The 143711-nt window shown below is 41.0% G+C and overlaps 8 protein-coding genes and 1 long non-coding RNA gene across 10 annotated transcripts; 4 read left to right on the top strand and 5 right to left on the bottom strand.

Annotated features, from left to right (window-relative positions):
- Positions 1 to 11979: 11979 nt before the first annotated feature.
- txnl4a (thioredoxin-like 4A) lies at positions 11980 to 17575 on the bottom strand. The gene is made up of 4 exons (XM_078268072.1): positions 17442 to 17575; positions 17000 to 17179; positions 14037 to 14140; positions 11980 to 12498 (listed from the first exon to the last, which is right to left on the bottom strand). The coding sequence occupies exons 2-4, from the start codon at positions 17150 to 17152 to the stop codon at positions 12327 to 12329; spliced, it is 429 nt and encodes a 142-aa protein (XP_078124198.1). The 5' UTR covers positions 17153 to 17179; positions 17442 to 17575; the 3' UTR covers positions 11980 to 12326.
- Positions 17576 to 19153: 1578 nt separating this feature from the next.
- On the bottom strand, positions 19154 to 32863 carry LOC144528500 (E3 ubiquitin-protein ligase ZNRF2-like). 2 transcript variants are annotated; one of them, XM_078267113.1, is made up of 4 exons: positions 32090 to 32859; positions 30602 to 30697; positions 21431 to 21536; positions 19154 to 20111 (listed from the first exon to the last, which is right to left on the bottom strand). In XM_078267113.1, exons 1-4 carry the CDS (start codon positions 32415 to 32417, stop codon positions 20054 to 20056), a joined length of 588 nt encoding a protein of 195 aa, XP_078123239.1. In that variant the 5' UTR covers positions 32418 to 32859; the 3' UTR covers positions 19154 to 20053. The 2 variants fall into 2 exon arrangements, with proteins under 2 accessions (XP_078123239.1, XP_078123240.1); XM_078267114.1 differs by lacking the exon at positions 30602 to 30697 and having other exon boundaries at positions 32090 to 32863.
- Positions 32864 to 33695: 832 nt separating this feature from the next.
- On the bottom strand, positions 33696 to 42196 carry mturn (maturin, neural progenitor differentiation regulator homolog (Xenopus)). The gene is made up of 3 exons (XM_078268132.1): positions 41741 to 42196; positions 36924 to 37046; positions 33696 to 35362 (listed from the first exon to the last, which is right to left on the bottom strand). The coding sequence occupies exons 1-3, from the start codon at positions 41897 to 41899 to the stop codon at positions 35255 to 35257; spliced, it is 390 nt and encodes a 129-aa protein (XP_078124258.1). The 5' UTR covers positions 41900 to 42196; the 3' UTR covers positions 33696 to 35254.
- A 2152-nt stretch (positions 42197 to 44348) lies between these two features.
- On the top strand, positions 44349 to 59649 carry LOC144529061 (SH3 domain-binding protein 5-like). Its single transcript, XM_078267998.1, has 9 exons — positions 44349 to 44684; positions 45546 to 45608; positions 48000 to 48128; positions 54926 to 55090; positions 55287 to 55417; positions 55710 to 55752; positions 56986 to 57202; positions 57382 to 57759; positions 58425 to 59649. Exons 1-9 carry the CDS (start codon positions 44598 to 44600, stop codon positions 58598 to 58600), a joined length of 1389 nt encoding a protein of 462 aa, XP_078124124.1. The 5' UTR covers positions 44349 to 44597; the 3' UTR covers positions 58601 to 59649.
- A 4030-nt stretch (positions 59650 to 63679) lies between these two features.
- Positions 63680 to 70993, top strand: LOC144529090 (digestive cysteine proteinase 1). The gene is made up of 11 exons (XM_078268037.1): positions 63680 to 63842; positions 64700 to 64759; positions 64851 to 64943; positions 65717 to 65889; positions 66475 to 66736; positions 66825 to 67020; positions 67769 to 67962; positions 68049 to 68140; positions 69502 to 69663; positions 70255 to 70444; positions 70538 to 70993. The coding sequence occupies exons 1-11, from the start codon at positions 63800 to 63802 to the stop codon at positions 70723 to 70725; spliced, it is 1653 nt and encodes a 550-aa protein (XP_078124163.1). The 5' UTR covers positions 63680 to 63799; the 3' UTR covers positions 70726 to 70993.
- A 306-nt stretch (positions 70994 to 71299) lies between these two features.
- LOC144529400 (uncharacterized) lies at positions 71300 to 72258 on the top strand. The gene is made up of 2 exons (XR_013502987.1): positions 71300 to 71619; positions 71711 to 72258. It is a non-coding gene; the product is annotated as an uncharacterized LOC144529400 (long non-coding RNA).
- A 1572-nt stretch (positions 72259 to 73830) lies between these two features.
- Positions 73831 to 78789, bottom strand: LOC144529107 (solute carrier family 22 member 6-B). Its single transcript, XM_078268057.1, has 10 exons — positions 78409 to 78789; positions 77592 to 77695; positions 76918 to 77072; positions 76391 to 76559; positions 76093 to 76207; positions 75293 to 75399; positions 74834 to 75045; positions 74592 to 74700; positions 74272 to 74484; positions 73831 to 74113 (listed from the first exon to the last, which is right to left on the bottom strand). Exons 1-10 carry the CDS (start codon positions 78745 to 78747, stop codon positions 74011 to 74013), a joined length of 1626 nt encoding a protein of 541 aa, XP_078124183.1. The 5' UTR covers positions 78748 to 78789; the 3' UTR covers positions 73831 to 74010.
- Positions 78790 to 83876: 5087 nt separating this feature from the next.
- trak1b (trafficking protein, kinesin binding 1b) lies at positions 83877 to 98595 on the top strand. Its single transcript, XM_078267532.1, has 18 exons — positions 83877 to 84045; positions 85313 to 85507; positions 88322 to 88398; positions 88726 to 88842; positions 89536 to 89636; positions 91506 to 91611; positions 91706 to 91784; positions 91907 to 92037; positions 92142 to 92216; positions 92328 to 92465; positions 92557 to 92633; positions 92727 to 92975; positions 93149 to 93432; positions 95154 to 95272; positions 95889 to 96096; positions 96212 to 96317; positions 97013 to 97138; positions 97451 to 98595. Exons 3-18 carry the CDS (start codon positions 88348 to 88350, stop codon positions 98043 to 98045), a joined length of 2562 nt encoding a protein of 853 aa, XP_078123658.1. The 5' UTR covers positions 83877 to 84045; positions 85313 to 85507; positions 88322 to 88347; the 3' UTR covers positions 98046 to 98595.
- Positions 98596 to 104712: 6117 nt separating this feature from the next.
- LOC144528986 (cholecystokinin-like) lies at positions 104713 to 107606 on the bottom strand. Its single transcript, XM_078267894.1, has 3 exons — positions 107486 to 107606; positions 107217 to 107372; positions 104713 to 104849 (listed from the first exon to the last, which is right to left on the bottom strand). Exons 1-3 carry the CDS (start codon positions 107604 to 107606, stop codon positions 104713 to 104715), a joined length of 414 nt encoding a protein of 137 aa, XP_078124020.1.
- Between the last annotated feature and the right edge of the window lie 36105 nt (positions 107607 to 143711).

Here is a 143711-nt window from a genome sequence, read left to right on the forward strand (position 1 = left end):
ACATGGTGCTGCAGTGGTTGACACCCTCCTGTTAGCTGGCAACTGAGCGCCACAAAGATGAAACGGACACCAAAGATAAGGAAGGGAAAGGCAGAATAGGAAAAACAGTGATCACTTCATTTTGTAGTGCAATAAAAGGTTTTTAGCTTTATATTTAACAATGAAGAGTTTCCCTACGTGGATGTCAGATAAGGCCGAGGAATGGAAGAGAACCAACGTCACACATTTTTTCATGAGTCACTGAAGCTCATTGAGTGGTAGTTTATTATAAAGCTGTTTGCACCGATCTGTTCAGTGATTAGGTCCTGAGGATATGTCCTGAAATTTGAGGCTTTGGCAGCACATAAATGGAGGCATCTGTTGGTGTTGGTGCACAGCAGTTTACAGTAAATGTGATGGCCTGAGCCATTCTCTCCTTTTGAAAATGACTCCGACATAGGCTGAGATCATTTATTTACTCACTGCATCCGTATCTGGAAGGCTTTCAAACAATTAAATACTCCAATTTTACAGTTGTAACAAGCAGGGCCACCCCATAATGACTCAAATATGCACAGGACCAGATGTTTTCTTTGAAACAAGAGACAGGGCAGTGAGCTTTACCTGTTGTCTGTGAATAAACATCATCTTTGATGTGAGGCTTTGTATTGAACCCTCCTGACTAACTGAACTCTGGCTAACAGATAAATTGTTTACATCTCACCACACTGTGAAATTCAATTCTGTATGCTGTTAATGGTAGACTCACACCAGTGTCTTTCTGTGTGTGTGTGTGTGTGTGTGTGTGTGTGTGTGTGTGTGTGTGTGTGTGTGTGTGTGTGTGTGTGTGTGTGTGTGTGTGTGTGTGCGCCAGACTGAACAGCAGATACTGCAGACCCCAGCTGAGACACATGATCATCACCTGCTCTGAAAGACAGCGGCTTTGCACTGAAGGAGACCAACATGAATACATGACTCGTTTCCAAGGATACTGTGGGAGGATGGTGAGTAAGTCAATTTGCATAAGCTTCTAGGGAAAGTTTGCCTCCAGAGAACCCTACTGTATACAGTCCCTCAGTACATAAATATGAATTAATGATTGCTAAGCCGCTCATTAACTTGGTTAATTGAACAGAAGTCTCTGTTTCATGCTCTTTATCTGATAATATGTTAAATTATCCTTTAACATTGTATCATCTGTGAAATTGAAAGCATTTTCAGTTTGATTGTCCATACTGATTATACGGTGCAAAAGATGACAAGCTGTCTTCTCGAGACCCAACCTGCAATATGTGAATGTGCAAAACAGAAATGGAGGTCTTTTTTGGGCTGAAATATTAATACCTGAGCATTATTGCCAACCAGCACCTTGGATTATTTATATAGTGTCTATTATTTTTTAGGTCAGTTGTCCCATCCTGCTTGCCGTTGCATGAATGGCAGAGACTGCCTGTGGTGTGTGAGCCAGTCCTCAGATGAATTTATTCTTTATAAAGGCAGGCTTTATATTAATTATGAGGAGAATGAAAGTGCACCAGTGAGAGAACAACAAAGCTGGGGACATTTATTTCAGGAGAATTCTATACAAAAATCTCATATTTTAGCACGAAAGGAAATGTGTGGAAAAAGCTCAACAAAAAAATCATAGGTTGGTCTTAAATTAAGATGACTTGATTATTTGTGTAATCACTTTTAAGGAATATTAAAATTGCAACAGGAGATAATTTGATGAAACAGGCTTTCTTTAAGTAGGTTTGTATTAAAGTGAGACTGTATCAATCACTGTGGACACAAGTGACAATTGAGAAAAATGGTAAATGCCAAAAGATAGTCTAATAGTAGCACAAGAAAAAACAGAATCATCAGTGAACTCACTCAGTATTGTCAGCAATACCTACCTACATTTAGCTAACATTAGCCACCATAAGCTACTGGTCATACCAGACCAATGCTACGTTTACACGTGGCCGGCTATTTTCATAAACGGACATTTCAACCTCTCCGTTTTCAAAAATAAAATCGTGCACAGCTGTCAGTTTTCAGAAAAGTGTTCGTTTACACATACCCGTGTATATATGACGTCAATGCCGTCAAGAGCAGGCCAAACCTGTAGGTGGCAGTGTAACGAGAAGCTCAAGCCCACGTTAGCCAATCAGAATCCCGAAAATAGCAACAACAGCAACGAATCGCAATGAATCACTTCCTCTCGCTTCTCTTCCTCACTTCCTCGGCTGTCTAAACCTCCGTTTGTCTCAGTTTACATGCAAACGTGCAAACAAAATTTTCCAAAATCTCCAATCTGGCCGGAGGTTTGTAGAAAGACTCATTTTCAGAGGCGAATTCTCCGTTTTCTAGTAAACGAAGGGCAAAAACAAAGGGAAATGTCTCAGTTTGTCAAAATAATGACGTGTAGACAGGGTCCAAGAAAAGTTGCATCCGCCAAACCCTTAGTGTTTTGAATTGTGGAAGGATGTGTTTTATTGCTTATAATTACTGTTTTTCATTTGTAAGAAACACAGTTTCACTTTAACTGATTTGATATTCATTCTTCCCGTCTAAAGGAACAAATGTAAAAACCAGCAGTCATAGTCCATCATGGTGACCTTTGACATCCACAGTCAAGCTGTCCAAACCAAAAGAATTCTAGCCACATTGTTGACATACTCCCATAAATCATGACATTTAACAGAAATCTCAGGGTTTACTGCGTTATGCTTATTCCATTAAAGGGGAACTCTTTTACACATCAAAGTCTGCTTGCAGGTCTTGGGAAGTACTGCTGCATATGTGGAAACAGTTGTAGACTGCCTTTTATGGTTTCGGAGGGAGCTGTGTGAAGTCTTGAATTATATTGCCTCTTATGATGTCACTTGAGTCAGCATCGTTTGGGGCTGAAGACTGCAAGTTTGAAAATGAAAATAATCTGGGAGTGACTTACCAGATCTCTGTAGCCCACTCCTCATCTCTGTTTTAGGCTGCCGGCTCCAGGCTACATTAGCCGCTACTAGCATTACACACCAGAATCTCCAACCAAAGGGTCGGCGGTCGAGTTGCATTGTGGGTAGGGTAGGTGCCAGGTTTTGACAAGGAAGATGAATGTGTGGAATAAAAGAGACGACATTAACACTAACCCTAACCCTTTTTTTTTTTTCAAACTGTCCATTGTGAGTTTAACTATGTTATAGAAGTACTCTTGTTATAGAAGTACCTTTTAAAAAAGATAATCAGGGTGAACATGTTCAACAATTTTAAATAAGTTATTATTTTGCATGACTAGGTTCACAGTGTCAAATGTTGTCTTATTCCTCTCATAAAAGGACGGAACATCTGAAGCCTGGACCAGTCACATTGCACCACAGACATCCGTACTGTAGCCCACACTCTCCCTCCATGACTCTCACCAGCTAAATGTTAGTCTTCCATATCGATGAGTATGTGGGCAGCGGGAGAGCTGGCATCAAGCAGTCATTACTCACAGTGTCAGAATCAAGAAAATTAGAGCTTTGTAAATGTATATTATCAGTGTGGACCGACTTTTGCTTTTGACATGGAAGGTAAATGTTGCTGGGAAGTGCTCTGTCACTTAGTAACTAACATTACTATACATACATACTGTGCATACCATACAACCATCCCCACTCACAGATACATTCACCTGCCTCTCCAATCTCCAGCCTCTTCCCCCTCCACTCCACCTCTTCCTCTCCTATGCCTATTTCTGTCGTCTTATTTGGAGTCATTGACAGAAGTGTGGTAGCTCAACACCCCCTCCCACACACACACACACACACACACACACACACACACACACACACAAACACAAACACAAACACACACACACACACACACACACACACACACACACACACACACACACACACACACACACACACACACACACACACATACATACACACCCGTCCATCCACTCTCCTCCATCCTCCTCCCATTTTACCCTGCCGTTACAGTCGCTGTGGTCTCCCTGCCCCTGCAACACCCCTGCTGAGCTCACGCGGTTAGTACAGTCTGCCTGTGCTCTCTCCTTATAAGGGCAAAATACATTGACAGAGGCAGAGATAGGGGGGCTGTACCAGCACAGGCAGGCAGGTAGGGGGACAGTAGCTCTAACAGGAGGAGAGAGAAATGATGCCAGAGGAGCAGAGATTAGGAAAAAGTGAACAGGGAGAAGGAGAGATGAAGATGGCCAGGGAGAGAGGGCGATGGGGATTGTGTCATAAAAAATTGGGTTCAACTAAAGCTTGGGGGCTTATGAAAGAAAATAGCCACTGAGGAGGCCAGTAGCACATTTAGTGGCATTGATTTTCAGATTTCAAGATCTAGTTTTTCTCCGTGAATTTCATTTAATTTCATGGTAGAACACCCTACCAAGAAACACAAAACCCACTAAAACCAAAGTTAATCAGATTAGAAACGGCTGATATTTAGTCTGAATATGAAATATTTGTAAATTTCTAAATGTTATTTTTGGAAAGACAAAAACAGTGAAACAGCATTAAGACAAATATAACAAAACCTTCTTCCAAAACCCCTAATTATCATATTTCCGACTGCGTGTACCATGTCTCCAAAGCTGATCAAAGTGCCAAGCACTTTAAGTAGCCTGGCTAATGCAGACCACAAATCAAAAAAATAAGCCATTCATAAAATGAACAATTAAGTGAATGTATGCATCAATTATGGTAAATGTTAGGTTTGGTACCCTAAACCTAACATTGTAATATAAAACACTCATGCAAAGGAGGCTTTGGCTCCAGAACGTATTGCTCATTGCTTGTGATATAACTCTAAAATGCAGAAAAGTTTCCTCCCAGTGGAAGACATTTGTCATCCCCAAAGGTGATGTCAGCAAGTGTCAGAATCTGACACAGTAAAATGTATTGGCTTGTTGGCTGGATCAGAATCACAATCAGAAAAGCGTTTATTGCCACAGTAAGTTACACTTATGTGGAATTTGCCTTTTGCTCAGAAACTCCATCTTTATCAATACTGACAGTAGCATCAGTATTGATAACAATGACTGCTGTCAGCATCATCATTATTTAATCATCATGTTCTTCCACGTCATGATAAAGTATTGATCAGTTATACAAAATGTAATCAAACAAAAAGCTTTAAAATAAGAAGAGGAAAATGATCCATCCTGCCTTGTATCAATGCTTCAGGCTGGTGTAATGGTGTGAGGGGTATTTTCTTGACACACGTTGGGCCCCTTTGTTCTAACTGAGCATAATTTAATGTCACGGCCTACCTGAGTATTGTTGCTGATGTCTAAATCGTTATGACAAAAGTGTACCATCTTCTGGCTACTTCCAGCAGGATAACGCGCCATGTCACAAAGCTCAAATCATCTCAAACTGGTTGTATAGAGCACATTTGGGATGTGGTGGAACGGGAGATTTGCATTATGGATGTGCAGCTGACAAATCTGCAGAACTGCAATGATGCTATCATGTCAGTATGGACCAAAATGTGTAAGGAATGTTTTCCAGCAGCTTGTTGAATCTATGCCAGGAAGAATTAAGGCAGTTCTGAAGGAAAAAGGGGGTCAGTACCAGCAAGGTGTGGTGGCTGGCGAGTGTACAGTATATGCAGTTCATTATATGTCAAAAGATGAACACATGAACTTGAATGTGCATGATCAGCTTCAAATATAAAGTTCAGTGTGGTGTGTGACAGAGAGTGCGGGAGGGTAAGGAGTCTTAGTTTCTTGTGCAAGTCACAGGGAACAGATAAAATTAAGTTTTTCCCCTGTCAAGCTTGTGTGTGTTTGCGTGTGTGTGCCGGTCCTGTTGGTTCAGCTGGAGCATTTCTCAGCGTCACACCTCTTGTGTAGCAGGAGGCCTGGTCTGCCTGCGAGGACTGGGCAGGTGCTAATTGGTCTTATAGCTTCTGAATGGAGGTGCCTGCCATGAATGGAGGTGAATGTGTCGAGTGGGGGGGGGGGGGGGGGGGCGGATGGTCCTCATGTAATCCATGTGTGTTTGTTCAGTGTGTGTGTGTGTGTGTGTGTGTGTGTGTGGTACATAAGCGTCAGCAGTGCCACAGACTGCATAAACACACCTCCTCTCTGTGCGCTGGTATCTGTCTCCGTTAAGGTAAATAGACCCCTCATTTTGTCGCAGATGGAGGGATGACACCCCTTTGGGAATGATGCGGGAAGAGAGATGCAAATCCATTTAGTCACAGGTCCCTAAGTGGAGTAAAAGGCAGAAGCAAGGAGGGGAAGAGAAGGGAATTAAACCAACATAACACCCGGCTGCTAAGTGTGTCAGCATCTATGAAAGGAAGCAGGCAGGGGGTCGTTAATGGCGTAGGGTTTGTGTGTGTTTGTTTCGGCATATATATATATATATATATATATATATATATATATATATATATATATATATATCAGTATGAAACATCTGCTCTAGTTGATCTTTACCAACCTGTAGGCAATATTTTATTTACTCTGAGTAATTCCCCCACGGGGATAAAACTCAAACCCACCCTAAAGCCTAGCAACTGAGCAGATCTTAGAAGAAAATAGATCAGATGAATAAATAGGATCTTGAAGGAGTTTGGAGTTTTCTTACCATCTTTCCTCTCAGACTATATAACAGTGAACTATCTCCTCACATCTCTCCATCATGTTTCTCAACTGGCATTCCCTTTGAAGGAATTAGGGAATGAAAACTGATGAGAGAGAGAGATGAGTCTTGATAACTATCTCTGTTGTGTTATAAAAAGAGACTGTAATATAACCCAAGAGGAGAGATGGAGTTGTTGGGATGAGTAAACTGAAGGACATACAAGAACAAGGGCACAGATTTACAATGTTGGGGGAGGGGGGGGTTGCTGACAGGATAGACCAGCATTTGAGCACAAAGGGCTCTTTTAATTGGCAGTAGTTAATATTAATGGTACATCATGTATGCTGATTTTTCTAAACTTCAGAAGAAAACACATTTACTTGCCTCAGCTCCCTAGCATGGTTCTCACCAGCAACAAATAGCTAGAACTTGTTTTCAGTATTATACATCATTGGAGAGAGAAAAAAGACTCACTAGCAACAACATAACCATCCTCATACCCAGAATGCATCACTTTTCAAGCAACAGGCCATTGAGGCCCTACAGAGACTGTCCTCGATCTATACCAAGTAACAGTATTTTGGGTAGCATTGTTATTATTGACGGAGACTGAGAAGATTTCTGTAGCTATTATATTTTGTACCCATTTCAAGTGTGTGCACAATATATCATATTTTATTTTAAAATTTATATTATGGTTTTTGTTTTCCAATACCAAGTGAAAGTGCCGCACACAGTTTTGGCTCCTTGTCGTGGCATAATGTGAAAGAACATGTAGGCTAGACTGCTGGTCCCTTGTCTTTACTGTAAGTATTTTTTATGTAGTGGGCAATTGAAATAAAGTACCTGTGTGTAATGTATTTGTAGGTCTCTTTTAAAAGCATATTTATTCTCCTTATTTACTTTACCTTTGTCCCTACTAAAATGCCCAGCAAGTGTTTCATTTGGTACTATTTCAATTTTTAGACATATGTAGACATACAGTATGCAATCTGTGACAAGGGGTCCTCAGGCCAAAAAGGCAACATTGACTTACGCATGGTGATGATTCAGGCTGACTTTAAGACTGACTTTCAGAAGCTATTGGCTCAAAATGAGATGATGCACTGTTGGATGAGTCACAGTGACCACATAGTCACTGGGTAAAGAAAAGGGGTTAACACATTGTTTGTGTATATGTGTGTGTGTCTGTATCAGTGCCAATAGGAGAAGCTGTGGAGGGGGGGGACTTGGGGTGTCCCAGAAATGGTCAATTGCCCCTCACCCTTCCCCCCACGTTGGGCACCCACATGGACAGTGACAGACTAGAAAAAGGGGAAGGAAAGAAAGCCAGAGAGAGACGATGGAGGGATGCCAGCATGTCTTCCCCCTGGCACCCGGATGATCCTCATGGCCTGTCTGTTGCACCCTCTTTGTGCAGATCCATTTAAACACTATCAGTTGAAAACAGATCCTGGATTACCAGAGCTTTAGGGGTGAGGGTGCATATTCCCTATATAGTCTATAGAAAAAAACTCCACTTTCCCTCTTTACACACAGACACACTGCACTGCACTGCACTGCACTGTACTGTACATCCCGCCATGACTCCATATGCGTCTAGACCGGAGTTTCCCAGTAACCCTTACACATCCAGATCTTTCCTTTCCCCTGAGGCTGAGTTGATTAACAGTAATAGGGAACAACAATGCATGATAATGTGAATTATAATGGACCGATGGAGGTGGCCTTTGGTCCCACGCTCCACATGAGGCCAATGGCACAGTAATAATGCACATAGACCCTGCAGGGACGGGCCAGACAAAGACAAAAGCACGCCAGACTGTAGGTTAATGTAAGTGGAAAGGACATGGGAGGCCTGGAGGGGGTGTCTATAGGTCCTCAACATGGTCTACACACAGAAAGATGAGAAAATTAGTTTATTTTGAACTCTAAATACACTCATGCCTGCCAGTGTACACACATTAGGACAATGAGGTCATTCTGTAGCTTCAGCTTTCATATTGTTATGCTTAAGAAATGAATGGCACTCAACCTAAAAACCCAACATTTTTCTGGTTCCTGAAAAACTGATATTTTAGAGATTATGTGGTTTTTACTCCAGAGCAGCCAAGTGTGGTCAGAGTGTTTTGTTTTTGCAGCAGCCACAGCAGTTATTAGCCTCCTCTCTCCTCCCTCACCTCCTTTTGGCGGCCAGCTGTTGTTCCGTCATCCCCATCTTCCCCTCCATCCCTCTCTCTCTGGCCAGAGCTCTGGGGCAAGTTAGAACCAGACAGTGATCAGTTGGGAGTTGGGTGATGGGGGGAGGGGGCGTTTCAACACCACAGACATACATTATAGTGAATTGTCCAGTAGGACCAAGAGAACACACACAATGACTCTGAGATTGGAGGTCTTAACCCATTTGACTCCCAACTTGTCTAACTCAGGAGAGGTGAAGGGGTCAGGCTATTTACTCTGGAGAGGATCCCTCTCTGTCTTTGGTCCAAACACACACACACACACACTCAGTGAAATAGACTGAGAGAGACAGAATTTGTTCCCTTTCACCTCATCTATCACTCATCAAATTGTACTCTGTCTCCCAGGCAGTGTGTGGTGTCTGGTTATAAGGAGCTGTAAGAGAAGGAGCTGACAGCTAACCGATATTAATGAGACTCATCTACTGTTAATTTCTCTCACACTCTCAAACTCCTTCACCCTCCACTTTCTTGTTCCTATTTTCTTTGCGATGTTACAGTTATTACTCTCAGTATTTCTATAATTCTCTCATTGATGGATAACTGCTACGAACTGTGAAGTATCGAGGCCTGCATTAATTGCCCTGCTTTTTTAAAATCTTACACAGGACTGTTTTACACAGAATTCTTTTTTTAAATTTTTTTTAGTGTGAGTAAATACTGTGGCTAGAGAAAGTCCTCATGACTTGGCACCGTTTCTTATGAAACCACGTGGTTGTTCAGGCAGGCATTAATAGCTTGAATTTATGAGAACAACAAATCATCTTGAAGTCTCTAAAAAACTAACATATACAGTATAAATTAAAACCCAGTTTCTATATGGTGAAGATATAGCACGTGTCCCAAAAATTGCAATGTTGCTCTAAGATCCCGAGTCAGGAAAACTCCCGTAGTGGATGTCCACTGTTCATCACAGACACTTCCCACCTTGGCCAAAACATATGTGAATTCCTCTGGCACTGTGCGCCAAAGCAAGCAGACAAAAGGAGTGTTTCTTCCCACAAGACATCACATGTGAAGGTCTCCCTACAGTGTCTGCACAACACCCAGCAGTAACTATTGTTGTTGCTATGTGTATATATGGGCCTTTATATACTGTGCTGTACATAATAATCCTTTAGTTCTCAAATACTCTACCATCTTCACTCAACACAGCCTGTTTGCCCGTATTGTGCAATAGTTGTACATATATCTATATTCTATATAATCTATATTTAATGTCCCACTTTAAATGCATACACTATTTATTCTAATGTTCTTTCTACTACTATTCATCCTCGTAGTTCTAGTACACACAGTGACCAACAGAGAGCAGACCAACCAGAACACAACATTATATAACATCACCTGTACATACCCCATCGTCTCTATTTGGCTTGTTTCTTTCTTTCTGTTAACAGTTTGTTTCTATGACTTTAACTAATTGCTTATGTTGACCTTTTTATTTTTATTCTATTGTAGGCTACATACAGTGCATTTGTTTTAAATCCTTCTCTAGGGTTTTTGGCTCACACAAACTGTGTACATGCTGCTCATTGATATTGCATAGGGTTGGGTGTAATGGTAAAAATTTGGATCTATGATTTTATTGACTATTTATTGTATTTTGAACTTATATTTGTATTAATTGCATTAGTAGTACTAGTGTTGTGTCTACCTTCCCAGAAAATGCAGATGGAAACTTGCTAGAAGCTAAATCTGATACATTGTTTTTCTTTAATGTCTTTGTACACCGTCCCTGACAAACAAATTCACTTAACTAAAATAATCTAATCAGTGGGGAATAACCAATCTGAATCTTTAGTATTACAGAAATGTAATCAGCGACTGCCAAATATCTCTGGCACCACCTGATGGAGATTTTAGGGAAATGCCCTCTCTGGCTTTAAGCATTGACATTATCATGTTTTCACCACCAAATAAAACTGTCTACAGCTGGGTGCTTTTACTTTTTCAAGCCTTGGATTTCTTTCCAGATGAACATGGATTACAATCTATGTAAATAAAATGGAATTATTCTTATGTAATTAAATCACTAAATATTGCCTACTAACTTTCCTTGGTTACTTTCAGTCAGTACAACGTTTAAAAAAAAACATAGGGCAGGACAAAAAACAGCTTTATCATTGTTATTGGTAGATGAAATTTGTGATGTACTAATGCTGCGTTCCAGACACAATTTTCAGCCCGTAAATTACGAATTCAAGTCACGACTCACGACTTGGTAGCATTCCAGGCAAAGACAACAAACCCTTCTAGCTAGCGTTACCGTACAGATCCACTTTGGCAACACGACTGAAGCGTGGTGTCGCGTAATTATACATCCATGGTTGATGCTCCACGCCCTTGACCGGCAGCTGATTGGGCGAACGCGTCACGTGGGTCTGGCTACTCCCGAATTTCAAAACGACAGTATGGTGGCTTGTTCGGAATACGATCTAGTATTTTACGAAAATAGTTCACCGGGACATGTTTCTGAAAACATTTTAAGCGTGAAATAGGCCATACAGTTGCTGAATCTGTTTTCATTTCAGATTGACAAAGATTTTCGTCTACTTCTATTGGATAGCCGCATCACGTTCAACGGATTCATTTGCATAAAGATGGGCATCAGCCAGCTTTTTGGATGCACTGCATTTTTTCTAATGTAGTAGTACACAATTGTATGTGTATTGTTTAGATGACAATGTGCGGAATTACTTTACGTTGCCTATTTATGTCTATTTCTCACCGTTAATCACCGGCGTCTGTACAGCATCAACAGGGGTCGCAATTGTTGTTAATGTGTGTGTGACGTCAAAAACTGTACTGCTCAGTGGGTAGAGCTGGCGCACATTTACTGAGAGGTTTATGCCTCAACGCAGAGGTCCAGGGTTCAAATCCGACTTGTGACGATTTCCTGCATGTCTTCCCCCTTTCTCACCTAGCTGCCTTATCAAATAAAGGCGGAAAAGCCTTTATTTCACAGCGTGTCGCAACTTTTTACCATTCTGAGCAACCATGCTGTGTAAAGCCTCTGACACACTAACCCGAAGGCCGACCGTTGGCAGAAAAGAACAGACTCGAGTCACTGACCTCGCCAGACTGTCCGAACGGCCGATTATCAGGTTGGTGTGTCACTGCCTTAAGTGACATTAACAGATCGGAAAAGACCTACAGCAATACACTTTCAAATGTAAATATCCATCCATGTTTATTACAACATTCAAATATGAGGACTTGACTATGAGGTCTGGTTTCTTAAGCGCCGGTTTTTCAATTGACTTAAAAAAAAAGAAATTGTTATAATACACATTGTTGAAGAAACTGAAAAACACGTCAATCTGCGAACAAAAAACACAAATGGCACAATGCAACACAGGCATTACCACTGGTAAGAATATTGTCCTGTTTCACAAAAAAATGTTGAAAAAGATCTTCCTTGACTTGTGTAACTTGTAGTCCGTGTGTCACTAAATATCAGGGGAAAAAACAACCCCTCAAAAAAAGTTAGATTAAAAAAAATCAATAAAAATCAATATCTGTATTTTGTAGAATAATCCTTTGGGGACACCACCAGACCTCTTCCCTTTCTTGCTCCACGGTACACTGTTTCAACAATGTCAATCATCTCCTGCTTGTCCTCCATTGTCCAGTTTATCTTGTTGTTGTTGCCGGTGCCCAAATCAATCATGATGTGCTTGTTCCTGAAAAAAACACCAATAATAATATGAAGTTCTGGAGTCGCACAGTAGTTCCCCAACGACAGACAGGAAGGCTTTATATGAGAAGGTCCTCATACAGCAACCATTTAAAGTGCTCATATTATGCTTTTTGGCTTTTCCCCCTTTCCTTTATTGTGTCATATATCTTTTTTGTGCACGTTATAGGTTTACAAAGTGAAAAAGCACAAAGTCCACCCCAAAGGGACTTACCATCTCCAACAGAAAACACTGTTCACTAACTGCTCCTAACAGCTCTATTGTAGTCCAGCCTTTACTTCTGTGACAAATGTGCGTCACTTTGTAACACGTTATAATGCTCACCTAGCTGCTAGCATGGCACTCCCTCATACTCTGCTTCTAACTGGGTAGTAAGGCTTTGACTTTTGCCCAAAAATCATATTCGAAGTTTGTTTGTTTATTAATATTCAAATATTTATTAATAATATTTTGACCATTAAATGCTTTCAGTAAGGCTTATATTGGTATCAAACTTCGTATATGTTCTGTCCACCAGAGGGCAGTGTATCAGTCAGTAGGCGTGTAATGATGTTTTCAGAAGAAAAACACACTGCCACAACAATTTTTTTATTAAGTCAGATCCTGGATTAAATACAAACAGTATGCTTTCAACAGGAAGGTCGGATATTTCACCGTAGCCTATGTAAGTGGTCTGATGTTTATACTTTTGCGCTGGTGTGTGCGTCGAGCCGCGTGTGTGTGGGTGTGTGTGTGTGTGTGTGTGTGTGTGTGTGTGTGTGTGTGTGTGTTAGAGTGAGAGAGTGACGGTGATTACCGGTATTCACACGGTAGTCACAGTGAGAGAAACAAAGTGTCTCCCCTGTTCTTTCTGACCACGGTGAAATCTGGAGCAGGAGAAGTTAACCCTCTCCTTGATTTCATGTTGTTAATGGAGAAGGAGAACCAGGAAATGAGTCGGGGAGGAAATGTAACGCTACCACGCTACGGCCGAGCGAGAGTTACATTTTGAAATGCGTGAAAAAGCCTCGGAATCTGAATTGAAAACAACGTTTACAAGCAAACACATTTACAAAAAAATAATGCCCATAACAGGTTTGAAATTCGAATATTAAGGGCTGTCTAATATTCGTTCGAATATCAATAATTTTTTTAATATTCGAATTATATTCGAATATCGTAGTTCGGAGTCAAAGGCCTACTGAGTAGTAGTCCTTACCTAGGTACTGCTCATGAGTGACTACCAACAAAGCTGGAACAGAAGTGAGAGGCCTCACTCTGTAGCTAAAACAGAGAGCTCAACACACAGGGTGAAAAGAGGAGCTGCAGCAATGTGCAGTACAACAAAAATGTTTTTTTTTTTTTTTAAATTAAACCACGTAAACCTATAAATACATATGTATACATTGTATTTCGATATAACCTCTAAATACAATTATGAACCTGAAAATGAGCTTAATATGAGCACTTTAAATCACATCATAATAATCATAATTCATAGCATTTCCATTGATATTTTGAAATCCAGACATTAAGCGCCTTACCTGAAAAAGAACATGACGGTGCAGGGGTCGTACAACTCGTACATCTTGTTGAAGTCAGGCACTTCTGTGATGTCCACCAGGTAAATGACTGCAAAATTCTTCACCTGTCAGGCATTAAGAGGGAGAATATTAATGCAACAGTAATCAATCAAGGTATCATGATGAACAGCAAATCATGTAGCATTACAGGCAGAACAACGCAACAGGGATTGGTTGGTTTTTGGAATCAACAAAACAGTTGTTTTGGCCGATTGATATTTCTTTCTTTTTTTCACCTGCTTTGCCAGTTCACACTACCATGTATTGGGTTATTTGCATGACTAGTACACTGGTTACCTGATAACATTTAAAGTTCTATGTAAGATATTAACTATTAACATACCAAGGTTTTCCCTGCTCTATGGCGTTTTAAGCGCCCAACGTCGACTTCAAGGCAGCGCTGCGACCGTTGACTTCAAGGCACCTAACCATTGCCTAATCCTAGTGCCTCCCAGGCAGCGCTGCCTGGAAGGCGACGTTGGGGGCTTAAAACACCAAACACCGTTTTCCCTACCATTATAAGTCTTAGATGCAGCACCTGTCCCGTTTCTGTCAGCACCGAAGCTGAATGAATGTGAAACGCGGCAAAAAAAGTGCCAAAAACGTGGGGAAACGCACCAGAAAAAGCATCAAACTAACTAAAAGACTTTTCTCAGATCTAAAGATTGTAGTTGGATTTCTTTAGCAAGCTTTGTCTTTAAGCTTTTTGAGTGTTATATAATCTGCTCTAGCTTTCCCAACGTTTTAGAAACAGGTATGGTGTCCTTTGCATTACCTGCAAACCCTCACCATTTAAGTGTGCTGGTATGGAAAGTGGGCATGCTCAAATAAGCTTCAAATAGAGTATAACTTACATCTTTTAGAATGTATTACAATGCTTCAGCTTTTTAACTGCCTTAATAGCTTTGCGCAGCATGTCCTGAAAATTGTCTACAAACTGCTGACTGAGAGTAAGATGACCCCAACATAACATACTGTAATGGGAATCTTAGTTGTAAAATCAGCAATAAACTGCCAAGAGCAATGAACAGCGTGATGAAAAAAAGTGATGAATCTTCACATCCCTTTAGGAAACAGTATAAATCTATACTAGAAAACATCTTCAGCATTGTAGAAAAGGACCCTCACATGATTTTCTGTTACCTGTAAAATCAATAGGATTTTCAGCTGAGGTCAAGTCAAACTATAAACTGTAATTGCTCATTTTGTTTTACCTGGCTAAGCATTGTTTTTAAGTTTATTAATACTGCCGATATGTAGTGTTATCATGAATTTTAATATCATAATTTGTAAGTAGGGTTGGGTACCGAAACGCGGTGCCAATAGGGCACCGGTTCCGACGTAAACGGTAGTAACGAGACCGAACGAAAATAAGAACAAAAATTTCAGTTCTTCATATCGGAGCCCGACTTTTTTTTTTTTCAGAAGCATCGCTGCACGGGACGCTACGTTACCATTAGCTAGTAGCTGGATTAAACACAATGGTTAAAATGCTGACAGCTTACGTTAAGCGGTGTAAAGTGTGACTGTAGAGGATTCCAACACCGGGACGTCTGCGGGCAGCTGCCGTTGTTGGAAAAACAACACAGACGGTGCGTTCACTTGAAACTCACCAGCCTTGTGGTGCATTCAAAGTTATTGTAAAATACCCTTTCCCCATCTGGTGCTTGTTTTTGTCATTTACCAGCAATTTACTGGTGAAATAAGTCATTGTTATAAGTTACTGTTATTACATTATTAATCAATCATTTAATTTTGACCATATGGCCTTAGCAATAAACATTCTTTAATGTCGCCAACTGTCGTTTTGTGCTCCTTTTTTATATTATATACATTATAAATATATTCTATATATTTCGGTTCAGGCACCGGCACCGTTTTAAAAGTATCGTTTTAGCACCGGTATCGGAAAAAACCCAAACGATACCCAACCCTATTTGTAAGTGTAGAATATACTGTCATTTGCACACAAAAAAACTATAAATTTAGCATTTAATGCAACTGACGGCAATTAGTCGCTGTAGCAACATTTCACCCAGCTAACAAAGTACTATCAAGGATATTTATAACGTAAAGCTCCCTATGGAGTTTAATTGTGTAGGTGGACTAAACATAACGTAACTTTTATGAATACTACAGCCTGTGATCATCATATATTTATTTTCCATCCCCAGCTGGTAACTGTTATTCTGATATTTTTAGGCCTTTATATTTTGGCATATCATGTGACTAGGCCTGTAACAATTATTTTTTTTATTGTCTTAATATAAACAATATTTGTTTAAGTAATCGCCATTTCTTTGTTTATCCACAATAATTGCTAACATTAGCTAAGGTGCTAAGGGGTATGTCTGTTGATGGTAATAGTCAATTTTATGTTCATTTAAGAAAAATATACAATGTATTATGATTAAAAAAAAGAGGTGTGGTTCACTTTATAGGCTGTGTACTTGTGTTATTACACCATTTGGGTCACATAATAGGGATATAACCAAAAGATGTATCCTGGGGTTCATTTGAAACTTTATTTGTTTGAAAAATAAAATTATATCGTGAATCGCAATAATTTCCAAGACAATTAATTGTACAGCAAAATTTGGAATTGTTACAGATCTACATTTGACAGTAAATATGTGTAGTGTATACAACTGAATACATTTGACTGAAATATAAGGTTTAAGTCTGAATTTGAAACATCTTTATTGGCTACTGTTGCTGTTCACGTGCGACTTTATGCTTTGCCCCTAAAGACAAGTCTGTACTGTACTGCTGTCTCATTTGGCCAAATCCAATGCTATCTCTATGGAAAGCTATAATATATCTGTTACAGCGGACCAGCCGGTGATAGCAGCCAGGGGGTAGCTTATAATGCTATTGTTACAACACACACGGTTTATCTAGGCTGGATCAGCCACTAATCAAACCTTTTCAGCGATGCTGTAGAGAACTTCGTCCATTTTCATACACGTTGGGTCCCAGTCGTGTCCAAAGCGGATCACGAGGACTCGGTCCTCCTCAGACAGAATGGCTTGGTCAACCTGCCAGCCATTATGGAGATGTGGTAGCATGTACGACATCTTGATCCTAAACTGTCGATTCCCAAGCTGAAAAACAACACAATTTGACTTTAGCTTCACACAACTTGGGAGGCAATGAGAGCAACGTTAAGTTGACATCCAGCAAAATCAGAATTTCGCTCGTAGTTTTCAGTAACGTTAACGTTAGCTAGGTATGTTTAGCTAGTTATCCTGCTGACAACAGACAACGTTAGCTAGTTAAGGAGCCAAAGAAAAGTCTGGAAGAGGAAATAATTAAACTTAGTTACGATTAAAAAAAAAATAAAAAAAATCGTGCGGAAACACTTACCTTAAAATAAAAAGGATTACGTATTAAAACGTAGCGTGTTAACTCTAATATAAGGCAGAAGAACCCCGTTAACTGATGCTGCTGTGTACCTTTTCGTAAATGTTACGTTTTGTACACACGTCATCAAACGAGCGACACTGTGGACACGACGTAGTTACGTCACGCGTATGTATACCTAATTTTGCAGCACTGTAAAAAAAGACTGTAACAAAAATAAGGTATTGGATTTTAATTTGTGTTTTTGTAAATAATAAGAAATGTATTAATACAGTTGATATGCTAGTTTTATTTAGAAAAATATAATGGTATTGTCTTGCCTACCTTCAGTTAAGTTTTATTTATTTGTTCATTAAAAAAACCTATATATATTTATTACCGTTGTTTGTATTTATTTAATTCTTGCTATGTTACTGTAATACATGTATCTTGTGTCCTGATAAGATAAGAATATATCGCCTTATTGAGAGCAAAGACATGGCTGTCGTTATATTTAATGAGTATAATGCTGAATTGTTTTATATTTGATGTGTTTGTCGCAAGTTGTATGTATGAATTTACCTATAAAGTTAATGCAAAAATACAAGTTGTGTTTTTGTTGTAGTTAACACATTTCAAAATACAAAATTGCATTTCTGATAAAACATATAAGTATGGGACACTTCAAACACGTAATAAATGAGAAGTCAGTCATACAAATAATATTAGATATAACTGAGAAGATTTAGATTAATATGATTTGATTACTAACTTCCAAAAAAAAAAGAAACATTGTCAGTTTGCATGCAGGCATTTATGATTTTATCCCAAATTAGAAATGTTTTAGATGCTTTAACTCACTCAATATACATTCTTTAAAGAGGTTAAGAAGCAAACCAAAAACCTCTGATTGCACGATCAAGACATACTTGAACGTACAACATACAAAAACAAGACACTTGAAATAGCCTACATTGGCATAAAGACAGACTTGTTTGTTTTTGACTAATGTAAGGTGAATTTCTAAGTTTCCAACATTCCTCCAGTCAATACAATGGCCTTAAAACAAATAAAAAGAGAACTCTCATTTAAACCTCTCTAACCTGTGTGGTTCCAATCTGGATAGAACATGCAATAAGTATATATGATAAAAGTACTTTAAGATGATAATAGTTGTCCTTCAAAATGCTACCTTTTCTTGGAGACAGACTTTCTCATTTGCTGTTATGAAAAATATCTTCTGTGGCACTCACATGACTTTATTAGCAAATATATTCAAAGAAATACAGAGGCGTTATCTCTGCAACACCTTAGGTAAATTAATTAAAAGCTGGCATTTCGGCAGACTGCTCATTTTACAACTAACAGAAACAACACTTGATCCACTTTAACCATGTCCCTGCATGCCCAGTTGAGTCATTACTCCTCTTCACTGCCATCTCTCGGCTGATAGAACAGTAATCAGCTGTCTTGTTTATGATACTAATAGTGGACATTCTTTAATAGAAAATACCATTCCTTTGTACTTTTTTGGGGAAATTTCTCAACTGCAAACGGTCTGTGTAAATTATACTTCCATGGTATAAAAAAAAAGTCTATTTTTAAAACATTTTTTGTTGTTGTTACCTCATTTCACTTCTTCATCTTCCTCTCGTCTGCGGCCACCATATGGTAAAATATCCTCGTTGGGGATGACTTATTTCCATTACATATAAATCAGTATATAAATTACACTCTTACATTAAAATATTTAATAGTTTGTATGCCGTACAGAGACATAAAGACAAAACATGTATTGTTGTGCAATTCATTACAGTTCAAATAGAACGTACAATAACCAAAGGTTCAAAGGTTACAGGAAAACATTCCAGTCTATGACATAGCAGCACATTATGGCACTCCTTAAAGTATGAATCATTATTAGATATGTTTTAGCCTGTCTTTAATTCCACCACTAAACTACACAATCACATTACTGAGGTTCTCAATGGACAAGTGATTGACACAGTATGACTACTTCACATTAGACTATTTGGTCTAGGACACATGATTGTTTAACACAAAAACAATTCCGCCAATTTCACAATAAAATTAAGATCTATTTCCTAACTACCATCAACACTGTAATCATCCCTTAAAGCTGAAAAAAGGCATTTTTAATTCCGAGTGGCTGTTTTTCACATAGCACAACATAGGCCTTCAGCCTTCTGATAAAATCTGAACAATCTCTCAACCTCAATCTCTGCTGAAAAGAGATGGAACTCTCCCACCATGTTGGTTATACAAGTCATGTGCCATAAAACCACACCCTGTTCAGCAAAACAGTTCAGTTCAGATCCCAGGTTGCATGAACCCACTTTAGGCCAGCAGGTGGCATAAGGAACATTCACATATTTTCTGGAGACAAACTGACTCCACCAGTGGTTCTTTGAACATCCCACGACGTCTGGAGAAACATATCTAAAGTACATCTCTATTCCATGATGCAATATGAAAAAAATCCTGTGCACATTAATGTCTTAACAATCCCTGAGGAGCGCTGATGCTCGGCTGGAACAGACAGTGTTGGGATGCGGTCAGGGCACACAGTCGACCACAGTGACGTGCAGTAGACTGAAACTGTACTCCTGCAGCTCCTAGTCGGAGGGATGCTCTGGACACGAGCGATTCACCTCAAACCACTCGTCTATACACCTGAAACAAGAAGAGGAGGAAAACAGGGAGGTTTAAAAATAAGCTGAATTACATTTAACTCCAAATATTTACAATAACAATCTCCTTTTATTTTATAAATGGCCAAAAGATGGCATCTTTTCAAAAAGATGATCATCTTTATCTAATTACCTGGATGGAAATGTGTGTGTGTGTGTGTGTGTGTGTGTGTGTGTGTGTGTGTGTGTGTGTGTTTTTACAGGGTGTTTCATTCACCAACTGATCTAATATTGTGGTCCTGTAATTGGATAAATGATCAAGCATCTATGTGTACATATGGAGCTTCTTGTTCATACACATGATGAAGGTCTTTTAAAACAAAATGTTGAACATTTTGGGAAATGCACTTACAGTATTTGCTTTTTTTTTGCTGAGAGTTAGATGCAAAGATTGATACCACTCTCATATGAGTCTATAGGGCTACCACGAGCGGCAGGTTAGTTTAGCTTACCATAAAGACTGGAAACAGGGAAAAACAGCTAGCCTGGCTCCCTCCAAAGGTAACAAATGTGCCTACCAGCACCTCTAAAGCTCATTAACTAACATGTTGTATCTTGGTTTTTTTTGTTACATTTGGACAGAGCTAGCCGTTTCCTTCCTTGTTTTTAGTCTTTACATGAGCTAAACTTCTCTAATCTTCTCATGTGACTCTCAGCAAAACAGAGAATGTCCATACTTCCCTTAATTGTCAAAACTATTCCTTCATTACTTTGAATAAATAAAGCAATACATATGCTTTATTAGTCAGTTAACACAAGTCAATTTTTACAAATCCAAATTCAAACAAGGCAGTTAAAATGTATCTCTTCGTATCCCTCCTAGATACCACACACATGCATTTTTTATCAGAGGGTCAGCCATAGTAAGTTGCTGCGCCCCTGGAGCAGTTTGGGGGTTCGCTCCAGCTACCAGTCCACACTCCATACTTGGTCCGTACGGGGACTTGAACCGGCCCTTTAGTTCCCAAGCCAAGTAAGTCCCCATGGACTGAGCTACTGCCACCCCAAACTATTAGTAAGCAAGACAGTATGTACAGCATGTATACTTTTTACACTTTTATTCAAGTTGTTCAGGCTCTTACGACACATGTCCGATACCACTCTCATGTTTGTATGCTAAAAATTAAGGTTACCTCTGGAAGTCGGGACTATTTACACTTGGTGCATTTTATGCATTTATCAAACCATTTCCAACCACAATCTATTCATGTGTGTGTGTGTGTGTGTGTGTGTGTGTGTGTGTGTGTGTGTGTGTGTGTGTGTGTGTGTGTGTGTGTGTGTTTGTTTGTGTGTGTTAGTTACCCTTTATGGTAGATACAGAGGCAGGGCAGCCTGGCAATTGTGTCTCCTTGCTCCAGCTCGTCTAAACAGATGGCACATTCCCCAGAGTCTCTGGACAGGATGTCCTCTGAGAAAGACAATACGGACAGAGACTAACTGAGAAAAGTGCTCTGCCTCGCACACCAAACCATGTATCAGATGTTAAGTTCAATCACTGAATCCTGCACAACCATCTGTTTAACTTTAGTACCAGAATGCCTGTTGTTGTCTGTGCCCAGATGAGAACTGGTATCCCTCTACAGTAGTGGATAAATACGCAAACTCCAGTGGGAATCGGTTGTGTTATGTAGAACTTAGTTTCACTTTTTATTATCCTTTTCTTTCTGTAGTTTGATGGTTTGTTATAATAACAGGTATGATGACTTCTTCTTTTGTCTCACATGTTAACGTGCGTATTTAGCTATGACAGGATGTAGTGTCAATACCTGAGGCGAAGGAGTAACTAGGACTGTCTGTTGTTTCTCATGCGCTCATGTCAAAATGAATCCTGCAGGAGAAAGACTGCACTTATGAAAATATTTGCATGGGTTAGGTGAAATATTAAGTGATGATTGTACAGGTTTTACACATCTGTAGCCTGTGATAAGCTAGGACACACTGTGCACTGTCTATGAGCAGCATGTACTGTATATTTATCAGTGACATGCATGCTGCTGCGGGTGTGTGCCAGCTGAAAAACTGTGTGCGCATGTCTCTGCACACTTAAAGATGAGCAATCTAATTTTGTTTGTGTACATGCAACACTGTCAAGCCTGGGATGTCTCTACTTGCAGAAAGTGTGTGTGTTTGCATTTCCTGTGTGTGCACATGTAGGTGTGTGCACTACACAGTTAGTCTGCATGCATATACTGTAGGTGGCTGTGTAAATGTGCAGCTGCATCTCTGCATGCTACACTGTATAACATCTAGTACAGGTGCATTTCTGTGGATAATGAGTTCTTGAAAAAAATATCTATGAATCTTTTATTACAAGACGTTGTGCATTAATACATGATCATCCTCATGATCTAGTTGTAAAAAACAATAGGGTATACAATTGTGACTGAGGAAGGGTAGACAGAGGCAGTGGTGGAATGTAAATAAGTACATTTCTGTACTGTCTTTAAGCACCATTTTGAGCTAGGCTTACTTGTACTTGATTACCTCTACTCTAGGCTACCTTATACTTCTACTCCTTTACATTTATAAAAGGTGCATACCGTACCTTTGACTCCGTCACATTTATTTGAGAGCTATAGTTACCAGTTACCTTGCAAAATTACATAAAAGAAACCTGTGATGATCTTATAAAATATGATTATTGATTAAACTACCCAACAATAAGAGTAGTTCCATGTCAACCATTTACACCATTAAAATGCAGCTTACAAAGTAATGCATTAGAGCACGTCTCGAACTCAAGGCCCGCGGGCCAAATCCGGCCCCTTGCAAATGTTGATCCAGCCCGCCAAGTCGTGAGCCAAACCAAAAACGTTTTTTTCAAACTGCAATTAAGCAACACTCAAAGAAGAATTTGGTAGATTTGCCGACTTTGAGACTTAGAAATTCCCACAGAATCAGAGAGTTTGCATATTCAGGCTGTCGGATGCTACAGGATGCTGGGAGTCAGCTGTGTGGTCGTTATGGTCAGCTCTCTCTCCGCCCTGCTTTGGATGTCTTTTTCCTGTGTGTCTGTGTTTGTTTGTGTTTTGTCTGTGTTTTTCCGTTTGGAGTGCTGGAGGCGTGGTCTGGTGGAAAGTAGGTCAAGGGGCGTGGCTGCTTCAACCATCACCTGCCGATCTTCACAGCTGCAGCTAATCATCCAAATTCAACCCAGCAGTATTTAAACCCGGGCTGATCATCCCCTCCGCGCTAGTTTGTTAACGACAACCCATGTGTTCTTGCTCAGACCTGCTGCTTTCTCCTCTGTGCCTGCATGCTCCCAGCCTCAGTCTCCACTTTGGGGAAAACCTCCAGTGTACTCATCTCTGCCTGTCTCCCTCGTGTCCCGAAACCACCTGGACACTTCCCCGTTGGCTCGCCTCTATCTCAGACCAGCCAGGAGTTTTCCCCGCCCTGACACAATCCACTGTGTAACTCTGAGTACACGTTGTTTAATTAAACCTTTTAAAACTGCTCTATATTGTCTGTGTGATATCTCTGCATTCTGGGTCAGAACTAGCTCCTAACAGAACGAACTGGCCATGGACCCTGCAGAGATTTCACACGTAACAGACGAAGATGGCATCTTTCGTGCCATTAAAAATCAAGGAGCTTTGTTAGGGCAGCACGACCAGTTAATTCACAAATTACTCGAGACCAATCGGCAATTGTTCAATCAAGTGACTCAGCTGTCTGCTCAAATTGCTACTCTGTCTCTTCCCAGTGCACCTAGTGTTTCACCTCACCCCACTCCTCCCTCTGTCTGCTTCCTCAGCCATGGACTCCGCTTCATTCACCCGGGAACCCCCAGCGACACCACCGGAGCCATTCTCTGGAGAACTGAACAAATGCAGAGGTTTCCTGCTCCAATGTGGACTCATTTTTCAACAGAAGCTGTTGGCGTTTGCCTCGGAATCATCTAAGGTACATTACGCACTGGGGTTACTCAGGGGAAAGGCACTAGTGTGGGCAGAAGCTATGTGCTCTAATCAACACCTCACCAGTTTAACCTTTTCTGATTTTTCCCCGCACGGTTGAGAACCGTTTTTGATCACCCAGATTATGTCGGAAACGCCTCCAAGAGACTGTTGGACCTCAGACAGGGTACTGAGAGTGTGGCTGAGTACTCAATTGAGTTTTGGACATTAGCAGCTGATTCCAAATGGAATGATGAGGCACTACAGGGAGTTTTTGTGCACGGTTTGAACCCTTCAGTTAAAGATGAGCTTGCTCTTCGCGATGAACCCAGTAACCTGCACAGTCTTGTTTCTCTAGCCATTAAGATCGACAACAGGCTCCGGGAGAGGAGCGGACACACACACATGTTCCGGTTCGGGCGTCCAAGGCATCAAAGTCCTGTTCCTCATCTCCCCGTCGAGAGCTCTCTGCAGCACCGGTCCCCACTACGAGGGATGAGGAGGAACGCATGCAATTGGGTTGGGCTCGGTTACCCCCAGCTGAACGCTTGGGACGCCGAAAGGCAGGTGAGTGCCTGTACTGTGGAAACCCCTCCCATTACCTCGCTAGTTATCCTGTACGCCCAAAAGAAGAGGCTCGTTAGTGAGAGTGGGTACACTAGCGAGCCCAGTTCCTGAAGTTGAACCCACATCCCCTCGTTTATCTCTCCCTGCAACTCTCCAATTTGGTTCACTACCACTGTCACCCCTTATTGATTCGGGGCAGAGGATAATTTCATTGACTCTAATCTGGTTAAGCAGGCTAACATTCCCCTCGAATCACTCCCATCCCCTATCAATGTGGCGACCATTGACAGTCAGTTACTGGCAAAGGTAACTCAGCAAACAGTCCCAGTAACTCTCGTTCTTTCCGGTAACCACCGAGAGGAGATTATCTTCAAGGTTGTGGCAGCATCGTTCTCTCCTCTCATTCTCGGTTTTCCCTGGCACAGGTTACACAATCCTCAAATAGACTGGCAACACAAGACTATAAACAGTTGGAGCAGTTTCTGTCATGCCACATGTCTCGGTTCAGCTATTCCTCCCAAAATTGTAACACCGACTGCATCTGCGAAACTGCTTGATTTGTCATTGGTCCCCAAAAAATATCTGGATTTAGCAAGGAAAAGGCTTTATCTTTGCCACCTCACAGACCCTATGATTGTGCTATTGAGTTGTTTCCAGGAGCCCCCTTGCCTTCAAGCCGCCTCAACAACCTGTCCAGGCCTGAAAGAGAGGCGATCGAGAAATATATCGGTGATTCACTGGCTGCAGGTATTATTCGCCCATCAACGTCTCCTGTGGGGGCGGGTTTCTTCTTTGTGGACAAGGACAAGACACTATGCCCCTGTATTAATTTTCGCGGATTGAACAATATTACATTGAAAAATAAATACCCATTGCCACTCAAACTCTGCTTTTGAACCCCTTGAGGGTGCCACGATTTTCTCAAAACTGGACCTGCGCAATGCCTACCACCTCGTCAGGATTCGGCAAGGGGATGAGGGGAAAACGGCCTCTAATACACCGCTTGGACACTTTGAATACCTGGTAACGCCGTTTGGACTTACAAATGCACCAGCAGTATTCCAAACGATGGTGCATGATGTTTTGAGAGACATGTTAAATCGGTTTGTGTTCGTCTACCAGGACGACGTTTAGATTTTTTTTCTAAGTCCCTTCAGGAAGATGTCTCCCATGTCCGTCTAGTCCTTAAACCCCTCTTGGAGAACAAGCTTTTTGAAAAAAGTGGAAAAATGTGAATTCCATCGTGAGTCAGTTCCTTTCCTGGGGTTCATCATAGAGAAGGGACAGGTTTCTGCAGATCCTGAAAAAATTAAAGCAGTAACTGAATGGCCCATACCTCAGACTCGCAAACAGTTGCAACGTTTCCTGGGTTTTGCTAATTTTTACAGGAGATTTATCCAGGGTTTTAATGGGGTAGTAGCTCCCCTCACCAAGCTCACTTCCCCTAAAGTCCCATTTGTGTGGTCTCCTGAAGCAGACCAAGCCATCAGTACCCTGCAAGAACTGTTTTCCACCTCCCCAGTGCTCATTCACCCAGACACATCATTGCCTTTTTATTGTGGAAGTGGATGCGTCAGATTCAGGTGTTGGAACTGTTCTCTCACAACGCTCCCCCACGGACCAAAAGCTCCATCCTTGTGCCTTTTTCTCCAAAAAATTATCACCAGCAGAGAGACACTACGATGTGGGGAACCGGGAGTTGCTGGTCGTGAAACTGGCATTGGAGGAATGGAGACATTGGCTGGACGGGGCGGAGCAGCCTTTTGTGGTTTGGACCGACCACAAAAACCTGGCCTTTATTCAGTCATCTAAAAGACTAAACTCCCGCCAAGCCAGATGGTCCATCTTCTTCAGCAGGTTTAACTTTACTCTTACTTACCGTCCTGGCTCTCGCAATGTAAAACCTGATGCTTTGTCCCGCCAGTTCTCGGTCTCTGAAGAGTCCAGTGAGCCTGAATCCATTCTGCCATCTACCTGCGTCGTGGCCACAGTCCGTTGGGAAATCGAATCCCTCGTCAAGTCGGCCCAAGAATCGGACCCTGGACCAGCAGATGGACCACCTGGCCGGCTCATGTCCCTGTCTGTGCGGTCTGAAGTGCTGCAGTGGGTCCATTCTTCCCGTTTCGCCTGTCATCCAGGGATGCAACGTACCCTAACGTTGCTCAAAAGACATTTTTACGTGGCAGCATGTACCACCTGTGCCCGAGGAAAATCCTCCCACCAGTCTCCCTCGGGTTTACTGCAGCCTCTGCCGGTTCCAAGTCGTCCCTGGTCCCACATAGCCCTGGACTTTGTCTCCGGTCTCCCTGTGTCTGAAGGTAATGATACAATACTCACCATTGTGGACATATTTTCTGAATCTGCTCACTATGTAGCATTACCGACTGCCAGTGAGGCAGCGGACCTCTTAGTCTTACATGTATTCCGTCCCCATGGAATACCTGTAGACATTGTTTCTGACAGAGGCCCACAGTTCATTTCTCAAGTCTGGAAATATTTTTGTTCTGCTCTTGGTGTGACTGCCAGACTGAGAGAGCCAACCAGGACCTGGAAGCGTCTCTTCGCTGCGTGGCGGCTCAGCATCCATCTTCTTGGGCGAAACACCTTCCCTGGATCGAGTATGCCCATAATTCCCTGACCACCTCTGCCACCGGCCTATCCCCCTTCGAGGCGTCGCTGGGGTATCAACCTCCTCTGTTTCCTGATCAAGAAAAAGAGTTGGATGTCCCCTCAGTTCAGGAGAACTTGCGTCGCTGTCATCAGGTTTGGCGCGACGCCCGTGAGGCGTTGCTCAGGACTGCGGAGCAGAACAAGAGTTCGGCAGATCGGCGCAGGATCCCAGCTCCCCAGTACCAACCTGGACAACAGGTGTGGCTTTCCTCCACGAACATTCCCCTGCGGATCGAATCACACAAGTTGGCACCTCGGTTTCTGGGTCCATTCATTATTGATTTGATTATCAATCCCTTTGCTGTGCGGCTAAAGTTGCCGCAGACTATGAGGTGTCATCCCACCTTCCATGTGTCGCAACTGAAACCTGTCTCGTCCAGTCCTGTGCCCGCCTGTGGATCCTCCACCTCCTGTACGCATGATTGACGACCACCCAGCCTACACTGTCCAAAGGCTTTTGGATGTTCGGCGGCGGGGTAGGGGGCTCCAGTATCTTGTCAACTGGGAGGGTTATGGACCAGAGGAACGTTCTTGGATCCCCAGGAGTTTTATTTTGGATCCGCAACTAGTGACAGACTTCCATTGAGCTCACCCTGACAAGCCGAGGCATTCACTGTGACCGGTTCCAGGGGTACTTTCGGCTCAACAGGGAGCAATTTGACAGTCTGCTGACGAGAGTCGGGCCTACGATTTCCCGGATGCGAACAACATTCCGAAAGCCCATTTCTACAACGGAGCGTCTGGCTATTTGTCTCTCCCTGACGTGTGGCTCCAGACAAGACAGTATGGAAAAGTACTTCCAAGTCTGCCCCTGCACCACTTTTGTCTCCTCTCCTTTATGTACCTGTCCCTTAGGTTCTTCCACCTTTTCTTACTCTTCCTCTAAATAGATGAAGACGTGTGGATTATTTTCATTTCTAAATAAAATGTTGCATTTCAACACTGTCATTGCATGTTTATATACTTAAGTAAGAGGTCTGCAGTCATTGGAGTTGGGTATAATAAAGCTAAGATATGAGCCTACATTCATACATGCATCATTCATTCTCTGGAAAACACTGTTTAATGCATATGTGCAATTAATTCCTCCAAAACTGGAGCTTACATATTTGGAAATGGGTAGTTATTCTGTGTAAAGGCCATATACCTACCTATATGTGAACTTCAATGAAAATGAACATGACTTGTGTCAATCAGTCCAAACATATTTTACATCATATAAACATACAAATACAATATTATTGTGTAATAACAGAGTGTAAATTGTAATTTCCCCATTGGGGCTCAAAGAGTATAAATTATAATTTTTTTTTTTTATAAAAAAATACAAATATCCTACAAATACCTGTATGGAGCTGTATAATCAACTTGGTATTTGGTTTTCGCAGCTCACAACAGTAGGCTACAGTTCTTCTCAGTTACTTTGGCGCATTTCTCAGATCAGAGATGACAATGTGTAACTTTGTCACATAGGGAATAGTGCTCCCTTTCATGTGCATTGTTCATTAGACTATACTTACAGAGTGAACTGTTAAATATGGACAGCAACACAAAGCAGTTTCACTATCTTGGTATAAACAATGGCGGAAGGACTTGTCAGTTTGATTCATAAATACTTGCTTTGGACACATTCATTGGTACTTGCTTTGGACACAAACAAAAGATTTCCAGCAAGATACACGATTTTTCAGGTCAGTCACTATGCGGTGCAGTTTACACCAATTGTTTTAAGAAATGCACTCACTGTTGCGCAAATGCAATTATGATTTGACAAATGCACCAAAGTAAAAAATGTAACAGGATTCTATTTCAGTGGAGACATATATGTTGATTTCACATAGCTAAAACAAACCTGAATGATTTTAATTAAGAGGCTAGTAATAATCTACACAGCTGGCATGCCTATTATGGTGAAATATGCTTCCACAGCATAGTTTTGCGTCCGAGGTCTCTGTACGACCTCGAACTTGTGCCGTAGCCTATACAGCTCTGGGAGATCGCTGACGGCCAAAATCAACCTCTCGTCCATGTTCCGTTTGTGGATCCACGTGTATTCTGTGTTTTTGTTGTTTTTTTCAGACACTTGAATGCATGCCACGGTCAAAGTTGAACCATGTTGAACTTTGACCGCGGCACGCGCAAGAGCGGCCAGCCGCAAAATGCCGCTTGCGCTGCGCTTTGCTCAGCGCAGCGGCAGACCAGTTCTTGCGCGCGCAAGCCATTGACAATAATGGTTTTCATAGCGCAGCGCAGCCGTTTGCGCGTACAATGTGAATGGCCCTTCAGTCTCCACTTTGGGAAAACCTCCAGTGTACTCATCTCTGCCTGTCTCCCTCGTGTCCCAAAACCACCTGGACTCTTTCCCGTCGGCTCGCCTCTATCTCAGACCAGCCAGGAGTTTTCCCTGTCCTGACACAATCCACTGTGTAACTCTGAGTACACGTTGTTTAATTAAACCTTTTAAAACTGCTCTACATTGTCTGTGTGATATCTCTGCGTTGTGGGTCAGAACTAGCTCCTAACAGTGGTAGCTTGCTTTTAAAAAAGGTAATCATTGTTTTGCTTTTTTGCTGACTTCTTTAGGGCTTTATGTCGACCAAACTGTAAGTGAGAAGACTATATGAGACATGCAATAAAGTCACAAATATTTAATTTTTCCCTTAAATAAAAGCATGTCAATAAACTATACATGTCTGGCCCTTGATGTGATTCTCATTCCCCAGTGTGGCCCTCAGTGAAGTTGAGTTTGACACCCCTGCATTAGAGGTAATATTCAAGTATGATAATATATTGAATGTTACATTGGTTTCCAAAATGGGGGTCAGGACCCTCCAAGGGGTCCTCAGATAAATATGAGGAGTCACGGAATGTTTACATGGATATAAAAAATTAAAAAAAAAGATTACATGTTACACAACATTCTGTTCACTTTTTGCTATTTGTCAATGTTCTTTGCTGGTTTCATGTCAGATAATGGCTGCTTTTACCTTTTCAGGGCTTTGTAAAGCTTTCAAATGAAACAATCTATAAAAATCCATTATTCTGCATAAGGAATACTTGTATGCATGACTTGTACTTGTAATGGGATATTTTCACATTGTGGTACTGTGAGTTTGATTTGAGTAAAGGATCTGAATGCTGGCCATTTTTAGTCTGGTCCCAGCCCTTTGATGCACATCATGTCATTGTTCAGTTCTTTTGCATGCCTATTTTAAACAGAAATTAATAATTAAAACTGAAGAATTACAGATGGTAGCTGTGGCCAAAAACTAATACCAAATCCTTTGACTTTAAGAATCACCCATGGCCTCTTGCACCTTTACTTTTAGTTTCTTACTGTTGTAGGTGAGGCGTGTTTTGCTGAAACACATGAGCAGGTGCTTCTCTATTTCATCTGATGCCATAAACTTGGAGCAAACAGGACAGTGGAAGCCTGTGGAGGAAAACACAAAGACGACAAGAACATAAGGACCCAGATGTGCCAACGTCCCTCTCATAACTTATTTATTGACATTTATTTCATTTTTTAATGTACACAACAGAGGGCGTGGGACAGTTTGCATGAGCTTGATCTTAAACAGACCTGCATGACATAACACCTCCATGCACTTGCTTAGCTCAAATCATTCAATCACATGATAAGCAGAGGTTATCGATGTGGTGATTAATGATTAGACTTCCTCATCAGGGAAATTACCATTGCCGGTAATTAGGAGGGGAGACAAAACTTCAGATGTAGTTTTATTGACCACGTTATGAAAGATACAAAAATTGAAGCATTTACAAAAACTCCAACAACAATAAGGATTCAGGAAACACTGTCAAATGTTAAATGTTTTGTTAAGAAGCATTTGTTTTGCAGTGACATGGCTGTTAGAGCGCCATAAAGGTCCTGTTACAGTATATGAGTGTCTTGTTTTGTTGGGACCTGGAAAAACCCACCAGTTGAGAAACAGCTAGACTTGCAGATTCAGGAAGTATAAATATTTGTGTGTGTGTGTGTGTGTGTGTGTGTGTGTGTGTGTGTGTGTGTGTGCGTGCGTGCGTGCGTGCGTGCGTGCGTGCGTGTGTGTCAGGCAATGTGTAACCAGCAGGAAGCTCATTTTTTTATCTGCTGACCTACATAATGCACTCTTCCCTCTCAGCCGGAGTGAAAAACTGGCCTGTTCTACAAGACAGAGGAGGGGCAAAGGAAGAGAGACGTACTGCAGTACAGTACAGCTGTGCCACCTGTGGCACTGGCTGCAATATAAGTGCAGAAGTGTTAAACAAAGGGCTCAGACATCAGACTGCTATTACCATATGCCCGGTATCATATGTCAAATGGAAAAAGCGACTTTGACAGCAACTGTAATGGATATAGCTTATTATATATTGTAGGAGTATCATAAACATATCCTACATGAACTAACATGTTGACTCTAAACTCATACGGAGTGCCACAGTATTAGAACCGGAAAAAGTAGTTATGCCAAATGAGATGGAAAAAATGGTCCTTGGGTAAGATAAGAACAATAGCCTATAGTGTACAAAAATAACAAACACACTATTTATAGACACACACTAAAGATAGACGTTACTTGAATCTATCTTTTGTAATAAAATATTTAAAAAAAAAATAGATTCAAGTAAAAATAATGCTCCATGATGTATCTGCTCACTACAGTGTAACACAGACAATGTGTACTTCAGGAACAATCCGGAGATTAAAAAGTATCATTCGCACTGACCGATAACACATTCCTGTTATGTGACTGCCCTCTTTACAGAAGTTTTATGAAGTAACTGTTATGAATGTGTAGTAACCCATGCCTTACAATCTTACCTCCCAGCAGGCGAGGGGACAGGTGAGCCGGTAGGGATCCTATAAGCAACCTGTGGCCCTCAGGAGGCCGCTCGCTCTCCTCGTCACCATCCGTGCCATCGAGGCTCTGATTGAGTCCGTGCGACCCTGACCTGCCACCGGCCGGGATACTGCGCCCGGAGCTGGTTGGCCCTCCACCTGTGTAACGGATCCGGGGTCCATCTGGTCCATTTGTGTACCTAAACCCCGCAATCCTTTCTCCTCCGCTGGAGTTACCAGATGGGAGATCAGAGCTGGAATAAGCCCGAGTTCTGCCATCAAATACTGGGCTGCTCTGTTTGGCCCCCATGCTGTCTCGGGCTTCCCTCCTCAGCTTTTCTGTGCGCTTTAAAGTTTTTAGCCACGACACATGGTTACAGTGAAATCTGAAGAACTGACAGCAACAAAGGAAATCAAGCCAAGCACGTGAACAACAACAAAGGCGAGGCGATCCAACATCTTAAAGTTTCATGGTGCGCCCTGTGCGTAAATTGCGCATTCGCTGACGCATAATTTAATTTCCAAATGGTTGTTTTTTCTTTTTCTTGGCAGAGCCCTTCCCTTTTTTTCAACAATGGAAAAATTAAAAGGATAAAATCGCTTCAGATAAATGTCTTCAGTTGCTCCACTTCAGACGAGGACATGAGTGCAAGTGTTGACCCACTGCTCGTCTGGTTCAAGTTTGTTTTTGTGCTCAACTGTGGCCGTCTGGAAAGAAAAATAAAAGCAGGGATTGCCCTCCTCCCCCCCTGTGAGACAGCTCCGTCAAGCTACCCAACGTTCACCAGAATAACATAAATCGCCTTCAAAGTAAAAGCGGTAAACACATGGAAAAAATATGACAAACTGTGAAAGTTACTGTTATATCGGCCTAGAATGAAATCCCCTGTCTAATAAAATTCTAGGCCTATATTATACTGTGGTTTGTTCTAGAGAAGCCTTTATCTTGCCATTGCTGTTTCCATCCTGCCTTTGCAGGATCGTCTGCATCCACTGCAGTGGTGTAAAGTAATGAATTGATTGAAGTACGTGTATGTAAGTATGATTTAAAGGAACTTTTACCCTACTTGAGTATTTCCATTTCATGCTACCTTACTTCTACTCCACTACAATTCACAGGGGGGTTATTTTTTTTTTTTCTCCACTACATTTCATTTGGACTACACGGACTTCTGCCATTATTGGAGATGGTGTGTAAATTACGTTTGTGTATATTTGTATATGTATGTGATGTGTGTCTTTTAAAGACATACTGTAAACTGTAGGTACAAATCATCCAAAGACATAATGTTTGATCGTTCAGTAATTTGCTTTTAGTCAATCAGAAAAAGATACGACTGAAAATCACTTCGATACACACATTTTGTTCTTTTATTCTGAAGGCCAAATCATAGCTTCCTGTCTGCTGTTCCCTCCGGCCAATGCCTCCAGCTTCAGGCGCGTCAGGTGGCGCGTGACGTCAACCAGCGGGCTGTTGGCACAGCAGCAGGTCACCAGTCCACTGTGTGTGTGTGATATGAAAAGCCCTCCATGTTTGGCGCTTTGTGTTCCATTAACTTCAGACCATTAAGGGAAAAAAGGAGGAACGCTCTGTTCACACGGTTTATTGAACAATTTCACACACATTGGAGGACAAACAGAAGATACACTGCATGAGAAACATTCAAATACTGTAGGCAATAAAATGACAAACATTTACAAGCCAAAGTAAACAGGCTAAGGACCACTGAAACAGTCTTGCATGTGGATCGAGTGGTTGAAGGCGGCGGAGGCCTGAAGCATTGCAGTGCACTGGATGTGACATACAACAACACAATGTGAGATTTAGATTAGAGATAACAGGGCAGGCGAAGGGTGGCTGTCAACAAATATTCTCTCTCCCCTGTGATATCACTCGGGGATTTGAGTGTGCGCTAAATTATGGTTAAGAAAAACCTCAAAAGGAGCCGATAAGTTCAAACAACACACGCAAAAGAGGTTTTGGCTAGATTTAGAAAGGTCTCTCATCAGATTTTGCTGAGAAAGGAGGGCAAACCGTGAACCAGGAAGACTACAGGACAGGAGAACTAGAGGGTGTCGTGTGACAATGCAATACCCAAACCAGGAATGGCTTAAGCTGCAACATGGGCCTTTGTTGTGATGGTCATGTAATAGTAACATTGATTAAAAACGTCCTCATTAAGTGACTTTAAACTCTTTGAGGTGTACTGCCTTAGAAACATTAAGAGACACACCTCAAGAAATGATCCATGCTACTGTAAAGCTGCACACTGTGATTTCCACATGAGGTGCAAAATGCTTTTGTCTGTAACCTATACGACTATTGTAACCGTGTGTGCAAAACTGGATAGTTTAAGAGCTGCCCTATCTGAATCTACATCACAGCTATACATCCCTCGGTTCCCTCCTTGTTTCCCTTCATGCAGTGGAAAACTTAACCGCTTTTCCTCTCTTTATCTGCGTCACTCCAGCTGCCTCACAAAGCCACAAACCGTCAGTTTTTACCCATTCGTCTTTCAACTAGCTCTTGTTTGTCCTCTGTGTCAACAGACAGGCAGAGAAAGTAGGTTATCTGTCACATTCATCTCCAAAGCCACGGGGGAAATGTGTGTATTGCAGTAACATCTGACTGTATTTCTGCATAACAAAGCCAGCTGAGGCCGATGTAATATTGCTGTGCTGTGGAACTTTAACTAACCGGATGGTGAATGATTATGATACTTGCATTGTACTTGGCTACTACTCACGTAGCCCCAATGTGTGTGTGTGTGTGTGTGTGTGTGTGTGTGTGTGTGTGTGTGTGTGTGTGTGTGTGTGTGTGTGTGTGTGTGTGTGTGTGTGTGTGTGTGTGTGTGTGTGTGTGTGTGTGTGTGTGTGTGTGTGTGTGTGTGTGTGTGTGTGCGTGTGTGTGTGTTTGGTTGGGGGGATCATCACAGTGCAACAGAGTGCACTCTTTGGAAAGCAAAGCCACTGAGACATTCAAAAACATGGTGGTGCATTTTTAGCAAGTTGGCCGTAAGAATGCGTGTGTGTGTGTGTGTGTGTGTGTTTAGATAAGAGTGTGTTGTTAAGTGTTTGGGCTGATGAGTTGAGGCCCAGAGCTTCTCAGCAGCTCTGCCCCAGCTGCAGGCCTCGTCTTGGGGCTCATCACTGCTGGCTGACCCCCATCTGCTGGTGGTCGGGCCCTGGTTCCCCCTCCATGTCAGCGTGGTAATGCTCAAAACTGTCGTCTTCTATGTCTGGCAGACCCAGCAGCTAACAGGGGTAGAAGGAGAAAGTTGGGTTACTGTTTATAACTAAAATATGATTTGTCAGTTTTATACATAGACTGTTATATTGTATATGTTATAATATTAATGGACAAAGCATCCGGTTTCAGCGAAGTGCTGCAAATGCTAAATGCAAAGTTCCTTAAACCTGCATTCTATCTGAATTCCAGCAGGGGGAGACAGGTGTGGTTGCAAAAGGAGGTCGGTTTCTGTAGAAGTCTGAGAAAGTGACCCATTTCTCACTTGATTTATTACCTCAGTAAACATTTTCATAATGAGTTTATGGTCTCAATCGCTAGTTTTAAGTTTTCTGCAACACAGAATGATGTTTATGTTTTGAATTATGGTCTTGTTGATTTGGTATTAAAATCGGCGATAAAGCAGGGGGTGTTTTAGGGCGTGGCTATGATGTGATTGCCAGTGAAAGTGTGTAACGTACCGTAGAGTGTAAGCAGCTCCCCCATCACTCTTCCCTCTCGTCTAAAATCGTCACTTCCGCAACCAGGATGGCTGCGCCCGTAACGGCAAACTCAACGACGGATAGCAGATCTCCACAAACCAATGGGTGACGTCACACATGAGCTGTCCATTAATATACAGTCTATGGTTTTATAACTGAGCTCTTCCAGACATTTAAATGAAAAACAAACTTTTCTTTTTAATAAAAATTATAAATATGAAGTGGTGATCTAATAAAAGGGGCGATGATGATATTTATGGATATTTTTACTTTCCATCGATAATATTGGATCGTGATTGATATGTCGATCCAGATCGATGTATCGTTACAGCCCTAGTAAATGCAGTGAAGAGAAGTTTGTGGGCGGGCAGCAGCTGTGTTCTGGAAGCTGACATGGATAACAGACTGTGACACTGAGAAACTGACGCCATATTTTGCAACCCATAGGTTTTGGAAAAACTAAAATGAAGCTCAAAGTGGAAGGCTGTGCAGTGTAGCTCCGGCCGTCGCCATCTTGTGCCTGACGTGGACTTATTCAAATATGGGTAAAGAGGTGGAGCGTGGATGGCGCTGAGGCGGGCTAAATGAAGCCTACAGTCTATGCTCGTCACCTGTCACTCAAAGCGGTACAACTTTAATTATGCAGAACTTAAAGCCTGAATATAATCAAAACGGATAAGTTATAACCCCGCCTACTCTATTTTTTTTTTTTTAAAGATCTTAAAGTATTGTTGTTTTTATTGTTATTTTTTCCTATTTACCAAAAAAGCTTGAGGAAGAACGTGTTAAAGCAATGTAAATCAGCTTAAATTGTTGTTTCATGAATATAGACAACAATTTCTAAGAATTTTCAAAAAACCTTGAATCATGTTGTCCTGCTCCTGTTGTTTGTTTTACACAACCTTAAAATGTCAGAATTCTGGGTGGAGTTTAACATGTTTTGTCCCTACCAAAGGGAACTGACTGTATCAGGGCTGTAATAGACCCAGACTCTGCGAACAGAGGTCACTGTGCTGCGGTTGATGCAGTGTGTTAAAAAGAAAACAGTGTCTCTAGAAAGCTGAGCGTCATTATTTTGTTTCCTTACAGGCCTGAAGGATGTGAAGACCTTCTCCAGCACCTCCAGCAGAGTCTTCTTCCCGCAGGAGGAGATGTAGTCCTGGGCCAACTGAAGGAAGGGAAGGCAGTCCTCACTCTCACTCCACACGTGCTACAGACAGATAAAAGGATGAGCAAATATTAACGTAAGTAGGCATCATTTTAAGCCTGTCATAAAGAAAACGACATGACTACGGTAAAACAATGTGTAGACACCTAACGCCATTGAAAAAAACAAACTTAAAGCTTCATTTTCTAGATTAAACTTTATTCCTCCATATGAAGCTCAGCGCAAATTCTTTCAGGAAGACTTCTAATAACTTCAATCACCGCCCTCTCTTACTAAACCTATTCAGCTGTTTGGAGACGTTCACTTTTCAGTAAACCAACCAGAATTGGCCACGAAATTCATGATCCAATCACAGCATGACTTCCCTGTTTTAAATCTGTTTCTCTCTCTGCTGCTGTCAGCTGTCATTTCAGGCAAAGCGTGCAACCCTCCTCCTCCCCATCCACCTCCAGTCACAATCACACGCGACACCCTGGGTCTTCCTCCAGCAGAACGCTCCGTCGACTCCCTTCGGTTTGGTCTTCGGGCTCCTTCGCCGCTGCCACCAGTGTCTACACTTTCCATCGGGGGAATAGGTCTTGGCTTCTCTACCCCTTTAAAAAAATATTTTATAACAATGGAGTCTAATCTCCAAAGACTCTGTACATTTCATATTATGCATATGTGCAATAACTCTTTGCATATCTGCAACGAAGTCTCTTCTGATTGAAATATAATTAATTGTATGCCAGATGATGTAATCCTGTCACACTTCCTCCACCAGCGTAGCCTCACGTGGGCTGTAGTGACATACAACTTGCAGGAATTAACCAGTAAATAAGTAAAGCTGGGTCAGGGGCAATGCAGCACAGAAAAAAAAACTAGAACAAAGCAATTAAACCAGATAAAGAGACATTTGGTCAAGGACATGCAGCAGACAGAAGTAGGAATAACACAAACAGTGGTGACACTTTACAGTCAGATTCACAGTCCTTAATATTTACCAAGGAAAGTGTAAGACAATAACTAACAATGAAATGCTGGACAAATTGTTCCTGAATAAATCTGAATTAGTGATTATATAGTAGATAACGATACATTCTTGAGATCAGAGTGTTACATATAATGTGTTAATGAATAAGTGTCAAATCATAAGCTCCTATGTATTTACATCCTGAACACGTTCTTTACGATGAATGATTATGAATATGATTATTATTGGTTATTCAGGAATTGGTATCAGGTATTGAGGTCTCTGTGGGCCTTGTTGTAAAGTGTAACCTCAACAATAAGACAACTGCTACTGTTGTCACGCTCAGTAAATGAACATCCATAAACGTATACTACACAGTGCTGTTTCTCTAAAACCTGGGTTTAAACTCTACCTATCTGTTGGGTCAGAAATATTAGTGTGCTAAAGCCCAATAAAACAGTAATAAGTAACAGTAAATTATAATTCCTGGATATCAAAGGTAAGAGTCCGAGTCAGATTAAAATCAACTTCCTCATCAGTGCAAGTTGTCTGCTACATCAGTACTCTGAATTGTTATAAACATCACTGCTTGAGATAGGGCATCGGAGCAATTCCTCTCACTTACTTTTAGTGTTGTTTAATTGGAGTCTAAAGGCCATACCGTTATGGATGATGTATTAGGTAATGCTATTAGGGGTGTCTGGCCAAGTGTGTAAAACAAAATGCAGGTGTTCTTACTGTAGTGTGGCGTCTACAGGCTTTGTAGTAAAAGTTTGGGTTACCTATCATTTAAGAGCATGCTATCCGATTTTATAATTTTAGGAAATCATTATTGGGATTTCAGTTTACATGAAGGTCGGAAATATTTTCAGACACTAGTTGAGGGAGTTATATTCCTAACAGTGATCAGGTTTTTATGCCACACATTTGGTGTTAATTCATGGATTGTTATTCATAGGCAAAGATTATTTAAGGGTTAAACCTCTTAAAATTGACCACAAAACCATTGATACCATCCTTTTAATTTACCCCTTAAAAGGGTCTTATGTGTTCAATGTGAATGTGTTCATGCCAAACATGGGGCTAATTAATGGATAAATTCATGTTTGTAATAGTAATTTTAATATATGCATGATTTAAGAGGTTTTTAATTTGGTGAAAGAAATATTTAGGCCCTCTTCAAAATAGCTTCATATATTACAATCTATATATTTATTAGAGATGTTCCGATACCAGTATCGGTATCGGCTCCGATACTGCCTAAAACGCTGGTATTGGTATCGGGAAGTACTGGAGTTTATACACCGATCCGATACCACGTAAGAAAGCCCTAAAGAAAATCTATGTTAAAGTAGTTTATTTATGTTCTTTTTCCGTTATAACTGACTGTCAAACTGGATAATAAAAGAAAGTTCTGGGGCGTTCATTGTTCATGTTTCACAAAGAGTTTAACCTGAGGCAGACCGACAACAAAGAAATAATATCACATCCATACAGGGATAGTAGTATACAGCTGTTAAAACATAATAACATATATGACACACTGGTATCGGATGGGTACTCGGTATCGGCCGATACGCAAGTTCAGGGTATCAGAATCGGCATCGGGAAGCAAAAAATGGTATCGGACCATCTCTAATATTTATCCATTAAAAACACCTTAATGTCATCATTATTAGTGGATGAGTTAATGGAATGTTAAGGTAAAAAAACGTATGGCTTTGGTCTACTTGTGTGGTAGGGACACACCTTCATGTAACAGTTTTAGGAGTCACGTGAGAGTCATGTGAATCCACCTGGGGAAATAGTTTTCACAGTGTTGTAGACGGGGCTACTATTGAGCCCTCCAGCTCACCCTGCTTAGGGACAGTTGTTCCAGTTTGACACTGATGGATGAATGAATTGAATGAATTTTTCAGCAGCTAAACACTGTCTCACCTGACATGGATGACTACTTAAAAAACTACTAAGCTACTTGCCCTGAGGAAAATTACAGAGCTGGAAACAGTGATGTGCAGCTGTGCTGTTAGTGTATTATGGTGGAATTGATCTCACAGCGCCCTCCAGTGAAAGGTTAGGGTAATGATACAAAGTTTTGAGGGAAAACTAAAGATAAACAGTGGGTGTGAGTGTGTGTATGTGTGTGTGTGTGTGTGTGTGTGAGAGAGAGAGAGAGAGAGAGAGACAGCATGTGAGACGCCCTGCTGATAGCTGTATTGATCGAGCGAGAGTAACCACATCTCAAGCAAAAGGAGACAGAGAGTTATTCTAGCTGATTTGAGAGTGCATAGCAGACAGCTAACTATGAAAGTGTGTGTGTGTGTGTGTGTGTGTGTGTGTGCAGCACTTAACTGGCGTTTTTGGCGTCAAAAGCAGGAGAAAAACTGAGGGTTATGAGGGAGATAAAGTGATTTTTTTTTTATTGTGCAGCAGCTGGATTTCTATTGATCTATTTTCCACCAGCAGCCATGGAAAGCCCCTGCCTAAGCAACCCTGCTCTGCTGTCTGTGGGACAGACCAAAGTCATAACACAGGCACGGTCGGCGTGACATAATGTGTTATTGACTGAACAGACGCCCTGGCTCCTGGGTCATCTCCATCTGCTCCCTGCCTTGTTAGCCCCTGTCACTGAGCAGGAGGAGGGAGCAGGGCGGGTCTGGCCTCAGGAGCTTTCAGGGCTCACAACACCAGCACTGCACTACACTGGCATAGCGTAGCATATAGGCTAGTCTGTATGATTAGAGTAGGGCTGTAGCTATACCATTGAAGACACTGAGCTCATATTCTCCATATTGTTTCTGGAGTTTGGGAGATTTTAACAACTTCAGGAGTTTATGTTCAACATTTACAGACAAATTACACATGGTGTTTCTTTAAGGCTGACTTTGATACTGCTTAGGCCTTTTTAAATGTGGCTGTTTAAGTGGAAACAAATGAATAGACTAAATAAAGTCAAAAAGGGATTTGGTATTTCTCACCATTGCAGTGTGGGGAATTCTTAGAAACATCACCTACACCCTAATGTCTGCAAATAAATGAACATAACTTTTTAACTGAACAGTTAAAGTAATACGTTTAAAAGCATCAAATATTTACATTTGTGTCTAGGCCAAACATTTTTTTTTATAACTTTGGTTTCACTGGGATAAATTTGACTCTATAATTTGGCCTAATTCCTTCAAAATAAAGATATAAAAATGCGTCCCTTGTTAAATATTTACTATGTCTGCAGAACTACAACTTCTCAATCAAATAAGTCAGTTCACTAATATGGAGAGAAATATCTCCACATTAGCAGGAAGCATTGTCCTTCATTGCTATTTACAAATAATGTAGGTGTAATGAAAATTACATTTTAATATAGAAGCAGAATATGCTACTTACATTTCTCCAGACACATCCATTTCTTAGTTTTAAAAGAGGCCCTTTTGTGTTCCAAATGCAACATGATGGTCTGCAGGGCTTTTATTTTGAAAGTGGAAGGCCTCGTGTTTTTTTCTAACCTGGCTAGCTGTGGGTTGGAGGGTTATCGCAGTTTATTATGATGGATGAATAAACACCATCGACAGACGGGTGGAAGGGTGTGGGATGTGCACCCAAATTGAAATGACATCATCCCCTCCATTCTACGCCCAAAGACCCCCCCGCCCCCTCCTATATGTCCATCAGGCGGAAAACCGGGACCAACCGTGACAACCCCACCTCCAACCCACCCTCGACACACCTACAAGAACACGCACGCACAGAGTGAGGGAGCTGAAGGCCCTGCAGAAGCTCTACTTACGAATGTGTCGGTGCCGCTGGGACACAGTACGTAGAAGGAGACGCCGGGCTCTGCGTAGAAGTCCAGCCGCCTCTCGTCGTCCTCCTCGGCGAATATGAGGTCGAACGGGTTACCGGAACACCACTTCTCCGCCGCCTCCACCAGATGCTTGAACTCCATCCTCTGTTCTCCGCTCTGCGGTGTCCCTGCTGGCTCCGGAGCTTGGTCTCGGTCTCTCTGGCCGTCACGGCGATGATGCTCAAGACAAAAATAACAGCTGATCGGACAGCAGCATCAGCAGCCTCCTCTACCGCATCTCCTCTAGTGCACCGCCTGCATGGCCCGGGAATAGAGATAACACTGATGGTGCATAGAGCCTACCTACCGGGTCTGGTGCTCATCCGTTCTCAAAGCCCCATTCCTCTCTTCCTCCCCACGTTATGAAATCAGCCCGTCGGTCGCATACATGCATACGCAGGAGGACGCTGGGAAAAACGCGATGACGAACAGTGAAGCCGGGCAGCCGTCCATATCTGAGGCGCTGTAGGCCTACTCCCAACTGTCTCACTGTAGGCAACATGACTGTATCATTTATAACCTGCTGACATCATGCAGGAGGCAAGTCAACTGAATCCTTTTAGGATTTTAGGTGATGCATTATAGAAGCTACTATAGAGTATAGGAATATTGCATAAAGGATAGCCTCCAATAGCTGGTAGGCTATATTGAGAAAAGACTAAATGTCATCAAGTAATAAATCAGGCCTAAAAACCATTACTGCCATAATATAGATTTATATACGACTAATTCACTGAAGGACCAGTTCACCAATATCACAAGCATACAAGCTTATTTTATATTGTAGGCCTACATAATCATTATCATCACTGGGCAGTGTTGGTTTTAATTGCTAAGGTCTGAAATTCAAGTCAGTTGGCAATATTTATTATAGATTTTACAAAAAAAAGAATCTAAGAAAATTGCACAAGATCCACTTAGCCTACTGAAAAGACCAGAGTCAACTATATCCACTGATAAAGACCACAACATGAAGGTGTGGCTGAAAGGTCTGGAAAACTTCTACTAAATGGACCTTGTGTTGCTTTTTGTCAAACTACTATTTCCAAAGTCAATAATGAACTCTCAAGCTCAGATAATAGAAACATATATAATAATACTACTACTAATAATAATAATGATGATAATGATAATAATAATTATAATAAACATGTACTATTTCCATAACAGTAATAATCATGTAATATTTTAATCAAAAACCTGAATTTTAAAACATTTCTATAATCATGGCTTCACCTAGGGGTTCTGAAAAACTCCTTTAATAATGTCCAGTCGATGCCATATTACTGGGAACCAGTGGTCTCCATAAACACCACAATGTTTACAGGAATGCAGTGTGCTGCCAGTATCACGCCTCCAGGCTGACCCTCCCCGCTCCCAAGAGTCCTCACCGCCAGAGGGCGGTTGATACCAACTCACCATCCCATGCTGGAGCTGCGTCAAGCTCGTAACAAGTAGCTTCATAAAGACCGGAAAATATGAGCGTGTGTCCCGTCAAAATAAAAGCGTAATTTGGGGGAAATAGGTATATGTGGGCAATACATCTGTCATATAAGCTAGCCTGTGTTAAGCACATTAAAGTTGCAGACCATTATCTAAATGACAAGTCTTATATTACCAGTACACAGAAAAAATGTCTATAGGCATATTCTAAATTAGGATTAGGCCTAATTGAGAAAGTCTCAAAATATGCATTAAAAAAAAAATCTATGAATCAAAATGACAGTATGTGAACATATTTGTTACTGCAGTGGTCAATTAAATGACTGGTGAGGCCCTAAACTATGGGTTGAAACAATATAGACATACACATTGTGTAGGTTTTGTGTATGAGGCCAAATTTACAGTATAGTATATACTATACTGTAGTAGCTAACATCATGCAATTGAGGGCTTGTAACTGTAAGGTCTCAAGTTTGATTCCTGAATGGACATGATAATCTAGGGAAACTCTCTCCACCCTCAAAACCACAGCTGAGGTTCCTCCATCGTAGAGCTGGGCGATAAGGAGAATATCAAATATGACAATACTTTTGACCCAATACATTGATGTCTATATTGCGGCGATATTGTAGGGTTGACTATTGGTGCTTCCACAAACTATTACCACAATGAGAGTTTAGATAAATAATTACCAATAATGTGGATACAATGACTAAATAGGTAAAGGCACATAATAGAACAGCTAGCAAGTCTGGTAAGTTAAAAAATGACATCACTTTACTGTACTGCAGCCTTTGAAACCAGGAAAAGACAACACGTGCATATCACAATTTTACGATATCCAAAATGTAAGACAAAGTCTAGCCTCATATATTGATGTCTGATATAATACCGATATTTCCCAGCCCTACGCCAAGTGGGACTGCCAGTATGTTTTCTGAAATTTCTTATTTGATAAGGTTGTTTAACATACTCATCATGCCCACTTTTTGACAAAATAGTCTGCTTCTACACTAAATTGGCTTTTATTTTGAAAGTTCAAACCAGAAGTAGTCATATTGATCATGATCGTTAGTTTAATACTTTCTTTTCCACAGTGGCTCTGCTGCCTATCCCTGAGGTTATGATCCTACAGTGTGTGTGGGATCTCCCAGCGGTCAGACGCGCTCCTCTGCAGACAGCGGAGTCCCTTTGGTCCTTTAAACTCACTGGAACCGAAGCATGGAGCATGCAATGTGCTCTGTGTAAAGGTTAGGGAGGGCGGATCACTGCTGGATACCCCTGCTGTCCAGCACCCCGGGGTCGCGCTTTGTTTGCAGTGAAGACCCACATTTTCAGATTTCCACATATTCTGAAAATGGATCCTTTACGAAATGGGAATAATTGTGAGGAGGACTCCCAGTGTGCTGAGGTGGAAGAAGAACAAGTGGATCCAAGAATCCAGGTGAGTATTTTTTTTTTTTTTTAAATTGGATCCAGATGTTGCCACCAGTGAAAGTGACATTGAGATGAAAATGGGAAGCCCAGTTAAAAGTAGTCAGGTTGTGTGTAATCGCCTATTACATTCAGTGGAATTTACACAGCCAGTAAAAGCCAGGAAAATGTGAAATATTACTACTTTATCATAATAATACTATATTACAGCAACTACAGTTCCACTTATAGGCTAAATAATATAATATAATAATTCATTGTTAACTGAATTTGTCAATTGTTCTTTCTACTCATGCAATATGAAATAGATTTGAGAATATATGTCCCTTTAATGCTTTCTCAACACACACACACACACACACACACACACACACACACACACACACACACACACACACACACACACATGTGCGTCTCACTATCTTTGTGGGGACCCGTCATTGACATAATGCATTCCCTAGCCCCTTACCCTAACCTTAACCATCACAACTAAATGCCTAACCTTAACCCTTACCCTCACCATAACCATAACCTAATTCTAACCCTAATCCTAAAACCAAATCTTAACCCTTAAACAGCCCTTCAAAGTTGTGGGGTCCAGCATTTTGGCCGCACAAAGCTGTCTGGACCCCACAAGTATACTGGACTCCCGGTTTTTGACCCCACGAATGTAGTTAAACAAGAACACACACACACACACACACACACACACACACACACACACACACACACACACACACACACACACACACACACACTGGGAAGGGCTGCATGCTCAGTAATTTGGTAAAGAGAAGTCACACAGTTTACACTCACAATCTGTTCTCTTTGTGCCTTTTCTCTCCGTGCATGCTATGCTTTATGGAAACAGGGAGAACTGGAGAAGTTGAATCAGTCTACAGATGACATTAACCGCTGGGAGAGTGAGCTGGAGGTAAGACGAAACACCAACTTGCAACACAATTATCATCAGTGCCTCTCCCTGCTGGGGTAAACACTTAGTTATGGCTGAGCTGCGCTGCAAAAACAGGCATCTCAAGAAGCCATTAAGTCTAAAGTTAAGGCCCCAATCCTGCCGGTGCTGTGAAATAACTCATCTCATTTCCAGTTCCGTTTCGTGTGTTTTCAGGAATTTGCCTAGCAAAATGGCCATTGAATAGAAACAGTTTACACTGACTGTGTTGCAAAGATGGAAATTGTCTAAATGCGGGAGCTGCTTCTGAGGGAAATGTGGAAAAACGGAAGCAGCAGCTGTCACTCCTTAATAACACTGCACTGTACTCTGAACTCTGAAGTCTTAGTGCAACAAGAGGTGTAACTGTGATAAGAATGTTAAATATAATATTTGAATGGCACAGTTGGAGCAATCTAAATCCCAAGTGCTCTCCTCATTTCCTTTAAAAACATACCAAACACTTAAAGAGGAAAGAGGCTGTAAAATTCAGCAAGAAACAGCAGAAATATGGATTGTAGTTGGTTTTTTTTCTCTCTAACAGCGCTCACTTGGATTTAAACATTTACTAGAAAGGTTAGTGTTCAGCAAAAGTAAAAACATTCCAGAGGCAGATATGTTTTTTCTTTTCCTTAAAGTAGGCCCCTTCTGTTTCTCATTAGATTAGATCAGACCTTCACTCACGTCCAGATGCCACAAACTAGTGCTGGAATAAAGTTGATAACAGACAGTGGCAGGGGACAGGATTTTGTATATGCACATCTAAGCGATGGAACCATTGTTACATATTGCCTAATTCATGCTTCCATCTAAATACTGGGTAATTATTATACAGTAGATCCTGGTCATGTTTACCCATCTGGTGTAAAAGGATTTAACTGCTGTTTGCTGTTTTTTGGAAAAAGCTAACTTTTTTGCAATATTTTGAAGCAACAGTTGTGCCACTGATATAAATACTGCATATACACAGACATAAGCAAACAGAAAAAGAAAGAAGGCGATTCATCGTGAGGTAGAGTGAAAGTCGGGAGCTGAAGAATGTGAAAAGTGTCGCTGGCAGGCTGCAGAGTCTGGGGTTGATTAAGGACCATGTACAGTAGATTCAGGAAAAGCTGAGACAATGAGGTTAAAGGGTTCTCATACTCTGCCAACAGAAAGGTAAATCTTTTATGGCAGCGATAGAAGATTGTGTGTGTTAGAGATGAATAGTGTGTGCTATCACTTACAATATATGACCAGTTAGCGTACACATTTTACTTCCCACATGCACGCCGTGTCACTATTTCATGGCAGGAGCAGGAAGTCAGGAGACGTAATAATGTGACGGGAAGTGTGCTTCCTGTAGGGCCCTCTCCCTTTTCCCTCTTTTACCCTCTCTTGTTCTCGTCCGTCAGTTTTACGAACAGGATGCAGGTGCTGTTGCCTTTCAGACTCTCCCCTCTGTAAAGTACAACACATGCAGGAACACATACCTGTACACACACTCAGTAACTTGGATTAGGTGATTACAGACCTGATTGCACGCGCACGCACACACACACACACACACACACACACACACACACACACACACACACACACACACACACACACACACACACACATCATTACACATTTCAACATGATTTCACCACCATAGAGTGTATTATGTTTACTCAACAACACTGAGGAGCAAAAACTATACTTGAGATACAGGTAGGACTGGGCCATACCACAATATATATCGTCAAAACGATATGAAAATGTCTATCGTATAGATTTTTATATATCATTTATAACACAATGTTGAAAAACTGAGCAATATTTACATCATCTGGAGGATGCTTTACGTTCTGATCCTTGCACATTATGTTCATTTTGCACAAACGTTCTTAAGAAAATGAGCAAATACACAAATACACCAAATTTTATTTATATAGCACATTTTACAACACTCAAAGACACGAGTTTTAAAAAGAAATCCATACACTTAAAATACACATATGTGCTATTTATTTTATTTATTGAATTACCAGAAAACATGTTATATCGTGGTATATATCTTTATCGAGATGTAAAATGACCTATATTGGGACAGAAGATATTGGAATATTCGCCCAGCTGTGTACATCACTGCATGTGCTTGTATATGGGTAATGGTTTAGTGATGACTTGAATTAGAAGAGCTGCTTTGGAGGCGCCAAGCCAAACTGATCAGGGCCAGCAGGACAGCATAAGCAATCAAGGCAAGCCAACTTATGGCTAAAGCTTACAACATTAAAAACAAGAAAATAAACAGAGTTGTACCGAGTAAATCACCAAAACTGATTTCCCAGTTTTTCACCTCCAGTCAACAGTTTTGAAATGCATATCTGTGTGTGTATCTGTGTGTAGGACTGCCGTCAGCGGTTTCGTGCTGTGCTGGTGGAAGCAACGGTGAAGCTGGACGAGCAGGTGAAGAGGATCGGACGAGCTGTGGACGACTCCAAACCTTACTGGGAAGCCCGCAAAGTAGCAAGACAGGTACACACACACACACGCACACACGCACACACACACACACACACACACACACACACACACACACACACACGCACGCACACACGCACGCACGCACGCACGCACACACAGCTGGAGAGCTAGAGTGACTGAGGTCAGCAAACAGTAAGTATGAGAGCAGGCTTACTGAGGATTAGCAATGAGAACATTAAAGAGCTCAGAGTATAACTACTTAAAGAGAGCACAGTCACGTGATGCCTATTTTTAAACTCAGTCACACCTCTGTATCCAAAATTACTGTCACATGCACGCACACACACAGGCACACACACACACACACACACACACACACACAAGAGGGAAGAGGAATATCTGAGCTCCACTGAAACTGCTAGTCTTGCCATATTTTTCATAATCTGTGTTTTCATGCTTGCTGCACTGTTGCAGCTAGATGCAAATATAGGGTGACGTTCCCAATGGTTAGGGAACTAAAAATAGATGGATAGATTCTTTATTGTTTTGGTGTGCCTATTTACTGTGTGCAATGTGTGTTTATGTTCTTTTTTTCTGATTTTAGCTACCTGCTCTAGTCTGTACAGCACTTTGGTCAACATGGGTTGTTTTAAAATGTTGCTCTATAAAAACATTTGACTTGACTTGACTCCTTTACTAAGGAAATTAGTTGTGACTGTCTCTACAAGGCCTCACATAAATACATTGTAAACCAACAATTATTGTATAAATTGGATAAACTGTGCCGTTCCCTCTTCAGTGGGTCATGTCCGCATGTCCTTTACTGTGGAATTGTTCCAGCCTCTTGAGGCTTTGATCTGATTGGGTACCACCAGACATTTAGAGTCCAGCGCACCCCTCGTCTCAGCCAGTAAGAAAGAAGCTTATGAGTCATTCATCAGAAGGCTGACATTTGTGTGTCAGAGCTGAGCTGCCAAACTGAAATAGACTGTGTATGTATGTGAGTGTGTGTGTCCTTGCTTAACTTTGTTGCAACATGACAAACTACCTGCCACTAGCATCAGCTTCTGAGAGTAACACATGAGAGTCAGGATTACTGGGAGGTTTTGGATTTTGATGCGTTCACGTGAAAGAATCCAAAGCCTTTTTCTAGCTTTGGGTATGTGTGTGTGTGTGTGTTTGTATGTGTGTGTGTGTGTGTGTGTGTGTGTGTGTGTGTGTGTGTGTGTGTGTGTGTGTGTGTGTGTGTGCGTGCGTGCGTACGTGCATGCGTGTGTGATTAAGGGTGTTGAAAAGAGCAAAGCCGATGAAGCCCCCAGGTTCAACCAGCGTATTGTCTGGTCATGATTTATGGATGCATATTTAATATTTAATACTTAACCTATTTTAAAGGGATTCAAATGCTTACCCTAACACACACACACACACACACACACACACACACACACACACACACACACTACCTACCCCCACCCATAAGCCAGTCTCAGCCCTCAGTCCCCCATGTTTATCCTTCTACATTCCAACAAACTGGGGGGTGGTGTATAGGAATTTGCCTGTACTGTCATATCTTTTGTCCTTTTTACCCAGCATTCTCTTCTGCACCACTGCCTGTCTGTCTGGCTGTCTGTCTCCTGAATCCCTACCTCCCTCCATGTTTTAGTCACCTCTCTCCACCTCTTTCCACTCATTCTCTCACCTCCAGAAAACTGTAAATGAGGTGGCTTTTTAGAGTCAAAGGCATCAGACAGGATGACAGCATCTCACATGTGAAATAAAAATGATTCACACTGACACACTCACATAGTCAGTGTTTGGTCAGCTTAGCTACTGACAACACTATCAGTAAACACCAACCCTGCATGAGAAGGGAAGGTTGCTGCTCCTCTGTCCAGGAAGTCCTGTAAAGGACGGGCACTTTTGTGTGATTTTTCATCTCCAACTTGACAAAAAACATTGATGAGTAGTGTTAAAGTCTCAGTTCTTTCTCTGTTCCTCACATATGCTTTCTCCTCATTAAATATCTATCATAGTCCTTCTGTTTCCCCTGCACCCCCTCTCTTCTCTAAGCCTGGGAAATGGGTCATGATAGAGGACAAGGAGGAGGGATTCAACTTTGCCAGTCAAACTAACAGATAACGGGCAGAGAGCAACTGTTATCTTCCCACCCCCTTACTCCTATCTCTTCACCTTGGGTAGGCTGTCCAACCACTGCAACACTTAAGATATAACAACAATTCGGACACAAAAGATGCCAGCTTTTGGATTTTCTACAATTAGTTTGAGACAATGCAGATCTGTGCTTGCTCACGTCACTGTTGAAGCCTTTTATCATCAACATGGCTGACATTGGCAGGGGGTCATGTCACAGAGGTTAATGTAACAGAAAGCCAGGGAAGGCCGTGAGAAAAAAACGTTGGGAGAAATACGCTGAACTGTTGGGGTTTGTTATGTTAAAGCAGTTTAATGTGAAATGTGTCGCTCGTAGTGACATGCACACAACGAACTGCAGTTCCCCTCAACTCAACATTTTAGCACTATTAAGCTCAATGTTTTGGTTTTACAACCCACACATTTACTGTATTAGTTTATTCTTACCACTCTCATTGTTTCCAGATGCAGCAAATAGCTATTTCAAAAGCTCTGATGAACCCAGTAGCCTTTTCTGTATGTTAACTTTTCAGGTAGACAAAGTTAAGAGCGAGCATGTGAACATAGTAGGTAAAAAGACATTTCTCTCAGGATTTGGTGGAGACCAAAGCCGAGCTTAAAGGAGAGTGAATATTGGGCTTACATCCCACATTATGAAGGTATTTGCAAGCTCAACAGAGCGGTTTCTCCAAAAGAAATGTTATATTATTAGTCTGAATACATTCTATAATGTACCTTTAAATTAAGAATACTATTGTCCACAGCATCTATCTTTCTGCTTATCACCCTTTTACTGACACTTAGCACACTCATTATGTACCTGTCTGATTTGTTGCGTGATGCTGTGCATGCTCTCCTTTACTCTCTGGTCTGGAGCCTTGTGGTAGGGCCTCATCTTAAATAGAATTATTAGAATCAGAATTAAGTAACTTATATATACAGTATACTGAACACAACTGAACACTATTGCAGCCAGTTGGTCACCTTACTTCCTGCTTTGCTCCCGTCATATCTACTACGGCCACTAGAGGGGGTCACCACTAAAAACATAAATATAGGTCGTGATTGCTGCTTGAACAAACAACCTCTGAGAGCGTTTCTTGGAGGACAGTCTCTTTAATATTAATCATCTCTCTTTCTGTGTTGAGGGTCACGTGACACAAATTGTAGTTACCTGTGATGTAATTCTGTATATGTTAGGCGTTTAACACTTTAAATACTTTCCAACGAACAGCCTACAGACTAAAACAAATTTAATGTGATGACAAGTAATTGTTTAAAAAACAGTAATTTGCAAAAGTAACAGTTGAAATCACCGTTGAAAATTCTCAAGTTGAAATCGTTGTTGGAAATGCACAAGCGACCACATTCATTCATCACAAACACTCCTGTGTTGAATACCTCAGGTAGGGTTTGAACCTGTGTCTCCTAGTTGTCCGTTGGTGTCCTTCCCCACTGGACCATCTCCAGGGATGATCAACATAAAGAAACTACTTCATGTCCGTCAATCTGCAGACAAACTTAGTCTTTTCCTTCTGTTGCCTCCGATCTAACCCTAATATAATGTATTACATGTATCTATTGATAAAATAACCTGAAATCTACTCCACAGATGGGAAGCGACTCCGTGATGTTGAACCTTAATTGAAATATTGAGCTTTTTGTTTTTCAGTGACCTGATAGCTGAGCTGGAGGAGAAATGCTCCACAATCTGAAGTTTGTGAGTTCAAAGCCTGTTTGTGTTTTTTCTGTTTCACAAAGGAAAGGCGTTTAGCCTGTGCCTGAATTCATTAAAAAAAAAAAACTCAGAGGAGGAAATCAGTCTTCTTTTAGGACGATATATTTCAATTAAGGTTCAACATCACAGAGTCGCTTCACATCTGTGGAGTAGGTTTTCAGGTTATTTTATCAATAGATACATGGGGTATATTAGGGTCAGATCGGGGGCAACAGTTGCTTGTGCTACAGTCAATGTAGCACAAGCAACTTGTTGTATATATATATATATATATATATATATGATTGTCTGATATAACTGACCGCATTGCATTGTGGCATATAAATGCCCTCGTAGAGTCCTGTCTTGCATACTGTAATATTCTACAGGTAATAAGACCAATATAATAACAAATTAAAATGAAGAAATAAAAACCAGGGAATAAATGTTGATTAAAGCAACAATTATACTTTAATAAATATCAAAAACAATAAAGCAATACAGCTTATCTGCTGCAGTCCCGACTGAAAAAATACATGGTGCAATATAAATTCATGCTGAGCGTCACGAAAAAAAACAGCTTTAAGATATTGTTGATTTTATAATTAAAAACATAAAAAATAGAGTCAACTACAACCCATTTCAGGGCACATTTCACATTAGAGTTCTTCTCTTTAGCACCTCCAGTGGACATTTGTTTCTCAAACCTATACATACTGTACACTACGTACATCGCAGGAGACCAGGTTAAAAATATCAGGATCAAAATCCTCTGAGCCGTTTTATCTGAGTTATGAGTTACTTCCTGTTTGGAGAGTTTATAAAGGGTTTTTACTCTTCGTCCTAAAAGAAGACTGATTTCCTCTTCTGAGTTTTTTTTTATGAGTTCTACTCACGCTAAACTCCTTTCCTTTGTGAAACAGAACAAACACAAATGGTGCAAGTGGGATTTGTACTCACAACCTTCAGATTGTGGAGCAGTTCTCCTCCAGCTCAGCTATCAGGTCTCTGAAAAAAAAAAGAGCTCAATATTTCAATTAAGGTTCAACATCACGGAGTCGCTTCCCATCTGTGGAGTAGATTTCAGGTTATTTTATCAATAGATACATGTAATACATTATATTAGGGTTAGATCGGAGGCAACAGAAGGAAAAGACTAAGTTTGTCTGCAGATTGACGGACATGAAGTAGTTTCTTTATGTTGATCATCCCTGGAGGTGGTCTAGTGGGGAAGGACACTGACGGACAACTAGAAAACTGAGGGTCCATTTCTGCCTTTATTTGATAGGAAAGCTGAGATATGAAAGGGGAGAGAGAGGGGGGAAGACATGCAGGAAAACCGTCACAGGTCGGACTCGAACCCTGGACCTTCTGCGTCGAGGAATAAACCTCTGCATATGTGCGCCCAATCTACCAACTGACCAACAATAAATATATATATATATATTAATATTAATATATATTAATATTTAATGAGTGATATGTGAACCCATTTGGATTTCAAACCATTTGTGTTTGAAACAGTGAAATGGTCTATAGTTTCAACATGAATATATGGCTTTATTTCATAGTTAGAAATGGCCATTTAGCTGCAACACTGGCATACAATAATCCATTCAAAATGCAAAAGGATAGAAACACAACCTAGACCAGCAATGTTTGTTTACATTGTAGTATACACTCAATGCAGACAGACAATACAGTTCAAACAGGACAAGGGGCATACTGACAGACTTACAGTACAGGGCAACAACCGATTACCCTTCAGTTTTAAAGGGAAATGTGTCCCTTTAAACTGTTGCAATGAACAAAATGTACTCTAACTCCCCATAAAGCTGTTAAAGGATCAGAGGGAACGTATCAGTGGGGCAGCCTGTTGTTGCAACATTTTGGATGTCCCTGATGGAAGTAAAATGATATGCCAGATAGCTTGGAGCAGAATTGTTCACAGATGTGCTTGCTGTAACTGTTTAGCCTACAATAAACCATTTTAGTTTCTTAAACTGAAAATGGGTAGGAGGTAGGTTTGTTTCTTCTGTTTGTGATTAATGTTCGATATGTAGAGGTAATCAATATGTACAGCATATACGGAATGTATGTAAATGTATCACAGCCCCTACTAAATGCGATAATTTAGCTAGAACAGCATGCTGTCTTTTTGGTTTATTTTCATGCCTTTAACACCAGACTTGTTATCATGTAAAATATATAAGATGTTGTTATCTGGGGTTCCCCAATGTTGATATTGAATCCTGGTGATGTCATCGGCTTAGTTTTATCTTTTCACAAGATATAGACCTACATTAAACCCAGCTAACCATATTTTCTTATTTCTTATCGTATTCCAGGAAAGCTGATAGGAGTTACTGTAATGGCTTTCTATTCAGACAATATACTGACCTTTAAGTCACGCCTGTCTGAGTGGAGAGTGGGTCCAAATATGTCCAGCATGATTGGAAGAATCCTACTATTGACTGTGACTGTGGGCAGGAAGAGCCCACTGACAATGTGTCAGATTTTCTTAGTGACAAAGCCCCTGTTTGTCTATTTGATCAAGGCAGGGTTGTCTTTCTGTGTGTGTCGTATCTATGTGCGAGCTCTTCGCCCCTCTATGGCTGTCATAAGGAATCAACCATGGTTCCTCAAAAGGGAAATATAGGTCATGAAATACATAAAGACACACACTGGACACGCAAGGACAACTGCTGCACTCATATCATGTGATGACAAAGGCTGGGCCAACTTGCTGGTAGAAATTAGTGTCAAAGGAATGTCACGATGCTTTGATTTAAGCTCTCTGTCAGCTTTTTCACACTTCAGAATAAAGTGAAATGGCAGTCTATGGTTAAACCTTAAGCTCCACAGCAGCATTTACCACCTGAAAGCTGATAAAAGTAGTACTTCCAAGCAGGACACTTGTAGCTATACCTCGCTTTCACATTTGATGTGATTTTCACTGACCCTTCTCTCTGAACTCTAGGCCCAGGTTGAAGCCCAAAAGGCCACTCAAGAGTTCCAGCGGGCGGTGGAGATCCTGCGGGCAGCCAAGGAGACCATTTCCCTGGCCGAGGAGAGGCTGCTGGAGGAGGACAGCCGCCAGTTTGACTCTGCCTGGCAGGAAATGCTCAACCATGCCACACAGAGGGTACGAACATGATCCAAGACAGCTTAAAAATACTGAAAAGGTTCCGTCCTAACAAGTTATTTGTGCTTGACAGTGAGGTTTAGACTGCTACTGATGCTGGAGAAAACGAAAGTGGAAGTATAGTCATAATGAATATACTGGAATTGTCTGTTGCTTGGTTTCTACAGTGAAAATAAACTTGTCTTGATTGTTTCAGGTGATGGAGGCCGAGCATGCGAGAACACGCCGTGAAGCTGAACACAGAAAAACAGCAGCCAATTACAATTCCTGTATCAGCCACATGAGGCAGTTAGAGAAGAAACTCAAACGCTCCATCAACAAATCCAGGTCTGTGCCTTTGTCTTCTCTCTGAATGTTTCCTTTTCTTTTTCCCCCTGCTTGGGCCTCGCTGTGTGTGAGTGTGTTAGTGTGTGAGAAAGCAGGGCTACGTTTATGTCATCTGATGCAGTCCAGATGTTTCATGTGTTGGTTGTGCAGTGTTGGGGTGTGTTCTCTAAGAACCAAGGAATGTGACTGCTCACAGAGGAGTGTTATTCTTCCAGCAGTTTCTCCAGTGACATTTGGCACAGTTTTTTCCTCCCTCTCTCTCTCAGTTTTTCTTCTTTTTCTCCCCCTGTAGGCCGTATTTTGAACTGAAAGCCAAGTATTATCTACAGCTTGAGGTATGTATGTTAGCAGGCTTTTAAACTATTTAAAGGTAAGATACCAAACCAAACCAGTTCAAAGCACTGTAGTTTATACATTTTTAGCCACACTAATGTTGGTCGGTCCATAAGTTGATCCATCATTTATAAAAATATATTTCACATTTATTCATGTCCCCCTGAGGTTAAATTGCAATAATTTTAGTGAACTTAACCATCATAGGTCAACATTTAAAAGGGATAGTTTGGATATTTAAAGTAGGGTTGTATAAGGGAACTTATCCATAGTCAGTGTATTACCTACAGTAGATGGCTTAGGGTTTAGAGAAGCAGCTGTACAGTACCGACACGGAAGCTAAGCAATGTACTTCTGTGAACGGGGCCAGCATGACAAGCAGCAAAATGTATTTTAGCCACCTAAGCCATTATATCCATCCAGACTCCTTTCACAAAAACAGTAATTTTACCTAGCAGAACACAGGAGTTGCTGGTCTACTACTGCCTCGATCGGTTAGTTTTGTTTTGTGTTACTGTGTAAATCTTTGGTGAATCTGAACTAACCCTATAAAACACCAAAGTCAGACAATAACATTAACAAATCAACTGATTGAGGCAGCGGTAGACCAACAACTCCCTTGTTCTGCCAAGTAAAATTACTGTTTTCATGGCTATAACAGCTTCAGTTTCTCGTCGGGAAAAAGGCTGTCTGACGGCAAGGTAAACGGGTGAAAATATTTTAAATATAGCTTACACTTTTTTCAGGTGGCTAAAATATCTTTTGTTGCTGCCCGTCCACAGCAGTAGGCCTACTTTGCTTCGCTTCCATGTCGGTTCCTCCGGCGTGGCGTCCGCCGTCTACTGTAGGTAATACACTGACTATGGATAAGTACCTCAGACAACAACCACTTCAAAGTATCCAAACTATCACTTTAATATGTTGAATACTACGAAATATCTGCAAAACTAATGACAGCTGTCCTTTGTTTAGTGTTAATTAGCAAATGTTAGCATGCTGACATGATAAACTAAGAAGGCGAACATGATAAACATTATACCTGCTAAATATGTTAGCCTGTTTTTATGCTGACGTAAGTACTTAGCTCAAAGTACCTCTACGCTGAATATCATCAAGTGTAAAGTAAATATCATGCTTACTTAGCCTAGGAAACCATGTCAAAATGTATATAATTCCTATTTACATAAAGTTTGAGAAGGTGTGTTTACTAAGAAACTGTGTTTGATATCTCATAGCAACTAAAGCGCCACGTGGATGAGCGTCAGGCCAAATTGGTGGTGGCTAAGGCCAACTACCGCGCAGCACTACGCAACTTAGAGAGCATCTCTGAAGAGATCCATGCCCAGCGACGCTCCCTCGCCATGGGAACCAGGGAGCAGGGTGTTGGTGCGGAGGGAGATGGGGGCAACGAGGACATCGCTAACTTCAAGATGGAGTCAGACGGTCTGTCAAGTGAGTGTAACTGAAGATTAAAAATGAACATGCATTCACTTCATCCATCGACATTATGAGTTTTTGTTTTGTTTTGTTGGTGCATCTGTGTGTTGGCATGTTTAATGTGTATATCTGTGTGTGTGTGTGTGTGTGTGTGTGTGTGTGTGTGTGTGTGTGTGTGTGTGTGTGTGTTTCAGTGGTGTCCGTATCAATTGATGAAGAGGGCAGTCACAGTTGCAGCTCAGAGGAGGAGACCGACCCTCATTCCACCTCCTCCCCCCGAGCTATGCCCTCCTCACGTTCCTCATCCTCCTCCCAACCTTCCACCTCTGCCTCCACCCCTCTGGACATGCCCTGCCCTTACCCCTCCTCCTCGCTCCACACCTCCTGCTCGTACCTCTCCTCTTCCTCTTCCTCCGTCCACTCCTCCTCCTGTCCCGGTGGACTGGAGTTAGCGAGCCCATGTAGCTCTCATGACCCAGACTCAGTGTGGGGTTCAGGGCATGCCTCACCTCTCCTGGGCCCCCGCAGCCAGTGCAGTGGAGCTTCCTCTCCAGACTGTGACCAGGAGAGAGGTGTGTGTTCATCACATCAGCGTGTACATGTGCATTAACTTCTGATGTGATGCTTCATCCTACAGTGGAAGATCAATACCAATTTCATGTCAGGGGATTAAGGACAGAGCTGGAGTCAGGACTTGGTTAGCCTAGCTTAGCATGAAGACTAGAAGCAGTGGGTAACAGCTAGCCTGGCTCTTCCAAAAGCTAGGAAATACACATGCCAGCATCTCTAAAGATGTAGATGCAGAAGCTAATAAATTATTCAGCAAAAAATACTAAACTTTTATTGCCAATAACTATTAAAGCAACACTTAAGACCATGTGAGACTTGACTCATAAATAAAAACAACTTGTACACAGTATATTTGCTCAAAGCAGCATTAATTGAAGTTGAGCTCACAGGTTTTAGCCTGGGTGTGTGACCCAGACTACACAAAAATAAATGAGTTTGTATATACTTGTGTGGAATCTGAATTGTCTCTTTTGGGTGAAGGGTTTCCCATAGTTCAGCAGAGTGATTAAAACAGCATCATATTCACCATGCTAGAGGTGGATGGCATCTCCTGGAAAGTGTTTTGTTTTCAATAAAGTTCTTTTTCTGCAAAGATAAATTGGTTTATCCTTGGTTCACTTGCACATTTGTTAACCATTGCATGTGCCTGTTTGTGTGTTTGTTGCAGGTGACAGAGCAGAGGGAGCCGAGGCGACGCTAGAAGCCGGTTTAAACAAGCTAACATTGACTGTAGCACAAAAACAAGAGGGGGACTCTGGGGATGAACAAGACCCCCATTTTATTAACCCTAAAACTTCCTCTCCCAGCTCAGCCACTACCATTCTGTTACTTAACAGTGTCTAATGAACGTCTGTCACACTTAAAACACTCACTTTGCCCATGCTTCAAGCCTCAAACTGGACTCTGTGGCAGAAGACGTGGAGCACCGCAGGACGAAATGCTCAATCTGAGCAAAGATAGAGCAACCTGCACACTCCAAGCTCCATCCAACCTGACATTATGTCTCCATATGGTCTAAACATCTGATAGTGTCATATTAAAGGTGCTATATGTAGTGTATTTAAACATCAGTACATCATTGTCAAATACATTGTGAGCCTATATTGTAAACAAATGAAAGCAGGGTCTCTATTGGTATTATTAGTGCTAGCGTTATTCAAAAGACTGCATTTCCCATAAACCTCCTTGCTTCCTGTTGCAAAGAGGATGTGGCTTGTCGTCATTGACCCAATTTCACTAGCTCTGTTTTTGCTAAAAGAAAAACATGTCTATTTTGTGCCACAAAGAAGTGTGTGTTGTACAGCAGAATAGCACATTTGCTTTCCTTTGGCATATTGTACAGGTTGTTACTACAATAATGGTATTACCTATCTGCAGCGTTATAGTAATGTGTCAAAGTGAATGTGGTAAACATTTAGCCTATTGACATGACAACAGTTGGCACCAATAAGTCAGCAGTAAGCCACTTTTTGGATCTGAATCACCACAAGATGATCAAAATGGGACAACGTAATCAGTTGGATGTTGGATTATGTCTTGTTCTGCCTTCATTATTGAGCTCTCTCTGTAGCTCCGAAATGTGAAGTTGAAATGTAGGATGTGGAGAATATTTTGGAGGAATAGTTATCAAGGAGAAACGTGGAGTGCAAGCAGTACTCTGAGCACTAAACTAAGAAGAAGAGAAGAGACTGAACACAAATGGTCTTCCATTTGGATTTGTGAATAAGTAAGTGAATGTTTTGAGTGCAGCTCACCATCTTAGGTGGCGGTGATTGGACTAATGATTTTTTGAGTGTTGTCTGTTGTGTTTTAGAAAAAGGCTCAAATACTACCTTGTAGCACAGATGTATATTTATTAGGGCTGTCAAACGATTAAAAATGTTCAATCACGATTAATCGCTGAATTTCTATAGTTAATTGCGATTAATCGCATATTTTATCACATGATTAAAATTCTATTTTTTTGCATTTCAGAACAGTTTTTAAGTACGTATTAACAATCGAAAGCAATTCTTACCAGTGTATCTTGATTGGGAACCAAATGAATGCAAAGAAACTTTATGAACTTGATTTTAAGATTTGTAATTATTTACTGTAAACAAAAGAAAAATGTGTGAATCTGTCATTATTGCACAATTCCTCCAAGTACCTAACTAAAAAACAAAAAATCCCTATCCTTACAAGAGTCAATATAGTGTTTAGTAACTCCTAAATAATGTTGATTACTCACTGACGTCCAGTGATCACTGGTTAATGAGACAGCGTTTGCAGCACCTTGCAGCAGTTCCAGTTTGGCTGCTTTCTCCGTGTCATACAGGCTGTGTGTGGTGAAACTACTGTCCCCCTCGACGGCAACGAGACAGGTCAGAACATGCCAACCGTAGTACGTCTTTAAGACCCGAGTCTTCTACGATGCTGACAGGTCTGCAGTTAGTTTCGCAAGAGCTGTAGTAATTTTTAGGGATTTGGTTTCATCCACAGGTCGGCAAGTAGCACTCTCCAGCATGCTAGCGGGTAGCATCACGTTAACTGTACTACTATGTTTAGCTCCGTAGGTGGTAGCTCAAGCTTGACGTGCTTCGGTGATATTTTAATTCGGCTTTACACAACGTGCATATGGCTTTCGACTTGTCTACGAGCCGTCCGGGAGTTTTGGAAAATAAAAAGCTCCATTCAGATTGTGTTGCTGCTGTCTTTCTCCATCATGCCTGCAGCCTGCAGCAGCAGGATGTGTTAGGAGGAAGCGGCAGCTTGATGATAAGTAACGGTGCTGCAAAGGGTCAAAATAGTAGCTTGTTAGGCACGACGCGAAGCCGAGTGAAGTGTAAAATAAATTAATAAATGCCGGCATGCGATTAATGCGATTAAAAAAAAATTAATCGCATCGCGTCGGCCCTTAATCGCATCGCGATTAACGCGTTAACGGTGACAGCCCTAATATTTATACTATAATAATGTATACTCTAATGTCATGCTCTAAACTTACACTTTTGTTTGTCTGGGGAGTTGGCGGAACTCATACACAATAGCAGGAGTTACAGGAACCTGAGTCCTCTCACACACAGCTGTCCCTTACTGCCACAGTTGAGTGTATTGCCTGCTTTGCGCACTAACAATAACTTATTTCAACATTTTGGGAAATACACTTATTCCCTATTTTGTAGTGAGTCAAATGAGAAGATTGATACCACTCTTCAAATGTTTGTGCAGTAAATATGCAGCTGCCGCTAGCAGTCACTTAGCTTAGCACAAGGGGAAACGGGAAACAGTTTACCTGGCTCTCCGCCTACCTGCACCTCTAAAGCTCACCAATTAACGCTTTATACCTCGTTAATTTAATCTGTACAAAAACCAAAGTGTAAAAACGACAATTGGCTGTTTTAAAGGGGTTATGTGTTTGACCGTCAATAGGCTCTAAGCAGTTGCCAGGCAGCCAGCAGAGACTCCAGAAAGATACTGCTCCCAGCAAAGAAATAGTCCCGCGAGTAAGCGTAGGCCTATTTCCCAAACTGTCAAATGATTCCTTTAAAGTTAAAGGAACAGATTTTCCCAGAAAGTCCTTTTTGGCAGTGATATTACACAATACGTTACTGAATCAGAATCCTGCAGCAGCAGGAATTAGAAGCCTAAACCTGTGAAATCATAACATTATATTGTATTGGAAGGCTGGTTAAAAGTCTGAAACTGATTTGTCACAATATTCACCTGACTGCATTATAATGTGTACAGATATGAGGTGCAATTTCCCTTTAAAAAGACTCCAGTCTTTTCAGTCTTTTTCACCCACACAGTTCTTAATACACCTGATATATCAACTGATATTGGCTAATTGCTGATATAGTGTATTAGCCAATATGATGAACAAAAGGCTACTGTAAGTAACATATGTAATTGCAGTACAAAATGCCAATGAAATGTTTGAGGTCATTTACAGATAGTGTCTTTATTTTATAGTTTGTCCTTCAGAGAGCACTGACAAGTGTCCAGGTCAGTTCCTTAATATTTTTTTTATATTCATGATTTTTTTTTTTTTTTTTTAAAAATGTATGTGTTTCAGATGTTTGTAAACTCTTAAATATGAATATCAGTATCATCCTCATAAGTCCAGTATCAGATGTCTATACTAACGGAAACACAGTAGGCGTACTGAATAACTGTTTCCATTTGATGCCTGTATCATGACATTCACAGTCAGTTCCTAAAAAAAAAGTATCACAAAAGTCTTGCTGGCTGTAGTGTCATCTCATGACGTCAGTAAGTACCCTGAGTTCAGTGCAGCCCAGCTTTTTTTACTCTGTAACTTTGTTTTACGATCATTGTCTGCACACGCTCCTGACATCATGATGCCTTTCAATTATGCTTCGTCTTGTGATTTCAATATCTGTGCCGTAGTAGCTCTGGACTCTTTGATTTGTAATTGGGGCAATAATATGACCATGTTCTGTAAGATACTGACATCTAGTGTCAAGTTTGAGTTTTGTACGCCCTCCAGTCCTGAGGTTTTAGCAGGAGCTTCAGACTCACTACAGTTATAATCACATCCATGTCCAGGCTATGCACCATTGCTGCATCCAGGGCTTAGTGCCACCCAGGACAATTGTGATTGGTTTAAAGAAATAGAAATAGAAACAAGCCAGAGTGTTTTTCCCAAGAATCTGAGAATAGATGAGTGGTGTAGCCAGACCAAACTCCAGAGCTTACACAGCACTGTGGACATAGGACTGGCCAGACTAACAAGGACCAAAGATATGGAGCCTTCTATTTCTGTTAGTCATACCACCTTTCCTGCTCTGCAAAGTCCTGTAAGTGACTAATGGACTGATTTTCCTACTCAAAACAATAAAAGCAACATTGACCATTAGTACCACAGATTACCCCTCACACGTCACACAGCTACCCAACACAACCTTTGGTATCTGTTTGTACCATGGACTGTATAAAACCAGGTTTTTTTTTAATTTAATTTAATTTTTTATTTTATTCACTCATTCAGAATGCAAATATACAAAAAAACGAGGCATATTTACACATCCACTTCAAAAATAACTTTTGCCTCAGGTCGAGCATATAAACAAAACCTAGGAGCGTATATATATAACAAATCGACAAAAAGATAAAATAAATAAAAATAAAATAAGAGAAAATAAATAGAAGGGCCTATCTCAAATTAAATTAAGAGTTTCAAGTAAATAAATCAATTCAAGGGCTTTTTTTTTTAATCCTTAACCCGTTTCAATGTCCGACACAAAAGATTTAACTCATTCTTCCAATGGATCAGGGAGGGTTTGGTCTTAAAATATCTACATTTATGTATAAAATGTTTTCCTAAAAGCACCAAGTTGTTGAGAACAAAATCTACCTTCCTATCTTCAACAATAACACCAAACTTTATATTCTTCATTGTCAGAGGTGGTATCTCAATTTCCCTGGACTGTAACCAGCTCTGCAGATCTCTCCAGAAAAATTTAAATTGCATCGACTCACACAGAAAAAATACATGTTCTAGATTATCAATAGTTATTAGTATCAAAATTGAATCTCAGTCTTAAAAATTCGTTTGTTGGGTAGATTTCATTTAAAATTTTAAAGTTGACTTCTTTCACCTTTGGAAGAAGAGGAAATGAGATATAACTTTTCCTTATTTTCTTAACCTCTCCATCACCAAATTCTTTCAACATATATTTTCTTTTTACTGGATTGGGATAATATTCCTTTAACAGAATATTTCTAATAACTTTGTTGGAACATTTATAGTCAGTATAAAACTAGGTTTGTACCATAGGTTTGTACAAGGTTTTCCTAAAAGCTAACCACAGTTCTTGAGTCATATGACACAAATCACATGATTCACAAATAAAACCAACCTCTCGTGTCTGATTGGAGTTCACGCTTCCGCGCCACAGTGTGATTGGTTAACTTGCGGTTAGCTAGTTATTTAATGTGTTTTGGACAGCTGTGTAGGTTGCATAGTCATGTGTTGTTTTTTTTTGCATTTAGTCTGACTGCTTTATCTGCCGGATTTCTGTTTTCACGGTAGAAACAATGCGTTTGTACATTGCAGCTGTTCTTCTGTGGGCTGTCATAGGTAAGGGACAACATTTAATTAACCACATCGTGTTTCCAATAACTGTTAAGGTTAGCTAGCGACTAACGTTACATGCTATGAAAGCAGCTAGCTGTTAACGTTAGTGTTATTACTGTCTTTTCATGCTCGCCATTGTTCAGGTTGCTAAAGAAATACTTTAAGAAATACGTACTTTACAGCAGTGGTAAATACATATTTACACGTATTCAAATTCTAATGAAAGTGTCTGCGTCTGTCTCATATATGCTGCTGAATAAAGAGAATGCCTTGCCAAACTAAAGGCAAAAATGTGTTAATTTAGAGTTGACTTGCTTATCAAGGTAGCCGCATGCAACCTTAAATATGGCGTATGATATCGGACGAAGCTATAGAAACTAATCTTTGTTTCTATACATGCAACACACCATGCTACATTTTATTGACTAAACTATAACTATTTGTTATATATGTTACATCGTCATTCCTTCAGTGGTCCCCTAGCTAAATACATTGTGAGGGATTGTGGACTGTAAAGGTCTGAATGCTCTTATGTTTAAGTACAAATAAATGGAACGCAGTGAGTAAATTTTCCTGCAAAATGACTCAAAGACGTCAGTACGTTGTCTTCTATTAAAAATAAAAGAATACATCATTTACTAAATTACCACATTTTCTTGGCGATATTTGCTTTGACTCTTTGTAAGTGATAATAAGGACATGTCAGAGCAATTAAATGCCCCAGGACAGCTTGTAATATTCCCAGTCTCACATTTATTAGGTTTGTCCTTGTGTTTGAGAAGTAAATGGACAAGGTCAGAAACCAAATACTGAAGAGTTTTTTTTTGTAAAGCACCTTTAACACTTATGTTTGTTTTCAGCTACAGAGGGAAAAGCAGTCCCTTCCCTTCCAAATTTTGGGAACAGCTATCATGTCAAAGGTAAGCAGTACAACATCAGATTGCACATTAAGGCCTCATTTCCCCTCAGAATTTAGCCTAATCACAGTACTGTTTTACATTTCTATTGCAGGAGTGATTTCTCTGCCGTATGCTGAGATCAAGGAGCCATTTGAGGCCTGGTTAGACCTAGCGGCAAAGTCCAGCCGAATAGACTATTACCATGGTAAGAAACCTTTTGACCCGTGGCTGTTTCGCCTAAACCTGACTCTGTATTTTCCCTGCTCTGCTGAATTAATGATGTGAAACTGAGAACCTGTTGTGGCAGACCAATGTGACCAGAGAAGTGAAAAAGAATGAATAAGCACTTTTGGGGAACTTTCTATTGACTCGTGTTACATACTCGTATGACTTTATGCCTGTTCTTTTCTGTCTCATTTAAGCTCATTTTGTAAGTTGTGTATTTTGTATCCGTACCATCCCAAGGAGGTACAATGCCAGAATTTAAATTTCTCAATTATACACAATGGGTTTATCTCCTTGTGTTGCAACTATGTATGTAACTGTATTTATTATATAACATAACATCTTCACCAGAGGTGGATAGAACAACTAAAACATTACACAGTAGGTGCTCTGATGAAAACATTAACTTAACATGCAAACATGTGGACCATTAAACATTATTAGCGCTGTAACTTTTGAGTGAAATAAACGCATACACTTGCAAGTTGGGACATATTTATAAAATAAATCAATGGGGTCGCAGAAATGTGTGTGTATGTACATACATACATACATACATACATACATACATACATACATACATACATACATAATATGGGAAGGGTGGCACTTTGTAAAGGTAAAACAAATATTGGGTGTAAAATAAAGCTGTTACTTGTAAGTAAAGTAATGTATGGCTACATGTAATTTCACACTGAGATTTCAGAAGCTAATAATGTCTTAGTTTCAATATCTCACATTGATCATCAACAGGCCAGGTGTCAACCTACCAGTTGGGGGCAGAGCAGCAGTGGGGTGTTGCCTATAAAATCACTCCTGAGACCACAGAGACCGAGCAGAATGTGATGAAGTGTTTCCAGGTCAACGGAACAAAGGATGAAGCAGTCACATCACAGGCGTCGTTGCCTGATGTGCAGGGATTCCAGGTCTGTGATTGGAAAAACGCTTTGTGCAGTATTTGAACACCAAACCATAGTTTTAAGATGGATTTGTGTAACAATAGTCTTATCACCATAATTCACTAAGTCTTTGCTGACCTTTAGCAGTTTTCACTGCATGGCACCAGTCAGATCCTGCAGAAAAAGAATTACTGAATTAAAAATGGCTAAATATCCCTGTTGCAACATGTTCTGTGACCCACTAAAGTGTAAGTGTAGACTGAACCTGAGTAGACAGATTTTAAGTCTGTTTGCTACTTTTTTGCATTTGTTGTCTTGCATTTCAACCATCACAGAATCTAGTGTTACACTCCCTGACATGCAGACTTGAAAATTCCTGTAAAAAGGCTGCAGGTCTTCCCGAGATTCTGTTATTTACACTTAATGAGTGATATTTTAGTTGAGGGCTCGGGGAAAACCGGGCTACATTTAAAAAAAAAAAACAAAAAAAACAATAGTGTTTATTGGAAATGTGTACCGCTCATCTCCACCATGGACTCTTTTCAGATTTAATCTAAGATTAAATAAATACTCTGTATGCTCACAAGTCAAATGTTGATTCCCCTCCTACAGTTCCTGAGGATGGAGTACTACGGAGGTTCCCTGTGTGAAGTTTGGCAGAATGTGACCACTGTGGGTTTAAAGAAGAACACCTACACACTGTGGGTGACTCATTTAGAGAGAGGTGCAGATGGCAAGGAAGAGCCTGCCACTCCGCTCCATTATGAAATGATGGGTTACAACACACTGCTGGGCTCACATTATGACAAATACTATGTGGACTACAAAGAGTTCAGCACCCACGTGGACCCTAAAGTCTTTTCGCTGCCTGAAGGTTTGTACTCTCCTGTAGGTGCACACATCAAGATGTTTTTAGAAAGATTTAAAGAAAAGAAACTTTTTTTTTCTTTCTTTTCCTACAGGTATGAGCTGTGGCGGATTTCCTGGTCCAGGAGTGGAGCACCACTTGTTGGCCAATCCAATGAAAGAGCTCATCCACACCTCGGCATCAGGCCACTCACAGCACATCTTCAACCATTTTAAGGACAAGTTCCAGCGTCGGTACAGCGATGAAAGAGAACATGAGAAAAGGGGGCACGCTTTTGTTCAGAACCTTCGGTGAGAGGAACATTAAATACTGATAAATTGTGACACTGCAGCATTACCAATTCAATCTTTTTTCTTAAAGGACATTCTAGCAGTCCAGCACAGATATACACTCACCTAAAGGATTGTTAGGAACACACTACGAATACCGTGTTTTACTCTCTTTCGCCTTCAGAACTACCTTAAGTCTTCGTGGCATTGATGGGGTCTTCTGCTGGTGTAGCCCACCCACCTCAAGGTTGTGCGTGCTGTGGCTTCACAAATGCTTTGCTGCTTACCTCGGTTGTAACGAGTGGTTATTTGAGTCAAAGTTGATCTTCTATCAGCTTGAATCAGTCAGCCCATTCTCCTCTGACCTCTAGCATCAACAAGGCATTTTCACCCAGAGGACTGCCGCATACTGGATGTTTTTCCTTTTTACAGACCATTCTTTGTAAACCCTAGAAAGGGTTGTGCGTGAAAATCCCAGTAACTGAGCAGATTGTGAAATACTCAAACGCCTGTCTGGCACCAACAACCATGCCACGCTCAAAGTTGCTTAGATCACCTTTCTTTCCCATTCTGACATTCACTTTGGAGTTCAGGAGATTATCTAGACCTGGACCACACCCCTAAATGCATTGAAGCAGCTGCCATGTGATTGGTTGATTAGATAATTACATTAACGAGAATGTAACCGGTGTTCCTAATAATCCTTTAGGTGAGTGTATATGAAGTTTTAATTGAAGGGTTTCTGATGACTGTTTTCTTATTACTCTAGGTATGTCCACTCCAAGAACAGAGCAGGGCTGTCTTTCTCTCTGGCTCTCAACTCTCTTTCAGATCGCACCATGTCGGAGTTGGCCACCATGAGGGGAAGGAAACGAGGAAAGACTCCAAACGGAGGGCTCCCCTTCTTCTCAAAACTTTACGAAGGAGTGAACGTACCTGAGTCACTTGACTGGAGGCTTCAAGGTACCTATATACATTCTAAAATGTTAGCCAAAGATGCATCTCACTGGCAGGACATCCTAGTTTTTAACTCAACTCTGCTCCTGCAGGTGCTGTGACCCCAGTGAAGGACCAGGCCATCTGTGGCTCCTGCTGGAGCTTTGCCACCACTGGAGCAGTAGAGGGCGCTCTCTTCCTAAAGGTGAAAATGATAAATAGCAGCCACTGGCCACATTTTCTACTGGGGGCTACTTCCTTGCGCTTTTTAAAACCATAGATGTTCAGCATGGCGGCTCATTTGTTCATCTTTTGGTAGACTTGCATTGCAGTTATGTTTGGTGTTAATCTATTATTGGCACCATTCTAAATATTTAAGACTAAGATGCAGTTTGAATGAAACTTTGGCTGTAGGGGAGTGGGTTTTTTATGCAGAAAAATACAGCGCCCATGTCTGGGTAAAATGTGACATTTGAAGTCTGTATTCAGTCATTTTGGTGAAATATATCTGCATCTGATTCTCTTTATTTAAGGTGCAGCTCTTTTGTCTCATGTGAGTAAAAACATGTCCTCTCCTTCAGAGGAGGGGAGGTTCCGCAGCACAATTCGTCGTGCCACTTTCATTCACGTTAAATAGACTTAACAGTGTGCAAAAAAAGAAATAAAAGTGAGTGAATGTCAGCTTTGCAAGGAAGAGCTCAAAGGCATTCCTTTAACGTGTTGCCAAGCAACTTCGATCCAAACATTGGATAGTTTAATGGCACCCCATTGATGTGACAATTCTTTCACTCTCTCACTCACACACACTCTTGATTTTGTCTCTTGCTTTGGGGCCAGTTGCTGTTTAATTGCTAGGCCAATAATGGAGATTTCTAAGGAGGTAGTTAACCCACTGCAGGAAAAATGGAAAAACATTTGGGAGGTGGGTTGTTAATAAAACACAAATGGTTTTGACTTTAGAAGGGCCTTACAGAGTCATTAAGAAGTGTTTCTGGGCAGAGTGTAATGTGTTGGTGCTGTGCTATGTAATAAGAGAAAAGGAGGGGTATTATGAACTGATGAAAGCAAGTTTATAATTGGATTTTCTTTTCCTTTTTGAATGAAATGGAGCAAATCAAGCAAATCCCACCATTTAATTTAAACTTTAATATGTTTTACAAAAGTGTGAGACCACTGAGGGGGAAGATTTATTATCTTCTCTGTGGAGGAGTACTCCACTATTTATTTCAGTGTTCAACAGTTTGTCTTTGGGGCCTTTGCCATCACGCAGCAGCAGGAAGTGACCTGCAGCACGGCACCCCCTGTCCCCACAGGCAGGTTCATAAACAGAGCCGCTTCCCAGGGGCCAATTTTGAATGTACTTCTTCGTGATCTCACAGCGCCTGCCTAGCATCCTGTAGATAACAGCTGGTGTACAAATGTTCATTATAAACTTCATTGTTGTCTCAAACCATCTGTTTTGTGTGCTTGTATTATACTTCAGAGAATGTGATTCATGCAGAGCAGGACAGGGTAGTAATCTGTGTGCGGAGTGTGATCATGTTTTGTTCTCGTGTTTTTTTTCAGACGGGCTCCCTGCAAGTTCTGTCTCAGCAGATGCTGGTGGACTGTTCCTGGGGTTTCGGCAACAACGGCTGTGATGGAGGGGAGGAGTGGAGAGGATACGAGTGGATCATGAAACACGGAGGCATCGAGACAACAGAAACTTACGGAGCCTATATGGGAATGGTGAGATGATTCCGAGATGTGAAGGCGGAATCTGTTAGTAGAATAACCTGTAAAGTCAAAATCGAATAGCACTGCATTGAGACCATTATGATGTTGGGTTTTTTTAAAGAATGGCAGGTGACTGTGAAGGTGTTTCATTTTGGTTGACAAAATGAAACACCCTCACACATGTGGTCCTCTATATTTGAGGTGAATGGTGCATTTTACCCACATGTCATTTTGGAAGTCTTTTTCTCTTGGATTAACTTGGGCATATTTGCCAAAATAAATTCTGAAAAGGAACCTTTGAGCTCATTTGACATCTTTACTAAGGCAGCGAAGCTCAGTTGGACACTTTTTTTTTTTTTTTAAACCGAGATCCTATGAAACATGATTCCATTCGTCTGCACCCAATTATGTCCAAGGGAAATATATTAAGGGGCCTCAAGAAATGTTCTGACCAGTACAATGTGCCTCTGTGAATATTGCAATATCAGTTACTGTAATATCTTTCCTACATGGGACCCGTGTACGACCGGGATGCAGAATTGTTTGCAGTCCTGCTGCACTACAGGGTTCAGTAGTAAATGTTCTGTCTCCCTCTCTCAACAGAATGGATTTTGCCACGTGAACACATCCCAGCTTACTGCACGTATCCAGAGCTACACCAACGTGACATCAGGAGATGCAGAGGCCCTTAAGCTGGCGCTCTTTAAAAACGGGCCGGCGGCTGTCAGTATCGATGCTTCACATCGATCATTTGTTTTCTACAGCCACGGCGTCTACTATGAACCGGCTTGTGGTAAGTTTACTTGTCACTCATACTTTTCATAGCAACAACGGTCTTTCTCGCAATATAAATCAGGAATCCTTCTTGGGGGTTTTTTTCTTTTAGGTAATACCACTGATAATTTGGACCATGCCGTGCTCGCAGTGGGATACGGCACCCTGAATGGGGAGCCATACTGGTTGGTAAAGAACTCATGGTCCACCTACTGGGGCAATGATGGCTACATCCTCATGTCTATGAAGGATAACAACTGTGGAGTCACCACTGATGCTACATATGTTACACTAGCATAGATGTGCCCATTTTCTTCTGTGTATAACCAAATGTTAATGCCACTATGTGAGTGCCTGAGGATGAATGCTAAATACTGGATGTGTTAAGATATGGTTATCCAATCAAACTGAGATACTTGGTGATAATGTGTTACATTTTGCTGTTGAATGGTGTTAGAGTGAAGTAAGATGCTACACAACTCGCACACGGAACAAGCCCACTTTTTTTTTAAACCGGTTTTATTGCTGGTGACACATAGCTGCAGTGCCTTCATTTCAGTTGTACAAAATGAAACACCCTCACACATGTGGTCCTCTATATTTGAGGTGAATGGTGCATTTTACCCACATGTCATTTTGGAAGTCTTTTTTCTCTTGGATTAACTTGGGCATATTTGCCAAAATAAATTCTGAAAAGGAACCTTTGAGCTCATTTGACATCTTTACTAAGGCAGCGAAGCTCAGTTGGACACTTTTTTTTTAAACCGAGATCCTATGAAACATGATTCCATTCGTCTGCACCCCAATTATGTCCAAGGGAAATATATTAAGGGGCCTCAAGAAATGTTCTGACCAGTACAATGTGCCTCTGTGAATATTGCAATATCAGTTACTGTAATATCTTTCCTACATGGGACCCGTGTACGACCGGGATGCAGAATTGTTTGCAGTCCTGCTGCACTACAGGGTTCAGTAGTAAATGTTCTGTCTCCCTCTCTCAACAGAATGGATTTTGCCACGTGAACACATCCCAGCTTACTGCACGTATCCAGAGCTACACCAACGTGACATCAGGAGATGCAGAGGCCCTTAAGCTGGCGCTCTTTAAAAACGGGCCGGCGGCTGTCAGTATCGATGCTTCACATCGATCATTTGTTTTCTACAGCCACGGCGTCTACTATGAACCGGCTTGTGGTAAGTTTACTTGTCACTCATACTTTTCATAGCAACAACGGTCTTTCTCGCAATATAAATCAGGAATCCTTCTTGGGGTTTTTTCTTTTAGGTAATACCACTGATAATTTGGACCATGCCGTGCTCGCAGTGGGATACGGCACCCTGAATGGGGAGCCATACTGGTTGGTAAAGAACTCATGGTCCACCTACTGGGGCAATGATGGCTACATCCTCATGTCTATGAAGGATAACAACTGTGGAGTCACCACTGATGCTACATATGTTACACTAGCATAGATGTGCCCATTTTCTTCTGTGTATAACCAAATGTTAATGCCACTATGTGAGTGCCTGAGGATGAATGCTAAATACTGGATGTGTTAAGATATGGTTATCCAATCAAACTGAGATACTTGGTGATAATGTGTTACATTTTGCTGTTGAATGGTGTTAGAGTGAAGTAAGATGCTACACAACTCGCACACGGAACAAGCCCACTTTTTTTTTTAAACCGGTTTTATTGCTGGTGACACATAGCTGCAGTGCCTTCATTTCAGTTGTACAAAATGTAATTGTGACATGTTTTGTTGTGCTTTATACTTTGTTGCATTCAAATGCACTGGGCAGGAATCAATGCAATAAAAAAATTGGAAAGTTTTCTATTAGCTGGCTTCAGTGACATCTCAGATTCATGCAGTGGTGTTAGATTGTATGAATTGAAAGCATACTGGCCTCAAATATCTTTGCTATAGGAATAATAGTTTTTGCCTGAGTAACATTTTTTTTTTTTTTTTTTTAAATGTATCACAAATCCATATAGACAGTAACATCCCTTAAAGGGCCAATGTGTAGGACTTTCTCCCATCTAGTGTTGAGATCATATATCGCAATCAACTTTCTCGCGCCACGCAGTTCAAAGCAAGTATTACAGCTACGGTAGCCTTCATGTTCTGATGACGCCGGTCTCTTGCGCTTTTCAATATCCTTTCCTTTTCTGGGTGAAGAAGAAGACTCTGTTCCTGAAATTTGGATTTTGAATAACGTGTGGTCCTCTGTTTCCTTCTTCAAACTTGCCGGGGCCGGGAAGCTACAATGCCCATTAGCAGCACCTGTGAGTTTATCATGTGACAGTGAAAATGCGAAAGGCGGAGCAGTATATCCTGTACGTCCCGTACCCGCTAACGTAATTCAAGATGGTGCATGAATATGGAGCGTCTACCCCAGTTCATGCAAATGTAAAATTTCAAGCCAATAGGAATACTTGGAATTGATGGTGGTGGTAAATATTCATGAAAAAGGACAACTTTGTGAACGGGCAACACAGATTTTGATAATAAACAACTTAAAAACATTACACACTGGACCTTAAACACTTAAAATGGAAGTACATTTTAAGAAATTCACAGATCCAAATCATCTTCGTCAGTCATTTTAAACGACATGCTGGATGCCTGGGTAGCTCACTTGGTAGAGCAGGCGCCCATATATAGAGGTTTACTCCTCGACGCCCCTTTGCTGCATGTCATTCACCCTCTCTCCCCGTTCATGTCTTCAGCTGTCCTATATCAATAAAGGCCGAAAATGCCCAAAAACATAATCTTATAAAAAACATGCTGATCAAAGTCACATCCCATAGTATTCATAAAAACATACAAATGAGCTACATTAGTCTTAAAAAGGGTACATTAGGCTTAAAGCTAACTAGTACATGCACTCTTATTAGCTTTTCTTTCTCTTGGTTTGAGAATGAGGACATAGAAAACGAGTTAGTTTGTTCAATACAGCATTAAGATACACCTAAGGTATCAAACACAAACAGTCCACAGACATGTTACACTTTTATACAAAAATATTATACAAGTGTTTTTATTTGATGCAAAAATGTAGTAAATCCTTCAGTCCTGAAACATGAAGTCCTAATAATAGCTGCTTACGGGGAGTATGTGTACTGCATTAGAGAGGAAGTACTAAAGTCGTCTTGTCCAATCTGATTCGTCAAATCAGCACAGGTTTAGAGATTTGAGCTCCGAGCTGATTCCTTCAGATTTATCAATATATGAAAGTGTGTCTGCAAAGTCTGAAGGGCAACTATTTATTCTGTCTCACCACATATGCTAAATATATCAAACCACTTCTCAAAATTTGAATAAAGGTGTAAACATCTGAGAAATGCACAAGATTATACAGGATGACTATTTCTGACCTATGTGGGTGTTTACCTGTATCTGCTAAAACAGTAGGCTGTTGATTTCTGTGCATGTGCACCTGCATGCTAGTTTGGTTGGTTTGCATAGAGCTCTTAATCAGATCCTGACATGTAATTGCATAGAGGATGTTATGTTATGTAAGTACTGTATCTGGTAACAAAGTTGAGGCTGTATAATATGTGAATAATAGAAAATGTGCAGCTTAGGCCTGACTGGCAAGACGTCTTAACTCCTGCTGCTCTTTGCTGTTGGCTGATTGGCTAGTATCCTCAGACATCTCAGGGTTGTCCTTGTTGGGAGGCGACCTGTAGGAGACAAAACACTGAGCGGTTTGCAAAGGTTGGGTCTTCACATGTGAATAACATGGCAGCGAGACGATATCCTATTCAGGGTCATGGAGGCTGAGCAGCATGGACACATTAAATGCACAGTGACCAAAGTAAAAAACGTCACATTGTAATACCTCATGTCCCAGTTCTCTGCATCCTCCACAGTGTCAAGCAGGGGTCTGTCAGCAGTTTCGGGCAGTGCCAGGCCCAGGACAGCACCCAGTAGCGGGGAGATACCGAAGATGACCAGAGGTGTAATGAGGCTATGGTCATGAAGCATGTTTATAATGGGAGCTAACACACCGCCTATCCTCGCAAACATACAGGATACACCTATTCCTGTTTGCCTGTAGGTAAACAAGGGAATAACAGTTGTAGGTATCACCCACAGAGACTTTAGGATCATGTGTGGATGAGAAAAGTAATCAAAACTGTACAGAAAGACATGTCTTACCGAAGCACAGTGGGGAATATCTCAGCAGTGTACACATAGACTACAGCGAAGGAAGCTGTTATACCAAACTTCCCAACCATGGCAAGAGCAGTTAGGACATTGGGATGATCTACAGACAGATGGAGGGAAATTATCAGTGATGAAATACATTTACGTCAGTTATTTGTGTATGAGATGAAAAGCTGATGTTTCGAAGGTTTGGAGAACGTTCACAGTCCTGTCAGAACACAACAAAAACCAACCTGCAGGGACAGCGAGCATGAGCAGACAGGCCAGCCCCCCAACAGCCAGGAATCCGCTTTGGGAGAGTCGGCGACTGAAGGGCAGGACAAGTAGGACGAGAGAACGAGCCGGGATCTCAATTAACCCGAACACAAACTGGGTCAGGTAGAGGTTTGTCCCTAACTTGGACACACCCAGAGAGAGGCCGTAATACACCAGCACATTCACAAACCTAGGGTGCAGAGGAGGAAGAGAAAGAAAATGGTCAAAGGAATATAGAATGAGTATATATATATATATATATATATATATATATATATATATATATAGAAAGTTATTGACATAAAACACACACACACACACATATATATATATACTATATATATAGTATGTATATATATATATAGTATATATATATATGTATGTATACTGTATATAGGTAGGCGTGCATGCAGACATACACACGCAATTTAGCCTACCAGATGTAGAACAAGATGATAGTCCTCTTCCTCATCTGAGGTGTTCGTACTAGATCCAATGCTGAATAACTTCGCTTTCCTCCATCCAAAATCTGACACTTCTCAACCTGGACACACGAAAACAAAAAACATTCAAAAGATAAGGCTGGTGTGGTGATATTCTACATTTCTCTTATGCCTAACAAATCCAACACAAATACACACAGAGTGGTATCAATCTTCTCAACTTATCTTGGCAAGATTTACATCTGCATTAGGAAACATGGACTTGGGGCTGAGAGCTACAGACAGGGTATAGAGAAGTTTGAAAGTATTGAGAGATGGACTTAACATTGTTGGTTTTGGTCTTTTTTATGGGTTTGTTGGCAATAATAAAAAATATATATAGTAACACCATCCTTATCCTTTTACAAAATAAGTCATACTGCATGTGGTAGACAAAAAATACATTTGAACAGCTTAGATCAGTGGTTCCCAAATATTGTCATGTCAAAGACCCCTAAACTGGCACAAATAAGACCACGGACCGCCATTTGATAATATTATGTCCCAGAGGCCCCCCATCTGATAGTAATTTTACTTATAAGATGTTTTATTACAGAAAGTATATAAAAACTTATGGCCAAAATAGTTATACATTCTGTCATTATGTTACTTATGGATGGAATTAAAGTGAAAATAATGATTCCCGTTTTTGCTGGGAACTCCCTCAAGGACCTCTGGGTGTCAGCGGACCCCACTTTGGGAACCACTGGCTTAGATAGCACAAGAGGGTATGGAGTAAATGCAGAGAGACACACTTGTACAGCAGCAGGTAAGACCCGGCCATTAACAAGTGCTGCCCTGCGGAGGAGTGCGATGGCTTCCTCCATCCTGTCGTTGGCTAACAACCATCTGGCAGACTGAGGAATCACCCTGACAGGAGATAGAGAGAGCATGACAGTAGACAGGGAGAGAAGGGAGACGAGAAAGAGTGGACAGAGGCAAAGAAAATTGACAGAAATAAGGGCAGAGGATGAAATGTGGATCACAAAGAGGGTATTCATGTACTCAATACACAGTGAATTTAATGTTCAGATGCTCATTGGATTTTCCCACCATATATAGAAGATGAGCAGGAAGCCTGGGGCTGATATAGCCAGTTGTAACTTTCTCCAGTCTCGTATCAAGTACGCTATGCCTGCTAGCAGCATGTAGCCCAGACCAAATGCGTAGTCGGTGAAGATACCGGCTAGCATGCGCCTCTTGGTGCACGTCCACTCAGTGCCTTTGAAAAAACAGCGCAGGGTTTGGAAGGGGAGGAGGGGAGGAAAGGAGAGGTGAGGAGGAATCATGGGGAGAGGGTGAAACTTGAGGTTGTGGTGTGGAGCTTTAAGGTAAGTAGAAGGAGTGGCAAGGGTCTGATTTGTGGGATTGGGCAAAAATAGCACAATAACGCATGAGCCATTACACCTCAAGTACAATATCTGCAGATCTGACAAATTAAATCACTCCTTCCTCTGACTGATACTGAACAGTTGTGCTTGCTAGTGTCGTCTGTTTGTTATCCAGTTTCCATCATCCATATGTGAGGAATCTAAACATGCTACAAAATAGTCTGCTTAGAGTCTGGGTTTTGTTAGTACCAAGTACAAAGGCATTGATGATGACTCCGGAAACCGTGGTGCCAACCAGAAAGCGAAGAATCACATAGACGGAGAAGTTAGGTGCAAAGGCTACAGCGACTCCAAACCCAGTCTGGAGAGCGATGGACAGCAGCAGGATGAAACGCCGGCCGTACCTTGCACAGAGAGAGGAGTAAACAGGAGTTTGCACAAGCATAAATGAAAGCATAGGTGAACATTGTGACAGGGTAAGACCAGGCTATTCAGGTCAGTGTTAGTGTGTGACAACTTCCACACACTGCCAACACACCTTCAGGAATTTCAGTAGTATGTGAGAGTTTAAGTGTCCTGTGAACAAGTACATTTCTGTCATACAGGAGAAAAGCAGTTAATATTTCATGACATAAAAGTATAAGATTTTTCACAAGATGTTTAAGGTACAGACTACTATAAGCTTAATTGAACAATGTCAGTCTTCAGTGAAACCGTGTCAGTCAAACCCTAGTGTGTAACTTCAGCTCTTCAACTCAACAGCATGACTTGCACTTCTCACAAATGTATACCACATGCCAAAGACTCCACATGTGTCTGCCCCTGCAGCCATGCTTTAAAACTAAAGGGTCTGGCTGTGTGTTTTATTTGTACAAAGTCAGAGGCTACAGGGCTCCAGGCTAAAAGAGAGCAACAAAGCCTACCTGTCAGCCATGGCTCCAAACAGCACAGATCCCACCAACAGGCCAAACATGTAGATAGATGAACTGAGACTGTTTAGTCCAGCTTTGTTACACACCAGGTCCCACTGGTAGAAGGAAAAACCAAAGAAGCGTTTGAATGAAATAAACCTTTTACTTTTCATTCATAGACTGGTGACTGTGTGAGTGTTCAAGCAGGAGTCACTTGTGTGTCTACACCAAAGTGAGTCCATATTGACATTAATAAATGTACCAAGGCTGCATTCCAGCTGGACAGAGCAAAGGCTGCATATTTCCTATGTTGCAGTTGATTTAAAGTAAAATGAATAACTTTAACTATCATTGGGGAAATGGGAATATGCAACACTAGAGAACAAATATTAATAGAAATGATAATGGCCTTAATGTGGGTCCTGCTTTATTTGAGTGTCAAAACATAGCTTTATAGAAGTAGTTTGGGGAGTTCCCTTCTTTGCTTTCTTGCCGACAGTTAGGCACCCATGGCTCCCTGGAAGGTTAATCCGGCCTTGTATGCTACTTGGTTTGTCTGCCATCACAATTGTATAAGGACTTTGTGTGTGTAATCCCTGTGTGGCCTTAATACTTTGTGATATAGTCCACTTTTGTTTTTGTTTTGTTTGTTTTTAATAAGAAATTCTCCCAGACTTGGGTGATTATCATGCAACAGTAGTAAACGGATGATTCATTGTGAGTGGACAAGTTATTCCACCAGTTTCCACGCAGGAGCATGAATTATTAAAGTTGCATACTTTTCATCTCTGATTAAACAGATGTGCACATCAACAGCATCCTACTGTACCTCGGTGACTGTTGTACTCTGGAAAGTCTCCTTGCTGTACACCCATCCCTGGCGACATGGGACGCGCTCAGTCCGGTTGCTCTCCAGCAGATCATCGGATGAAAAGCAGGACGAATTCGAGAGGCTGAAGTTCAGGCTGAGTGTACCGAGAAAATTGGACTGATTCCCGCCCACTGAGCTCGAGCTCTCCCGGCAGTGGTGGGGCGGCGTGGATCCAGTAAAGATGCTCACCATCATATGGAAGGCGAGGAGGATCTGGGGTAAACAAATCCAAATGTACAAAATTTTCTGATATTTGCCAAAGCCTCCGACGGCAGAGAGGATCTCGTCGAAATTCATTTTTGGGAAATATAGGTCAATTTGGAGGCTCTATTCCAATGAACCAACCAGTGGGAAGGAGGCGGAAGGCTGACAACAACTGGTAGTAAACATCCACCAGGCAATAACTCAGAGGGGCGAAGGGGAGCTGTGGAGTGTGGTTCAGGAGGTAAACAGTCTACATCAATTCCCATGTGCTTTCGTAGTCAGTCCAGTTGACAACAGTTATCAACATGCATCTTTATCAGTCTTGAAATTACCTGAAGAAAACACCATCTTCCTGTCGACACGACTCACCTTGCTGCATGCAGTGGCATCTAGTCTCTCCAAACCAGGGTTCACGCAAGTCGATTAAGTGCAAAGGTGTATCAGTTTTTCTCCCAAAATAATGTGGAAACCAGACAAACATCAGCTTCACGCATGGAAAACTAAATGCTACATTTTCCTCGTTAGAGCCGTTGTTCGAAATGTTAGAAAGTGAAAAAGTGATGCATCAACAAAGTGCCAGTATGTATTGATGCTGTTGTTTTCCTCACGACGCTAAATCTGTAGAAACCCACACCCTATGTTGGCAGCAGGGGGCGCGAGTAGTGATGTAGACCTATCCTTTACCGTTAGGCCTATACTGTAGGTACATGGCTAATAGTCTCATTACAAAAACGCTCAAATGCAAGGCTCTCTGTGATCCTTTAGGCGAATTAATTTATTGTAATGCTTATTCTTCATTGATATCATTTAAGCATCAATTGCACGTGCTGCCATTCACCATGTTGAGTAGGCTACCACAATGTCTATGTGTGGTACACAACATATTAATATGCAGCTAAAGGTGCGTTTTGACACATGTTCTTGGGTCTTTCTAAATCAGAAGAAACTCAAGGTTCCTTCAGCCCATTGTTGTGTGTTTCTACCCGTGAAGATTATGCAAATCAGTCGGCTAACGTAAGCAACATGATAGAATGAGGAGCTGAAAACCAGCCCTCTGCTGTCATCGGCTGTTGGAAGTTTGAATTACAGCGAGATTTGTAATTCAGTCTGTCAGGAAGGAAACATCTGTCAGAATGGCCTCTGTACTCTCCTTCTCTACTACTGTATTTAAATATAGTGAAAGTAGGGTAGCTCATTTTGTCAGGTAGGAAATATCTATCAGAATGGCCTTCTGTAAAAATGTGGTTAAAAGTAGGGTATGATGGATATAACTACATTTATAGAGGAAGATGCCATTCTGATAGATATTTCCTACCTAAAACAGGGGTGTCAAACTCAATTTCAATGCCACACTGAAAAATGAGAATCACATTAAGGGCCAGACATGTATATTTTATTGACATGCTTTTATAGTAAAATATTTTTGAATGTATTATTGCATGTCACATGCAATAATACATCACTTACAGTTTGGTCGACATAAAGCCCTCAAGAAGTCAGCAAAAAAGGTCTTTATCCATCATAGAATTTAGTAAATCAAGCAAAACAATGATTGCATTTTAGAAGCAGGCTGCCCCACAGCCGACTCACAGCAACCTTTTTCATATCCTTAATATGCAAACTCTTTGCTTCTGTGGGAATTTATGAGTCTCAAAGTCGGCAAATTCTGCTTTGAGTGTTGCGTAACTGCAGTTTGAAAACATTTTCTCAGTTTTTGGTTTGGTGCACAACTAGGCGGGCCAAAATTTATTGTGAACCTAAATTGATATGTGGGCCAGATCAAAATTTGGGAGGGGTCCGATTTGGCCTGCGGGCCTTGAGTTTGAAACATGTGTCCTAAAAGAATGAGCTACCCTACTTTAACTAAATTTATAGAGGAAGTAGGCCAGTCTGATAGATATTTTGTACTTGACAAATATTTATTACCAGCAAACATGCCCTTTTGGGACCCATGTGGCACCGCTAGGGGCAGAAAAATAGGCCCAGAGTGGGCCCCATTACTGTCGTGTGCCACACTTTGGGGCCCATTGTGAGCCCGCACATTGGGCCACAGTGGGCCCACTGTGGGCACATTGTGGCACTCTGGGCACAATACTGTACATTAAATAATATATATACAGTACATATCTATCCATCTAGACTATCTAGACTACCAAGACCAGAGAATAATACAAAAAAGGGCCCCACAGTAGCACAGGGTTACTGTAAACACACTGTGTTGAACCATAGTGTTTTGTGTGTGTGTGTGTGTGTGTGTGTGTGTGTTTGGGGGGGGAGAATGGCTGACTCAGCCTAGTTATTATCTGGAGAACAATGGCTCCTCTCTCTTCAGTCTAGCTGGTCAAGTGGGAGGCAATCACTGCAGATTCATGGAAATTGGTTTCATATTTTAGTCAGTGTTCAATTAAAAAAATACAGCTGCCTTCATGCTCACGCTATGTCGGTGGAAGGATATTATGCATAATAACCCACCTTGCCTTGCTGGGGTATAATGTCTATATGTTGATACAATGTAGTAATAGCCTAACAAATGTTACATTACAAGTAAAAATTGTGAAAGATCGAAATACCCAAATACATTTATTATTGGATGATTTGGAACTACATGTCTGTTATAAACAGTCGCCTGTCCCCTTCCTGTTGTGGGTGCTCATGACGTCACCGATGCTCGAGCCAGAAGGTTTGGGTGTCTGGATAGCAGCTGGGAGAAATACTGTCAAGTCAGCTAGAGTTTGTCAGGAAGCGGTTGGAAACAAAGCGTTGCTTTTAAAAATAAAAGCACAAACATTGTATTCCAGTCCCAGTCTTTATATTATCTTGAGTTGGTCATAACCAAGAACCATATCAGTACACAACACATTTGATACTGTAGCCTATAGACATTGGAGCTCCTTTTCCTTAGTTTTTTTAGTTGTGGACTTTTGGAAATTCAGGCCTTTATAGCTATGCTATGCTATTATTGTTATGCTATACTAAGGAAATTGAGGTAAACACATCATAAACACATCATATATCTTTTTTTGATCCCTCAAAACACATTTAACCATTAAACAAAACAAAAAAATCTGATCACTGATAAGGATTTTATTTTGAAGGTGGTGACCAGAAGTGTGATTGTTCTCGAATGGCTGGCTTCACAACGATGAGGGAGGCTCCGGAGAGAGTGAGAGACAAGAGAAAGAGACAGAGGGAGATGGCTGAAGGGAAGAAAGAGTGGACCGGGTCAAGAGCGACTTTGGAAACCAAGCTTATGTGACCTGGATGGACCAGAGCTGTCAGCGCTGTGGAGCGAGTCCAGACACAGAAATATCACAGCGATCCGCCCGGCCTGTGCACAGACTTGACAGTTTGACAGGGACCGTCTCTACCATCCGAGGGACAATCATCAATATCTACTCCGATTTCCTCCCTGAAGGATTTACTCAACTGCACCAGAGTTCCTTTTCGATTTCTGACAAAGAAAACGCTTTGGATCAGTCACTATACTGAGTGTGAGTATGGCTCTGTACCGGCGCTGCTTCACAAATGAATGGTTTTAATGGAGGCGATGTCATGCATCATAAGGTCAGCTGATCATGTTCTGGCACTTATTGTGTTAAAACAACCCAGATCCGCATCCGTGACGCGACCTGCTAATGTAGATGAAACCACACCCTCAGACAGTATTCAAATAACCAGCAATAACATTGTTTATGCATTAATTGTTATTTTACTGGGGATACTGTCAGCAGCAGCAGCAGCTCCTGCATTCACTGCAGGACAGTACTCATAATTTTTACTGTATCCAGTAAGCTGTTGGGCCTTGTACAAGTGCATTCTAAGACATATAGATGTACTGCCTTTATTTTTGATTATTTAAAAGAACAACCACCCTGATTTGAGGTTTCTCATCCTGATCCTCATCCATTTTGCTCCTTTTTTGAAAACCTGACGAGGAGGAGCTTTTACAAGTGGGGGACAAGTTGGGGATGGTGTTTTGGGAGTGTTAGAATGCATGCCTTTTAATCCCATATCTGCATGTGACTGTGCTGGCAGTTTGAACCTGGAATTATGTTTCATTCACACATTATGTAATTGTGGAACTGCCCATTGAAAAGGGTTTGACATGCCAAAGAAATTTACACCAACACACTAGTCCAACAGAGAGTGAATACAGCTGCCGCAATGGGAAAGACATCCCAAGGTTGTAATGCTGCTACACAGAAAACAGAGCATGTGCAAAAGGGTCTGTTCACCTTTATGTTTTGGTATGGTCATGCATGTGTTTGTCAGTTGTAGGAGCATTTGATGTCAGATGCACTCATCCATTACCAGCTCTCTTTTATCTTATGCAAGTACAGAGACAACCACAACCACCTATTCACACTTATGCATATGCACACAAACCTCTGTGTGCTGTGTCACAGGCTGTTTGATCAGACACACAGGTGAATTGCATGATCCAGATCTGCAGTGTGTTTACTGACTGCAGCCTGCTGTGCATCTGCACTGACACATTGAGCCCTGCAGAATAAAGACAGAGAGCTGCAAGGTCACTATGCACGAGCGCTGCTGTATCTACTAGGGGATAGATAGGGGACCCAGGATCAAACTCTGCTCTTACTTCAGTAGTCTGTGCTGTAAGGGGGGCCTTCCTGGGAGACTGGGAGGTCAGGAGGTTGGGGTTGCAGCTATTGGTTAGGTTCAATACCCATGTTGGCATGCATTCTCGCTGCTGAAGTAGCCTTGGAACACAGAACCCCTCACAGCCCAGGAGCCACTGTTCTGTGGTTTTACCTGCTGTCTGAATTCCCGCTAGAGGAAAACGAAAACAAAAGCATTTTACCGTTCATGGATCAATTAAGTAGTACACTTTCATTTCATCATGCTATTATCGAGAGTTGCTCTTACCCCCCATGTGCCTTCTTACATTTCCTGACAGATGAAGAGTGGAGTCTGTAGGCAATAGGCTGTGATTTGTTTAGCTTGCTGGCAGGCAGCACAGTGCATACTCAGCACTTGACTCTGGAGGGAAAGAAAGAGGTACATTGATTAGTACGTATGGCTGTGTAAAGGTCTCTGCTTCTCTCCATCCCTCCTTGCTTCCTTACCCCTCCCCATCTCTCCTCTCCAGGTTGCTGTACCTGCTGTGTCCTCAGGTGGATCTGCTAACCCAGTGGAGCTCCAGCTCCAGAGGTCCATGGCCCCTGTTTCTCTCCGCCAGTGAGAGGTAAGCCAAGCTGGCCTCCCCAGCCCCCTCCCCGCCTCCGGCCCCAGACCTGGACCCGGACCCAGACCCAGATCTTGACCAGCGGCACACCCACGAGGAGCAGTATGTGAGCGAGGGCGAGTCCAGCCAGCTTGACACACACCTGGCACCGCCCAGCTGCAGGGACGCTGAGACCATCACAGGTATGTGTGTTCGTGCGTGCATGTTAGTCTTAGGAAAAACTTGATTTTCCGTTTGCATTATGGAGTATCCAGTGGGTTGTAGAAGGGTTAACTCAAGCTTGGAAGGCATTTGTCGCAGCATAAAAGGATTGCATCTTTAACTGAACTCAAAACATCAAGATCTCCAAATATAGCTACATAGTTTGCGCATGACATCAGCAAGATGTGTTCCTTCTAGCAAGTATTAATAACTTTCTATTGTGTGGTGTATGTTATTTAAATGAATGTATTTGTTCTAATTAGCTGTGTTATAAAATAATGCTGTTTTAAAGACATAATGTCCTAAATGGCATACTTTTGGAAACTCTTATTAAGAAAAGATTGTATCACAAAGACCACAACAAGTATTAGCAACACTTCATGTGTACTTCAAGTAACAAAAGTACTTGTTTTGCAGAAAAATGCCCCCTGTAAATGTTATTATTATATTTGGTTGGATGTTTAATACTGAATCATGTAGCATTTTAATGTCCTAGCTGGTGAAGATGGAGCTAACTTTATATACTATTGGGTATTCAAATTATAAGGTTACTGCTTGTGCATGTACTGTAGAAGAAGTATAAGGTAACATACAATAGGGGCACCTGGGTAGCTCACCTTGGTAGAGCGTACGCCCCATGTACAGAGGCTCAGTCCTCATCACAGCGGCTGCAAGTTTAATTCCAACCTACGGCCCTTTGCTGCATGTCATTTCCCCTCCTTCTCCCCTTTCATTTCTAAGCCATCCTATCACAAAAAATGCCCAAAAAAGGAACATACAATGAAAAAAAACTTGGTACAGGTACTTGAAAACCGTACTTAAGTACAGCACTTGAGTAAATCTACTGCACCACCACTGCTTACATCTATCACACGTAAAATCTCTGTCAGTCACAGGCTTAAGAACAGTTATTGGTCCAAATAATTACTTTTCTAATTCCAAAATCAACTCTGAAGTAAGTGATCAGATAAACAGTGTGTCTACATGAACCATAGTATTAATCAGATTAAATCCAGTAAAGGCATTAAGTAATAAATAATTGTTTACAATAAATAAATAAACTGTTACCACAGTACTTACCTGGCTATTAGTTGATAACGTTGTTGCAAAATCTTTAAACTGATACGTCTTTAAAATGATTATATCTACACTAGTTTGTGTTGAATTGCTTCCATTGAGCCATTTTTGAGATAAGTGCACCATCAGGCAGCAGTATAGTGACTGTCCTCTCCTCTCTGTAATGTTCAGATGTGTGCAACAGCACTGACCTGCCAGAGTTTGAGATCATCAGTCTTCTAGAGGAGCAGTTGCCGGTGTACCGGTTGCGGGCTGACACTGTCTATGGCTACGACCACGATGACTGGCTGCACACTCCCCTCGTCGCACCGGACGCCAAGCTTGACCTGACCACCGAGCAGATCGAAGAGACACTCAAATACTTCTGTAAGTCTGGCTGGAGTACAGTCAACAGCGTGATTTTATTCATTATTTATATCTACAAACGTATTTCCTGTGTTGCCGAAGCTCCTGATGAAGCGTGCAGGAAGCTTTTAGTTTTAGAGTGGAAGTGGAAATGCAGTAAAGAAATACATAAGGAGAGGGACAATGAAGATTAAACTGGTGGGGTTTAATTTCTGGGACTTGTGCGAATACATGTGAAGGAGTATGTGCTACATTTAATCCTTCAGTTGGTTTTTGGAAAGATAATCTACGATAGTTGAAACACATTTTCTTTTCTACATTTCATATTAAACCAAGAAAGTAAGGACATACTCTCTATTCAGTACATTAGGGTCAATTAGAGTCAGGGTAGGGTTATTAGGGCATAGTATTACTGTACTATTACTACATTTTCATTATTTTGTGATATGTAGTAATATTATACAACATATTGCTTGTCATCATAGCTTTTTCTTTCCACAGAGGCTCAAACTACACTGTGACACAGATACATTTTGTACTTTGAACTGAGTTGCATAGACGTAGATAGACGTCTCATATGTTAGTTAATGCCATATCTCCCTTTTCTTTTGTATTTCATTCTTGTAAAAACTAATTCTGCTAGTTGGCCCAGGATGATCAATACATTGTCCGGTAATAAAGGTCATCTATGCCCTCCTCCTGCCATATAGATACCATATATATACTGTATATATTATACTGTATGTATATATATTTTTTAAACATTCCCTGTTTTAATGTCAGACATTGTTGTAAAGTTACCAAACACATTACAGTTTAATTTGAGCATTAAACTGTATTGTGAGGAATTTATTTAAAGGAAAGATTATTGGTGTGTGTGTGTGTGTGTGTGTGTGTGTGTGTGTGTGTGTGTGTGTGTGTGTGTGTGTGTGCGTGTGTGTGCGTGCCTAGGCCTCTGATTGCAGCATGATCAATGGTAGAGAGTTAGTGTGTATGCCTCTGCGCGTGTGTCAGGGGTTTGTTGGTGGATGAGGGTCGCCATAGTAACAGTAATAGTCGCTGGAGGCAGATAGATGTTCAGCGGCCCTGCACAGAGCAGAAGAGAGAGAGAGATGAAAGGTGATGAAAGTAAGGTGAAAATAGGAGAGAGATGTGGGAGTTCTCTTAGCACTGCAGCCCGCCATCTCTGATTGGCTCTTCCCTCCATCCTGCATCCTCTCAATCATACAACTTCTACTTCAACTCAGTAACTGTAGAGACCGCACACACTCTCTCTCATCTCTCCGCCTCCCTCGCACTCCCTCACAGGGGGGTGTCCATGTGGCCGGACAGTCATTCTGTCTCTGGGCCTATTACACGGTAGCTGAGCAGTAGGAGTAGGGGAGGGGAAGGGAATGGATCAGTGTTTGGACCGGTTGTGGTTTCTGCTTGTCGGTCATTGTGGAGGTCAGGGAAGAGATGGACAGCAAGAGCGGGATGGAGCAATTAGCGAGGAATGAATGTGAGCTGGATGACTGGTACTGTAAGGAGGACAAGGAAGGTAAAGGACATTTCTAAAACGAAGGAAATAAAGACATGTTTGATGTGATTTAATATTTGATCAGTTTAACTGTGGCATTTCTTTTCATTGCCAGTACTTTAATTTGATGTTTGTGCACATGGACTGAAGGGCAAGCTAACTTTTGTAGCCCAAGATTTCCCCTATCAAAGTTTGTTTAATGACTGCAACAGATTACACAATTATTTCAGAATCTCTAGTCTCAACAAAAAAATCTGGATTTTGTAACAGTTTTGTGAGTTTCTTGGTTAACCTACACTGGAGCTTGTCTTTGATTTAGTTTTTCTCTTTAAGAAGAATTTCCTGAAGCTGCTGACTTTGAATTTGCTCTGTTTTGACCTAACCCTCGCACATGCACACACAAATCCCTACAGTCCCATAAAGTGCCTGTGTGAGCCAGAGTAGATCATAGATTTTAAACACTGTTAGGAGCAACAACTATTCAATTATTTTTTCTTTTGGTTGCAATACTAACAGGAGTACGGAGGTTTAACAAGCTGTTCAATAACTGTGTTACAGCATGTTATTAATTAGAGCTCTGAGGTCAATACAAGCTTTCACCTTAGGGCAACAGAGCCCACTGCTGTGTGCCATGGAAATAACTCCTCTGCCCTGCTCTTTCATACACTGACATTATATCAATGGTGATGGAAGGATTACAACCTAAACATGACACTTCCACAACCTCTGAAAGGATGACTTTTTTCTGTTTCTTTGTTTATTGTGATTGTAAACAAGTGATACAGTGCTGTTTGATATATTCAGTGACATGTTATGTAAAAAAGAAAAGAAAAAAGACAAGAAAAACAGAAACTAACAAAAAATCCAAAATAAAAGTAGCAAAACAATAAGGCTATTGCATATGTATTGCTTTTTAAATAAAATAGAAAAGTGCAGGGCAGGGCAGAGAGAGCTGTATTAAGCGAGGCTTGCTAATTCTGACTTTTTCCTTTTTAGGGAACAGCAGGTAATTGGATTTTCTCTTTTATATGGTTAAGGAAGGGATTACATACTTTATTAAAAGTTTGTGAAGCCCTGTAATGAGTATTTTATTTTCAAAAGGATGACTTTTTGTGTTACATAATGTGGCTGTGTGTGCCATTGTTCATGTTGATGCATCACAGCAGAAGTGATTCTTCTTCTTCTTCTGAAGGTTGTTTTCAACACAAAGGTCCCACTGCTTTTATTCAGTAAAGGGGGTCTGATTCTCAAACGGAACTTAGCTCTGCACATCCTCACTACCTTCCTCTCACTCTGTGTGTTTTATATCTCCACAGTGCTATGTTCAGACAGAGTGGGCCAGATGACGAAGACCTACAATGACATCGATGCTGTCACACGTCTGTTAGAGGAGGTGAGATGGCCTATTTTTTCTGTTCCATGAGTGTGATTGAAAGCTGCACGCATATTGTTAATTAGGCTAAATTACAATGTGCAACAGAGAGGAGGTTTCTCTGTAGATTTGCCCAAATGAAATGTGTTTGTGGTGCGAACAGTTGTGTAAAACTGTGATCAAATAAACAGCAAAATACAGAAAGCGGTTGGTCTAAATTTACCAGCAGTGGCTGAACCTCCACCCCAACAGGACACCAACAAGAACACATGTAGTTTACAAATGTTGTATTGTGGGATTTTGGGGGTATTGATGCTGTGCTTACAATCTATCTCCTTCACCCAATAGAAAGAGAGAGATATGGAGTTGGCGGCAAGAATCGGCCAGTCGCTTCTTAAGAAGAACAGAACTCTGACTGAGCAGAATGACTATCTGGAGGAGCAAGTGGCACAAATCACAGAAGAGGTCTGCTCACACACCAATTCAAAAATACTAACTCAAGCTCCACTTAGTAGCTTTTTTTCTGGAGCTTTCAAATGAATCACGGTCTTCATCATTATCAACAATGTCAACAGTTTTATCTCCATCACAGGTGAACCAAATCCATCCCCTGATGAAGACCGTGTCATACAGTTGGAAGCCCCTAAAAAAGCTAGTGAAGTGGACCTATATTTACTAGTTGTAAAGTCAAGCATTAAGATAAACCTGATTTTACAATGGATTTAGATAGGATTCGAAATCCATCCACATGACATACTGTACATGCATACAGTACATAGGGGGCTTCAGTAGCTCAGTCTGTGGGGACAGGGCTTGGGAACCAGAGGGTCCCCGGTTCAAGTCCCCATACGGACCAGGTAGAAAGTGTGGACTAGTAGGTGCCAGGGTTAGGGTTCCCCCTTGCCCCTGAGCAATGCACCAAACTCCCAATTCAGCACCTGTCTATGGGCAACCACCTTGCTCTGACACTCTCCATTTTATGCATGTATATAGGTGTGTGTGTGTTTTTGGGCCTGTGTGTGTAATGTGTATAATAACAGAGTAAAATAATTGAATTTCCCCCTTGGGTACTGATAAAGCATGTCTTTTTCTTCTTCTTCATACACACATTCAGACAGAGACATACACGAGTGTTGAACATTATCCGTCCTCTTCCAGGTGGCCCAGCTGCACCATGAGCTGAACCTGAAGGATGAGTTGCTGCAGTTTTACACCAACGCAGCTGAGGAGAGCGAGGACGAGTCCAGCACCTCCCCAACGTTAGCATCCTTTCTTTGTTACTTAATATCACTGCTATGATCTGCAAATACTTATTTCATACTTTACAATTTACACATTTTAGAGATGTAAAAGCGGAGGTAAAAGAGAGCAATGAAAGAAGAGTGCTGAACATAGATTCTTATAAAATAAGAGAGCGCTATGGAGGATATATTTATACATAATTCAAATTGAAAGTCCAAGGAGAAAACGAAGCAAGATCAAATTAAAAATATTATTATTTTACTACGCTACTAGGAAAAATGATGCCATAATTGAATATAAAAAGAAAAAGGAAACTGTAAAAGCAAAGTTGAAATGTAAAATGATTTATCTTTTGAATTTTCCATTTCGATTTAACATTTGGCTTTATCATTTCGATTTAACAGTCTTGTGCCAAATGTCCTTTTAGTCATATTTAGTCATTCACATATCTTTTTTTGTTAGTCAACTTTTAGGTGACTAAAAGTCTCGTCATTTTAGTCTAGTTTTAGTCAAAAGAAAACTCAATATATCTAAAAAAGAAAAGACTGTCGTGAGATTAAAGAACGGCTTTTTATTGCTAAGGCCATATGGTCAAAATAAAATGATTTATTTATAATGTAATAATAACTTATATCAATAACTTATTTCACCAGTGAATTGCTGAACATCCGCTAGATAGGAAAAGGGTATTTTACAATAACTTTGAATGCACCACGAGGCTCACCAGTTTAAAGTGAAGTGTGTCTGTGTTGTTTTTCCAACAACTGCTCCGTCCCGCTGTTGGAATCCTTTACAGTTAAATACAGTCACACTTTACACCGTTTAGCTGTCAGCATTTATACCCTGTTTAATCCAGCTAACACTAGGCTAACGTAACCTGCTGTCAAGTTTAGTGTTAACTAGCGGCACATGCAGCGATGCTTTGGTTGCCCGTAACGTGCCTGAATATTCTTCATGAATATCTCATGATGAAAAAGTAGAGACGATTGTAGACGAAAATGAAGAGAGATTTTATCATAATTTTTATTTATTTTAGTCTTGTCTTTTTTCGTCAACAATAATGCATGTTAATTTAGTCTTAGTCAGCGTTTTTGGACATTGGTGCAATCTTGTCATCGTCTCATCTTAGTCATGGAAAAAAAGGTCGTTGACTAACATATTTAGTCTTGTCTCGTCTGACGAAATTAACACTACTGTTGAGAGACTTCCAGCTGACAGCGGGGTCTGTGAGCATCACTGGCTGGCCGGCGAGCAAGCGATCCCGGCCGCCACCAGGCCTGTCACGTCAGACTGGAGCTTCTCTGATTCTATTGAGAGACTTCCAGCTGACAGCTGGGTCTGTGAGCAATACTGGCAGGCCCAATTACAGTATCTACATGAAAACTTCACTGTTGTTGCATGAAATGTCATTTGTATTTAGCCTACATCATCAGTTTCTATCATCTAATGTGAAACAAGAGGCCAAGCCAGCCTGGTAGCGAAGCTGCAGCCAGATGCTCCTCAACTGTGTTTCCCAGCAGTCAGCTCCCCCTGCTGTCCATAAGGTGCCTCTGCACCCCTTTCGTTTCAGACCCTCCCACCAGCCTTTGGGCCACACCTCCACTTTTGACATCTGTCAGTGGAAAAGCCAAATGTTAAATCGAAAAGCCAAATGTTAAATCGAAATGGAAAAACCAAATGTTAAATCGAAATGGAAAATTCAAAAGATAAATCATTTTACATTTCAACTTTGCTTTTTCAGTTTCCTTTTTCTTTTTTAAATTCAATTATGGCATGATTTTTCCTAGTAGCGTAGTAAAATAATAATATTTCGCTTCGTTTTCTCTTTGGACTTTCAATTTCAATTATGAATAAATATATCCTCCTTACTCTTTATCTTTCCAAAGGGGTAAGAAAAGTAAAGTGGAAAGTGCTTCGGGAGGCTTTTTGAGTGACACCCTCCAGAGGAAACTCAAGGATCTGGAAGAGGAGAACCTCTCCCTCCGCTCAGAGGTATCTCCACACGCACCGACACAATGTAAGAAACTGAAGATTCTGGGATTATAGAGTATATATTTATATATTCATTACGCGTATATTTACGCAGGCACACCACCTGAAATCAGAGACTGAAACTTATGAAGAAAAGGAGCAGCAGCTTGTCAATGACTGTGTGAAAGAGCTCCGTAAGTTTTTTTCTCACACTGACATTTATTTATCTGTTTTATTAAGCTTCCCTGTGTTTGTCGCTTGTTTTCGCTCTGTCTCCTTTTAGTCTCATCTAAACTTGTCCCTTCCGCCCTATCAGGGTTGTCCAGTCTCCAAATATCTACCATAGCGGAGGAATTGGCTCGTAAGACTGAGGATGCTTCCCGCCATCAAGAAGAGATCACACACCTACTCTCTCAGATAGTAGATCTGCAAAAGAAAGCCAAATCTGTGAGTACACACAGACAGACACATTAACCCTTTTCAACTCAAAGGTGACTGTTATCACGCTCTGCTCATTTAGCTAATTCAAACCTGCCTGTGTGTGTTTCTAGTATGCGGTGGAGAATGAGGAGCTTTCTCAACACCTGGTGGCAGCTAAAGATGCCCAGAGGCAGCTTACAGCAGAGGTAACTTCCACTTCTACACACTGCTCTGTCTTGATTTCCTTTCTTGCCAAGCTAATACCAGACAGTTTGACTTTAATTCCAAAACACAATTTCAATGTCTACATTAAACAGCTCCAGGAGTTGGAGGGGAAGTATTTGGAGTGTATAGAGATGCTGCATGAAGCCCAGGAGGAGCTGAAGAACCTGCGGAACAGAAACTTCCCTGCAGGAACCCCTCGACGCTGCCATCCTCTGGGACTGTACCCCATGGTGAGAGAGAGTATGTGTGTGTCTGTGTGTGTGCTTCTCTAGGTGTGTGTACATGCCGTCCATTCTTTCATGAGGAGTGTTTGTGTTGCAGGATTCTCTGGCAGCTGAGATTGAGGGAACAATGAGGAAGGAGTTGAGTCTGGATGACCCTGAGTGCGAGGAACAGAAGTACGTATGTACTAAGATTCAAAAGCTAAGATGGCACACATTATCGAAAAATAAAACACTACAGTAACTGCATACTGTATTGGTTGTGTGCAGAATACATCGGAGGCGCGTTTTTGAGACGGTCAAGAATGTCAACCAGACAGTCCGTCAGCGTTCTCTGACTCCAACCAACGCCAACATCCCGGGCTCTAACCAGTCTCTGTCCGCTCGTACGTCGCCCCAGTCCAGCGGCCTCACCACACCTCACTCCAGCATATATGGTGGGGACATCAGCGGAGATAGTGTTGCCCTTGACAACCGAACACAGAGCATACTGATGGAGACTGCTACCAATCAGGATAGGTGAGGCGGAGTGGGCTTATGCAATTAAGTAGGACAGTTTTTAGACATCTGCCATGAATTAATAGGTAAAGAAGTACCTTTTTAAATGGACTGTTCTTTGAGTTAAGCCTGTACTGTTATTAGTACAGTTTGTATAACATGTCTTCAACAAATTGGTCTCGGTTTCATGGCAGCAACCCAGAGGGCCGAGAGAAGAAGGCCAGCGGAGCTGAGGACCTGCGTCTCGCCCTGCGCCGCCTGTCTCTGCGTCGACAAAACAACCTGAGCGAGAGGCGCTTCTTTGAAGATGAGAGGGAACGGAGACGGGGAGGACATGGAGGTGTACACGATGCCCTGGGCCAGGAGTGTGGCCAGATGACTCCCTCGGAAAGCATTATGTCCCTTGGGAACCTCCACCTTTGGGCCTCACGAGGGCCCTACCTCCCTGACAAACTCCAGATCGTCAAACCGCTTGAAGGTGAGGGAGAAAGGGAGAGCGAGGTGAGCTGCAAGGCGGGGAGGAAGTGGGAAGGAGACCGACACCGAGGGGTCGGGACAAAGAAAGGGAGCAAGCGGGGCTGGGGGACTGAGAGGGAGAGGGAAAGAGGTTGGGGATGGGCGAGGAAGACCGAAGCTGGGATAGAGAGGGAGAGAGGAAGGAGGTTGGCCAGAGACCGAGCCGGGAGCAGGAAGATGAATGGAGCGAAAGAGAGGAAAGAGAGGCCTCTGTCACTAATGCTCTTTAACTCTTTCTGGTCTCTGATGCACCATCACAAGTCAGGCAGTTTTCCATCTCCACACAGCTATTGCAAAGACACACAGCCGAGAGGATGGTTGTAGACAGATACACACGTGATTAAACAGAGGAAGAAAGAGGGGATGGTGTTTGGTTTATACCATGCATCCAAATTATTTGCTTCTTTGACCTCCCTCTGGGATAAGAAAAACAGACTTAAAATGAGATGTACAGTACATGTAAGTGTAACACTTAGTCTATATCCACGACGTTCCACTTCTGGATTGCTCCGTTGCCGCTGGAGATTTCACCAGGATGTCCTTCTTTTCGGTCAGATGTCTGTTGCCTTCCGCTTTCTTTGTGTGAATTCTAAACTCCGGTGGATTTATGAGGACTATGGTTAACTGCTCCTCAGATATCTGCAGGGTAAATCCAGACAGCTAGCTAGGTTACTTGTACTATACTTGAGTGTTTTCTTTTCATACCACTTTCTACTTCTACTCCACTACATTTCAAAGAGAAATGTTGTACTTTTTACTCCACTACATTAATCTGACAGCTTAAGTTACTTAACAAATAAGGATTTTTGCACACAAAACACATGTAGTTTATAAAATATGATTTTTTATTTTAAATTAAAATACCCTTCAATATTTAGACATAAAAGACTATCTTAAATGATAAGCCAATTAAACACTTAGTTGAGTTGAGTATTTGTACAGTGTGGTATGAGTGAATGAGTGAACACTTCTTCCTCCACTGTTTATTTGTGTTTACACCATCTCATTTCTATGTATGTATTATTCTGTCTTTATGTGTTTCTTTACCATTTATTGTTTATTAACATCCTCCTCTGTTTTTTTATGTTTTTTTGTTTGTTCATTCTGTCACTGCTTGCTATCTCTGTTTCACATTAATTTGGCTGACTAATAAAAACCTTTTCTCATTCTAATTGCTCCTCCATTTCATTTTCATCTTATTCCTCTGCTCTTCATCGCCTTTTAGTGTCTCAGTATTCTTGCCATCTTTGTTTGTCATCCTGATCTTTAAGGCTTATTCTGTAACATTTCTCATTTGTTTTTTCGCGGAAATGCTTATTAGACAAAAAAACTTAAAACATAAGACATAAGAAAAGGCGTTATTAGCATTAAATACATATTTCTAGTCTACATACATGCAGACATTTGTCAATTTGCCCCTACACCATTATCACAAAACCAATTACGTGTATTATAGTTGATGGAGGATTTTTACAGATTAACGTCGGAAAGTCTATTAAGCCTTTTAACTGAAACCATAGGAAACTACCAGCAGTTTTCTGTACCAGAAAAGTTACATATTGAAAGCATTAAATGGCAGTTACAATTTAAGTATTGAGTCATAAATAATCCCTTACATGTTTATTTGTGTGTGTGTTTGAAGATATTAAGTACATTGCAGTTCTCTTCATGTCTCCCCACCAGGCTCTGCCACCCTGCATCACTGGCAGCAGTTAGCCCAGCCTCACCTCGGTGTGATTCTGGACGCCAGGCCAGGAGTCGTGCCCAAGGGCTACAGACCCCTGGAACTAGAGCTGGAGCAGGTCTGTGTGTGTGTGTGTGTGTGTGTGTGTGTGTGTGTGTGTGTGTGTGTGTGTGTGTGTGTGTGTGTGTGTGTGTGTGTGTGTGTGTGTGTGTGTGAGATGTCTGAGTCTGTATCTACAATAATGGTCATGTTCATGTAAATGCATCTCTGTATGTTTACCGTATGTACATAACATGTTATTAACAGATGACTGCAAACAAAGTGTTTTACCACTCCATGACAGAATGTAATTAGTTACACTAGTAATTATAGAGCTTTTCATTGCACAAATAAAATTGGGATTCATAGTCCTATTTTACTACAGATGGAATCAAATCCCACTCTCCGTTTTACTGTTCTGCTATTTTTCTTCACAGTTCAGTAGGAGAAGAGAGACAATGCTGAATAAAATACATTTTGACCAAAACAATTCAGGAAGTTTATTTTGATAATTAGAGGGAAATGATAAATACAAAAAAACTTTGTGTTTATATGGTCTGACTTATTACTTGCAAAGTACTACTCACCCTACTCCTAATAACTGTTAATAATACTACAAGTAATAGTAGTACTCGGTGCACATGCATGCATCTGTAATGATTTGGACTCTTCTCTTTGTGCTGCGTTGTCTACAGGTATATCCATGGGGTGGCTTTGAGGAGGATGAACCGGGGGAGCAGTACTTCCAGAATCTGCCCACCTCCTCTGCTTCTGCCTCCCCAGCCGTACCCTCCACCTCCAGCACGGGTGAAAGCAACCTCGGGCAGCCTCCACCCAGCCTCGCTCCACCTTCTCCTCCCTCTCCATCCCCAACTCCACATCTTAGCAACACTGACGTCCTGGGTGAGGACATACATGTACTGTACACTGTATATATGTATATTGTGAAACCTGTTTGGAACGTGTGCAGTGTTTCACAGTGTTTTAAATGAGCTGTCTGTGTCTGCGTGACCTGCAGCTACATACTACCCAGGGAAATGCATGGCCCACACCAGCTCTACCTACACCTTCACAACCTGTCGGATCCTCCACCCAACTGATGAGCTGACGCGGGTCACACCAAGGTAAGCAACAGAAGTAGTCTGGTGCAGCTTGAAAATGTATGATCAAAGTCAACTTGTTGTGGCCCTTCCCCTTGAGTTTCTCAAAGTTTCTCTTTGATCTGCCAGAATTCAGACATAATCAACTACTGCAAAGTTTTGCTTTTCTGCTAAAAGCAGCCATATTCAAACAAATGCCTTATTGCAAAAGTCCTAATGAAAATATGTGTTTTTATAAGAACTGTCATGTGTTTGCCTCCAGAGGATGTGCATACTCTCCTCTGTTTGAAATGGTGAATTATTTTAAAAATCAACTAAAATGTCTTTTGTATTACATTGCATATATTGTAATAAGACTAAAATATAAACATGCATTTTATAGAAATAATGCAGCTTAAAGTGATAATGTCTCTGCAGAGTGCTACATGTGCACTCAGTCTGAATTTGACTAAATCCCACAGGACAAATAAGACCCAAACAACAGTTGCTGAGGTGGGAACGTGTCCAAGCAACAATATTCAGTCACTTGCCTGCTAGACAGTAGGATGGTGCTAAATAATACATGCAGGTGCTTGTGGTTAGAAGAAACAACATCCCCCATGCACAACAAATGTCAGTTTACAATAATGGCATGACATAAAAGTGCAATTTAAGTCCCTGAAATCAGCGAGTATATTCTTTAAGGTATTTCAAATTCTCTTTGTGCACTTTCTTTTCAGTCTGAACCCAGTCCCAGCATCGTCCTCCTGCGTGATGACCAGCACTCTGTTGGTTACTCCTACTGCTACACCCTGCACACCCCGCAGGCTCGGTCTCAGGCCGTCTGAATCCTCAACTAACCTCAGGCAGGGTCCTAGACATTTTCAGCTGTTTTCTTTTCTGTCTTCTTCTTTTTGCTACTGTAATAACCCAAACTTTGTTTCTATGTTAATGAGTTAGCAGATTGATACTTAGTCACTTTTGTAAAGACATTCACTGTTTGTCACGCTGACTTTGTCTTAGTTCCTTAAAAAAACAAGGCATGTAACTTTCACAAAAAGCTCTGATAGGCAGGAGAAAGCAGATTGCTAGGATCAACATAACTTTCTTTGGCTCAGTTATTTGCAGATACCAGTCGGTATGATATTGACTCTCATTTGTTTCCCATGTTTGTGCAGAGATGCAACACGCACCACCAGTACTTCCCTGGGGTTAGTGCGCCTTCTCCAGGAGAGAGGGATATCAGCAGCAATGTATCACCAGAGCCAGGGCCTGGAATACGGCCAGGGCAATGGAGGAGTCTTATTCAGCACCTCCATCACCCCTAACCGAGCGCCCAACCCCGACCCTCTGCGCCCCTCTACCCCTCCCAACTCACCTACAGGACAGGGAGTTTCAGTTGGGCCAATGCCCGCGGGCTTCGACTTTAAGAGCCCTTCGTACGACAACTTCCTGGCCTCCAAACCGGCCCGCTCCATTCTGAAGGAGGTGACGGGGAGGATGAGGGGCAGGCAGAGAGGGAAGGATTGCGAAAGCCAGACGGACGTTAGCGTGACCGTCCACAACCTCAACCTGCTGGACAAGGTGAAGCAGCTTGGTGTGGCTGGAGCTCAAGGGGGCAGAGCAATGAGTCCCGGCCCCATGCTGGGGCCTCTGGGCGGGCTGCGCAGATCCGGCTCCCCTTTTGGGCCCGACGGAATGAGGAGGAACCGGAGTTATCCTGCCATGGTTGGGGCCAGCATGGCCATGAAAGCCCCGGGGCCCCAGGAGTAGTCTGGACTGCTGCTGGCCAGTAGGGGAGCCAAGTAGGAGCCAGGCAGGGCCTAGGACTGACTGCTGAGCAGCCACCTGGAGCCCAAACACTGTTCATACTGTATGACAGCAACATGGCACTACTGACCACTGACCCTATGCACTCTTTAGTGCTTTTAGGTGGTGACTCATGCTTGAATTAAAAAGCAAAATAACTATTCTAGTATGCACCCATGCAGTTTAAAGGAGAAAAATGTACTTTCGCTAACCCGACCCGAATCGGTGCAGGCAACACGGATTGGCTGCAGCTACATGTACAAGCTTCCACTGAGCTAAAACGGCAGTTGTCGGGACAAGTTTTAGAGTGCCTTTGTGCCTCTTTACAGACAAAAAATGCAACAGGGCCCTTACGTGACAACAAGATGCGTTTTCAACTCAGACATTGTTTAAATTCACCTATCCTGTCTCGATCCTGCCAGTAGGTAGCTCACCCTGTTAGCTTAAAACAATGTCTGAGTTGAAAACGCATATTGTTGTCACTAAGGGCCCTATTCATGTTGAACAGACATTTTAATTGCATGTTGTGTCTGTTAAGAGGCACAAAGGCACTCTAAAACTTGCCCTGACAACTGCCGTTTTAGCTCAGTGGAAGCTTGTACACGTAGTTGCAGCTACTCCGTGTTGCCTGCACCGATTCGGGTCGGGTTTTTTCAAACGAAAGTACACGCATATTTATAGCGATCAAGATTAACATAAAAATTGGCCCGGAATTCTCCTTTAATGGCCGCATATTATAAGACATCTCTGAAATGTCTCAGAGATTTCTTAGTTTTGACACGGATATCTAAAAATCTGGGCGTATGAAACCAATTTTATATAATTAAATTGTATGTAATTGGGTGAACTGACCCATTAAAAGCAGAATGTCAGTATAGTTATTGAGATATCTCCCACTGCTGTCCACTCACATCCTGCTTTGGAGACTGACTCTGCTGGCTAGATGTAGTACTCCCACTCTTGCCTTTTCTGAAACATATCCATGAAATCCCACACACATCCAGACATACAGGTGCACTCTGTTAAATCTGGCATCGCACTAGTTGGCTCTTTGTAGTCTCTGTAGCACTACACCATGCCTTTTTTCTTCTCTATTATTGGATTAAGATCCATCTTTTATAAATGATTCAAAACTTTACACCAAATACATGAAAGTATGTCACCCTTACCCTCACTCTCTCCTCCGAGTCTCACCCGACCTAAATCCCTCCTCAAGTGATTAGCTGTAAGTCACTTTCAACAAATTGTTAAATAGCTTTTATGTCAGTATTAAAGATACTTTGGTTTAGTTTCCTTATTGGCCATTAGACAGGGAAGTTGATGGTGCTCTCAATGAATGGGAGGGATCGATACGCTGAAACCACAACTCACAAAGAGGACGAGAGAGGGATGAGGGAAGTGGCTAATCAGCCTTTCTGGTCGGAAGCTTTCGGAAAAATAAAGCAATATAGTGCCTCGACCATCTGTTTTTGATCATTTATGTTCTTCATATGTTGGATTGAGGGTGAGAAAGAGCTGTCACAGGCAGCCATTGTTGCACTTTGGTTTATTTATTTAAAATATATCCTATGAATTTGACTTATTTTTCATAAAAAATATCTTGTCTTACATGTGCTCACTGTATATACTGTTCATTGTCACTAAATTGTCACTCATAAAGGAATTATGTGTAGTGCATAACTGAGAATCACAGATCACTGTAAGTATTTGAGTGAGCGTGTAATGATGGGTTTTTTTCCAAATAAAAATTCAATAATCAAACAATAACTTAATCGTATGATTTTCCCCTCTACATGAAATTGTACATCATTCAAGACATGAAGAGAAGAGAGTCACATACAGGAAATACTTTTTTACCCTCCTCCAGCAGATGGTGCTCATGAATAACTCAGCCCACAAAATAGTCAGTATGTGAACTACATTGCATTTGTCCATCTGCCCACATTGGTGCAGTCATAATCCATTACCCATTCACCATCTGTATCTCTTGTGCTACGAGGGATATGATGAGGGCTGCTTATTAAAACCTCTATTAACCACAGGGTGAACGAGAGGTGAGCAATAATCCAAAAATGCCACTCTGGCAGCTGGGGAGTCTAATTAGAAGAAATGACATGTAGCTCTGTTTCAAATGTCAGTGATGTCTTTCAGTGTGGATATTTGTCCTTTTAAGATAACATTTTGGTAATCTCATTTATCGCAAGATCAAGTCAGCTGCCTTCTGAGATGAAAGAGGACATCCACCCTCAGGTGCAAATAGGATCCTCTTCTGGCTGAGCACAGAAATCACATACAGTAACATGGCTGGTGTACACCCAAAGATGAGTGTAAGTACCCTCATCAACACCACCCATAATGTCCAAATGTGTTCATTAAAATTGTTATTAAACTCAGTCAATACATTTTTTTTATTCAATCTATACATTTTATTTGTCACGTGAAATCGTACAAGGAACAAATCCAGTGAAATGTAATCCCATCAGCTCTTTCAACTTAGCAGAATAGGGAAGTGAGGTTCTTCCCGACCTCAACAGGGAGAAAAGGCTGTTACCTGGATGGTTTGGAACTTTGGATCTTTGATGATTCTCCTAGCCTTTTCTTGGTGTAAATATCGTTCAGGCAGGGTAGGGCACCACCTGTTGTATGTTAAGCCAAATTAACACTCTTTGCAGGGCCCTTGTGATCCTGCAAAGAGTGTTTGCTGCTGATTTTGTACCAGGCAGTGGTGTTTCCCGTCAGAATGCTCTCTATGATGCACGAGTAGAAATTGGTCTGCATTTGAGGGGATACCCGGAATTTCGTTAGGCATCTCTGAGTTGCCTTTCTCACCACTGAATCAGTATCGGCACCCACGTCAGACCCTCGGTGATGTGGACACCAAGGTACTTGAAAATGTCCACCCTCTCCACCGAGGACCTGTTGATATTAAGGGGGGCGTAGTTCCTTTCTTGCTTCTTCCCAAAGTCCACCATCATCTCTTTTGTCTTGCTGACATTCATGAGTATGTTGTTGCACTGACACCAGCGGGTCAGCTCCTCTGCTGGGTGTTATTTAACAGTATTACATAAATATATAAAAGTGAATACTGTTAATAACTTTTAGCCACGCTAACGGTGTGGTTCAATGTCGCCAATGTCAGACTAAAATATCTCATAACAACTGTTGGATGGACTGCCATAAAACTATGCACAGCCATTCATGGTTCCCAGACAATGAATTTTACTCATTTTCAGTCACATAAAGTCTTACAACTGATTCAGGTTGTTAGGAGGCATATATTTGGTAGGTATAAAGTGAAGATCAGCTTCACACCAATTTCTAAATCTATTAAAGTGTTTATTGTCCTCCTGTGCCAATCTATTGCTTGCTCTGATGCAGCAACGGTGTTTGGTGTTTTAAGCCCCCAACATCGTCTTCCAGGCAGTGCTGCCTAGAAGGCACTAGGATTAGGCAATGGTTAGGGTTAGGGTTAGCTGCCTTGAAGTCGACGGTCGCAGCGCTGCCTTGAAGTCAATGTTGGGGGCTTAACACACGAGCTGCAGCAACTTCCTAGATTATTGTTGCCAGGCAACCAGTGGAGACTAGGAAATTGCGCCTGGCCAAGAAAAGAGGGTAGATGCTAGAATGTATTTACCGAACAAGTCACCAAACGAAACTAGCATACTGCGCAAGGGTCAATACGACAAGGTGGAACTGTTGCTGAAAGGTATGTAAGCCTACCTAACCGATAAGACTGACTCACAAGCATGGTAGTTTCCAGTCTCCAGACTACAAAGCAACGCAGACCAAAACGTTGTCAGAAGTTTTAACATGTCTCAGTTTTATGGTCTCAGAAATGTGAGTACTGTCCTGTGAGGTGCAAATCCAGCAAAAGATATTTGTTTTTAAACAAATGTGGTAGTGGAGATGTAACCTAAATCTTGGCAAGAAAGTTGATAACTGTCCTCAAAATGTCCTACAATTTCTTTTAAATGTGTAGTTTCATACATCACTATCTTTGAAACATTTGCTGCTGTGTTATGTGGTGATTGTTGCCAGATGAATCTCTATTATGTAAGATTGGAATGATGGGGTTTTGGAGTATAGTCCAGGAGCATCAAAGATAACAACTCTCCTTCCCTGCTTTTACCATAACTTCTTCTGTTTAATATGCCAGTAAAATGCCTTTGAATTGACTAAAGCTAAACTGAAGTTAAATAATGGAAAGGACAGAGAATGAAACAGTATGTCGAGCCAGTTTCATGGATGATCCAGGACCAGACCATCTGCTCGTCATGGCTGCTGGATCATTATTACAGCCACACTCTTGGAGCTCATGTTCCTTTCATAAGTGTGTGGCTTTGCCCATTAGCACACAAAACCAGAGCACTTATGCATATATGAGTGCTCGAACTGCTCCATGTTGTAGGCTACACATGCTTTCGCCTTTCGACCTTTTTCTGCATCATTGGCACACACACACACACACACACACACACACACACACACACACACACACACACACAAAGGTGGAGACATTTACTGGCAGTCCCACTGAAGCCTTTAAACTCTTCCAGAGCCTTTAACTCTCAAGGCAGCCTCAGATCTTTAAACAGAAAGTTTGAGTTAATTCCCATGGCCCTCTCAGAATCTCAAGTGCCTGTACATTTCTGATTTAAGTGAGACCTCAGTCCAGGCCAGTGGCATGAATGCCCAACACACACACACACACACACACACACACACACACACACACACACACACAAAAACAAACACAGTAAATCTCTCTTTACCCCAAGGCATCCAAAACCACTTCTCTGAATAATTCACAGAGTCTGCTTTGTCTATCGATTCCTCTCTGCACCTTTCACTCACGCAGACACATCTTTCACTTAACACACTGGGCCAGGAGCAGCATTGTGGGCCGCATTCATCACAATTCCCCACCACTGTGAATTCCTCCTCTTTCTCTTACTAATAGGACAGCAGTCTGTCTGTTGGCTTTTGTCAGAGTTGTTGTGTTCATGAACATTCTAACAAAAAGAAATAAAATCAAGTGTGTCATCATCAAATCTCTTCTACTGCTTTTGCCTAAAGAAGTTTGAAAAAAAAGTTGGAGAAATGTTCTTATTAAACACAAAATGTCTTCATAACACTCTAAACAATTATTGGAATTTATTTGGAGCCTGCTTTAATAATTCAGCCCATCGGTTTCTCCAAATGCTTCAAACTTTTTCAATATTTAACACAGACGTTAAAGCTCATAATGATCTAGCCATTCTTTTGAAGATATTCTCAAGCATTCCCCGGCCCGATTCCTGAATGATGCATTCACTGTCTTTCATCTTCTTTGTGTGGCTGCTCGCGGACCTTTTTTCTTAGTATCAGACGTCCCTCCTTTTACATTCATCATCTCAAACTGGCAGAGGCTAAGAAGTGGATGAGAGACTCTTTACTCAGGATCTTAATTGACCCATTTCAACACAATACATTTCATTGCCAAATCAATCATTTCTCCAGCAATTTATATATTAGAGCAGGAAGTGGCAGACCTTCAGAGGGAAGCTGCAGAAAAAATAAAAGCCCAGGAACTTTGATTATTTTTTATTTCCACCACAATACCACTAATATCCTTGGCTTTATGGTACCAAAAAAGGGGAAATGTGTCCACACTGTCACAAAAAAAGAAGGAAAATGACTTTCTCGTTTCCTGAGATATTTGACACACAGCGGTGATAAACTGTGAGCCAGCTTATTCCAAACAGAGGGAGTTACATGTTATCTGTAAATAATTTTGTATTGAGTGTCACTCAGTCTATTGCATGTGAACAATTTCTTACCAGTCATCCTCTGTTTAATCATTGTCAGAATAGTCCTGGTTGAGTTGGTAGAATGTAGAAGCGAGGAAAAGGAAGAAATGAAGTGGGAAGGATTTGTTAACTCCAACAGAAACAACTGTCTGACATGGAGTTTGGAACGTGATAAATCTTGAAAAATATTGGAACAAAGTGTCTAAGGATGATTTTATATATTCAGAAGGGCATTGTCTTTAGAAACTATCACCAAAATGACTTTGAGACCAATTGTGTGTGTACTCATCCATGTGTTATGAGTATTAATACATGCTTGCATTGCCATCCCTGATTTTACTTGTGATGTATAAGGGTTTATAACATTACACTACTACATAAAGATGCATTATAATCTACAATAATATTATGCTTGCAGCAGTTATGAAGTGCCACAGATACTCCTGTTTTTGACACCCAATGCACCCAATGAATGTTAACAGATCTAATTTAAGCAGTATGCATTGTATCAAAATAATTCATATGCAGAGTGATTTTTACAATCTTTATTAAGTCCAGTAAGTCTCAACAGACCTTCACAGCATCCCAATCCTTTCCACCCAAAATGATAACGAAACCAGAGAAAACCAGAACCAAACAAACCATGGACAGTGAGAGCTTTTCTGCAAAATTTGGCATATGTACTGTATATTGCATTATTACAGTTTTACAAACAAATGTACAACAAATACATCATAAATAGACTCTTATTGTGAGACAGTGAGGAGCCAGCTTGCGTGTTTTTTTTCTTCTTCTTCTTTTTCCCGTATGCCCGTAGGCAGGGGTATGGCCGTGACTTCCCTTTATGAGGAGTACTCATACTCCTCTGCACTGCGGCGGCCAAAATCCATCCACCCCAAGTAGTCCCTGTCTGCTATCCGGTGGTTGGCACTCAGTCCGTTGCCTTTGTTGTTTGCCGTAGAGTTTCTACGCACAGATCCTAGGAGGAGAAGTGGGGAGGATGAGGAGGGGTGGAGGTGATAGAAAGAGTGGGTGGCGGAGAAACAGAGCAGTAGGGAAATTAGTAATCCTCAGAGTCGGTAGGGTATGAGAGCGGCTAAAAACTTCACTGGGTTGGGGTCTTACTTTTGGTTTGTTTCTGCGTAGAGACAGCAGGGGCGTAGCACAAAATTCTGGGCCCTGTAGAAAGGCATTTTATATGGGCCCCTCCCCGCATCCACAGCTATTCATTCTAGCATCTTTTTGGGCCCTCCTCACATGAGGGCCCTGGGTACTCAGTCCCCTTTTCCCCCCCAGTCCCTGAGAGACAGCTGGAGGAAGCTACTTTGGGATGCTCTCATTGTGGAAGCAGGATGCAGGCAAATGTGGTACAATAACACAGTGAATGTGACTTTATTCAGAGTTTTAATGCTGTGAGACACAGCTGAGAGAAATCAAGTAGTGTTTTTTAATAACTAAAACATCATCATTCTACTAATCAGGGGGAATAGGTAGGACACCAGTGATGCTCTCACAAACCAAGCAGTTAATTGTCTTTGTGCACTAAAATGCATTGTCAGTGATTGACGCTAATTAATATAAAAAATATCATCACTATTACAATTTCTTTGCCCTAAAATGGCAGTTTAGCAGTTAGTTGAGTTCATTATCAAATTATACTTTTCATAACTTGGTGTTTATGGCTTCCAGGGCTCGTCAGCTGTGGAGCAGCAAGTGTTTGCAGCTCCACAGCTGACGACTGATATTGTTTGGTTTCTGTGAAAATCCTCGTTTAGATTTGATTCTGTGATTATTATTATTATTTATTTGCTGTGACGCTGGTTTGCTTTTGGACAATTTAATTGTCTCTCTCATTATTTGTCTCTCTCTCATTCACACACACACACACACACACACACACACACACACACACACACACACACACACGCACACACACACACACACACACACACACACACACACACACACACACACAAAGTAAAAGGGGATGTTCCAACAACAGCTGGACTTTAGGGTAACAACATACTATTACCCTCTCTTCCTTGTATGTGTCCATGCTTGTATATTAATCACTGTGTATGTATGAACTAATGTGTGTCCATTCCCTTAAAATGATCATCGCACCCTCATTACATGTTCTTCTCCACACACTGTGACCTGTGAATCTCCGACTTTTTATTCCAGGCAAAGTGAAGCAGGAATGCTATCCTTTTGGTAATCAATTGAGTACTCACTGAAATGCTTATTTCACTCCACCCACATCCTCCTACGCAACACACACACACACACACACACACACACACACACACACACACACACACACACTGGCATGCATGTGCGCACACACACACAAACAGTGTTTTTAGTTCCCTGGTGTGCTGAGAAGATCGGCTGCAGAAGGCTCAACAACGACACCTCCTACACCGAAACATGTAAGTGAACAGCAAGCACACGATCACACACACCCACAAACACACACGCACGATTAAACAGAAGACACATGCGCACATTCCCTTAGGGTATTACATACTCATTTTAATGTGCCCTTTGGCATTTTATAGACTTCACTGTCTGATTAAACAGTGTGTTTTGCATTTTTCTGTTCCAAAAGTCTTGTACTGAAGATTATGCAACAGGAAGATATAAACTTCACAGCTTAAATATGTAAATGTGTCTGAAGAAGCATTTTGTCTTTTTGTAACCTTGTGTAACCCAACGTTCCAGGCTGTAGGAATTGTTCCACAATAAGTCAGTTTCTGAAAGCCAAACAGAAAATTAAGGTCTTGACAGTGACAGTGTGTGTGTGTGTGTGTGTGTGTGTGTGTGTGTGTGTGTGTGTGTGTGTGTGTGTGTGTGTGTGTGTGTGTGTGTGTTGTGTATTGTCAGAGCACAGACGTTCCTCGGTCCTGTCACACGGCCAGAGAGATCAGAGCGCTGAACATAAGGAACTATGACAGGGTTGACGGCTTGTTTTCTTGGCATTGAAGAAAAAAAAGAAAAAAGAGCGACTGGGAGTCGAATGAGGAGAAAAAAGTGAAATAAGATTGTATGAGGAGAATGGCCGGATGATTGCACTCCCTAATACACGCTCTTTCAAACCACAAAGGCTTTTCAAAGCCACTAATTCATTTTACAAAGCTGGCTTTAGCTGATTCCAGTAATTAGCAAGACCGAGGGGAGGAGAAAGGCAGGAGAAAGCACTTGTATCTAAAAATGAACCAATGTTTCTTTGTGCACTCACATGCACACACACCCTATTTCCTTCGAGATTCCGCAGGTGCAGCAAGGAAGATGCAAACTAATAATACAGACACACACAAATACATATGTATATCCTCACACACACCTTTCCTGGAGGAGATGAGTCTTGCCAGCAGCTCACTGAGGTTGGCTCGGGAGTCTGCATCCTCCTCAGCCAGAGGAAGATCTTTCAGCTGGGGGGCAGAGCGGCTGTGTTGGAGGTGGGGCTCGCCCAAGCTGTGGGTGTCAGCCTCAAGGAGAGCTACTCAACACCGACAAAGACACGTACAAGAGCAGATGTCAGACATGGATACTTACTGTGATATTATTAATGAAAGTGCTTGTCTTTCTTCCCCCGCGGTGATAAATGTGTACCTTCAGAAGCAGCGGACATGGAGCGGTGGCCCTCGTCTAGGGGCTGGGAGAAGAAGGGGAGCCCCAAACAGCTCGTACACAAGACTGCCAGCACGACACACACACACAAGCCTTTAGTCATCTTAAGCAATCAGAGAGAGAGGGGAGAGAGAAGCACATAGGGGAAGTTTAATAACTAGGAATTTGAGATGCAGTCCAGTCTGTGTTTAAAGTGTCTCGTCTTCTGACTCGACAGTCATCTTCCACACTACAACTACTACAACTGAGACCATCTGCCAGACAAATGCTCTTTCGCAGTTAATGATCACTCTGACTGCACCGGAAAGGAGCATGAATCAGAAACCACATATTCCCACTGTCATCCAGGGGCAGAGCACGCAATATGCTGTAGATAGTTGGATCTTGATATCCTGAGTGCAATTTCAGCAGGTCAAAGTGACCCGATTGTCTGTGCAGAATGCATCTCTCATTTCCACTTTGCTTTCAGAAACATCTCTGGAAATAAATAAATAAACTGAAAAATGTTAAGCATGTTTATTCTTTTCTTATTTAAAACTTCTAATTTATAAATAATTTTAGAAGAAATCATACCTACATGTGATGTATTTGCATAAATATTGCTATTACAAATTGAAGATTTCAAGGCAAAATTGAAACTAAATGTATAAGTCTTGTCATCTTTCACTTGCTTAAAATAATTTTTTATGAAAATTGTTTCCATATTTAAATTCCAGTCTGACTGTGAAGAAGAAAAAAAAAACATCTCATAAAATGCTAAAATCTCTAATCTGTCATATAATAAAAAAGAAAAAGTGGTTTCCTTACCTTGAGAAAAGAGGTTCAGCGTGTCAGATGAGTGTGTGAGAGTGAGGAGAGCACTTCTCTGTTGAGTGGGAAGGATGCCCCTTTTATACTCCACGCTCGGCGCCCTGTGAGAGTGTGTGCGTGTGTGTATGCGTGTGTGTTGCTTCAGCGTACATCCTGTGTATTCCTTGGTGTGCGCAAGCCTAATGTGAGTGTATTTGCTACAACCTCAACAGCATGCTTCGGATTTATTGTCTGTTTGCTCATCATAACATTTAACATCAGAAGCTGTCTGGTTGACACACATTAACGTGTGTGTGTGTGTGTGTGTGTGTGTGTGTGTGTGTGTGTGCGTGCGTGCGTGCGTGCGTGGGTGTGTGTGTGTGTGTGTGTGTTTCAGTGTGTTGTGTACATAATAATGAATCATCTGGATCAAAAGTATAGCTCGAAACTAATGTTGAAATATTGAAAATGTCTTAATTTTACTGGCAAAAAGTGTATTTTTATTCAGTACATCGATAAAATGATCAACACTTTAACTGCTGTCATGAAAAGTGTGTGTGTGTGTGTGTGTGTGTGTGTGTGTGGGTGGGTGTATTTGTACACACCAACACGTGTACTAGTTGTCAGTGAATGTTCACACTTAAGAAGTGGGCAGAAGCAAAAAGGAGAATCTTCAGTTTCGTTCATTTAACAGGTGACTGAGCTCGAACTGAGACATCTCCACCATCCTCATACTGCCTATCCCTCTCCCTCCCTCCCTCTCCTTCCCTCTCTCTCCCCTCTCTCTCCCCTTTCTCTCCCCTCTACCTCCTTCTCTCCCCCTCTCCCTCTCCCTCCCTCCCTCTCTCTCCCCTCTCCCTCCCTCTCTTGCCCCTCTCCCTCTCTCTCCCTCTAAGCACACAGGATTAACTAGGCTCATCGATCATGCAGGTGTAGCAAATCAGTCAGCCTGAGTCAATAGCTAATGATCAGCTGGTGTGAGTTAATGTTTTTGTTAATGACGCCGACAGCCCGCTGATGCATGACGGGATTAGGATCTCTGTCACAGCACCAGAGCTGTTTGTACCTGCTGAGATAATGTGGACAATAAATGCATCAGTGACGCTGTTAACTAAGGCTAACATCCACTGAAGAATCACAGGGAGGAAGACAGATATCCTTTTATTGCTGGAGTCTAAATTGGAGCGAGACATGAGTGACAGTGTGAAGCTGTTCTTCAGTTAGCTTTCTGAAAACACACACACACACACTCACACGCGCACACACACACGCACACGCACACGCAGACACACTGAGCAGTACTTATAAGTAACTCTCCTGGAGTGCTGACATTCAATGAAATATGGATCAAGTGCTCATTTGCTGCCAAATAAATAAAGAATAATTGCAATTACATCTAAGAGGAGTCTCTGTTAAACTGTTACCCTGACAATGCTGAATGAATGACCGAAAGGCACAATACATAATCCAACTGTAAAGAAAAGGGTTGTTTCAAAGGCTTGAAACCTGATTCTCAACTGGATTGAAATATACTCTAATACAGGAACTAACACTAGGCAGCACCTTGAATAACAAATGAATGTTGTAAACTACTAAATGAGTAAAGAAAGACAAAAAATGCAGATTTTATATCTGGAGCTTAAACTCTCTAATCAAACATATGAATACACCTGCAATTCACTACTTCACGAGAAATATGGAATTGGGCTTTAAAGCTGCACTAGTTGACTTTGTAATGTAAAATATAATAACACAGGCTTTTCCGGTGTTGTCTACCTGCCGTAAATCATTTTGGTGACTTCGCCAGAAAAATTGGACCCGGGCAAAGGCATTAATTAAAACTATATCAAATTGCCTTCTTTTCACTGTTAGTCTCGTGTGCTGTTACAGGTCATTTATGATCATCAGATGAAAAATTACACAGTTTCAGAAACATTTAAAAGTTACATAGTAACTTTAAATTAAAGCATCTACAAGTGGTAATGTTTCCATCAGCACCACTGCCTTGTGAAGCACTTGATGCATTGCATTTGATTTTGGAAGCAAGTGAAAGAAATACACAATTTTTTTTTAATAGCCTACTATTTTTCTATTATTTTTTTGCAGGATGCATAGTGATGGGAATGTATCTATTTGTGGATGTAAGACTAATAACTGTAATATGATGATGGTGAAACAAAGTAAACTTTGATGAAAAATATATATTAAATATATATTGATGTAAAACCACATCTCATGATGTATTTCATAAATAAAATAGACATATTACGTACCTGTCTAGGAGGAAAAGGGCCATTTCAGTATCGGTTTTGAATCCTTTCAAATCCCACAATTCTCTCTATCTGTTGAATGACCAACCAAGGTTATTTCATGTTTTCACCCATGTTCTATCACTGTCAATTTTTTTCCACTTTGTCAACTACTTTGTAAAAAAGATAGATGACATACGCTCTTCATTCTCCACCACACTTCCTGAAATCATCTTTCCATCCATCACATCCAGTACTCTTTTCTCTTTCACTCCTCTATCTCCAAATCACCTCCGCCCGCCCAACAACCTGCCCCCTTAATCCTATCCCTTCTCACCTTCTCCAGTCTATTGCTCCTGACCTTCTTCCTCTCCTCACCCTTCTCATCAACATCTCCTTGTCAACTGGCTGTTTCCCCGATACCCTCAAAGAGGCAAGAATGACCCCACTACTCAAAAAACCAACACTCGACTCGTCTGAGGTAAATAACTACAGACCCGTCTCCCTTCTATCCAAAACTCTTGAGCGTGCCATTTATAATCAACTCTCTACCTTTCCCCACTAGAACAACCTTCTTGATCCCCACCAGTCTGGCTTCAAGGCTGGCCACTCAACAGAAACTGCCCTTCTTGTGATGAGCAGCTTCACATCGCTAGAGCAACCTCTCTCTCTTCCGTCGTCATCCTTCTGGACCTTTCTGCTGCCTTTGACACAGTAAACCACCAGATCCTCATTTCGACACTCCAGGATCTTGGTGTCTCAGGCTCTACGCTCTCTTTGCTCCCATCTTACCTGGCAGACCGAACCTACCGGGTAACTTGGAGAGGATCTATCTCAGAACCTTGTCCACTCAAAACTGGAGTTCCTCAGGGATCAGTCCTGGGTCCCCTCCTCTTTTCCAACTCTCTCGGGTCTGTCATTCACTCGCACGGCTTTTCTTATCACAGCTACGCAGATAACACCCAACTAATTCTCTCCTTTCCGGAGTCTGAAACACAAGTAGCAGCACTTCTGACTGACATTTCTTCTTGGATGTCCATACACCATCTGAAACTAAACCTTGACAAGACTGAGCTCCTTTTCCTTCCAGGGAAGGGCTCTCCTACCCAGGACCTGACTATAACAATTGACAACTCTGTGGTAGTCCCCACCCAGACTGCTACAAATCTGGGTGTGACACTTGACGACAAACTCTCCTTCACTGCCAACATTGCTGCAACTACACAATCGTGTAGATGCATGCTGCATAACATCAGAAGGATAAATCCCCTTCTAACGCAGAAGGCGACTCAGGTTCTGGTTCAGGCTCTAGTCAACTCACGTCTAGACTACTGCAACTCCCTCCTGAATGGCCTGCCTGCATGTGCCATCCGGCCCCTGCAGCTCGTTCAGAATGTAGCAGCTCGACTTGTCTTCAACCTCCCCAAGTTCTCTCACACTACACCGCTCCTCCATTCTCTTCACTGGCTGCCCACATCCGCTTCAAGACTCTAGTACTTGCATACAGGGCCACGAACGGATGAGCCCCAGCTTACATCCAGGACATGTTCAAACCTTTTACCCCAACCCGCCCACTCAGCTCTGCATCAGCCAACCTGCTTGCTGCCCCCTCACAGCGAGGGACAACTAATCACTCAACGAAATCTTGACTGTTTGCTGTCCTGGCTTCCTGCATTGGCATTAAATATTTCCATTTGCTGTAAATCACTAATGAAGCAGAGTTGCATAAATGTTGATCCTGTTGCCCAGATGCCACTCTGATTTGATGTATGGACTATTTTTATTGTAACAGCAAGAGTCATATTCAACTTAACCCTTGTGTTTTCCTCCCGTCGACCATGCACTTGTTGTCCTCAAAATTGACCCGGTCTGTTTTGCCAGTTTATAAAGCATGAAGTATAAATTATCACCCAATTCTGTGTTACATCTTCTTAGCCAACTTCTCTCCAATCTATTACTACTAGCTTTACACTTATTCTTTTAATATATGGTCAAAAAAATGCATTTATGTAAAATGATACCTAATTTCTGAAATTATGAATTATTTTGACTAACAGTTGAGATCAACGGGAACATATGTTGATGGTTTATCACAGACTGGTATAAGTCAAAGTTTAGTCAGGATACTGTTTTGAAACCATTTCAATTTTTTTAATGGCAGCCAATAATTACACTTGTTGTCAAAATTGACCCGGTCTGTTTTGGCTATTAATAAAGCATAAAGTATAAATGATCACCCAATTCTATTTTAAACCTTCTCAACAACTTCATTCCAACTCATTACCACTAGTTTTACAGTTGTTTTTGGAATTTATGGTGAATAAACTTCATTTACATGAAACAATACCTAATTGGGGTAAAATAAGCATAAATTATGAATTATTTTCATTATAGTTAAGATCAGATGAACCTATGTTTGTGGATAATCACTGACTGGTATATGTTAGTGATTAGTCAGGATATGGTTTTGAAACCATTTCATTATTTTTAATGGCAGCCAATAATCACACCTGTTGTCTTCCCAGGTAAAAAGCGACCTGGTTTGCTTTGCGTGTTTATAAAGCATAGACAATTATAATTAATTACTCAATTCTGTATGACCACTTTTACTCAACTTCATTCCAATTCATCTCAACTAGTTTTACACTTATTCTTTTCTATTTATGGTCAACAGACCTCATTTACATGAAATTATACCTACTTTCTGAGTAAAATGAGTTGAGATCATTAGTTGTTTTGGATTAATGGCTGGTATGTGACAATTATTATATTCTAAGGTTAAAATTTACTGATGCAATTGTATTCACAAACAAAGGAGAGCTACCAAAATGGAAAAAACTAATTTACGGAAAATTGTCTTGTCTCCATTTAGGAAAAGATACATCAAAGGTGTTACAACAACAAGTTACAAACAAACAGTACAAAGTTACAGTACAAAGCTGTAGTTTGAAGTTATGTCTGTATGTTTGTATTTGTGTGTGTGTGTGTGTGTGTGTATGTGTGTACTGTATGTGTGTGTGTGTGTGTGTGTGTGTGTGTGTGTGTGTGTGTGTGTGTGTGTGTGTGTGTGCATGTGTGTGTGTTTGTGTGTGTGTGTGTGTGTGTGTGTGTGTGTATGTGTGTACGTGCGCGCACGTGTGTGTGTGTGCATGTGTGTGTCTGTGTACATTTTTATGTCAGGACAGCTCAATAGTGTGATATATTGCAGGTCTCAGCTGTACAGTAGTGTGATCCACTATGCAACAGGTGTGTGTGTGTGTGTGTGTGTGTGTGTGTGTGTGTGTGTGCATGTGTGTGCATGTGTGTGTGTGTTTGTGTGTGTGCGTGTGTGCATGTTCATGTGCTGAAAAGCACAATAGTGTGATCTTTTGCAGGTCTCAGCTACTGTGTGCATGTGCATGTTTGTTGTCCATGTGTGTGTGTGTATGTGTGTGTATGTTTGGGTGCATTTCCATGTGCTGGAAAGCACAATAATGTGATCAATTACATGAGGTAGTTCTCAGCTGCTGTTTGTATGAATCAAAATTGACCCGGAAAGACCACAAATACAAAAAACACCAAACATTCAATGAAAGTAGAGATCATTAATATTACTTGCGAAGAACGTCATTGGGAACCACCCATGTTATTTTTGGTTAATTTGGTTGAAAGAAACCCATATTTCTGATAAAGAAACTTTGAAAACAGGTCAAATTTGACCCGAAGACAACACAAGGGTTACATTTTCTTTCTTAAACAGCAGTGAGAGGCTGCTCTGTCCAGAGAAGGTTGGAATAATCTTTGCAATGGTATCAAATATCATTACTATGTGCCTATTGTATGCTGTTTACTGGCATTTCCTGATATTAAAGCCTTCAAAATACAATTCAACCATCTCTGCTGCCAGTTGGGAAGCTGCTGGCCTGAAATTTTTGGCTCTACAACTTCCAGCTGTCAGTCAGAAGTGATGAGTTTCTCTCGATCACATCAGCTCACATTTTTTTTCTTTCACATTCATGGCTTTGCTTCAGTCTGCCAGTCTTTCTCGCTCGCTGAAGATGCTGTAACGTTTTCTCCAGGCACCATCAGAAGGAATGAGTGTAGGAGGTGAGGCCACGGCCGTTCAAATTAGAATTAATTAACCATGTGGTGTGGGAGGCATGCATGTGTGTGAAATGTGTGTTTTGTGAGTTTATTAGATATAGACTTTTAGCTGTATCTCTTCTTAGTGTGTGTGTGTGTGTGTGTGTGTGTGTGTGTGTGTGTGTGTGTGTGTGTGTGTGTGTGTGTGTGTGTGTGTGTGTGTGTGTGTTTGAGTCTGAGTCTGAGATATGGATTCAGTGCAGCCTCAAGGCAACCTGTTAAGCATGATTATTCTCTCACCTCCTAATGTAGGTGTAAATCCACCACTGACTGTCTTTCTGAATACATGCGCCACACATCTGGACGGATAGCTTGAGTTTAAATGCTTGTTACAGTGTCTAATTAGTGACAGTGAAGAGGTTTCTGTGAAACAAATTAAGCTAAAATCTGCAATTATAAAGAGAGACAGTGAGAGACCCCTTGCAGAGTGCATTTGCTACAGCTTTGGCATACAGCAAGTAAACACGCTAAATAATGCATAGATCTGTCTATCAAATGAGTTCTTGTATGCAGAGCAGTCACATATCTTCCCACCAGGCCCAATGTCATTAACCCTCTCCATGTGAAGCCTTAAAGCTGTGTCCTCACCTCAAGTGCTGAGCTGCATCAAAACAACACCACCGCAGCAATCACACACTAAATGCATGTACACGTTTGCTCTTGTACACTTCAAGCACACACCCTCTGGTTATTGATGAATGCCAACATGTGGACGGTGTTGGTGGTGTGTGGATGCAGAGGAGGTCCAGCAGCACTTGAGTCACAATGAATTCAGTTTTGAGTGCAATGTGAAAAAGACACCTGGACCTTCAGAGGAGGATGGAGCCCCATCCCTTTACACCCACACACACACACACACACACACACACACACACACACACTGAAACAATGGATTAACAAATATCCAACAATACATCTGTTACAAACTTGATGCTTGGCTAGGAATAATAAACACTAATTAGACATTATCTTTATGCAGATTCCTTTTTAGTAGCTCCTGATCTTTACTTTCCTCTCATCTTTGAATTATCATGCTTGTAAACAAGCTTGCTTTTCAATTCCATATATCAAAATCAATTTATTTTGTACAAATCTTTTTTCTTTTTTTTTTTTTACTTAGTATGAAGAAGAAAAAGTTATTAAAACTGAGATTGTATTCGTCACTTTCACACATGGAACTTTTCCATTTTCTTTGCCAGTGCATGCGACATCTCTGCGTCATGTGACTGAATCTCCCTGGAGATTGAGCACCAGTATGAACAGGACAGGAAGACCTATTACACTGTGTGCTTCACGTTAATTGTTCTGACACACGGGGCGATGAGACCGAACTCGCCTCACCCCAGCAATGTACCCATCTCTTATGATAGAGCTGCTCACACATATCATCATGTGCAAATTGTTGTATCAGTCATTTTTCTATTAGATTCCACTATATTGTGTTCTAAATGGCACATAACCAGCCAGTAATGTAGTGCAGGAAAGGTCTATTTAAAGGTAAAATAGACTGACTTTTCTGATGTCTTTTGTGAGGTCAAGTTGAGTCAGTCTTTATTGTCCTTGTTGCTGCTTACAATCCCACTCATTTGCAAATGTTAAATGTGTGACAGCAGTCAAATAACATGGTGTCAAACAGGGATAATTTGGGGACTTTGACATGAAAACCTGTGCTAACCAATTCTACAATGCACTAGTGAGCCCTAAACATGTGTTTTATCAATTTTCCTTCAGTGTCATTTGTTCACCATAGAATTTAGGCAGCAGCATGGATTTTATATTTATATTTGCACTGAGCAGCCATGTTTTTGCCCTTGGCTACATTCTTGCAAACTGCTCCTGCATGCCGTGATCTTCAGCATATTCTCAGCATGACTTGTTGTATAACAGCAACACTTTGTTATTTAGAAAAGTGTTTGTATCTGAGCATCAGATGTGTGTGTGTGTGTGTGTGTGTGTGTCTTGCTTTTTATAAATAAGTTTGTACTGTAGATCTTTTGGCCTGTAACATACCAGAATAAGTATGGATGCTTCTCTGCAGCTTAATACCAGGAACCACACTTTGAGGTGAAGAAAAGCTCTTAGTGAAGCTAGCTGATCAATACTTCTTTGACAGGCAGTTAGACAAGATGTCTGACCAAGGAGAACTGAAGATATGGCCCCTGTTTCAAATATGTCTATATCCCAATTACGGACTCAGAGAGAAGAGCAACTTCTGGAAGCTATTCCCTGCACATCCCTGTCATCTTAATAAATTATCTTCTTAAAGCCTGATTTAGTGTGCAAGCACACAATAAATCTGCCCGGTAGCTACATAAGCAGGTGTATGTGTGTGTTTACCTGAGTATATGTGTGCAATCAGTAGGCTGCATTGAACATGTGGAGATCCTAGACTCTGGGGGCCCCAGGTGAAATAGCCCATCGAGGCCCAGCTAACATCTGATATCTTACTAGGCCATTCTGCAGGGTCATCAGATATTGTCCATGTTCCAATTCCTTCTGAGCCTTTGGTGGGGGTGGTGGAGGTGGTGTTGCTGCTGGCGCTGGGGGGCAGGGTGTCCTCGTTGTCATGGTGAGGCAGGTGATCCTCTTCCACCAAACAAACATCCCTTGTAAGTGACAAAGAGAGAGAGGTATGAGTGTGTTTGAATCAAGCGACACCTCCGTTGCTGAAAAATGAAGCCAATGCAGAAGTACCTTAAACTGGAGTTCATCAATTGGCCACTTGAGGCTGGCTTCAAAAGGGAGTTATAGTGCGTTCCATTTGTACTCAGAAGTCGGATTTCCCAAGGTCAAAGTCGGAAACAAGCCCCTTGTCCTCTTGTGATTTTCGAGCTCTGAACTCAGGGGGGCAGTGTTGGGATTATTACTCAAAAAGGTAATGTATTACTCTATTTACTTCTTGTAGCAAGTAATTTGTTACACTACTCGTTGCATTACTTTTGCATTATGCAACATTGCCTGAGTCGCATTTTCACGTAATTGCCAGTTAACAATATAACATTGCATTACATATGCTAACACATCAGCACAAATACCTATCCTTAGAAAAGAGGACATACAGACAGACAGACCAAAGAGCACTTCACAAAGAAAGGTTGTGACGAGAACAAGGCTCAAGTGCATGCCAAGGAGAATCAAGGCTTCCCTGGCAAAAACTATATTAATATAGAAAACTAAATAACAGGGGTTGGCCTTCCTAATACCACCTAGTACAAATATTAATAGCTTCAAAATATATCAATAATTAAAATATGAGACTGACCTTCCTAACACTAGATAATGATGACAGACTTAAAAGTTTAAAAAAAAACACGTTTAAATGACATATGAATTGCATTTAAGGGGCCAAACACACTCAAACAAACTCACTAGAATTGCTCATTCAACAAGAAGGATTTATATTCCATATTATTTGATGTGGTATACCTCATGACGAGGAGTCTCTCAAATCGTTTGTCAGACAACCTGTTTCTCCTCGGAATCAGCCCAAGCGTGCAAGTAAAGATACAGTCTTTATTGTATGTAATGCAAGTCAACATAAATGTTTGATTAGTAACAAAAATGTAACTAGAACATCCATTTCCTGCAGAAAATACTTGTGAATGCTGAAAAACTAAATTGCTAAAAAGAAAATAATCGTAATGTGAAAAAAGCCATAGTATAGTATGTTGAAAAATGTGATAAAAAGCCATATGTCGGAATAAATTGTAAAAGCCATAGTATAGTATGTAAAAAAAAAAGTGATAAAAAATACATAGTAATGTATGTCAAATTTTTCTATTAAAAAGCCATAGTATTGCGTGTCCAAAAAAGTGATAAAAAAAAGCTATAGTATTGTACATTGAAAAAAGTGACAAAAAAGCCACTGTATATCATACTTTGACATGTAACCATGGACTGCCAACCTTGTGGTTATGGGACAAACATTCTACCTGCAATCCATGCACCACAGACACAATGCCATCATATAGTATTTTTTAAAAAGTGAAAAAAAGTCCATAGTATAGTATGTCGAAACAAGTGATAAAAAAGCCATACTATAGTATGTCAAAAAAGTGATTAAAAAGCCCTAGTATAGTTCGTTGAAAAAAATTATAAAAAAGCCATAGTATGTCGAAAAAGCCATGGTGTAGTATGTTGAAAAATCCATAGTATACTATGTTGAAAAACATCATAAATACTTTTGTATAATACTTTTACATGTTGCCATGAATCCTGGGATTGATCTGCCAACTTTTTAGTTACAAGATGATCATTCTACATCCAAGCCACAAGCACTGTATAGTATGTTGAAAAAGTCATAACATAGTACGTCGAAAAAAGTGATAAAAAAGCCATGGTATAGTATGTCGAAAAAAGTGATAAAAAAAGCCATATAGTATGTCAAATGTGATAAAAAAAAAGCCATAGTATAGTATGTCGAAAAATACATACTATAGTATGTCAAAAAAAGTGATAAAAAGCCATCGTATAGTATGTCGAAAAAAGTGATGTGAATGCGTTTTCTAACATGGAGGACTTAATCGCTCGGGTGTCAACCTGAACAAACTGGAACTTTCCTGCACATGGTCTGGGAGTGAACAGGTGCATGAGTTCTGGAATAAAACAACATCAATAATATCTGATGTGATAGGATGTTGAATTCCTACTGACCCGATTGTTTTGTTACTTAATAATGACTCTAAATTACATGTGCTTTGGAGACAGAAGAAAGTTTGGCTAGCCGTAGTATAGTATGTCGAAAAAGCCATAGTATAGTATGTCAAAAAAGCCATAGTATAGTATGTCAAAAAAAGTGATAAAAAAGCCATAGTATAGTATGTCGAAAAAAACATAATATGGTATGTCGAAAAAAGTGATAAAAAGCCATAGTATAGTATGTCGAAAAAAAGTGATTAAAAAAGCCATAGTATAGTATGTCGGAAAAAATGGTTAAAAAAATGCCATAGTATAGTATGTCGAAAAAAGTGATAAAAAGCCATAGTATAGTATGTTGAAAAAAGTGATAAAAAATCCATAGTATAGTATGTCGAAAAACATCATTAATACTTTTGCATGTTGCCATTAACTATGGGATTGACTTGCCAATCTTATGGGACAAGCCTTCTACCTCCAAGCCAGTCACACAGCATAGTATGTTGAAAAAGCCATAGTATAGTATGTCGAAAAAAAGGTGATAAAAAAGCCATAGTATAGTATGTTGAAAAACATAATTAATAAATTTTTATTATGCTTTTATATGTTGTCATGGACGTGGGATTGATCTGGCAACCTTGCAGTTATGGGACAATCCTTCTACCTCCAAGCCAGCCACACAGGAAAGTATGTTGAAAAAGCCATATTATAGTATGTCGAAAAAAATGGTTAAAAAAATGCCATAGTATAGTATGTCAAAAAAGTGATAAAAAAGCAATAGTATAGTATGTTGAAAAAAGTGATAAAAAAAGGCAATAGTATAGTATGTCGAAAAAGCCATAGTATAGTACGTCAAAAAAAGTGATAAAAAAAGCCATAGTATAGTATGTTAAAAAACATCATTAATACTTTTGCATGTTGTCATTAACTATGGGATTGACTTGCCAACCTTGTGGTTATGGGACAAGCCTTCTACCTCCAAGCTAGCCACACAGTATAGTATCGCGAAAAAGCCATAGTATAGTATGTCGAGAAAAGTGATGAAAAAGCCATAGTATAGTATGTTGAAAAAGCCATATTATAGTATGTTGAAAAAGCCATAGTATAGTACGTTGAAAAAGCCATAGTATAGTATGTTGAAAAAAGGTATATAAAAAAGCCATAGTATAGTATGCCGAAAAAAGTGATAAAAAAGCCATAGTATAGTATGTCGAAAAAGCCATAGTATAGTATGTCAAATAAAGTGATAAAAAAGCCATAGTATAGTATGCCAAAAAAAGTGATAAAAAAAAAGGACATACTATAGTATGTCGAAAAAGCCATAGTATAGTATGTTAAAAAAGCCATAGTATAGTATGTTGAAAAAAAAGTGATAAAAAAGACATAGTATAGTATGTCGAAAAAGTGATAAAAAATCCATGGTATACTATTTAAAAGAAAGTAATACAAAAGCCATAGTGTAGTATGTCAAAAACATCATACTATAGTTGAAAAACGTCATAAATACTTTTGTATAATACTTTTACATGTTGCCATGAATCTTGGGATTAATCTACCAACCTTCTGGTCACAGGATGATTATTCTACCTCCAAACCACAAGCCAGACTCATGGTATAGAATGTCGAAAAAACCATAGTATAGTATGTCAAAAAAAGTGATAAAAAAGCCATAGTATAGTATGTTGAAAAAGGTGATTAAAAAAGCAATAGTATAGTATGTTGAAAGACATCATTAATACTTTAGTATTGTACTTTAACATGTTGCCATGTCGAAAAAGCCATAGCATAGTATGTCGAAAAAAGTGATAAAAAAGCCATACTATAGTATATCGAAAAAGTCAAAGTATAGTACAGGGGTTCTCAACCTTTTGCAAGCTGGGCCCCCCCAAAGCTGGTTCATTGCAGTTGCTTCTAATGTGAGCTTGCAGGCATTATTATTATTATTATTATTATTATTATTATTATTATTATTATTATTATTATCATCAGTAGGCCTATTATCATTACTAGGCTATTGCTATAATTGGGAATTGGCACCAGACCTCTGATATGAATTTATGCTTTATTATTGTTATTATTACTAGGCCTAATAGTAGGCATATCATCTGCATTTTTCACAGAAGCTTGCAGGTAGGCGATGTTAATGTGAGACCTGAGCCAGGTATGCATCATCGTACCTTCAAAGCTTTTTTGCGGCTGGTGGTGCGTCGGTTGCCTTGTTGGTCCTCACTAGAAATCTCTCCATTTTTGTTTGGTTTTGAAATAATTTGGATGTGGATTAGTTGTGTTTTCAATAAGGTTTAGGCTATGATGTAATGATGTGTGCGTGTGTGCAGCCTGGACGCGGAGTGGTGTGTGTCTCCTCTCTGCTCTGACTGCAGGCTGGGACTGTTGCCCGAGGCTACTGAGAGACTGACCGTCTGTGAGGGCTTTCGGACGGGGGAGGGGCTCACGGCAGCACCCGCTGCTCGTTGAGCACAGTGACTGCAGAGTGATACGTGTTTTCGAGTCTCCAACCACCACAAAAGTCTCCAATAAAAGTCGCTAGATTTGTCGCTAGTCGCTTTTGACAAAAAATGTCGCCAGGGGGATGATTTGTTTGTGTGTTAAGCTTGTTTTACAGTTCAGCGGACCTTTCTATACCTTTACATGTTACCATGAACCCTGGGATTGATCTGCAAATATTGTGGTTTGTGAGAAAAATCCTTCTACCTCCAAGCCACAAGACACACACACAGTATGATATGTCGAAAAAGCCATAGTATAGTACGTTGAAAAAAGTAATAAAAAAGCCATAGTATAGCATGTTGAAAAAAGTAATAAAAAAGCCATAGTATAGCATGTTGAAAAAAAGTAATAAAAAAGCCATAGTATAGCATGTTGAAAAAAAGTAATAAAAAAGCCATAGTATAGTACGTTGAAAAAAGTAATAAAAAAGCCATAGTATAGCATGTTGAAAAAAGTAATAAAAAAGCCAGATTATAGTATGTCAAAAAAGTGATAAAAAGCCATAGTATAGTATGTCGAATAAAGTGATAAAAAGGCCATAGTATGGTATGTTGAAAAAACCATTGTATAGTACATTGAAAAACGTCATAAATACTTTTGTATAATACTTTCACATGTTGCCATGAACCCTTGGATTGATCTGCCAACCTTGTAGTCACAGGATGATTATTCTACCTCCAAGCCACAAGCCACACTATAGCCACAGTATAGAATGTCGAAAAAGCCATAGTATAGTATGTCAAATAAAAATTATAAAAAATCCATAGTATAGTATGTCAAAAAAATTATGAAAAGCCTTTATATAGTATGTCGAAAAAGTAATAAAAGCCATAGTACAGTATGTCGAAAAATCCATAGCATAGTATGTCGAAAAAAGTGATAAAATAGCTATACTACAGTATGTTGAAAAGTGATTTAAAAAAGCCATAGTATAGTACGTCGAAACAGACATTGTATAGTATGTCAAAAAAAGTGATGAAAAAGTCATAGTATAGAATGTCAAAATAAGTCATGGGATAGTAAGTCGAAATAATTTATTAAAAAGTGATAGTATAGTATGTCGAAAAAAGTGATTAACAAGTTACAGTATAGTATTTCAAAGAAAGTTTGGAAGAACATCCAAACTTCACACAATATGTCTAAGTCACACAATACACAAGCACAGAAAAAGCCTGAATAAAAACACTAAACTTAAACAGTGATAACACAAAAACTGTCGGCCCCCCAAACATTTGCCTGGTTTGCCTTTCCTGATGGTGCCCGTCGGTTTGCAAATATTTTCCATCTAATTAAGTTGACAAGGCTTACAGAAGGAGAAAAAAAAGAAGTTCATTATTCAGTAGGGTTTGTGATTAAAATGAAGCTGAAAATGTATTGTGGTGATAAGACACAGCCTCCTGCGGATGTGCGCAAAACTTTTGATGTACACATGTAAAATGACCATCATAGGTGTGTGTTTTTTTGACACACTATCAGCATAAGGTCTAATGATATTAACCCTCTCTCATGTGTGCCTGCATGCACAGGCATACTTGATGGAGAGAGGTCTGAGAGGCTGGTAATTGTTGCTCTCCTGTTGTGTCGTCTGTAGGAAAGCCATCCGTGCACCTCCTCTGGCTCAGCTTGGTCTCCGTGCTGAATTATAAATTATCCTGTCGTGTGTCAGTGATGGTAGAGGAGAGTGGACATAGGTCACTCCCACTGAGCAAACACAGGCATCACACAGGGAAAAGATATACGTGACAACCCTATTGCCTTACTTTTACTTAGAAGCCAGTTCCATTGCAATAGCTGTGTCACTGGATTTTGTTTTTTTATTCAACAAAGAAACCAAATAAACAATATGACCGTATTTATCAATTGCTAATATATATAAACAGAGGCAGTAGCTGCGAGCCGAAGGCTTTGTCCTCTTGTAAAAAGGCAAGAGTTTACTGTAATCAGGTGCACAGGTGTAGCTTTTATGTCCAGAATGAAGATTATAATGTGTTTTAGGTTGACATTTTGTCTTCAAGGTATGGTTTTATCACAACCAGCTTCTCACGTACAGTTGACTGTTGGACACTAAGCCAACCCTATTCAGTTACTGTTGCTACACTTCCCTTCTCGCACAGCACCACTCAAAATTTGTACTAGCCTATTTTTTTTCTCAGATGGAGACAGCAGGCTATTTTCTAGCTGGCAATCGTCAATTTTGCCATTAAAGATTGGCAGATTTTATCACCTATAGCTAGTTACCTAATTAAGCTACATAACGTCAGTTCCATGAGTTAGTTTAGCCCGCTGTTATTATGTTTCCACCTGGCTCGTTCTAAACCAAGAATCTTGTAAAAATTGTCTTAAATATGGCTACATACATAATATCATGCTAAAATAATGTCTGTGTCCCAAATTACTACCTATTTACTATATAGTTTACTACATTGACTTGACATTGAATTCAGAGTGTGTAGATCAGGCATGTCAGAGTCCGGCCCGGGGAGATTTCATACGGCCCACAGCCTTGGTTTGTGAAAGACCAGAGCTTGTTGTAAACTTAAATGTTAGCAAACTTTGCATTACTCATAATAAGTCATGTTTAAAATAAACAGGTTAAGATATTTATGAACTTCAAGGAAGTTTAAGGTATTCCATACAGTTTGTTCTGTTATCTGACTACAGATGTAAAAGTAAAGGCAGAATTGTTTTTGTTTTTTAGATTTGCTCACGCCTGAGCGGGGTAGATTTGGTAACACTGCCATTTTAAAAACAATGAAAATAAAAACTGTTGTAGAACAGTGCATTTGCGTGTAACTTTAATTTTTTTTAAAAGTCAGAAGGGACCATTGGCCCCCAGTCATCTTCACATTATCAAATCTGGCACTCTTTAAAAAAAGTTTGGACTCCCCTGGTGTAGATGTATGTATGTGCCCTCCAAAATGTCACCATGGAACAAATGAAATAGTGTCCATGGAATTTTATAGACGTCAGTCATGGCGCAAAATGATGAGGATACCTAAGTGTCAGAAATATTAATAAACTGCTCACTATTGAGAGACCTATTGAGTGTCTATTATGTAAGGAGCAGCGAATTAGTTAATAAGGGAATGATTTTGAAACACAGCCTGAGGCTAAAGATGCATGTTTCCTGCAAAAAGCATCCACACCAGTAAATGAGCCACGTAGAAGACATGTGATGAAGATATGGAATCAGCATCAGTTCAGAGTTCAGAGTTCTTTAGTGTCCCTCAAGGGGAAATTTGATTTGCAGTTGGAGGTACAACAAAACAACAAAACAACAACACAATAGACAAGGCACAAAACATCAAAACATCCTAGCAGCACACAACCAACAGAGCAATTGAGAACAATTTCAACACACATACACTTGTATTGCAGTGTAGAGCTAGTTAGTCCTGGTGTTATGATGTATGAGGTATGATGTAACCCTACGTAATTTAGTGCAAGTTATGTCTTTTTAAGTAAAGATGTTTTTTTCTAAAAGGATAAATGCATTTACTTTCATAACAGTGATGTTTGCCATGTGCTAAAGAACAGCTCACCTATCTTTTCATTTACCACTATAACATGGGCAAACATCACACAGATGGAAATGTAGCTCTGTTTCTGATTCTAGTCAAAGCATTGTGCTTTTGGGACAATTTAACTTAATCAAAGACTCGCCCTAAAGCTTCCATCCTTTATTGTCTATTTTAAAATAAACGGTGGCTCTGGGGACGTGGAATGTCACCTCTCTGTGGGGGAAGGAGCCGGAACTTGTGCGGAGGTGGAGCGCTACCGGTTAGATCTGGTGGGGCTTACCTCTACGCACAGTCTCGGTTATGGAACCATACTCCTGGATAGGGGTTGGACTCTTTTCTTCTCCGGAGTTGCACAGGGTGTGAGGCGCCGGGCGGGTGTGGGGATACTCACAAGCCCCCGGCTGAGCGCCACTACATTGGAGTTTAACCCGGTGGACGAGAGGGTCGCCTCCCTACGCCTGCGGGTTGTGGCGGGGAAAACTCTGACTGTTGTTTGTGCATATGCACCAAACAAGAGTTGTTGTGGAAGCTGGGGGCATTGAACCCGAGTGGACAATGTTCAAAGTTTCCATTGCTGAAGCTGTGGTCTTAGGGTCTTAGGTGCCTCAATGGGCGGTAACCCACGAACACCGTGGTGGACACCGGTGGTCAGGGAAGCCGTCCGACTGAAGAAGGACTGAAGAAGTCCTCTGGGATATGTTATCCCAGAGGACTCCGGAGGCAGTTGCAATGTACCGAAGGGCCCGAAGGGCTGCAGCCTCTACCGTGAAAGAGGCAAAGCAGCGGGTGTGGGAGAAGTTCAGAGACGACATGGAGAAGGACTTTCGGTCGGCACCAAGGTGCTTCTGGAAAACCGTTCGCCACCTCAGGAGGGGGAAGCGGAGAACCATCCAAGCTGTGTACAGTAAGGATGGGACGCTGTTGACCTCAACTGAGGAGGTAATAGGGCAGTGGAAGGAGCACTTTGAGGAACTCCTAAATCCGACTAATACGCCCTCTATGGTAGAGACAGAGCTGGAGGATGAGGGGGGATTGTCGTCAATTTCCCTGGTGGAGGTTGCTGAGGTAGTTAAACAACTCCACAGTGGCAAAGCCCCAGGAATTGATGAGATCCGTCCAGAAATGCTTAAGGCTCTGGGTGTGGAGGGGTTGTCTTGGTTGACACGCCTCTTCAACATTGCGTGGAAGTCTGGGACGGTGCCTAAGGAGTGGCAGACCGGGGTGGTGGTTCCCCTTTTTAAAAAGGGGGACCAGAGGGTGTGTGCCAATTACAGGGGTATCACACTTCTCAGCCTCACCGGTAAAGTCTACTCCAAGGTGCTGGAAAGGAGGGTTCGGTCGATAGTCGAACCTCAGGTTGAAGAGGAACAATGTGGATTCCGTCCTGGTCGTGGAACAACGGACCAGATCTTTACTCTCGCAAGGATCATGGAGGGAGCCTGGGGGTGTGCCCAACCGGTCTACATGTGGTTTGTGGATCTGGAGAAGGCATATGACCGGGTGCCCCGGGAGATACTGTGGGAGGTGCTGCGGGAGTACGGGGTGAGGGGGTCCATTCTCAGGGCCATCCAATCTCTGTACGACCAAAGCGAGAGCTGTGTCCGGGTTCTCGGCAGTAAGTCGGACTCGTTTCAAGTGAGAGTTGGCCTCCGCCAGGGCTGCGCTTTGTCACCAATCCTGCTTGTAGTATTTATGGACAGGATATCGAGGCGTAGTCGGGGTGGAGAGGGGTTGCAGTTCGGTGGGCTGGGGATCTCATCGCTGCTTTTTGCAGATGATGTGGTCCTGATGGCATCATCGGCCTGTGACCTTCAGCACTCACTGGATCGGTTCGCAGCCGAGTGTGAAGCGGCTGGGATGAGGATCAGCACCTCTAAATCGGAGGCCATGGTTCTCAGCAGGAAACCGATGGAGTGCCTTCTCCAGGTAGGGAATGAGTCCTTACCCCAAGTGAAGGAGTTCAAGTACCTTGGGGTCTTGCTCGCGAGTGAGGGGACAATGGAGCGGGAGATTGGTCGGAGAATCGGCACAGCGGGTGCGGTATTACATTCAATTTATCTCACCGTTGTGACGAAAAGAGAGCTGAGCCAGAAGGCAAAGCTCTCAATCTACCGGTCAGTTTTTGTTCCTACCCTCACCTATGGTCATGAAGGCTGGGTCATGACCGAAAGAACAAGATCCAGGGTACAAGCGGCCGAAATGGGTTTCCTCAGGAGGGTAGCTGGCGTCTCCCTTAGAGATAGGGTGAGAAGCTCAGTTATCCGTGAGGAGCTCGGAGTAGAGCCGCTGCTCCTTTGCGTCGAAAGGAGCCAGTTGAGGTGGTTCGGGCATCTGGTAAGGATGCCCCCTGGGCGCCTCCCTAGGGAGGTGTTCCAGGCACGTCCAGCTGGGAGGAGGCCCCGGAGAAGACCCAGGACTAGGTGGAGGGATTATATCTCCAACCTGGCCTGGGAACGCCTCGGGATCCCCCAGTCGGAGCTGGTTAATGTGGCTCGGGAAAGGGAAGTTTGGGGTCCCCTGCTGGAGCTGCTACCCCCGCGACCCGACCCCGGATAAGCGGACGAAGATGGATGGATGGATGGGATCGTAATTTACAAAATGAACATCATGCTGTATTGAAGCAGACTTGAAACTAGCAATTAAGACCATACACTCATTATTAAAATGTTTACTGAGGTAATAAATCAAGTGAGAAGTGAGGTCATTTCCCCACAGACTTTTATACAAGCTGACTTCTTTATGCAACCAGTAGAGTCGCCCCCTGTTGGAAAGGAGATAGAATGCAGGTTGAAGGCACTTTGGCATTGGCTTTTCTATTGTCCGTCCATTTTTTTACAGTCTATGGACCTAATTCATCATGTTTTTTATGTGCGTAGAATTGTGTTCTTTTTTTACATTTATCCACCTCATGACGTTCCTGTGATCCTCTGAGAAAATATAAAGGCAGCTCCATAACTCACGTCACAGCAGTTAAGTACATATCCATTAGGAAAAAAACAATTCATCAAATATTAAACAAAAGCCATAATCTTCATTCAGATTGATGACCACATACTGTAGATATAGTGCCTATAGGTGCACGTTCATGCATGCAAGCTGTTCATGTACTGTATTTGGATATCTGTGATACAAGGAGAAATTGGCTAATAAAAGTAGACAACAATCATTAAGTCTAATCGAGGGAAACCATTAACCAGATATAAATCTGCCTCATGGAATCTCTATTGATCTCTGCAGCTGTAAATATCAGACACAATCTTAACAAAATAACCAAATATTGATCACCTCCGGAGAAATGGTCGCTCAATTAATTGCACATGACATGGTCTTTTCACATGCTGGAGGAAATGCATGATACATCTGCAGAGGTAGTGAACTCAGCGTGTTCACACCATGCGGGTTCTGGAGTGTTTACTCTGGTTTGTTTGTCCAGTTGAAAACAACATTATTTAAACTCAGGCGGACCCAAATAACAGCATCAGGATTCTTAAAATGAGCGTTAGCTTTAGTGATGGTTACATGTGAAAATGAAATCTGAACCAACAGCAAACAACCTCAAAATACAAGAAAATACTAGCATCTGATAGCTCTGCTGTGAGAGCTTCCCATAACATCATATGATCATATACCATGTGTGATTCTAACGTTAACAACTTGGGCCTAATTTACTCGTTTTGGCAATCACTTCTTTTATATTTATTATAAAAATGATGGTCTTTGAATGCTGCAGCATCACTAGGCTACAGCAATTATCAAGATTACCAAATCTAAATGCAACTACAGTTGGTCAAAGTTGAAAGAAGTCAGAAAAATAAAGTGTGGTGGGTGTTTATAACGGACGGTTTGGGTTAGAAGCATAATTGGCATTTATTTTTGTTTTCTCTTCCATAAAAGTTTGTCTGACCTTGGGGTTTTATATAACCTGTGTGATCAGCTAGTCCACACTATGTATAGACTATGTACAAAAAAATTGTAAGCCAATTTCACAGTCTTGTTATGAAAAGCACAGAAATCTAGCAAAAGTCTACCATGCCTCTCTAAAAGGGACTATTGCCACTCACTGCCAAAATCTACAGTTTAGCAGGACAACAGGTCGACATACTGACCAATCAGTAATCTCTCTGATCCACCTAATCCATGTCACTTATGTCCTAAAACTCTGCTTTGTAAAGCTGACCAGTATGAATGTTACAAAGAAACAGTCTAAACTGCCTCAGGTTTGGACCAGAGAAAAGTGTGATTGCAGCTGATCGCAGCCTGTGACTGTCTGTTATGTAACTGTTGCTCTGTGTCACAGTGTTTCCTGCCAGCTTTGCTGAAAATGAACGATCCTGACCCGTTTTTTTTGCATGTCTCGCGCCCATGTTGTCGAAGCAATTAGTGTCTAAACTCCTCATACAGTATATTATTACTTTGCTCCATCTCCTCTCTTTTTCTAAACACTTGTTGAATGCAGGGGATATAAAGATTTTTGAACACACACACACACACACTCCTCTCCACTGTCTCTGCCTCCTTCTCTCCCTCCCACAGTATGTAAAATGCATTAGGCATTAGTAGGGTTTGGCAGCCATTGGCTCTGTGAGAGTTCAGAGCTGCAATGTGACACACATTTGGCAATCACCAGAAGAAATGTGTCCAAGACTCCACGGAAGACATGCACTGTCCAGAGAGGGAGAGAGAGTGGGACAAAGAGAGCCTTTATTGTGTGTGCTGGTGAGGTAGATTACAGATGTCAGTGATGGACTGCTGCTGATTGGAAACCATCAATTGCGGCTCTAATTAGCACCAATTCAGCCTATCAAATCCAACAGATTTTTGTCAGTGATAAGAGCAAACACATTTTGAACTTTCAGGGCTTCTGTATGCTGTCACTCTGGTTTATGTGAGTTTGGGGACAAAGTATGTTTGTTTTTTAAATATGTGATACTTTATAACTCCCTCCGGGGAGAGCCTCTTTTGCCTGAGGATCAGTTTCCCAGCATGACACCTGGAGCTGGTAGATATTCAGTCCTGTGCTCAGAGATGCTTTAGCAGGTGGAGCTGAAAGAGAATGTTGGTGAAGACTCGGGCAACCTGCTACCTGTGCATAAAAAAGAAATGTGTGATGTACAGTAAAAAGTAACAGTAGTTCTCAAGCTCAAATCAAGACAACCCTGGTGACATCATCAAGGTTACACAGCTGTCACGGAAATGTACATCTTGAATTTCCCATTTTTCTGAGCACTTTAAAGACTTCTTGTCCATGTTGATCTGGAAGTTTAGATTGAAATTGTATTCTCAACACTGTAAAGAGTAGTTGAAAAAACAATTGACAACAAAACACCTTTTTCCGATGAAGATCAGCTGATATGATTAAAAGCTCATCTATAACAACTATCACCAACTATATGGACCTTGTGTTGACATTGTTTTGTCAATCACTGTTTCCTAGGACAAGAACTTTCCCCACTGTAAACTGATCTTTATGTGTAACATTTTGGGAGTGACCTTTTAATGGCGACAACCATTGACAGCTTCAATAATGTTTAAACTTATAATTCTTTTAAGTTTTAAAATCTAAAAATGTGTATTTTGCTACTTGTTAGCACTGAGTAGAATAACACAGTACTGCATCAATCTGTAACCCTGATAAACGTGTTTGCTATATAGTTTTCAACGCCTGTTGTCTGACAGGTCTTTCTCAAGAAATATCTGCTTATATTTTTGCATTGAAGGGAAAAAATAGAAGAAGTGGGTAGTAGTCTGAGCACTGATATCCGTCTTGGCTAAGCAGGATGCCACCTACAGAAAGAGAGTCACAGAAAATGAAGGAAAGGGATGTGATGGTGCTGAGCACAGTGTGACTGACAGGTGATGTCTGAGCGGTGCAGAAACACTTATCTTGCACGGCAGCTGGATTCTTGCAATAACATGAGTTCACGCGAGAATCGCAGGATTACATTTCACACGAAAATCCTTTTTTGTTCTGTGTAACAAACCATCTGGCGTGTCAGGTTACAGAAAGAGAAGAGCTACTACTACTACTGCGAAGAGCAATTAGTACAAAAGATGGAAAGTAAAAGTGATAGTGACAGATTGTGCTTAGCTTCTGTGAGCTTCAGACTACCTTAAATGTTTTGTGATGATCCACTAAGAGCAGATGGATCTGTCTATCAGACCCTCCATCTATCTGACCAGATGTGGATCTCCATTGTGTTTCTCTGCTGCTGTTTTCCAGGCTGTCATAGCAGAGAGAAAATCTGAAAAATGTCTATTAAGAGCAACGTTCTTACATTTTTGCTGACCTATTATGATGGGGGTATTTAGCCATGTGCAAAATGTCCCCATATAACATTTCTCTCAGTACTCAGCATCATGAGCTCAGTACATTGAACGGAAACACTTCATTTACTGGATCAGTAAGTTATTTTTAATGTTCAATTTGGTACTAATTGTAGGGGTAACAGAGACACATCGCTTAGATAGTTAGGATTTATTCAGGTGAGTTTACAGGCAGTTGTCTTCAGATGGTATTATTTATTTATGGAAACCTTATACCAAAATTGTAGACAAATGTTTCATTTTGTGTTGAGCTGACCTGCTGTTCATTAACTAAAATACTGGAAATAATGATTGGAAATGTACTAATTGAGCACTGTGTATACATTATTTAACCTACAATTAGTTGCAAATTACATATTTCTTTTCCAGGAAACTTCCTAGAAAATCATTCAGATATAAAAAGTTAAGACTCAACCTTCAAGCAAACAATGATATTTGATTGGGAAATTTCTCCTTGGCTGGAATAACAGAATTATATTGTTGAGAGAGTGCAGGTCTGGAAATGATACACTAACGCAATGTAATTAGAGCAAGACATGAAGGAATTAGTCACACAGCCACATTGAGATCCAGATAGTCATTCATTTAGGCACACACACACACACACACACACACACACACACACATGCTGACAGATACATCTAGCTCCTATCATATTGCATATGGATGTACACAGCCTCAGGCCCTACTGAAATACAGTATGCATGGTATGCGTGTGTGCTTCTATGAATTATAATGAATATTTCATATTTGGCATGCCTTGTCTGGATAAGCAGATGGTACCTCTTTTTCCTGTCTCCCGAGCACCTGGACCCTGTTCTCGTATTAGCATTTCAGAATGTCTCGTCCCTCTCTCACTTTTCTCTCCCTCCTTAGAAACCACGGTATGTACTCACTTTCCAGGAAACATCTGATTAGTTTCATTTGACAACACAAGATCAGCTGCTCAATATCTGCCCGATTTTCACCACATTTTATACTTTAAATATGAACTTTATGCAGCACTTTGTCTCCTTGTACACCAGTTGAAGCCATTATTATACAGCAAGCAACAAATGATTCCTGATTATATTTTATTATTATTATTATTATTATTATTATTATTATTATTTTGCACTTGCATTTTTTGTACACCAGTCTTGTTTGTAGTTTGATAGTCAAAAATATTACATCACATTAGTTAGACAATTTGCACATTTGTGGTTTTTCACCTTACATTGTATTATTCTGGCTATAAAGCAAAGCTGACAGTGATCTTTCATCTTATTGCTTTTGGTGGCTGACTAACAAAACCACCCTAACATAAACTGTACTGAGTCAAAAGGCCATAAAAAACAAAGGAAAACGTAATTCTAAGCTTGTAAAATGTAGCCTCCATTTTAACCTTTAACCAAAGGTTAAAAGTAAGCAGTCACTGCAAAGTTAGTGCAGGGTGGCTGTTAATGGAGCTTTATTCCTGTGCAGAGTCACCATTATCCATTCCATGGGCATCCCATTAGTCAGCCATGTGGTCCACAGCATGCCAATATCAAAAAAAGAAGAAAAAGCAACCTGAATCTACAGAAAATCCCACAGAGAAGAAGCCAAATGCGAGAGGCTGCGCTAAAGCTTGACAGACGAGCTCAGAGGAGCCAAGCCGCCCATCTCCCAGATGGCTTCATCTACAAGCAGTTAGGAGGGTGTATGCACAACATTCTGAGTAGAACTAATAAAGCTTTATTTTTGTTGCGGGAAAACCACTTCAAAAGATGATTTTAGGTCTGTGGAAGAGTGTAAGACAGTTACATTTGTTTAAATGATGTTAAATTGATAATGAAAATACTGTCTTCGACATCCATTTTCATGATAACATTTGTATTGACTCTTGTTTTGATTTTATGAAATGTTTTTATGACTTGTGTTGCTGATTTATTGTTTATGTGAAGTGTACAGCTGAATTGATTAGTTAATTGATTACTGTATATAATATCGATCAATTGTTAATGAAAATGTTTGTTAGTTGCAGGTGGGGTGAAACGCTGTGCAGATAATAATCATCTGCTATTAACACATCTTGCCCTTAATCATTTTAAATAAATGAATTATTTCATATGTTCCTATTGTATTCATTAAAATGACATGATATTCTTGGTTTCACTTACTGGTATAAAAGACTAATTCTGGAGGCCATAAGTTCCTCGATGTGTTGCATCTCAGAGCAGCAAACTCAAAACCAACAGTTCAGTTTTCCCAGCATGCTCTTTGCTTTGACCCATTCAGTTGGCTCATATCACAGTAATGGACCTCGGACAGCAGGGGGGAAACGACTCGCAGAGACAGTGAGTTGTATCACACACACTCAACTGCTTATTAGATATCATTGTATGTATGTATTGTATCATTGAAACTTTATTTTACTATAGCCTGCATCACATATGTATCAACACTGACCCTAACACCCATTCAAAGTTAACATGAGTCGCTAAACTCATTCATATAGAGGACATCAGTAAAGTCCTTCTTGGTTGAAGCCTGGAAGCAATTGTCTGTCTAAAGACTGATCTAGATCACTTATCTAACACAGCGGGCAGTGAAAACCCCCAGATTATCTGAATAAATCAGACACAATAATCACGGTTCATCCATGTAGCACCTGTGGGAGGTTAAAATACGTTTAATAATGAAAAAAACGTCTTGAATGTGTTTTGTTATTTGTGGGGAAAATGCCACTCTAGACAAATTACTTTTAGTCATTTGAGTGGAAGCCTTGTACTATAATGTTCAACAGTCCTCATTATCAGTCCATGTAGGACAAGGTGGAGAAAATTGACACTGGGGCACTCAGACATCTGTCAGCCCCTCAGACAGATGTCTGTCTGAGGGGCTGTTAATTAGAGAGAAGGGTTGATAACATCTCTTTGTCTGGCACAGCGTCCGTCCCTCCATCCCTCCCTGTTGTTTTATTCTTTTTTTCTTCTCCGTCTACTGTTTGTCAGAGGGAGCTGCCACTACAACACACTAATGATTAAAGAATGGCTGTGACTTTTTGTAAACTGTCCAATTTGGTGGCTTTACCCAGAATATGACAAGAGGATCAACAGCATAGTCCTCCATATCTGTGTGTCTGGTACGCAGGTTAGTATGTTCTAACAGCACGGTCACAAGGATGGACTTGATGTAATAAACATTACTACGGTGTGGGTTACTATGAGTGTTGCGACGCATAGCAACAGTTGGCAGCCGCAATGCGCCAATAAAAGGTAGCAGTGCTAGGATAAAAGAGGAGAAGAAGAATACCTCAAGCTGATGTAAACAATGTTAGGTTTTGGTAAAATGTAAGGTTTGTAAAAGCATTAAAGCTGCACTAATCAATATCTTTATATTAACAACTGATCATATGATCGTAACAAACTCACAGAGAATTATCACCTGACTGCGGATCCCCTCAGCTCTCCACAACCTTTTAAAATGTCTTTCAGCTCATTGTATGGTTTTATGGCCGGCAACTTTAAAGTTTTGGTTCACTCTCCCCGCCTTCTTCAACCTTGTTTCCAGCCACAGCAGGCAGTAGTTTTCAGCTATATAGCTGCAATAAACCAACTGTATGCTAGCTGCCCAGCACAAAACAGCAGAGCAGACAAAGTTAGTGATTTCTGAGTTTGTGGAGACCGGACCAAACTTTTTAGCCTCTTTAGTTCGTTTCTTTGCTCTCAGCTCTCATCAACTTCAGTTTCACCAAACAGGAAACATTAAAGAGGCAAAGTTAGCAACAAGCTGGTGAACATAGTTGAACATTTAGCAACTACAAACTCTTCTTAGGAGTCTGTGGAGACCAGAACAGAGCAATTTACAATTATTTACATTTGTCAGGTAGCCAAGAAACATGATTCAAATAGCCCTTTTCAGCTGCAGAAACATAAAGAATTTTCCTAAAAAACATTGTATAGACTCATGCAAAAGTTATTCCTGTCAGTCATCACTTATGACTCACTAGAAGTGTGGCGGTGGTGTGTATCTGCAGAGACCCTGCCCTCTGCCTGTATTTTATTATTTTGCTGTGTTCGGGACATTTCTGGGCGTCAACCTCTATAAAAACGTAGAGGAAGATACGAAAATGGCAGCAACAGCGTTGGAAAAATGCAAATATAGTGAGGTGAAATGCCAAGCAGACAAAATGAAACGAGAATGTGAATCTGGGGTCACCCACTGGCGAGCACCCTAACCCTCATTGAGCCGAGGAGGGGCCAATTTGAATGTTGTGTTTACAAACCGCAACCGACAAATCCTACTCATTCTGATAAATGTAACGTAAAGGTGTAGCCATTGTCACAGGTTCTGCTTTTGTTTCACTGCTTTGGTGGCGAGTTCCTGAAGGTACTTTGTTTAGGTTATAAACAAATGCTTTGACTTTTAACCACGGGGAAACACAAGCCCAATATTTGCTCTCCATGAAGAATACCTTCAGCGTCAACATTTTGAATTTTTAACTTTTACCCTGGAGCATTTTCATGCTGATGTTAGCATAGTGCCACTGATCATAAGTGTTTTTACCGCCAAAGCAAAACGCCCTGAGAGAGCACTGCGTGTGTTCGTGTATGTAACACATGTCCCCCTCCATAACAGGATTTTTAAAAATGTATTAGCTCCCCTGGCAGCGTCACATTGCATTCCTCACAGCAAGAACAGTAGCATCTAATCTCTCAATCCCTGTCCTGTTTGGATGTATCCACCATCACCACATGTCAAAATATAGCAGCCTTGAGACAAATCACAATAGCATATGGTAGTGTCTACGCTGCTGCAGGGGGATCAGTATGATAGAGTGATCCACATATAGTGGAAGGTTATCCCTTTGCTACAGTTGCACTGTGGGATCTTGCAGTTGAAATCTGGGTCCTTCCCCCAGTTATCTTCCAACATCAAAAGTATCTCCAGCTCTAAAAAAGATTTTTTTAAGTCGAACGATCATCATGATAATGAAGGTTATTCTTAGACTTAAAGTCTTTCCCTGTAATTCTGTCTTTATTTATGTATCGTTTGGGTTATAAACAAATGCTTTGACTTTTAACCACGGGGAAACACAAGCCCAATATTTGCTCTCCATGAAGAATACCTTCAGCGTCAACATTTTGAATTTTTAACTTTTACCCTGGAGCATTTTCATGCTGATGTTAGCATAGTGCCACTGATCATAAGTGTCTTTACCGCCAAAGCAAAACGCCCTGAGAGAGCACTGCATGTGTTTCTTGTATGTAACACATGTCCCCCTCCATAACAGGATCTTTAAAAATGTATTAGCTCCCCTGGCAGCATCACATTGCATTCCTCATTGCTGACAGCAAGAACGGTAGCATCTAATCTCTCAATCCCTGTCCTGTTTGGATGTATCCACCATCACCACGTGTCAAAATATAGCAGCCTTGAGACAAATCACAATAGCATATGGTAGTGTCTACGCTGCTGCAGGGGGATCAGTATGATAGAGTGATCCACATATAGTGGAAGGTTATCCCTTTGCTACAGTTGCACTGTGGGATCTTGCAGTTGAAATCTGGGTCCTTCCCCCAGTTATCTTCCAACATCAAAAGTATCTCCAGCTCTAAAAAAGATTTTTTTAAGTCGAACGATCATCATGATAATGAAGGTTATTCTTAGACTTAAAGTCTTTCCCTGTAATTCTGTCTTTATTTATGTATGCCTGCAGTCCGTAAAGGTGACGTGCAATTATGAAGTCTTTCTGGTCTTCGTTAGAGTTTTTATTCACATCTTTTGTTGACAGAGAGGGCAAGAGAAAAAGGAATAAAGGAAAAGGAAATGGGCTTGGTAGAGAAAATGACAGAGGTGGGGACATGGGAAGATGGTTGAGATGAGAGAAACATGAGAAATGTGGCTTTCATTCTGTCATCTTCCTCAACTATTAAATACAGCATGAGAGGATAGGTAGACCTGATGAACTGTGTTAAACTGTGGGCACATTTAATGCAGAAAAACTGGAGCTTACTATGGCTACATGAAATGAAGTGTAATGGTGAATAATTATAGCTGCAGCTTAAACTAATAATCACAGAGACATGGCCACAGAGTCAGCTGTTTTAAAGATGAAGAGGAAAGAAAAATAAGTTTCAAACATAAGGAACCGTATTGCCTTCACCATAACGGGAAAAAAATCACAACTTACAAGCTATAACCCCTCTTGTTTTCTGTTTATTCAGTAACATAGAGACATAAAATGTAAAAGAAGGAGTGAAACTGTTTGGGAAACCATTTGGATATTGATTGAGGTCTGTCTGTGAAATTGCTGCTTTCTCTGTCCTTTAAACGTGATCAGTAGGACCAGGATGAGAGAAACAACCCAGTATTGTTAACCTTGTACATATTTAATGCCCATCGCTTCAATTATTGATGGGCCAAGATGCTTCACAGATACTGTGGCGTCAGCTGACAGATGTTGGCTTTACAAGTCTGGGGGAAAATCTTAGAGCTTCAAACTTTATGTCTGTGCATTTAGTGTCTTCCTCTATAAGAGGAGATAACACAGACCAAGAGATTATATTAAAAAAAACAACAACATGTTTCTTTTTTTGTGATGTTCCATTTTTCTTGTCGTGCTGCCCTGATTCTCTAACCATTGCTGTTTTTTTGGCCACCTGCGGGCAATGCCTTAAGCTGTAAAACAGACACAAAACAACATTCACATTCATTTAAAGTTTGGGGATTGTGTCCATCAGACAAATCAAGTCTAATATTCACTATACCTTTTAGCTGTTTTGGTCTGCACTAAAAATCGGTATCTTCAGCGGCTAAATGCTTTACTATGTTCACCAGCTAGTTGCTGACTTTGTCGTTTGATGCTCGGCAGACAGTGCTCTAATAGCAGCTTTAAATATCTACCTTAATTGTTTCTTTTCACTCAAATTGCTTCAGAATTGAATTTCATTCAGTTTCTCTTCCAATTAAATAGACCAGAGATCTTCAACAGGGGGTCGGGACACTTAGGGGGGTCCTCAGAGTTACTGCAGGGGGGTCCCAAGTTATTGTTTAATCCTTTTCAAAAAAGGTCAAAAGTTAATATGTCTGAAAACATACAAAAACACGAGTCCAACATATTATTAGCAAAGATAAAACGTCCTATTTGTGATTTGTTCTTAAATTTAAACAACACTGATGACAAGGCATATCAGCCTGTAGGTAAGGTAACCGCTAAGGTAGCCATCCACAGAGACATCCACAGGTCAACTTAAGGATTTACTGTGCTACATGTATGTTTAACATTTAAACATAAAGGGTAAATATATGAATGTCAATAATTATTTAAATAGCTTAGTATTGTATGCACCACAACAAGGTATGTGTAAAGGCTTTAGGCCACCCTACACATTATTGTAGGTCAAGTTTAATATGCAACTCAATTTCATACAATATGTAGTGGGGGGGGGTCCCTGCTCTGTCTCTCTTTCAGCTAAGGGGTCCTTGGCCTAAAAAATGTTGAAGACCCCTGAAATAGACCAAACAAATGCACCTTTAAGAGGACATACAATACTTAATACCTAATAATCCTACACCCATTTGATTTGGAATAGGTAACTGGTGGTGTGCCACTTCATCGATCCGTGATCTGTTATGCCAATAGCACCGTGTTTGCGGTACTAAATTGATATTGACGTAATCATTATCCCAGTGGAAGCAACAACTCCGTTTCCAGCCTCTTATCTCGCTATCAGATGACTTTTAAATGTTGTGCACACATCATTCAGCTCAATGTGCCGTTTGTCTGCGCCGTGAACGAGACTTGAAACTTGCCCACGTGTTTGCAGTTGATCGTTAACACTGCTGCTCCATGCCAACACTTCAGGATACACACGGAACCATTTAGATTTGCTTAAAAAGAAGAACACGAAAGCAGCTTTCAAAGGGGAGCACTTTTTCATTCTAATAAGATACCCTTTAGAATGCAAGTTGTAACTAATAGATACATTAATGGTTAATGAATCATTACTAATGCATTATGAGCATTGATAAGAAACATGTTTGGGTTGTGTCAGGTTGTGGAAAATCTTTTTGAAAAGTCACTGTGAAATATTAAGTTCCGGTTTGCTTTTATGGCGATGTCCGACAGTCGGCCCACCACTATTGGTTGAGCTATAGATTGGCTTTGTTTTTGTTTTTTGTTTTTTTTTTTATTGTTTTTTTTGTCAATTTGTGGTGCCCAGAGAATGAAGCTTTTTGACTTTGGTGATCTCCTGACTTAAGAAGTAAGTTGACTAAAATAGGCCAGTCTTCCAAATACCCAGTGTATTCCTCTAAGGCCAATCAGAGTTTTGGAATAAAAGCCATGCGTGTGCACCCCAACATGAAACAAGCTTTGATGCACTTCACCACTGGGTCTTCTGCTGTCGTCAGAGCAAAAGAAATCCTTTTGTTCAAACAGAAAAATCTATGAATGAGTGGGAGATAAAGCGAACATACAGTTAAGAACAGAAGGGCTGGAGACGCAGAAAGAAACGGGGGTGTTGCAGGATCATGGGTGATGTACCGTACGTTGATCTCTGTGCACGTAATGACCTGTGTGTGCTGATCTTTTCACACTGTGGCAACCTGGGAAATCTGTTGTTTGATATGTTAAGAGAAGTTCAGTTCCCCCTGGGTGTTTCCATTTGAGACACACTTGTGAGAAACAAGAGCAAGAGAGACAGAAATGCTGAATGAATACAAAATAAAATTAATATATTGACAGCAGCACACTTATTTATGCTTGACTGACTTCTAAGAGGGGTATGTAAACAAGAGGAGTTAGGGAATGGCAAATTGGCTGGTTAAACTATAAAAAAACACAGACACAGCGAAATTAAACTGTACTCTGGAGAGACTGATAGATTTTCTTGGGGCAAGACAAATGCAAAAAAAAAAAAAATAATAAATCAATAGGTAAATATGTATACTTTAAATTAAAGGACATTTTCCCCACAGGGTCTTTTTTATGGCCAAGCTGTTGCAGTAATCAAATTGGACAAGGTGTCTTTTTACTATCTTTTTTTCTTCTCTCTTATCTTGCAACAACTTCAAATACATCCTCAAATCCATGCTCCAAAACTGACAAAATGAAGTCTATCTTCATAAAACTACACCAGCCAGATTTTACCTGCCTGATCCCACTTTAACCCCTGATGATAACATTTTACAACAGTTTGTCAGTTTCTGCACTCCTTTATACCTAGAATTTAAAAATGTTATTCAATTCAGTCACAAATAAAAGTTCCTAGAAAGGACACAACAGAGCAGCAAAAACTCCAAAGACACGTCCTCGCTTTGCTAGTTGAACTTCATATTCTCTCTCCCTCACTTCCTCTGTGGTTATTCCTCTCTTTGTCAGCATACACATGCATGAAAGGACTCCAGTTTCTGGACAGGAGCGTGCCATAGGCCTATCTGCACAGGAGATGCAGTGATTCACAGTCGGTCTCATTTTGCTGGGAGGATGCATGGGGTTGGATGGACGGGTAATTTGCGCCAGCGAACACAGCGCCCAGAATATGGCAGAGGTCAATGGGCTCTTACATGGCTTCATCTTGCATCTGTCGCTTTGTATGGATATCAGTCCACTGCCTGCTTTAATGGCTTGGTCAGGTGTGCGTATGTGCACGCACGAGTGTGTTCATGCCTAATAGCCTAACTGGTTCTGATGCATGATGACTAGGGAGAGTAGTGGTCAGCCTAGACAAAACTTGAGGTTACAAGGTTGCGGTGAGTCTACAATCCTATTATTGGTTTATGTTCCCACCACATTATTCACATTCAATCACATTCTGCCTGACGACGCTGCCATAGTGGGGTTGCCAGGACTCACAGGAGGGGAGGAGGATAAAGATCCAATTTGTCTCAATAATCAGAGTCTATCAGGTAATGCAAAGGCTATGAAAAAAAAAAAAAAAAAAAGTGACACAGTGTCATTTGCCCCATCTTCTTTTAAGGGGTTCACCAAAAAAACATCATGCAGAGCGGAAAATGGGATAATGAGCCGAAGTATGACTCAGTGTGTCACCTCAATCTCGGCAGAAAAGTGGGCATCATCTTTTTGAGTTTAGTAGTCAATTGTCCTCATTGAGTAGGCTGTCATCGTCACTGGTGTGGAGAAGCGTGTGCATGCATTTTGAGGTGCATTCTGGATGCTTGTTGAAGTGTGTGTGTGTGTGTGTGTGTGTGTGTGTGTGTGTGTGTGTGTGTGTGTGTGTGTGTGTGTGTGTGTGGGAGAGACTAATGGATTGTCTTAAAAGTGGGTGCTCATTTCTACTTCTGATACAAGGAGGGTTCCATTGTAATTTAAGACAATTTTGGGACAAAACAACAACTACCCAACAGAATACATTTGAAAAGTGGATATGATGGTAAATGTACAGTAGATGACATAATTTCTTGGCGTGCAGCAAATCGGATCAGCAACAGCAATAAACAACATAAGGATGATTTTAACACCTTTTTTTCGAGCAGAGCTGAATATGTCTGTATGTTTCTGTCCACAGCTCTGTTTAGGCATGAAATGACATGACACTACACACAGACATGGGGCTAATATGACAGAGTGAATGTTAGCTGATACAAGAGGAGAAAAGCATGTTATGTGAAGTGAAATGAAAGAAATTCAACCAAGGCAGTAATTGTTTTTCTCAAATCCACAACATCCAGTAAGAAAAAGTTGTTTTCAATGTTTTCACTTTGTGTATCTTGTTATTCTACTGGGTGAAAAGGTTCATTATCTCATGTTGCTTTCTGGTTGTCTCCATGATGAGACAGAGCGCAACCAATGTCTTGATTGTGTGTTGGAGTGCTTGAAAAGTCTTTGAAGAGTGTGAAATACAAGACAAAATCAATGTCTATCTCTCTTTCTGTTTCCCTCCCTGTGCTGCTGCCACACATTTGCCCCCTCCTCCTTTCCTCCTTCCTGACACCTCCTTGAGTCTGAGGAACGGCTCTCCTCAGCACCAGGGTGGAATTAGATATGAAGGCACCTCAGGGGGATTACATTCTCGACCATGTCACGCCCTGCATCAACTCAATGTCAAGACTACGTCAGCGACTCGCTCTGCTCTGTACTGGAGGGGTCGTCAAATCTGTCCACGACTCAGTCTCTCAGTAAGACTACCATCAAGGTCCTATCTCATACGCTCTCAAAAAGGAATTGCTAGTCCAGAAGAAGTAATGTATTCAGTAAAGAAAAAGTTGTCTACGGGTCAAAAAACATACAATGTCTCAAAACGATGATGACTCAAAGCAACTTTTTATTTGGAGGGAAAAGATTCTGAGATGTTTCTTATGGAGCCATAAAACAAGTAATTTTGAATCAATACATAAGTACATATCGAAAACTTCATAAATGAGTGAATAATTGGTGGAAAATTTTGAGAAATGATTAAAACTTAATAGTTTTGAAATGCTATTTCATCAGAATCTGAATCTTTATTGCCAAGAGGGTTTGGCACATAGTGTACAAGGAAATTGCCTTGTTGTTTTGGTGCATAACAATGAACATAGGAGGAGGAAATAGGAGGAGAAAATAATAAAAGTATGCCTACTGCAAAAGTCAAGAAACATAAATATAGAATATGTAATGTACAATAAAAATACTATAAAAGAAATATGTACAATATATCTGTTTTAAAAAGAATCATGTCTTGAAATAATCTATCTATTGCACTGTTACAGCAGCAACCAGAATACTCCATGTAGATTTTGAGGTATCTCCTTAAATTAGAAAACAGAGCAGAATTTTTCTCTTCATGAACATTTATCTCAGAATTGCTGAGATAATTATCTTGTTAATTCAGAAAAACATGGCAAATATTTGTTCTCAAGTTAAAGAATTACACTTCTGTATAAAAGAGAGTGACACCAGGCGTCCAAAATCACCTCTCCAAATGAGAATGTTCCGTAACTGCTGGATGTGTAAATAAACGTTAGCAACTGTTTGCTAAAGTGTTCGCAACATCAACTTACACGTCATTGTTGTGTTATTATGGATCCCACGTAACTTCTAGGCAAGTCCAGCCCTACGAAGCAGCACAATTAAGGTTAGGTTAAGGTTAGTAT

Source organism: Sander vitreus, chromosome 14, assembly GCF_031162955.1.
Source record: "Sander vitreus isolate 19-12246 chromosome 14, sanVit1, whole genome shotgun sequence".
In the NCBI taxonomy this organism is placed as follows: Eukaryota; Metazoa; Chordata; class Actinopteri; order Perciformes; family Percidae; genus Sander; species Sander vitreus.

What these genes read in the sequence shown, in the direction of transcription:
- txnl4a (XM_078268072.1), bottom strand. Translation starts at nt 17,152, where the DNA reads ATGTCGTACATGCTACCACATCTCCATAATGGCTGGCAGGTTGACCAA. An exon ending in TCTACAGCATCGCTGAAAAG is followed by an intron (nt 14,141 to 16,999) that starts GTTTGATTAGTG and finishes AATGCCTGACAG; the next exon opens with GTGAAGAATTTTGCAGTCAT. An exon ending in ACCGTCATGTTCTTTTTCAG is followed by an intron (nt 12,499 to 14,036) that starts GTAAGGCGCTTA and finishes TGTTTTTTTCAG; the next exon opens with GAACAAGCACATCATGATTG.
- LOC144529107 (XM_078268057.1), bottom strand. Translation starts at nt 78,747, where the DNA reads ATGAATTTCGACGAGATCCTCTCTGCCGTCGGAGGCTTTGGCAAATAT. An exon ending in CATGCTCGCTGTCCCTGCAG is followed by an intron (nt 74,701 to 74,833) that starts GTTGGTTTTTGT and finishes ATCTGTCTGTAG; the next exon opens with ATCATCCCAATGTCCTAACT. An exon ending in ATATTCCCCACTGTGCTTCG is followed by an intron (nt 74,485 to 74,591) that starts GTAAGACATGTC and finishes GTTTACCTACAG; the next exon opens with GCAAACAGGAATAGGTGTAT.
- LOC144528500 (XM_078267113.1), bottom strand. Translation starts at nt 32,417, where the DNA reads ATGGGGGCCAAACAGAGCAGCCCAGTATTTGATGGCAGAACTCGGGCT. An exon ending in AACACGCCTCACCTACAACA is followed by an intron (nt 21,537 to 30,601) that starts GTAAGAAACTAA and finishes TGTCTTTCTCAG; the next exon opens with AGGACATCCTGTCCAGAGAC. An exon ending in CTCTGTATCTACCATAAAGG is followed by an intron (nt 20,112 to 21,430) that starts GTAACTAACACA and finishes TTCTTGTTTCAG; the next exon opens with GTGTATAGACGAGTGGTTTG.
- LOC144529090 (XM_078268037.1), top strand. Translation starts at nt 63,800, where the DNA reads ATGCGTTTGTACATTGCAGCTGTTCTTCTGTGGGCTGTCATAG. An exon ending in CCGAATAGACTATTACCATG is followed by an intron (nt 64,944 to 65,716) that starts GTAAGAAACCTT and finishes GATCATCAACAG; the next exon opens with GCCAGGTGTCAACCTACCAG. An exon ending in AGGGCGCTCTCTTCCTAAAG is followed by an intron (nt 68,141 to 69,501) that starts GTGAAAATGATA and finishes GTTTTTTTTCAG; the next exon opens with ACGGGCTCCCTGCAAGTTCT.
- LOC144528986 (XM_078267894.1), bottom strand. Translation starts at nt 107,606, where the DNA reads ATGACTAAAGGCTTGTGTGTGTGTGTCGTGCTGGCAGTCTTGTGTACG. An exon ending in CATGTCCGCTGCTTCTGAAG is followed by an intron (nt 107,373 to 107,485) that starts GTACACATTTAT and finishes GGTGTTGAGTAG; the next exon opens with CTCTCCTTGAGGCTGACACC. An exon ending in ACTCATCTCCTCCAGGAAAG is followed by an intron (nt 104,850 to 107,216) that starts GTGTGTGTGAGG and finishes TTCTCCTCCTAG; the next exon opens with GATCTGTGCGTAGAAACTCT.
- mturn (XM_078268132.1), bottom strand. Translation starts at nt 41,899, where the DNA reads ATGGAGTTCAAGCATCTGGTGGAGGCGGCGGAGAAGTGGTGTTCCGGT. An exon ending in CCAGCGGCACCGACACATTC is followed by an intron (nt 37,047 to 41,740) that starts GTAAGTAGAGCT and finishes ATCTGTCTGTAG; the next exon opens with CACGTGTGGAGTGAGAGTGA. An exon ending in TCTTCACATCCTTCAGGCCT is followed by an intron (nt 35,363 to 36,923) that starts GTAAGGAAACAA and finishes TACCCCTGTTAG; the next exon opens with CTGCTGGGTCTGCCAGACAT.
- trak1b (XM_078267532.1), top strand. Translation starts at nt 88,348, where the DNA reads ATGACGAAGACCTACAATGACATCGATGCTGTCACACGTCTGTTAGAG. An exon ending in CTCTGGGACTGTACCCCATG is followed by an intron (nt 92,466 to 92,556) that starts GTGAGAGAGAGT and finishes TTTGTGTTGCAG; the next exon opens with GATTCTCTGGCAGCTGAGAT. An exon ending in GAATCCTCAACTAACCTCAG is followed by an intron (nt 97,139 to 97,450) that starts GCAGGGTCCTAG and finishes ATGTTTGTGCAG; the next exon opens with AGATGCAACACGCACCACCA.
- LOC144529061 (XM_078267998.1), top strand. Translation starts at nt 44,598, where the DNA reads ATGGATCCTTTACGAAATGGGAATAATTGTGAGGAGGACTCCCAGTGT. An exon ending in AAGTGGATCCAAGAATCCAG is followed by an intron (nt 44,685 to 45,545) that starts GTGAGTATTTTT and finishes TTATGGAAACAG; the next exon opens with GGAGAACTGGAGAAGTTGAA. An exon ending in CGCTCCATCAACAAATCCAG is followed by an intron (nt 55,418 to 55,709) that starts GTCTGTGCCTTT and finishes CTCCCCCTGTAG; the next exon opens with GCCGTATTTTGAACTGAAAG.